The 144,179-nt window shown below is 41.4% G+C and overlaps 3 protein-coding genes across 4 annotated transcripts in view; 2 read left to right on the forward strand and 1 right to left on the reverse strand.

Moving 5' to 3' along the window:
* The first annotated feature begins 7,048 nt into the window (after positions 1-7,048).
* On the forward strand, positions 7,049-60,544 carry ETV5 (ETS variant transcription factor 5). The gene is made up of 12 exons (XM_016200084.2): positions 7,049-7,169; positions 7,305-7,392; positions 7,520-7,567; positions 7,661-7,711; positions 31,374-31,503; positions 32,397-32,684; positions 42,733-42,992; positions 45,327-45,383; positions 49,447-49,515; positions 49,673-49,842; positions 54,525-54,626; positions 58,013-60,544. The coding sequence occupies exons 1-12, from the start codon at positions 7,125-7,127 to the stop codon at positions 58,232-58,234; spliced, it is 1,530 nt and encodes a 509-aa protein (XP_016055570.1). The 5' UTR covers positions 7,049-7,124; the 3' UTR covers positions 58,235-60,544.
* A 47,344-nt stretch (positions 60,545-107,888) lies between these two features.
* Positions 107,889-124,012, reverse strand: LOC107527429 (nmrA-like family domain-containing protein 1). Its single transcript, XM_016200192.2, has 5 exons — positions 123,911-124,012; positions 116,644-116,882; positions 114,638-114,887; positions 112,220-112,410; positions 107,889-108,068 (listed from the first exon to the last, which is right to left on the reverse strand). Exons 1-5 carry the CDS (start codon positions 123,948-123,950, stop codon positions 107,889-107,891), a joined length of 900 nt encoding a protein of 299 aa, XP_016055678.2. The 5' UTR covers positions 123,951-124,012.
* A 9,564-nt stretch (positions 124,013-133,576) lies between these two features.
* TRA2B (transformer 2 beta homolog) overlaps positions 133,577-144,179 on the forward strand; it is a 19,944-nt gene continuing 9,341 nt past the window's right edge. The window contains exon 1 of one of the 2 annotated variants that reach the window (XM_087818249.1): positions 133,577-133,745. In XM_087818249.1, coding sequence (XP_087674375.1) covers positions 133,710-133,745 — 36 coding nt within the window. In that variant the 5' untranslated portion in view covers positions 133,577-133,709. The remainder of the gene's footprint in view (positions 133,746-144,179) is intronic. The other variant, XM_016200085.2, reaches the window with a different exon arrangement.

Raw genomic sequence — 144,179 nt, forward strand, 5'->3', positions numbered from 1 at the left:
GGTGATCATCAGCTCAAGGCAGGGTTGCCTGCTTTACATTTTAACTTGCTTTTGGGATTTTAGGGAAAAACTTTAGAAGTGGCCCTCTAAAGGGAAACAGAAGCTTTCAGGCTTGGGGCAAGAGACTTTTTCTTTCCTTCTATGCTGTTTATCTGTAGACACACTGCAAGTGACAAGGGGCTAGTTACCCTACTGTGATTGAGTTTCAAGGACAAAGGCTAGATTGGCTCTAGATGAAGGTTCCAGAGGGCAGGTCTGTCTTTCTGTTATCTTTTCCAGTCCTGGAGGAGAGGGAATGGTACAGTAGAACACATGTTGGACAAAACCTCCAATGTAAGCAATGTTCTTAGGAGGAAAGACTCAATGCACTAGATCAAGAACTTTGAAATACTGACACCTCTTACAAAGGCAAAGGTAACAAGAGAAGATGGGGAGTGGGGTGGTGATAGGAGTAGGGAAGGAAGTCACTAAGAAGGAAAAACAGAACAAAAGAAGAAAGAGGCAGGAAGAGAAGACATCATAAACACCTAACAAGGAAGCAGCTCTGGGCCCAGGAGTGGGTCTGGCAAGATAAGTCGTCATGAGTTATACCCACGCATTTAAACCAGAGCTAAGGTGCCTGGGCCCAGGGCCTGAACTCCCTGAACTCCCTGTCCAATACAAGCTCCAAATTCTTAGAATCCAGACTGGTAGAGCTGGAGCAATCCTCTGAAATCATCTACCCAACTAGCTCACTAGCCCCTCTGCACCCTCCCTAAGTCTTTCTGTGTAAATGCCTCCATGGCAGGAGACTCATTATATCTGTTCACTGGGGCACTCCAAACATTCCCAAACCCTTCCTCCCGCTATACTGACATAAAATCCGCCTCCCTGTAACTTCAACGGGTTTGTCCTCTATTGCATAAGTGGGGTTTCAATGATATTTTCTTTCTTTTTCTTTTCTTTTATTTCAGAGAGAGAAAGGGAGAGAGAGAGAGATATAGAAACATCAATGATGAGAGAGAGTAATTGAACGGTTGCCTCCTGTACACGCCTTACTGAGGATCAAGCCCTCAACCTAGGCATGTGCCCTGACCGGGAATTGAACGTGACCTCCTGGTTCATAGGTTGAATGATGCTAAACCACTGAGCCACGCTGGCAGGCTTCTGGTGGTTTTCTGAGCAACAGAGGCATATGTTAGATCTCCTGCCTTAGGGCTTTTCCAGATTCAGCAACCTGCAAGCTGTGTGTCCATTGGCAAGTTACTTAATCTCTCTGTGCCTCAGTTTCCTGTCTATAAAGTGCAGATAATAATTGTAGAGACTACTTTCAGTGCTGTTATTATGAAGATTAAATAAGGTAATCTGTAGAGAATTATATATGCCATGAACAAGTCATATATTAAGTGCTCAGTAAACTTCAGCTGCTGAAATTGTGCAATAGATTGCGGGCTCCTCCAAGACACAGACTGAATCATATTTATCTCTGTATCTCTGGCTGAGCATTTGGTACAAAAAAAAAAAAGTTTACTGAATGACTAAATAATTAATTGGCAAGAGCTCTATTCTGGTGTAAATCCCTATATATAATCTTATGTCTGTGACAACCTCATAAAAACCCATCCCTCAACTCCTCCTGTGCCTCCAATTTAGCCACTATTTATTACTACTTAATCCAGAAATACCCAACTTCTTTTCCCAAGATGGAATGGAGAAACTTGACTTGAGGCAAAGCTCACAAGAGTCACACTCCAGGCATCAAGTCCAACCCCGTGGAGAAAGTCCTGCGCTGTATCCTTGTAGATTGATGTGCTACATGGTAAGGACATGTGGACCCATGGGCTGCAGGCCTTCCAGAGGGCTAGAGCCTGAGACAGATTTAAGCAAAGAGGAGTAAGAAAGCTCTTCTGGAGAAACTAGATCAGAAAGCAGATAAGATGAGAAGAGATGGGACAGGAAGAGGGCAGAAAACCTGGGGAGAAAGACGGGAAGCTAACCTGGGCCCTGAGTCTAGCTGGAGAGCTAGAGCCTTCAGGGATGTCAGCAACACCTGGGAAGCACAAGTGGACTAGGGTAACACTTCCAGTCACCAAACAGAAATGGTGCTTCTGGGGAATGAAGAGAATCATTAAGGGAAAACTTTACTGGAGTTGGGGCCAAGAGCAAAATGCTCTACTAGGAAGTTAGATATTATGGAACTGCTTGTTAAAAGTGCTGAGCACTTTCCCACTCATCAACTTATGCCCACCCCAGTCTTTCACAAAGTCAGCGCTGAGCCCAGGACTCAATCGGTGTGTTCAGGTTCCTTAGGTGAACTCTCACCTTTCTTGGGCAGAAAACCACAGACCAAGTGCCTGCTGGATCTGTTTAAGATACACAAAAAAAAGGTGGGCAAATTTTGACTTAAAAAAAAATTTCCCCCCTAAAAAATCCACACTGCATTTCCTGTGGTGGGATCCGGGAGCAGCCCCAGAGTTCACTACCCTGGGGACCCCTTTTCTAGGGGCTCTCTCCTAACATTTGGCATCTTTCCACCCCACCGCTAGCACTTGGGGTGGTTGGCAGAGCATGCGGGCAGAACAGAGCTCCCTCACCAGCCCTAGCATCCTGGGGGAGAGCAGAGAGCCTCCCCGTGGTCTTCACTGAAGGGGGTACAAGGTGGGGGAGATGGGACAGGATTGCTTATTTGTTTGTTTCCTGGAACACCCTGTTAAGAATCTCAGTAATTGCAGTTAGTGCCCGTTCGTTTGGCAAGCAGAGTAGCTTCTCGTTGTTCCCAGCTGCACGGGATCTAATTCGCAAACACACCATCTTGCATTCAACACTTAAATGGAAAACAAGCAGCTCCGGGAGGGGGGCGGGAGGTCCAACTCTGCAAGCCCTTTTCGAAGGGATTTATGTTTCTAGGTCGGTTGACTGGTTGGTGCTGTCCCCAGAGAGGATTTCGTTGAGCGCCGACCCTCTCTCGTCTCGGATCCCAAACTCATTCTGGTGGAGGTTATAAACTGCAATTAAACCTGGGGAGAAAAAGGGATTTGGTTCTGCCTTAGGCCTTGCCAGTATAAAATAGTAACTAAAATCTGTTTGAGAGCTCAGATTTTAAAGGGAGATACTGCTTATTCTTCCCCACTGGAAACCTGGTTAAAGGAAATTAAGGCCTCTCTTAAAGGTAACTAAGATTAGAGGGCTCGGTTTCCTTTTTCTGTGTTTCTGTGGGCCGAACGCCCAGGTCGGTCAGCGAGTTTCTCTCTGGGTGGAATGACGAATTCCTCTCGCCTGAATTCTAAAATGATAACTTTGCTTGATGCTGCACTGTGAACGTCTGTCGCCCAGCGGCCCAATACTGGCGGTAGCGCGTTGCTAGTGGGAGAAATGGGTGAATGGGGAAGAGGGAAGAGCTATGCCTAAGTGAAAAGTTGGGAGAGCTGCGAGGAGACAAGTAACCGCAGCTCCTCCGGGCCTCGGCCCCTTTAAGTGCTTCACTGACTCAGCTAAGCTTCCCCCTCAGGTCGCGTTTTTTATGAATGAAAAACGTCCTTACATTCATTATATAAACAAGCCTGTGCTGATTGGTCAATGGCCCCCGGTGCATAGATTATGTAAAACAGATCCCGGAGGGGAAGGGAGGGACGCGCAGTTGACCAATGGGAGCCGGAGTTGATGGGGCGGCTTGGCTGGATTTGCCCGCAGACAGGGTAAACAAGAGATGATAGACAGCTGAGGGAGCAACCTTGGACCAATGAGAACTCGGCTTGGCTAGGGCTATGGGCCAATGGCGGCGGGTGGAGCAGCGGGCCCCGGGGGGCCGGCCCAGTGCTCCAGCCTGGCAGGCAGCTGCGGCACAGAGTCCAGCGGCTAGTGCGCGGAGCGGTTCACTGTCCCCAGAGCGGTTCGGCCCAGCCATTTGCTTAGGCGCTCAGGCCCGGTGCGCGCGTGCGTGAGCGCGCCTGCGCCCCGGGGCCGCTGCAAGGGGAAGAGAGCCACCGCCTCAGGTGAGGGGGCGTCGAGGGGGTGGGGGGCATCAGAGGGGGTGTCCAGGAACGGGTCTGAAGGGCCCTAGAGTTTACGGGCTGAATCAGAATCTTCAAATCAGGGTGCACTTTTTATTTGTGCTGAGCCCCCCCCCGGGGCTGACCGCCCCATCCTCTCGCGGCCCGGTCCGGTTCGGTTTCTGAGAGGCGTCGGGCGGGGGTGGCTAACGGTTCCGGAGCGTGTGGAGAGCGGGTTTCCGCACGTCGCGGGGGAGGCGCTCCGGAGTGCGAAGTGCGGGGGCTCCTGGGCGGGGATGGGGGGCGCGGAGTTGCGGAGCTTTACAGTCTCTGGAGATCTGAGAGCCCGGAGGGGACTTGGAGGCTCGCGAGAAGAGACGCTCGACGGAGCTTTGCAGTGGGGAGGAGGGGGCCGAAAGCAGTTTAGGGGGAATATTTGGGAGGTGATGCCCCCAGAGCACCAGGAGGGGTTAAGTGACATTAGGCATGTGCAGCCTGCGGGGTTGGGGGTCGGCCCGGAACTTATGCAGGCCTTGCAAGTTTCACATTGTGGAAAGTGGACACCCAAGCCCCCAGCAGACTGAGAGCGTGAGGCTGCACGGCGATTCTCGAGAAATCCGCGAGCATCAGAACAGCAGCTTGGGGATGGTGGGGTGAAAACGGGTGCAGGGGGCGGGGGGATGGAAAGATGCTGTAGCTTCGCGCAGGATTGGGGATCTAACCTCATTTTCGAGAAGAGGGGACCTCTGGGGAAAACAGAACTCCTGGTTGAGGAGGAGTGCCAAGGAGGGATGTTTGGAGGGTCTTTGGGGGGGAAGGAGAGGAATTGGGGGATGTTGGTAGCGCCCGGCGCCGCACTCGTTTTAATGAATGTGAGTGACTTTATGAATGAAGCGGGTTTCTTTCGTTGACTCTCTGCGGCTTTTTTTTTTTCTTTCCCTTTTTGTGAATGAAGCATTGAGCTTGCTTCCTAAAACGCTGGGGTGAGGGGCCTGCGTCGGAGGCTGGGCGTGCGCTGGAGTGGGGGCGGGGGCGCATCTGAAGGAGTTTTCATGAATGGGGAAGGCTGGGAATTGGGTGGAAGTGTGTCTTGTTTTGTGAATGGGGCCCAGCGCGAGGGATCCAGTTACAGCCTTTACCTGCTGTGGCTGCCGCGGCAAGCTCTCCCATTCATAAAACCAGGGCCGCTGTGCGCCGCGGGGGAGGGGCTGGATCGCTCCGCTGCGCCGTGTTAAAGTTTTCCTGGGGGCACAGAGAAGGGGGGGGCGCAAAGGAAGTGGTTTAAACTGGATGAACTAGAGCCTTCACTTCAGGTTTAAATATATACATATATATACTTTGAACACGATTTTTCTAGCTAGCCCTTGAACTCTGAAGGCTGCTTTAAAGATTCTCAATGCCTCTTGAATTCGCTTATGGCACCTTCTTTCTTTTATTTAATTTTAAAAATATATATTTTTTCTCTTCATGGTGAAGTATTTTGCAACGTATTTCATCATGAGACTCCGAAAATCTCTCCCCCTCAGAAATCCCCCTCGGATCTCTTACCCGTTGCCCCCTTCCCCCAATAGACATTTACAGAACTTCTAAGGCCATGATTTAATCCCACAGGTTTTTGAAGGGCACTGAAGACTCGTTTTCATGCCCCTCTACTCAATGCTGGTGATTTTCAGATTTTGTATATGGATTGGTGACATTTGAGAAAGGCTTTATTCTGAACGTTTTAGCGATATTTGGCAGGCACGCAAGCAGGCAAGTGGGAGTGTTTTTGTAGGAAATTATGAACTGTGTGCAGTTTTGCTCCTCTCCCTCTTTCTCTTTGACTTTGAAAATATCTGATTACTTGGGCCAAAGTGCTGAGAGGAGGCTGGCCGTGAAGGGCTTCCTCGCATCCTGCTCACCAAAATTTGATATGCTCCACACAGTGTGAAAAACAAATTGGATGGAATTGTCCAATGAGAAAAAGGTCCCCATTAAAAATTTATATACAAGTTAAACAAAAGAATTATCCTTAAGCATTTTACATTGTTTAAAGCTGGAGTGAGTGAAATTGTTTTCCCCATTTTGTTGACTTAACTGTGTTTTCTTATTTGGAGAATAAGTGTTCAGGAAGATGGTACCTTCCTAAAATTGTTATTTTATTCCTCCCAAATTGGAAAAAAGTTCCCTCCTCTCCATTTTGACCCCCAACCTCTCTTCCCAGACCCAAGGCTTGACAGTACTGAAACAACTTCAATTTTATTTTTTGGCATGTTTGGGGGGAAAATGGACATCACTATAAGGAAAAAAACTGAATTTTCTTTTCATGGATCTGTTCCTTTTAATGCTTTTAAAAAAAGGTCTGTGGTAGAGATGCATTTAAAATATTGCAATGGAATTTAGTTTCCTTTATCCATTATTTTCCATAGCTTTTTTATTCTTTTAGAAATTGCAGATATCATAGATCTCTCTGTAAGTTGCCATGGAGATTATTTGTGACATTACCAGACACTACACCTGTTTGGACAGAAGGTTTAGGTTTTAACAAAGAGTTGTGTGAAGATAACTATATCTCTGATCGATATATTCATGGAACTATATATAGTGTTTTGCCACTGACCTACAAAATACTTTTAGAAACACTATGTATGTCAGATTCTTAATTGCCAATAATTTGGAATGCTTAAACCCAGTTTTCTACTTCCTGTCACTGTACTGTTAAAATTAAATTACATTAAAAAAAACAACCCTAACACTACAAATGCCTTGGAGAATCTTCTATTGGAGAGAACTTGAAATCACCGTTTTATAATGAAAATAAGCCCCCCCTTTTTAAAAATAGGGGACAGATAATAGCAAACCTATACTCTGATGATAGAGAAAGTACAAAGGATGAATAAATGGATTTGGCACTAAGTACACTATAAACTTTTGATGCCCTTAAACCCAGAGTTAGTCTGTAAAGCTAACACCTTGAGTGGGCTTTAAGTACCTCAAAGAAAGGTAATGATTTACACAGGCCCTAAAGAAAGAATAGTATGAAATTATTTCATTTCTCTTCCTCCCCCACTCAGTTAAAATCTCCCAAATTCATATTACAGGAGGACCCCTTTCCCCCCCCCGAAATTACTCAATGCTGAAACCTTTCAAAGTGATATTAGAGACGTTGGAAGCACCATGGATGGGTTTTATGACCAGCAAGTCCCTTTTATGGTCCCAGGGGTAAGTTCATGTGGCTTTTGGTTTGTTTTGTCCCCTCTTCAAATTCGAGTCTTCTCCTTATTGATTTAGTAATACCACCCCCTTCAAGACCCCTTTATTACACTTGAGTCTTCACTGTCTGTTTACCTTTTTCAGAAATCTAGATCAGAGGAATGTAGAGGGCGGCCTGTGATTGACAGAAAGAGGAAGTTTTTGGACACAGATCTGGCTCATGATTCTGAAGGTAGTGAAGCTTTTCCCTCTGTGTTATGGCTTCCTCAAGTGGCTCCCAGTGAAAGCACCCCGTAGACTCTTCCTCTTCTCCCTAGCAGAGGAGTTCTCATTCAGGTGTCTTTTGTTTTCAATTCCAGAGTTGTTTCAGGATCTCAGTCAACTTCAAGAGGCTTGGTTAGCTGAAGGCAAGTTTCTTGGCTGTCCTATTTTCCATATAAAACATTTTACTGTGCTTTTTAATAAAACTTAAAGATCTAAAATAAAAATCTCTTTTCCAGCACAAGTTCCTGATGATGAACAGTTTGTCCCAGATTTTCAGTCTGATAACTGTAAGTACCTTTCTGGTGGTGGCTCATTTGTTCTGAAATTGTTTGGTCTTGGATTATCCATGTCTTTTCAGTTATAGTCAGCATATTTGAACAGTGGAATTTATTTTGTTTCTTTTAATAATTCAAAGTTAATCCTCAAAACATTTGTTTCATTCCTTATTGAAATTATTTCTAAAGTGCTTTTATTCTGTTGCAGATAAGATTTACTGAACATAATTTAACCCTAAATTTCTTTTTCCCTAAGAATATTGCAAGGCTTCAATCTCAAAATTATAAATTAATTTGACATTGTATATAAGATGTTGGACCAAACATCCATTAACCAGACATTATCTTACAGTGTTTTTTGTTTTTTAAATTAAGTCCTTGATGCAAATCATGAGCCTGACAGTTTTTTTCTTTTAAAGGTGCAGAAAATGGTTAATGGAAGATTCAGTTAATTGTGGCTTCACCTAATATGTTGTCAATTTTGTTTTTAAATTGAAAAAGGGTGGTCACCGGGTGACCTGATTTACTTCTAATTTTCATGTAGTTGTCAGGACTTTATCATTCAGAGAAGAGTAAAAACTTTTTTTAAAATGGTCATTAAGTACTCATGTCATTGAGATAACAAATACAGTGGCAAGCTCAAAAGACAGCTCTCCAAGTTGGCAGGGGTGTGGTTAGCTTTTGCACTCATCTTTCAGAGCTGTCCTCAACAGGTTTGGGGAGCTTTTATGGTCCAGGCAGAGCTATCAAGGACAAAGCTGGCTGATGAAATTTGAGCAGCACAGGGCAGCTCTAGAGAGCATTAGTCACTGGCGAATGAGCAGGTTTAAGAGAGGCCTGGAGAAAATGCTGCCTCTCTTGAGAGTTGCATCATAGAGAAATTCATGTCTCTTAGTCATAGTTTATAATAGCAAGCACCTGAGCCAGGCAAGGATTCGATTTCTCATTTTGTACCAACAAATTCTTCCCAGTTTTGTTTTAGAGAGAGAGAGAGAGAGAGAAAGAAAATGAGTGACATAAAGAGAGAAAATGCCCTGGGAGAGAGTATGTCTTTGGATCTCAGTAAAATCTTGCTGTTCTAAATCATTAAATGAAAGATCAGAGGTACCAGCTAAACATTCTTTAATGATAGGTCTCATATTCAAGGCGCAATGCCACGAGACTTTAAAAGAAAATAAACTATACCCCACAGATGCATGGTTACCCCAGCTTTGTCACAGCTTGCTGTGGATGTTTTGTTAGGAAAGTAAATGATGTTAATTTTTGCCCTTTGATTGCTTTTAAGTTTTGGAAAGCTTGCCACTGAAAGGCTAAATAAAGATAACCCAAAGTGTTCGTGCGTGTACGTAGGTAAGATAAAAGCAGGATTTGTAATCCCACCCTGTTCTGTGTTGATGATTTGGCCCAGCCTTTCCAGTTCTTGCTCGGAGCAGCATAAACTGCAGTCTGTTTGGGAGGTGGCTTTCTTGGCAGAGGTTCGTTGAAATGCTTTTATGACACTTTTGTTTGTTTCACTGTAACCCAAAAGAGTTAAAGGGAGGTGAGATGACTGCATTCAGATTGATTTCATGTGCTGAGGCAGAGGTATGTTCTTTAGAGAAAGATGTCAGCAAACAGGATTTATATTTGGAGAGATATTTATCTGCAGGAATAAGCTAAAAGGGAAGGAATCAATAAATGGGTTTTGGCTCCTTAGAAGTAATTCCTGCTTGGCGAATAGAATGTGCTAAATTCTTTAATTAAATTGCCATACCTAAAATGGAGGTGCTTTGGGAGATATTTCTGCTTACCAAGTGTGCTATGTTTTTTACTTTGTTTGCTTTTTGCTTTAACTTCTTAAGGTTGAGCTTTTCGGTCTTTTACGGATAAAACAGATGGTTGAATAGCCTCAAAAGGTATTTTAATAATTCTTTCCCCCTCTCTGACTGTTACATTTCTGGAGGTGGAGCGTCAAGAAGAATAGATTTAAATGGATACACTTGCTTAGTGGTTAGAGAACACTAATGTGGGATGGTGTGTCCTCTGTCCGTCTGACCTTGCTGTTGTGTGTGACTCGTTTGACTCCTCTTGAAACTGACAATGTGGACACATGGGGGCTGGCAGAGCCCAGGGCTGGGCCCGCTCTCCCCTGAGTACATCTCACAGCCTTGGGCTGAGCATCAGCTTCTATTCCTATCACCCAGAAGAGCCTATGATTATACCAGGGGAGAGGGAGAAACTCATTCAGATTTAATGAAACTTTGTAAGTTGCTTTGAATCACTAGTCCATGAACTATAAAACAAACCTGCACCTGCCTGGTAAAGCAAACCTTTTCCCTACAGTAGCAGAAGCTTTTGAAACAAATGCGCTACTATGGCCTGCTATGTCTAAGAGTCCACCTTTCCTGTTAATGCTGATTTGATTAATTGTGTATTGTGCATGTGCGAGAGTATGAGAGAGAAGAGGAAATATTATATAGGTAATTGTTTTTATTTTAGAATGTCAGTTTTGAAGATAATGGTGTACTTTTTTCAGTAAGCACTTAGAAGGTCAACTTCTAAAGAGATTATATTTTATAAGTGTTCCAAATTTAGGTTCCTACCCATAGGCATCCATCTGTAAGTGTGATTCGAATAAATGAAACCATTGTTCTTATAAGTCTTATACAAATGCCCATCTTACTTCTAGCTGTACAGGTTTTACCTTACTTCACAAATACAAACAGTAAGGTATCCCCCACCTGGAAACTCTTAAAGGTCAAATTCAAGGGAATAAAAAGTGCAACCTATAGCCCATAGGGGTTCTGCCAGTGCCCCCCGTTGTCCCTTGATCCTGAGAAGTAACCCTGAAGATCCCAGATTGTTTGAGCTGGAAAAGTCTTGTCCAATCCCTTCATTTTACAAAGGGTATAATATAAGGTCTGGATAGCTGGAGAGACTGACTAATGATAGCGGCAAATAGGAGGGGTTAGATGAAATGAGGAGAAGAAGAAGTTATAAAATTATATCCTTAAAGAAGCTCTCACAAAGCTACAGAGGCAGGGGTCCTGGCATGTTCAGGTGTGCTCAGGGCTCTCCCTCATTATTTCAGATACCTCGGGACAGCCCTCAGGAGAGCCTTAGGGAGACTGCTGGCTGCCCGGTTCAAAACCTCAGTTCTCTTCATTCCGTGATCCTGAGAAACTTACTAAATATCTTGGTGCTCTGAGTTTTTTCCATCTAGGATTTGGAAGAGAGAGAAATTACAAAACAGAAAATTACAAAACTGACCTTTCCTAGAAGACATATTAGCGTGTATACAGATAAAACTGTGTGTTATATGTCCTATATATTATAAATGAGTGTGTGTGCATATCTGTGTAAGTGTGTGTATGGCTAAATATGTGTATTAACACAGATAGCTACAAACCAGGGAATCTGTGTCAGTAGATAGATGTGTACACATTTTTACTATACATTTTCACAGAACTAACTACAAATCAAAACCATAGATAAAATTGGAACTCAAAATTGTTAGATTTGGGGTGGGGTAGGGGTTACATTCATTCTTCTAGACTGAGTGCTTGGGCACTTAAGGGTGTTACTAGATTTTAACATATTGAAATAGTTGGGTTTTTTTAATGCAGATTTCAATTTTTAAAAAATCTTATTCATTTATTTCGATTGTGATATTGTGAATGTTTACCAACATCACAAATAACAAGTACTTCGTGCTGGGGAGAAAGCATGATAAAATCTTATTTTAAAACCATGGCCTCCATATCAAATATAATTTAGAGAATTGTTTTAAAATCCAAGTGACCTTATTTTCCCCTTGAAGTGTTCTTTTTAAATATGTGTTTCAAAAAGAGTGGCTGGACTGGAGGAAGTGCAAGTAATTTTCTAAGGACTGTCTAATTAACTGATGAAATTGACTTTTCATAAATACATTGCAATAGCTGACTGGGGAAATAAGATTAACCGTTATGACAGCCCTTGAACCTAAAACACATTGATCTTGATCCTGTTTCAGCATGAGATTATCCAGTTGGATTTTTTCTTTTTTTCTAAGTCTGAGATTGATATAGTAGAGGCAGTGCCTTCTTTTTTAGAGCGAACACATCATTTTGGACCCAGAGTTAGTGTAGCAAACTCTAGGTTTACTTGTTTTGTGGTCTTGGCCATTTCGATTTGAAAGGATCATTCTAAAGTCTTTTTTGTTATGGAAGGTAAGAAAGTAAACTTTAAAAATGAGAGTGTTGAGAGAGTCAAGGCTATCAACTTATCCTTTTCGGGAGCTAGTAGTTGGGAAGGGAGGGAGAAGAAAGGAGAGAGCTGAAGAAAGCTGGAGGAAAACGGGTGGGGTGAGATTATTTCACTGCCCGTTTCCAGTGTACTTTCAAAGTCTTTGTGAGCTAGCGCACTACCTGACCACTGAAGGGTGCTAAATGATTGGAGATCCTTCCTATTTTGATAGCCTCCAAGAGCCTTCGACTCAAGACTCTTAAGAAACCAAGACCTAGAGTTCCCACTTAACTAAAAGAGCCATATGTTTGTACAAAATCTGTTCTCCTCTAACTTTAATTCAGTTAGGCTTATTAAAAACAATGGATTTTTCTCTGCCTCTTAGATGTCTTTCTGCTCATAGTCCTCTAATAAAATCTAGTAACCTTTTCAGTCCTTTGTGTTTGGTGAGAAAGACTTGGGATGGGGAATTTTATCTGGGTCGGCCTGGTAGATCACTTAGGTAGATTCCAGGGGTAACAAAATCCTGACACCAATCAAGAAAGTACCATCTATCGCCTGTTTTCAATCTTCACTTTTACAAGATGAAGACCAGCAGCGTGATAAAGCTGAGAATTTGTACTATTTGCCGTTTCTACCCTCTAGTAGTATCACTGGTGATGGAAGTAGGTGAGCTGTGTGATTCTCTCTACCAAGAAACTGTTCCCTCCACATGTTTCTCAGGTTTTAATGATGGTAAAGTACATCCAGGCTCAGAGGCTGACAGCCCCTGTTGGGCACATGGCTGCCCTTGAGGCAGCTTGGGCCCCATCTGTGCCCTGGCACACGGTGCTTCTCTACTTGGAATCTGAGGAGCTCAGAGTCTTGTCATGTTGCAGCTCCCAGCTCTTGGACAAGTGCCAGGCATGCTGATGCCAGTCCCAGATTAGGTTGCTTTTTTAAAAATTCATTTTGTGAACTCATCAAGCTCATTTAACAAAGGCTTTGGTCGTCAGTTTCTATCATTGTCCCATCCCTCTTAGAGGCTCTGCCTAAAGAAGGGGCAAAATAATAGGCCCTCGTGTGCATGCAGATGGACCGGTGTGTGTGTGTAACCGTAATGTAAGTACACCTTTGGTCTTGGCGGGTAGATAATGGACTAGCAACTCTTTTCAGGAAAAGAGCCCCCACACAAAAGGACCCTGCATAGCATATAAAGGAGGCTCCCCTGCCTAGAAGGAGGAAGCATCTAGGGGAAAGTTAAGGCAGAGGGTGCAAGGTGCCAGGGAGCAGGATAAGATCTAGTTTTTAAAAGGCCAGGTGTTTGAGACTGATCTGCAGAACAGCCAAGACACTGAACCTGATTCTGTGGTCAGAAAGACTTCAGAGAAATGTTTCTGGAGTCACTGCCTGAGAGTGCACAGAGGCGGGGGAGGCGGCAGCAGTGAGAAGAGGTATAAATATTAAGACATTTGAAAATAACCAAATATTTTATAAAAAAGAGGAAACAACTAAAACTTATTTCCTGGATTTAATTTTCACAAAGTAGTATGCTTTTCCTTGAAATAAAGTCTGATTGTCAGACTGACTGGCTTCATCAGATCTCTCTCAGGGTGATTATGAAGGTTTGAAAAAAATCTCGAAGAAACCAAACCAGTTTTTAGCCTTGTACTTTACACTGTCCTTGGAGTAGATTTCACCCTGCAGCCCCAGATCTCCACTGCTCTTCCCTTTGGATGTCTCATGGGCATTCAGGGGGAATTATAAACCTTACAGGCTGGACACAGAGCCAGGAAACGAACTGTGAGTCTGTTCATAATAGGTAGCTTGCCTCTCCCCCTCTGCAGCCCGAGAATCTAGGAGTGTCTCCAGAGACCCTCTCCCTTGGGGAGAAAGCCAGGTGGCTCCCGATGTAGCAATTGGCAATGAATGCAAAAGCAAGGAGTCTGGAAAGGCCAGCTTCCAGAGAAAGCTGTCCTCTAATGCAAACCAGCTCACCCCCGGGGGCAGGAGAAATACCACTGAAGTCTTTTTCTCAGCTGGTAGCTACAGTCAGGTTCTGAACCGGGCAGTGCAAGATAGTTTTCTTTTGCCTCTCGCCCTTTGCCAGAGGGCACTTGCCCACCCCACCGGGCGCAGACTTGCACACCCTTGCAGATTTCAGCCCGAGCCTTGGCCATCCGAGTCCCTGGGAGGGTGCGGAGCAGGCAGGCGCCTGCAGTGTCTGAATTTCTTACATAAACACAGCTCGCTGGGCGAGCAAGCGTCCCTGCGGCGACAGCTGGGCTCTGCTCCGACTGCCCCAGTGAGCTGAGCTGCAGAGTCCCCCTCTTGCTGAATGGAGCATTCCAAATTGGTTGTGAATGGAGGGCGGGGCTCCCTTGCAGACTTTTTCAATGAATAACCAGACCCCATTGTGTAGCCTGTGGAAAAACAACCAACTCAAACAACACTGGGACTGTTAGAAATATGCTTGTGATTGGCAGCTTGGAGAACCTCCAAAATTAGTTTCCTTTGGCTTCCCTGCTGCTCCCTGTTCTCTGAGCCTGGGCTTAATGGGTTTGAGTTTTCTTTCAAGTGCTGACTTTAACCCTCCAACTGCCAGGCTGATGGCTTGGGTTTATGGGGAAGGGCTGCTACTGACCAGTCTGCCCCCCTTTCTCCGTCTCCACTATAGACTGTAGCTGTCTAAAGGGAGTGATAATAGGAGAAGGTGGTTTAGCTTCCCTAGGGAGAGAGGTGTTGAGACTTGATCTGAGCCTATTACCCTTTTATCTCCTGCTTCCCCTGGGGCTGGGGCTTTAGCTTCCTAGTCAAGATTCCTGCCTTGCTCTTCTACTGCAAGTTTGTCTTTCCTCCAGGCCTGAAGAAGGGGTGTTTGCTTGCCACGATGCAGGTACTTCTTGTTTAGGCTTACCCTTTAACACAGGAGTGACAAAGTTGTCATTTCTCTACTGTTTGGCCTTCCCTCCTCTATTTAATTTCCCATTGTGATGGGATATGTGTCATTTTAAAATGACGCTTCCCAGACTGGTACCCAGCTATAGGGGAGCCTCACTATGGCTGCAACCCTTCCGATGGGTACTCCTCAAATGCCTTGCTTCAAATAAACGTCCTGGCAAGAACCAGAAAGAACCCAGCCTCTGAGCAACCCCAAAGCCAGAGTAACCTCACCCCAGAATGAGGCCAGGTTCTAGGGGTACACTTGCCTCAGTAGCACCCCCTACACGTCCTCCAGCATCTTGGCTAACACCTCACAGACAACCCAAGGGCTGTGTGGGCTAGACCAAGGCTGTATGATGCGCATAAAAAGGACAGCCAGTTAAAGAGCAAAACAAAACTTAATAGTAATCCAGTGCAATTTCCTCAGGGTTTTTAAAGAGCTCTTCTTAGTCCCTAATCCTATCCTCACAACCAAAATAAGGCTGTTTGCATTTGTGTTTTGCTGCAAGGAGTTTTTTTCTGAAAGTTTTCCCTTGCTATAAATTGGTCCCTCCCTATTAAAGAAAGAACAGGCCTGGGCAGATTGTCCTTTTGTGGGAGAGTTTAAAACCTCTCAGGAGGTAACCCTAGATCTCAGCTGTGTAAGAGGATGCTGATATTTGTGCTTCTCCAGAGGGGCTAAGGAGGACTTCAGCTTACATAAACACTTTTCAGCCCAGTGCCTGGAAATGCTTTGTAATTGCCCGAAAGGGCACTTAATGAGGGTCTTTTATACTTTTCCCATAGAAAAGGTAGAATAGAAGAGGAGCTTATGTCTCTTTTACTATGTGGACGCCCACAGTGAAGACCAGAACCTGGAATGCCTACCCATAGTTTCCTAATCTGAATTTTGATAGAGAATAATTTAGTGGTCATAACTTCACTGTGCTGAGGGATACCTCGAGTCACATTTCTGCCCCTGCTCAACTCCCTTTTTTTTCCCTTTCCTTCCCCACCAGCCATGGAATCCTATTTCTTGAGGAGTAAGGAGAAAACAGCATAGGGTTTTAATGAACAGTATTTGGTATTTTGACAAATATTAAACTTAGTTCCTGCTTCCCAGTTTCCATTCTGTTGAAACAGGAAATAATTTCTCTTTGGCTCTAAGTGTCTCCAAAAGCAGAGAACCCCTGCCTTATGTTTCCTTATGTCTATCTCAGCCATAGCACCCTGCTCTGAACACAGCCAGGACTTGATGAATGTATTTTGCACCCCACCACATTCTCTGTTATCTTCCCTTCCCACCCCATCTTTCAACAGCCCCTAACACCAGCCTCTGACTGGTAGGGAAGCAACTCTGGAGGGGTTCAAGATTGGAGTTCTGAGAGTCCTTGGGATGACCTTAGAGATAAATAGAAAAGAACTAGTAAGGGCTATTTCTCATTTTCTGATTCCTCTTTTAAACACATACACTAGCCAAGTCTTCCAAGGCTGCATTTAGACTTTGTGCAGCTAATGCTATGTTTCCCAGAAAAAGCATGTGCAGGAGACCATGCCATGGTTTAGGCACCCTTGACACTTTCTGCTTTTAGGAGGAGGGCTATAGATAGAAGGAATGGTTCTTGAGAGACACTGATTTCTCTAGACTTTGAATTTTCTCCTGTCAGATTTTAAAGATGAATTTTTTATTTCAAGATAAAATTTTCCACGGTGCTTAAATTTTATTTCAAGGATTATTAACGCTTCCCTTTAATGCCAGTTTAAATGAGAATTATAAAAGTTGGAAATAAATTATAGAAGGGATGTTAGAGAAGACTTAGTTTTGCATTTCTTCCTCTTTCAAGAAAAATGCTGTTTCCTCTTTTCCTGATGGTGTATTCCGCAGTGAGCAGCCCTTGGTGGTGAAATCTATGGTTGACGTAAGGCCCAGAGTAGAGGAAGCCATCCTGTCATCTCTAATAAAACTCAAGTTGGGAGGACAGAGCTCTCTTTTGACCTCTTTCTCAACTGTGAAAATTAAACAAATAGTTGTCTCTCATATTGGTAAAGATTGAATATTAAACTTTTTTGAACAGCTGCCACAGGAAAGTAGATGGTATAAATAATACTTGGATTCTTCTTTTGGCATAATCAGGTCAGTCAGTCAGTCACCTATCATCCTACCAGTCTCTTGAGCTTGAAGGTAACCGCACGCCCCAGATGGAAGCAAGGTCTCCAAGCTGTAGGTCTTAAAAGATCCACCCTGTGGTAGTCGAAAGGGGGTGGTGCATTCAAACCCAGAGAAACCACTTATTTTTATCTTGACTCTCCTCGGGTCAGCTCTGTATACTCAGGCAAGCCTTTGCTTGACTGTCCAATGCTTGGTTTCTTGATAGCCCACAAGTTTTGGGATGTGACATCTTACGCAATTAGAAATAATCATTCTGTACAAAATATCTTTATGAAAGAGCCCCATATCTATTAGGACACAAGCCCTACCTCCATCAAAGTTGGGCCAGTTCTTTTTTAAGCTTCTTTCCCTCCCTTTAATTTCTAACTCTTACATTCAAGGCCTCGGGGTTTCCATTTTCAGAATTCTAAAGTAGCAGACCTAAATTGTTAGGATAAATGAGTCCTTTGGAGAAAAGCAACTGCACAAATCCAAGCTGTTTCAAAAACAATTCTGAAGTGTAGAAAGTAAATCTGAACTAAATCTGAAATTAGTTTATCTGGGTCAAAAAACACATAAACCTCTCTACTACCATTGGTATTAAATTATCTTCTTTAATTGATAACAGAGATTTTCTGTTTGGAAATAACTATTTGAAAGATACGCAGTTTCTTACCAAGATTAAGATGCAGCTATTCCGTGATAGACACTTGGTTTTACCAGGTCCCATCTGTGAGTCAGGACATTCCTGATTTGGCACGTACATCCTAGTTGGGCTCCTCTTACTAACATGACCAGTTCTTTGGGGAGGAGGAGAGAGGAACATTAATACGAAGAATCTCTTTCCTTCTATGTTAGCCAGACTTAGAATAGAAACCTTTAAAAATCACCCGTGTCATTATTGTTAGTACTGATGGAGGTGAAAAGAGGACAAGGCCAGTATCCCAAATTCCAGTTAGCAACTGGTCCTCCTACTTGATGACCAAGGACATGACCAGCCAAATTCTTTTTTTTTTTTTAAGTATATCTTTATTGATTTCAGAGAGAGGAAGGGAGAGGGAGAGAGAGAGAAAAACATCAATGATGAGAGAGTCACTGATCGGCTGCCTTCTGCACGCCCCACGCTGGGAGTCGAGCCCGCAACCCGGGCATGTGCCCTGACCAGGAATCAAACCTTGATCTCCTGGATCCTAGGTCGATGCTCAACCACTGAGCCACGCCGATCAACTTGTCCTTGGACCATAGGTCAACCTTGAGGACTTTTCCGCTTTTAAGGCCCATTATTACCCTGAGCTCTTCCCAGGGCCCTCTCAGCCTTTGGAGGGTGGGAGCAGCTTCCAGCTCCTTGCAACTGAAGAGATAAATAGCCTTGAGGACCACTTTTGCTCTTCTTAGCCAAAGCTATCCCATCACTGTCCTCTAGGACCTGGGCATCACCCTTGAATTGGATCACATGTTCCCCTCACATGTGGGGGACTGGATAGGTAGGGGAAGCCCTGAGCCCCCCCATGAAGGGTAGGACACTCAACTGTTCATCCTGAGTGGTACTATCCCACCTTTTGGGTTGCAGTTGTACATTATACAGTGACTTCCCAAACTGACTTTCATGGGGAAATTTAGCTTCTCACCTTCTGACCAATAGTGTACCAGTTGGTTTTGAGGTGCCATGTGCTGATCCTGCCGACCAGCTGCTGCCACTGTTGAGAGAGGCAACAGAAGGGAGAGGGAAGGAGGGAGGAAATTTTTTATGGGATGCTGTAATCACTGAGCTAGGACTAGCAGAAGCACACCTAAATCACCGTCTCTCCTCCCCATTATATGACACTGCTAGGTAATATAAACGTTATACTGTATGTAGTTCAAATAATATGATCCCAGCAGTGTAAAGGATGCCCCTAATAAAGCCCTGTAAAGTATAACCCCCTTGTCAAGTCAGTCTCTCTTCTCACAGAGAAATTAAAATCCGTTTATAAGTGTAAAACCATTATTTTCATCTTTTACTCTAGCCAGAGGACTTTTTTTGGGGTCTAATGGAGGCTGCAATCTGGGGGGCCCTTAAACTGGAACCGCTCATGTGCTTTCGCATTTTTGGAGCTGGATTTCTCCATTGTTGAGCCTCTCTTGTCGCCTGTGTTCCACATCCCAGAGAGCAGTAAGGGCATAAAATGCTACCTACACAAACAAATTTACAAACACGTCACTCTCCAGAGCCAGTGTAAGCCCCGCAGCATCTTGTCATCGAAGCACCAATCCTATGCACTGCCTGCATTTCCCCAGAGAAAGCAAAGTTCTACAAGCCCATACATTATCTGTGGCTCCATCTCTACCCATGTTGCTGTTGTCAGCTTGAATCCATAGCAGAGATTTAGGGTTATCCGAGATAAACAGAAAATGGAAGAGAGGCTTTCAGAGCACAGCCTCGTGGCTTTAACTTCTCCATGGTATCAATTCTGTTGTCTAGTTTAAAACCCAGGTGGGAGAAACTATCAGTAACTGTAATTCCTGCATTCTGGGAGAAATTCCACTGCCTTCGCAGGTGGCCTCTTAGAGAATTTTCAGATCGCACTCTCTACTAGTGCTATTTATACAGGGGCTGGCAAAAGTAGGTTTATAGTTGTGAGTATTCGAAACACAGAGTTTATCTTGTATTATTATTTATTTGTTACTTATTATTTGTCTTATTGTTCTTATTTTGTGTTCTTACTTAAGATTTATCTTTTAGGTAATGATGGCTGGTAATTTAATATACTTTTGTCCGCCCCTATATATTTTCAAAGTTGGGCCAGTTTTTTTCTAAGCTCCCTTTCCTCCCTTTAATTTCTAACACTGTATTCAAGGCTTCTGGGTTTTCATTTTCAGAATTCTGAAATAATCATCTAATGACCCTGCTAAGCCCGTTTTTCTATCATCCCCCTTGTGAATTGAGAGAGGGCTCTCTGGAGACACAGTCTCCACACTATCAAGTAAGTGCCTATCATTTTTTAACAGGAGCTCACCAGCACAGTATCCCTGGGCTTGAATCCCAAAACATGTTCCATCCAGCTCTTGAATTTCTAAACACTTGGTATAAATTCATCTACTCTTATGGGCAAGGAAGTTGTCTTCTTCCCTCACCTCTTTTCCCACTGTACCAATACCTGGCTCTAGTCTCATTGGTTATTATTTCACTCTGGTATTCCCCAGCCATTTTTATGCAAGGCCATCAAGACTTAAATCTCTGGTGGGGAGAGACTAATCAAAGAATTTATATACTTACAAGCATAACCCATGGGCACAGACATTGGTATGGGGAAAGCCTAGGGGTGGGATGGATGCGGGGTAGAGGGGATCAGTGGGAGTAAAAAAGGGGACATTGTAATATTTTCAACAATAAGGATAAAGAGACTTTAAAAAAAAAGATTGTTGTGAGCATTATATAATACAGCGTCTGTAACAGGCCTTCCAAGGTGCCTGATAAATTGTTGCTCTAAGTTGTCTTCTCTCCTGTCCTTTTCTATGACTTCACCCTTATAAATCTCCCTAAAGTAATGTCCCAATTTGGGCAATATCTGATCAAGTCTGAGAACATGGGAATCTATGACATGTCATTTGTTACATGACTATGTCTTAGTTAGGCAGTTAGAATCTGGCCAGTCCTGGGCACATTACAAACATTATAGTTTGGGGGGGTGGGTTGTATAACTCTTTATTTTCTCAACATGAATAATTTTAAAGAATCTTAGGAAAAAATGGTTCAGGAAAAAACGGTGCTGATGATTAAAGTTACTATCAAGCATATTGGCAAGCTCTGAACAAAGAGTGCCTTTTGACATGGGCTACCTGCCCACAGGGCAGCCAGAGAGCAGCTCTTTTCAGAGAGCTAGCCCTCACTTACAGGACACAGCACACCCACAGTTCAACACACCACCTGCGGGACCTTGGGCAAGACACCTTTGAGCCTCAGTTTGTTCTTCTACATAATAAAGGTTTGGATTTGGGTGGCTCACATAACTATGTTATTAAGATTCTTGGATCTAAGGGTATAAAACTAAAATAAAAAAGACTTAAATCTCACTCTTGGATTGGTCCTGTTTCTATACTAATGTAACCCTAACCCTAGTTGTTGGATCTGTCCTTTCCCATAGTTTGTGTTCTAAGTTCAAAGCCTTTTTTGTTGTTCACACACCAACTCCTGAAGCCTATCTTCTGCTGACTGTAGGTTTTTGCCGCTGCATTGGAGAATCTGATTCCTGGAGCCAGATGTTCCAGGAACTATCTTTATCAATTGCTAATTTGGCTCTTTTGTTATTTATCATGCAGGTGATAATGACTATATAGAAAGGACTTTTACAATTTTTAATTAATGAATTCTGCTACCTCATGGTTGTTCCTAAACTCTCAGGGTCCTGAAATATAGCACCAGGATGATATTCAGTCTTTTGGTCCTCGCTGACAAACACGACAAGTTGGAAATAACCTGGAAGAATTTTAGATTCCTGGGGCTGTATTATTCAAACATGGTAAAGGTACAGGATAAACAGGACAGTATCCTTTCAGTCTGGTAATAGGCCCGTGTGTCTCCTCATGTGGTAATGCTCGGTTTTGAAGTCCTTGGCACATCTCCTTTTGACCTGTGTAGTTAACCATAAGATAAAGAGATTGTTTTCCTCCAAGTACCTCAGAGATGGGATATTATATCTATTTTACTGATTTATTTTTGAAACATTGCTACATCTGTTTCATTTCTCTATCTAGAGGGTTTTTCTCTTTCTTGATCATTTGAAAGCAAGTTGCAAACATTTTGATATTTTACCTCCAAATACTTTAGTGTGCATCTCCAAAATTAAGGACATTCTCCTAGATAAAAAAATTAACTTTTATTCACTAATATTCAGAATTCCCCAGTTGTCCCCAAATGTCTTTCACAGTTGATATTGATACTGTTTTTGATCTAGGATTCAATAAAGAACCACACACATTTATTGTTATGCCTCTTTCATCTTCTTCAATATGTAACAATCTGCCTACCTTATTTTCCATAACATTGAGTTGTTTAGTAGTTGTTGACTTTTTTAGGATATTTTTAAAGGATATGTAGAAACCACACAGAAATGCTAATCTTAGGTCTGGAAATCTGTTGTCGATTCTCTTACGGCTGATATCCATGTTATTGTGTTGACCTTAAAACACTGGTAAAGGCAGAGTGAATCAGGCGGAGGTACCTGGGTCAGAGAGAGTTTGTGCATATTTGAGGAGAGGGTTTTTGAGGGATTCATTTAAAAAATCTTTAGCACAGCTTACTAAGTAGTTGACTTTATTACTTATGAGTGATTTTTCACTGTATTCAACTTTTGAATCTCTGCTTACAAATCTTAGCTGTGTCAGATATTAAAGAAAATCGCACATTCCCCTATACCTCCTCCAATTCTTCTTTTAGAACTTGTGCCCCCTAACTAAATTTGATAACACTTCAAGTTTCTATTTTTGGAAACTGTTTCCAGGCAGAATCAGTGTTAACCATTCAAATGGGTTTGAGCCTGCTTCTTACTGGGTTTGGAAATCCAAAAAGCATCTCCTTTTCCAGATGTTCTTCTTTAAGTTCCAGAACCACTTACTTTATCTCCCTTGAACCTCCTTGTTGCCCAGAACAGGGTATCTTATCCTTGTCATTCGCCAGTGCTGCTATAGCAATTACAAAGGATATTGAACTATTAGCAATATATTCTATGCTTGAAATGAATTTCTAATCTTCTGGGCCCTAGAATAAAATTATATTTTTGACCTCTCCTGGTAATATAGTACAACTTAAAAAATAAGCCTAGCCCTGGCCAGTGTTGCTCAGTGGTTAGAGCATCGCCCCATGTACTGAAGGGTTGCAGGTTTGATTCCCTGTCAAGGGCACCTACCTGGGTTGCAGGTTTGATCCCTCGTGCAAGAGTCTACCAGTGGATGTGTCTCACATCAATGTTTCTCTCTTCCCCCGCCCTCCCTTCCACTCTCTCTAAAAATCAGTGGGAAAACATCCTCAGGTGAGGATTAACAAGAAATAATAATAATAATGAGCCTGATACTACCTACCTCTTTTTTCTTACTAACTAGCTATTCGAGCTTTGTCTCAAAATATGTCCAAAACAGGGCCAGAGCTAAGGGAAGGCAGCCGTGCGTTGGGAAGTAGGCCTTTGGCTTTGTTGTACTCTTCAAACCCAAGAACCCAAGGGACACTGCATCTGGTGACTTAAGCCCTCTGATCTTTGGCGATGGGGTACTCAGGCAAGTTAAGGGTCAGTCAGGAGAGAAGAAGCTACATCTACCTTCCAGGTGGCTTCCTCAGTTCTGTTTTGCCAGTGTCATTTTTATATTCACATGTCCCTCTGCTTGATAGTCTTTCCCTCTGCCTTCCTTCCTTCTGTTCCGCTCACTGCCATAACCAAAGAACAGCATGGGCAAATGTCTCAGGCTCCCCCACCCCCAAATTCTTGAACTAAACAGTACATATTTTTAATATGGCGAGAAATGAGGATGGGTGGTAATGGTCTAAGAGAGGAACAGTGGGCTAAAGCTGGTGGTAAGGAGTAATAAGCTCAGGAATAGACCTTCGCCTTAGGATACTGCTCTGGAATTCTGAGAGGTCTCTGACATGACTACATCCATTCCACATCATGTTGGTTCAGAAGTGCTGTGAGAGGCTCTGGAGGCAGGCTGGCCACCTGAGACGGAGCCTCAGTGACATGCCATTCTGGTCAACTTCTGCATGAGACACAGCTTTCCATGTAAAGTAAGAAGGTCATGGCTGTCGAATGTGACCAAATAAGGTCCTCTTCGAGGTCAGGCTTGCACAGCTGATACGGGAAAGATGAGTCTGCCCCAGATGAAGGTAATGAAACTGAAGAAGAGAGGAGGAAAACCCCCAAACAAAATCTGAACGACAGACAACCGGTGGAAGGCAGGCAAAGCCTGCGTGTGAGGCAGGAGAAACAAGGCTGGGCTTGGTCTTTCTTCCTCTCGGACCGCAGTATAACTGATTGGCGATTTCTTTAACACTCAACAACTGCTTGAATGTTGTGTGTATTTACAACAAAGTCTGTGGCACATTGCAACTTTGATGATTATGAAACACCAAAGGAAAGGTTTATTAGACAAGGTGTTTTTTGTCTTTCCAAAAAACCCAAAACAATTTCTTTTGACTTAAACTATTGTTTATCATAACAGTCAACAAAAGTGTTTTCCTTTGTTTTGATCCTCGGTGCTGTGAGAGTGAAGTTCACTGCCAGCACTGGCCTGGGGTGGCTTCCCTGGGCAGATTTCACAGGCCTGTATTTGTGGGCAGGAAACAGATTTTTGTCAGCAAAGGGAATTACTATTTCTCTTAAATGGGCCAGTTTGTCTGTTTTTTTCTCTTTTAAAACATGTGGGTTATTTCTTTGGAAGACTGCTTCTATACCATCACAGAAGAAAGATTTGCTAAAACTTTAGACACCTTAGTAACTACAGTGGTACCTTCGTTTTCAAATGTCTCCGTTGACGAACATTTCAGTTTATGAACGCCGTAAACTTTGATGTAAATGCTTCAGTTTTCGAACATGCCTCGGAAGTCGAACATGCCACACAGCTTCCACTGAGGGCAAGATCCTGAGGCCTAGCTATCGCCTGCTGATCCCTTGGTTTTTGAATGTTTCAGAACTCCAACAGTCTTCCGGAACGGATTACATTCGAAAACCAAGGTACTACTGTACTGACTCAGTGATACTATTTGACTAGGATACAGCTCCTTTAAAAAAAAGAAAGAAAGAAACTTAATTGAAATATAACAATCATAAGAGTACAGCTTGATAAATTTGCACAAACTGTGTAAGCATTTAGACCAAGACCTAGAACTTACCAGAATACAAGAAGACTCCTTGTGCTCCCTAAACAGGCACTAGCCCTGGGCTCAAGAATGTCCTCCATCGTGACTTTAAACACCATACATTAGTTTTGTCTCCTTTTGAATGTTATATAAATGGACTCATATGATATGTACCCTTTTGTGTCTAGCTTCTTTTGCTCAACATACTTATGAAATTCAATGTTGAGTGTAATTTAAATTTCATTCTCATTTCTACGTAGTGCTGATATTTTGTTTGGGGTTACCTTGAGCCTATACATAAATTTGGGGAGAACTGATACCTTTATAATATCAAACTTTACAACCCATAAACATGCTATATCCTTCTATTTATTGAGAGTTCTTTAATTTTTCTTAGTGTTTTGTAGTTTTCAGATTAGGTATCTTAGCATGTTTTTTATTAGATATGTTCCTAGGCATTTGATGTTATTTGTTGCTATTGTAGATGCATTTTAAAAATTTCACATTGTTTTAGTTCATTGTATAGAAATAGTTCTTTTTATATATTGGCCTAATGATCTTGGTAAAATTAGCTTACTGATTCTTGTACTTTGTGGATGCTTTTATATTTTCTATATACCCAACCAGGCCACCTGTGAATAATGACCGTATATTTCTTCTGTTCTAATCATCCTGCCTTTTACTTATTTTACTTGAGTTACTGCATTGGCTAGAATCAAGCCTGATTTTTTTTTATCAATTTGTCAGATAGAAAAGTCTTCCACAGAGTTTCCTAGTAAGAAAAGCAGTTATGAAGTTAAGTTGGTTGATCTGGGAACATCATATTTAAATTTAAAATGGTGTTATGGTGGCCTACAAAGCAATACATTGTACTTTGTAGTGCATACCCACAGATTTGGACTTAAAATCTTATCAGCCAGCTACCCTTGTCTTTCTTACCCCTGACAAGCAGACCATCTCATTTATATTTGCGCATGGATCCTTAACAGAGTTCTTGTAGTCAAATAAGGGTCTAGACAGCCCACTGAGAGAGTTCTTGCCTCAGAGGTGGCATTAAGAGGGTATTGTCAAGAAGCAATTTCAGGAGGGGCAGGGCATTTGGAGAGATGGTATCCCCATGGCAGCAGTGTGGTGCCTGGCTAGTTAGTGACTGTCTGTAGAAGATACCAAGTCTTCCCAAGTACTTGCAGTTGTCTAACTGAACAGACAATTTTGGCCAGCTAGAATATAAAAGAGAGAATGAGATCTTTTAAATGGAATTCTAGAACTGGAGGCAAGGATTGTAAGAAGTAAAAGCTACTCAAGTCAAGAGATGTTAGCTGCCAGTAGGAGGGAGGGAGGGATCCTGGGCATTTTGGTGGCCTAGCAATAGGGGAAAGTGTACGTCCTTGCATGGATTCAGGTGTATTGGGTGTACGTCCAGCTGGAGAGTGCAGATTTAGGGAACATGGGGATACAGACCCTGAGAGCTGGCAAAAAGTATTCTGTTCTCTTCTTTGTCTTCTGTTGTCTTCCTTTTCCATCTCTTTCCCTATTTCTTTTAATCCCTTTTTGTGTAGTCTTTTTCTCTCAGATTCCCTCTGGGAGACAATAAGACTGAATTACTAAAAACTGTTTAGGTAGCAGTCTTGATCCCTTACAGCTATGCAACCAGGGCAGATTACTTATCTTTTTAGGCCTTGGTTTTCTCATCTATAAAATGGAGGTAGTGGAAATGACACACTAGATCAAATAGATTTAATTAACATTTACAGAACATTCCACTCCAAATCTGCAGAATAAGCATTCTCCTCAAGTGCACATGGGGCAATCTCAAAGGTAGACCACATGTTAGGGCACAAAACAAGTCTCTACAAGTTCAAGAAGATCGAAATCATATCAAGCATCTTCTCAGACTTTTATACAATTGAATATTATGCAGCTATTAAAAATAAGGATCCCTTACCCTTTGAGATAGCATGGTGGGACCTGGAGAGTATTATGCTAAGTGAAATAAGCCAGTCAGAGACAGACAAGCATCGCATGATCTTACTCAAATGTAGAATCTAATGAACACAATAAACCAATGAACAAAGTAGACCAGAGACAAAGAAGTATGGAACAGACTGATAAATCTCAGAGGGAAGGTATGGGTGGGGAGAGATTAACCTAAGAATTTATATGCATAACCGATGGACACTGACAATAGTGGGATGAAGGCCTAGGGGGAGGCGTACAGGGTTGAGGGGATGGGTGGGGGGAAAGGGGGACACTTGTAATACTTTCAACGATAAAGATAAATTTTTTAAAAAATGGAGTAGTGGAAGTAGCTTTCTTATTGGGTTGGGAAGATCAAATAAAATAATGTAAGAGCAACTTGGCACAAAGTAAATGCTAAGGGGCCTGTCTGGCTGCCTCTTCCTTGGTTTGTCTGCCTTGTTCTTTTCCAGAGGTATTAGTTCTTATGCATTTTTCCCTTGTTCTGGAGCATTTTCTTTCAACTAGGTGTAATGTGGTGTTTTTGTTGAAAAAAAATTTTATGTCCTCTATTTTTATTTTTTATTTTTTTAAATATATCTTCACTGATTTCAGAGAGAGGAAGGGAGAGGGAGAGAGAGAGATAGAAACATCAATGATGAGAGAGTCATTGATCAGCTGCCTCCTGCACACCCCCCACTGGGGATCGAACCCGTAACCCGGGCATGTGCCCTGACCAGGAATTGAACTGCAATCTCCTGGATCCTAGGTCGATGCTCAACCGCTGAGCCACGCCTGGCTGGGCTCCTCTATTTTTATTGTACAAAGTGGGTGAGTGAAATGTCTCCCATTTCTGTCAGTGTAGATTACTGAAATGACATTGGGGAGTTCTTGCCTCCTCTCCCTTCTAATAGCAGCAGCTCGAAGACCTTGATCAATTCCTTTAACTCCTTTGGGCCCCAGGGTCCTTATCTGTAAATGTAAGGGCCTAAATTAAGTGGACTGTGAGGCCCTAGTCTAACTCTGATTGTATCTGTGAGAAGATGCTAACAGTCAGATTCCTCACTAAATTATACATGCCGTGAAGAAAAGGTCTGTTTTGCTTGTCATCGTATCCCCAGCACCTCTAGGATGCTTGGTCCATAGAAGATGCTCAGCAAATGAATGATTGAAATCTTTACAACAAGGAAGGTGGTTCATGTTCACCAGGAGTTGTTGTCAGAGCACCAGTGGACTTATGGGCCCATCTTCTATAACTCAGCTTAAACTCAAAATTTCTAATTGTAGGAAATGCTTATCAACTCAAATAGTCAACTTTTTTAGCATTTCTCTTCAAACTTATGAATTTAAACTTCATGAATTTCTTAGGAGCTCATGATCCTTTCTCAGTTTCAATTTGTTGCCATGCTTTGTAGCCCTAGGTCTCTGTCATTATTTAGTAAGTCACCTGTGTGAAAGTAAAGACTATTTTTGAAAGCACAGTGTATAATTACACAATATCATCACACCATCTGCAAGGTGCTGGGCCATTTTCTTTATTTCTGAAGGCAACATCACGTATCTCATTTTCCAAAAGAAGGAACGGACTAAAGGCAAGGAGCACTCCCTGGGCTTCTTCATTCCTGCTTTAAATATACATCACTATCTCTGACTCACGGGTGCCATAATCAGGCTCCTTTACACATCCTGTGGCCCAGCAGTCCCTTGAGAGCTGAGTCTGCCTTCTTACCGCTCTCAGGGCCCCAAATGGCTTTCCTATCAGTGGTCTGTGAAACTTTCAATTCTCATTCCTGCTGTGTTCCACTCTCTCCTTTCTCCTTTAAATGGTTGATTCCTGGGGAAGAAATATTTATGACTACCATTCTGCCTAGCCTTGTAGGCTAGATGTGGTTAAGAATTAATTGGAAATATAGTCCATTCAGTCATTCATCGTCTTAGTCCATTCAGGTTGCTGTAACAAAATACCATAGATTGGGAAGCTTATGAAAAACAAATTTATTTCTCACAGTTTTAGACGCTGGAAGTCTGAGATCAGGGTGCCAGCATGGTCGGGTAATGGCTCTCTTCCTGGTCTCAGAATTCTAGTTGGTATCTTCACATCGCTGTGGCCTCATTACCTAAGTACCTCCCAAAGTTCCTTCACCTTTTAATACCATCACGTTGGGCATTAGGATTTCAACATATGAATTTGAGAGGGACACAAACATTCAGACCATAGCACTCACCAGATTTTTCTTCAATTACTCCTTTGTGTTGAGAACATAAGATTCCATGTACAAGACAATTTTGGATTGTATAATTTAGAGCCAAAATGGTGTGATCCACACTAAGAATATTGTGCAGATTTTTAAAAATCAAGACATTGGAATTATCTGGCATTTTAGCTTCTCTTACAAAATAGGTATACTCTGTTCCTGAAGCCATTGTAAAATTTCCTTTTTGGGAAAATTTCCTTTTTCTTACCCTCTGGTGTTAGTCTTATCAGCAGAACTGGTAATTTTTATAATAATATTGTGAAAATGTCAAGACATTTCTAAAATCTGAAACGAGAAAATTGAATAGTACCATAATTGTTGTACTTTCTAAACTTGGGTAAAACAGTGATTGTAAATTATTTTCTTTAGATAAAGTAAGAAAAGTAGACTTTTCAAGGACACAGAAACTTTGTTTACATTGGGACATCATCACCTTTCCTCATTATTTTGCCAAAACTTTTACGGCAGCAGACTGGTTGGAGAAGAGGCAGTGACAAAGGGCAGTGCTGAGAACCACCAGCATATCCGCTGCCTTGAAGAGGTTTTTTGTGTTGAGTTGTCTGACTCTCCCTTCTCATTTACTAACAACATGCTAACAACAACAAGCCTAGCCATTTTCTGTGTCTGAATGTCTGAAAACATTTGATAACAATTGAGAGTTGGCTGCCGTGATGTCACCATCAAAAAAATCATGAGAAGAGACTCTAATGACTTCTAAATATAATCTGCCAATTCTGAACTTATCTCATGTGTTCAGGAATAGCAGTTGGCATTATGTGGGACAGAAATTATGAAAACCTGTCCTCTCCAGTCAGTCACTGGCAGGACTTTGCTTTATAAACTTGTCATCTGTGATAGACTCATCTGTCTCATTTGTTCACTTCTGAGACCAGAATTTATAGAGGAGGCACCGAAAAACCAGTTGGCCTGAAGATTGTTCAGTTTTATCAGACAAAAAGGGGATGATGATTTAGTTATAAGTCTACCTAGTTTAATCACAAAGAGTTTACCAAGCTCCTGAAAATACTTGAGGAGTAAACATTGAGTCAAACAAAATTTTAGTGGGTTACCAGAGCACTGACTGTGGTTAGCATTTAATGAGACCTTTGATACACTGGAAAGTGGCTGACACACATGCTTAACACATTCTCCTTCCCCACCCCCCAAGATAGCTGGACAGAGTAGCAATTCTGACCTATAACTAGAAGAAAACAGCACTCATAGCAGAGCATCTTTAGAGTTGGTCCTACTTTGGGTAAAATGAGTTAGTGCCTAGATAAGACAGAAAAGTCAAACCTGGTTTGGTTTAGTTCAGTTTGGTATGGTTTGGTTTGATTTGGTTTGGTTTGGTAAGGCCACTGTATGTAAGTCACCTTGATTTGAAAAACTTGTTACTTTGCCCTCTCAGAATCACACATGGAATATGCAGTTGATTTCCAAACGTAAAGCAACAGCTCTGTGCACTATTTCATTAATTTAGGAAAAGTAAATGGTACCATCTATGAAAGGATTAGTTATAAAAACCTGCCCTTGCTGGTTGGTCACTAGGAAAGGTAGACGTATGCACAAAGTTTCCCAGGACATTTCCTGTACACAGTTAGCTTTTCCTAGGTTGTGGTTTGGTCATTTGTTGTAGTCTTTTGCTCTTTAAAGTTTTGAAATGCCCCTAAAGTTTAGTATCTCCTACTCAGAGCTGATATTTAGAGGTGCTTGAGGAGGGATTTTTAAAAAGTCATGTATTTAATTAATAAATATGCCTCTATATATGAAATGTATTTGCCAGAGGGATTTCAAGCTAATGTGTTATGTCTACCGATATATTTTTGGCTGTTTTGTCTTTTCGGTACAAAATTCTTCATGCCTGCAATTCTTGATTTTCTATCACACCTGCATTTTGGAGGTGTGGGGGGACCATCACTTGCAGGATTTTTAAGCATTTCAGAGCCTCTGGGAAGCAGACCCAACACCAAGAAATTTGGGGAAAACACTTGACTAATAAAAGTGTCAGATGTTGGCCCTGGCCGGATGGCTCAGCTGTTCAATCCCCAATCTGGGCATGTACCAGAGGCAACCAATCGATGTTTCTCTCTCACTTCAGTGTTTCTCTCTCTCTTTCTCCCTCTCTCCCTCTCTCTGAAAATCAATAAAAACATATCCTCGGGTTAGGATTGAAAAAATAATAATAAAAAGTGTCAGATGATGGATGATTTCTGAGTTTAAAGACCTTCTCATTGGTTTTAGATGGAAGGCTCTATATGTTAGTGTTTCGCTTTCTCTGGCATGTGACTTGACATGAGTTCCAAGAACAATCAGCTCATTTCAGGGTTTGCAGAAGGAAGCGTTGTGCTCCCTGTTAATCAGTTGTCCTCCCTCTTCTCGTTTCAGTGGTGCTTCATGCCCCACCTCCGACCAAGATCAAACGGGAGCTGCACAGCCCCTCCTCCGAGCTGTCATCCTGCAGCCATGAGCAGGCTCTCGGTGCTAACTATGGAGAAAAGTGCCTCTACAACTATTGGTAAGTAGAGCCAAAGAAGGCTGACCAGAAAGTAGCCTTCAAGCTGACTGTTTAAAATATTATTCAGCTGACACTCAGGATAGCACGCCCCATCTTTCCCAGCAATGTAATCCTCTACGTGTAGGCCAGTTCAAATGGGGCCTGGGTACTGAACATGAAACCAGCTGGGGGGCAGGGGGGAACAATTCTTGGGGTACGGAGCCCCCGAAGGGAAAACACCTTGAATACTGGGATATTTGATCTGTGGCTTCGAGGGAGGGGATATATATACTTCTTCGTGTCTATCATATGTTAATGTGAACTTTAAGCACCAAAGAAGTAATCTTTAAATGAGAATATCTGAAAAAGCCCTGATGCTTGTGCCCTTTACTTAAGACTATCCAGGCCCCAGGAATGAAGCTTTAATTTTAAATCATTCTTTGCTCTAGAAGATAAACATAGATCTGCCTGAAAGGGGGGAGGAGAAGAGTTGTTAATTCAAGCAATGTTACAGCAGAAATTTATCTTCAGCAAAGATTCTGACTAATTTCTGGGAACCCTGGAATACTTGGGAGAGGGGCTAGAAAACTCCCAGCGCCTAAAGCTCCCCCCATCCATCCACCTCTACACACATGCATGGAGACTTCTGTTTGAAGGGGAGAGAAAGGAAACCGGAAGCAGAGGCTAAAATTATCTTTTGAGAAGAATCACTAGAAGTGTTAAATAAGTCCCTGTGACGCAGTGTGTTTGTCACTTTTCAGAGGTACAAATATTCCCTCAGGGCTGCCAGCAATTTAACTATGTTAATGCTGTCATTTCCTGGCAACGGAGGGCTGCAGCGTTCTGCCGGACCTGGTGACCAAGCTAATGGCTTCATTGCAGCTTAATGGTTCCTTCTCTTTTTCTGTTTACAGTGCCTATGATAGGAAGCCTCCCTCTGGGTTCAAGCCATTAACCCCTCCTACCACCCCCCTGTCACCCACCCATCAGAATTCCCTATTTCCCCCACCTCAGGCAACTTTGCCCACCTCCGTGCACCCTGCTGCAGCTGGCCCAGTACAAGGTGTGGGCCCTGCCCCCACCCCTCATTCGCTTCCAGACCCTGGACCACAGCAGCAAACCTTTGCAGTCCCCCGGCCACCACATCAGCCCCTGCAGATGCCAAAGATGATGCCTGAAAACCAGTATCCATCAGAACAGAGGTGGGTGTTGATCTGGGCTCCCTTCACCACCTCCATTCCCCTCCCCTTTTCCTCGCTGGGAGAGAGGAAGCAGTTAGTCATATTTACCAGGTGTCTATAAAGTTCACATTCCATTGAGGCATCTTGTGAGGTAAGACTAATAATAATATGAATATGACCTGTTTATATGTCACCCTGTTCCTGAGGTACTCCACATGGTGTACAGACATTACAACATCCTCATGAAGCAGGAGCAGGGAAATAATTAGGACTGTCCCCCCATTGCAGAGCTCAGGGAAGAGGGACTTTCCCAGGACACACAGCCTGTTGACCCTCACTCAGGGCAGATCTCCCAGCTCCTCGCTGTATACTACCCATAAACACTTTATTAACACTTTACTTACACATTAGTGGAGCTTGCTAATAGCAGGTATTATTATTCATCTGATTTTAACAGATTTTAGCAGTAGGAGATTAACTAAGAACTGTATTTATAATTACCTACTTTTGAGATAAAAATCTCCTGGTTTCACTCCAGGTAGTTTTACATTTCTAATAAGGAAATGAAGGCACCAGGAATAACTCGCCCAGAGTCATTTATTCATCAAACAAACTAAAGTGTGAAGGGAACCTCCCCTGCAAACATAAAATTAGGTCCCAGCCTTCTAAACCTGTTACCTGTTGTGTTCTAGAATTTTGGATGCTTGTGGCCTTTCTTTGGGGTGTCTTGGGGCCTCTGCTTTTTATTCCAAGTCTCTCTGGGATAAGGAGGTGATGTAGGCAGGCAGCTGTCAGTGATGTTAGCAAGGGCTGCAAGGTGGTAACCACTGTATTTTATTTCCTGTCCGTCTTTCCTGCTCTGCCTTGGGCGGGTGTGAGGAGAGAGTCAGGAGAGGGAGGGCGTGGAAGTGCACCGCCCCCGGGCCAGGTCCAACCCAAATGCCCCCCAGTATTTACTCAGAGGTCACTTTCTTTATTTCTAGATGAAATGCAGGAAAACATTAGCACTCTTACCTGGTTCTAATCCCCTTGCCCCCTTGCTGTGAAAGTGGCCATACAGAACTACATAGTTTGGCTGGTTAGCGTTTATTCCCCTGGTGAGGCCAAGTGCCACAAACACGAATGATACATAGGGCCCAAGGGGTGAGCGATGATTGGGGGCTGGCTCAGTAGCAGGCCTCCATGTAGAGGGCTCATCTAAGGGAAGCAGCCGCCACTAAGCTTTTGCCAGTTATTACCTTGTTAACAGCCTTGCACTTTTTCAGGAGAATTTGAAAATTTGGATTTTTATGTAAAAATTCCAGGTTGCCTTTTTTAAAGTTGGCAACTAATTCAAATTAAAAACAACAGCAACACTTTGCAGACTAAACAAAACCTCTCTCTGGGCAAAATTACCCTGTACGCCTGCCAGTTTGTGAACTCAGGCCTGGATACCATTTTTATTCCAATAGATTTTTGTGTTTTTAAACAGTATTCTCCTGATTTTCTGCAGGGATTGGTAATTGAAGGGGAGGGATGGAATGGCATGTATTTGGTATTTCATATACTTAGTAAACCTTGTGTTTGTTTTACCACATGTAAAGGAAAAATACCTCATGTTAAATCTCTTTTCTTATAGTCATGCACTGCTTAACCACAGGTACATTCTGAGAAATCTGTTGTTAGGCGATTTTGTCCTTGTGCAAACATCATAGAGAGCACTTACACAAACCTGGATGGTGTGGCCCACTACACACCTGGGCTGTATGGTATGGCCTATTGCTCCTAGGCTACAAGCCCACACTGCATATGACTGTACTGGATATGGTAGGCAGTTGTAACACAATGGTATTTGTGTATATAAACATCTAAACATAGAGAAGATACAGTAAAAATAAGGTACATAAGATAAAAAATGGTACACCTGTCTGGGGACCATGAATACACCTTGCAGGACCGGGAGTTGCTCCGGGTGAGTCAGTGAGTGAGTCGTGAGTGAATGTGAAGGCCTAGGACATTACTCTCACTACTGTTTATAAACACTGTATACTTAGGCTACACTGAATTTATAAAACAAGACAAGATCAAATCAAGAATCAAGCACAGGGGGAATGATGCAATCAAGAGGCAGGATAAATGAGATCTGTGAGGTTGCTGCTGGTGTGACATGGCACTGTTTCACAATGAACTTTTTTTTACAAGTAGAAAGAGTACACTCCAAAGTAAGGATAAAAATTATAGTAAATGCATAAAGCAGTAACATAGTCATTTATTGTCATTATCAAATCTTATGTATTGCCCGTAATTGTATGAGCTATACTTTCATATGACTTGCAGCTCAGTAGGTTTATGTACATCAGCATCAAACACATGAGTGGTGTGTTGTACTATGATGTTAAAATGGCTGTGACATCACTAAGTGATAAGACTTTTTCAGTTTTATCATAATCCCAAGGGATCACTGTCTCATGTGTGCTCACATACATTGTTGACTGAAATCGTTATGCAGCTCATAACTTTATTTCCCTCTCAATCCCTATTTCTTATCAGTGTGTGTCAAAAGGTAACTGAACGAGGGGAGAAATACCCTATTTCTGCTGGAAGCTATTTGTCCTCAGGCAGACAGGGAGCCTTAGTCTCCAGGCTGCCCAGCCTCCTCCCAAGAGGAGGAGGTTTGATCCCTAAGTTTCTGCCCTCAAGTGTCCAGAGGAAAAAAGGCAGGAATCAGAAAGAAGATACTTCATTTTGGGGGTGATTCCTCCATGCAGTTTGTCCATCTTGGACTTATTTCTGCCATTAGGAATGATGAGTCTAAAATGAAAAGTCCTCAAACACACAGATCCTTGAGAGAACTGGAGTGAAGGGTGAAGCGTCTTGAATTGATAAGTAAAAGCAACACTGGGGCACTTAGGCTTATACAGTAGAGCACTGTAGTCTCAAATTGAGAGTACACAGGAGTTCCCATGGGGGCTTATTAAAAATGCAGGTTCCTTGCAGCACCCCAGAGATTGACTTGGTGGGTCTGGAGCAAGGCCCGGATATATTATTGTCACATTTTGAGACATCTCTTTTATCCCGTTCCTACTCCAACCCACCTATTTTTTTTAAGCATCAATTACTCAGTTCTCTGAATTTTATTCTTATTGCCTTTGTCTATTACTAATGAGATAATGTAATATCTGTGTGATGCAAAATACATTTAAAAAATGACAAACAATTTTGCTTATAGATACCAGATAGCGCACAGAAAATGAGACAAACTGAAATCCCTAGTCTGATTTTGTAATAGTAATTGTAGTCATATATGATAACAAGCTTAATAATCACATATTTAATAACTTTTATGCTTGCCCAAAAGTGGGGCAGATTACTCTTGTTAGTAAAATAGTTTATTATTCTCTGCCAACTTTTTATTTAAATTAGAGGGAAAATTACTTCAAAACTAACCCCCTTAACAAAAATATACGGAATTTTGTGGAACAGTCTTATTTGAGCCTTTTAACAGCTCTGTAAACAAGACAGTAAAAAATTCTATTTTACAGATAAGGAAATCAGGCATCAGAGCAGCTAAAGGACTTCCTAAATGTCACATAGCCAAGTAGAGGGCCCTACATTTAGAAACCGAAACAGTAACTTACAGCTACACCGTATGTCTCAGTTATGATTTGGTGGGGGAGGTTACTAACATTCACTAATGTCTACTAAAAACTGAGTGACCCTGAGAAATTGTTCTAGCTTTGAACTTTATCCATCTCTTTATCTCTCAAACAACTAAAACATTATCCATCTCTTAAACTATAAAATCCTACTAAATTCCTTCGTCACTTACTAAACCCATGTTGTAACACATACGTGTTTTGTTTTGCTCACTGTGTGCCTTATCACTTCAGTTGAGTAGAGTAAGCCCTTTGAGGTTTAAAAACCATGATTTAGACCCCTTTTTAGACTATGTTAGCCCATTATTTTACTTGTCTTCAATTTGTTTATTGATGAAGTGATAGTAGTTTGCTAAGATTATACTTTAAACAACTAAAATATAATCTAGTCAAAGCACATTCTTAATGTTTCATGCAATCTTAGTGTATAATTCTTCACAACTCAAAATTTATTTTTAGAAGATAAATACTTGTTTGGAAGGGTGATTTATATTCATGATTTCCTCCCCTCAAGGAGGAAAACCCCCATATAATTTGGCATGTTCAGACATGTTCCACTCACCCTTAAAGCCCACAGCTGCTGCCTGGAGAGAGGAGGAGGAGTGCCTTTCATTTAGCCACCCCAGTCTCTCAGGTTTTTACATCGTGCTCTCACCGTGTTTACATGGGCTAGGGGCTGGAACTTAGAAAATATTCTTACGTTATGTCCTGGCCAGGTATGTTTTTGCCTCTTACTCTACCATTTCTCACTACATCTTGAGTTGAGGCTCATCTAAGAAATCTATCATATAAGAATTTTGTAATACACTGCTCTTTCCCTCATTTGGCATCAAGAAGCAAAAACTCAGGAAAAGACAAAATTTTAAAAAATACTGCTGCTGGTGGAAAAATCCTCTGCTTCTGGCACGCTCCCTGAGGGCATCAGTACTGTAACAGGGCTGTCCTGCTGAAATTGATAGTCAGAATACAGTGCCCCAGAGCCATCTAGAAAGGACCAGTCACGTGTGGCATCTTCTGAAGGACGAATGGCCTGACCTGCTTAAGTTCTCTCCTTCAGTGGTTCTGATCAAAGCTTAAAAGCTTAAAAGGATAAGCTGAAGTTTTCTGGAGTTGTGATTTACTAGATACTACTCATTCTCTAAATATGCTAGATACTAAGAGAGTTAATATATTCAAGCTTTTCTCTTGTTTATACTTCCTCTCTTAAAGTCCACCCCTGATAAATTGCTGTTCATTTTTGTCCGTCAGACTTTGTAGCTTTTAGAGAGGGAAGAACTGACCGTGAGTCACGTTTGTAGCCTGGCCTGGAATGAAGTCAGTGTGTCTGATGCATCTCCTCTCCACGCTCTCCTGTTGACAGCGTGTTGCGTATGGCAGCGCAGACTCACTTTGGGATCAGAAACTGAATTTCATAGATGCTTAATGGAACCTTCTTTAGCAGACTCAGTAATGTGCTTCTTATGATTAGAGTGTGGGTGTTTTTAGGCCTGAATCTTAAGAGAGCTTGTTTTCAGCATTTCACCATGTTTACTGTAGGTTTTTTGTTACCTTTTCATCAGGCTAAAGGAAATTTCCTTCTATCCCAGGTTTACTGAGAGTTTTTAATAGAATGGATATTGACTTTTACCAAACACTTTTTCTCCCTCTGTTGAGATGATCAAAGGAATTTTGTCCTTTAATTTCCTGCTGTGGAGAGTCACATTGATTTATATGGAACCAACCTTGTATTCTTGTGATAATCCTAACTTATCTGTTATGTATTATCTTTTGTACATCGCTGGACTTGGTTTGCCAATATATATTTAGGACTTCTGCATCACTATGGTTGAGAATAATGCATGCCTCTTCTTATATTGCCCTTGTTGGGTTTTAGCATTGAGATTATGCTAATCAAATGAGTAGAAGGTGTCCTCTTTTTTATATATTCTGGAATAGTCTGTGTGAAATTGGCATTCTTTATTCCATGAATTTTTGGAAGAATTTATCAGTAAAACCGTTTGAGCCTGGTATTATCTTTGTGGAAAGATATTTAATTATTTATTCAGCATCTTCAATTTTTATAGTCTTGCCCTGGGATTTCTATTTAGTTGAGTGAATTTAAGATTATTTTTTCTAGGAATTTTTCCATTTTGCATGAATTTTTTAATTAACTGGCATAAAGTTGTTATGTTTTGTGTTATTTTTTTTTAACCCTCTATAGCATCTGTAATTATCCCTTTTTCATGTTTGATATTTATCTAGACCATTTTTCTTTTTTAGTCTTGGCAGTCAATATCATTCATCTTTATAACAAATCAACTTTGGCTTTACTCATCCTCTCTACTGGATGTTTTCTATCTCATTGATTTCTGCTTTTACTAAAATATCTTATTTTTATTTTCTTTCAGTTTATTCTGTTTTTCTTTTTCTGACTTCTTTGGTTGGATGATTAACTCATTAATTTATAGTATTTTTCTTTATAATATAAACCAAATAAAACTTCTCCTAAGGCTGAGTGACCATACATTTAATTTTTCCCAGATTGAGTATAGTTCATGTCTTATCTGGATGTAATTGCTAATAGCTTCCCCTTTTGTTTCCCAAAATATCCTGGTTTGGGCAATCAATTATTTCATCTCCCCACCCAAATCCTGCTTAAGCTGTACCTCATGAGTTCAGTTTTTGTGGTATTTTAAAAATTCAGTTCCAGCTGTTATTCCTTTCAGTCTTACAGTTCTTTAAAAATATATTTCTTAGTTTCCAAACCTATGAGAGTTTTCTAGTTACTGGGACTATATGATTTTTATTTAAATTTCATCAAGATAGTGTTTAAAAACAATTATAGAAACAATTGTAGAAACAGTATAGGCCAGTGACTCTTGAGTTAGACAAACAGACAGACCTGGGATTGAATCCCATCTCTGCTACTTCCTACCTGTATAACCTCAGGTAGGCAGTTAACTTCTCCAAGTGTTGGTTTCTTCGTCTGAAAATGGAGAATAGTAGATATCACATAGTATCATTGGATGGATTAAATGAAAAATCATATTAGCACAGAGAAGGTACTTATTAAATGTTAACTTCTATGACAATTTTACTTTTTAAAAATTACTTTTATATTTCATAAAGGAAACTATACTTAGGGAATCTTCCTAAAATGATGTAGCTACCACAATTTAGAAATTGTAAGTTTTAAAAATGTAAAAGCACTCTTTATCCCTTAATCTTCTCTCTTTATCATCAGACTTATTAATGTTGTACATATAAAATGAATACTTTATTTTATATTGGGGAAATCTCATATTTACATCACCTTCCTTCTTCCATATTTGATCTTGAGAAATCAGACAAGCATCTAGGCCTTTAAAGTTTTATCACTCAATGTTTTATCACCGTTTAGATGGGCCAGTTTGAGTCTAAGCAGAGCTGACAGGCCTTGCAGAGCCCTGAGAGCTGTTTCAGAGTTCTCTGGTGTGCTTTTAGGGACAGTGTTTGGGTTTTGTTTTGCAGCGGTGCCTGGCTCTTGGTATACAGCAGGAAAAATAAGTATTAATGTGAAGGTGAGTAGCACATTGCTACCCAGAATATAAATCATCGTTCTCTTTCTGAGAAAGGAAACTGGATATTGGGTAGGCAACTAGTGGACTCTTACGTTTAGTGTGTGTGATAGTATGCTCTCCCAATTGCTTAAGGTCTTTCCTTACATTTGCATAGCTTCTGAATTTGGCTTATTGCAGGCTAGGGGAGGGTGTGGTACAGCTGATGGTGATGTTTAGAAGGTAATGTATATCAAGAACCTAGCAGAGTGCTGGGCCCTGTTTCATGCATTATCTTATATAATCTTTATAGCAGACTTTTGGGACAGGAATCCTGGTTTTTATTTTACTTACGAGGAAACTGAGGCTCAGAGCAGTTACGTAGCTCACCCAAGGTCACACAGTTAGTAAGTGGTAAAGGTTGGATTTCAGCCTAGGATGTTCTGACTTCACAGCCAGAGCCTCTTACCCAGCTATGCCGCTTCTCTATTTTCTGTCTGCTCTTAGCCATAACGGAAATATTAAGTACTTGGTGTTGGTGTCTTGGCTGATCTTACATATCATCTCTCAGGAGGCCTCTGAACCATCACTGCTTCACCTGGCGTCCACGGCCACTGTATAGCCTTCAGTGAATCCACACTTTTCTCCTTTTTTTCTCTAAACATTGTGTTTACTCTGAGTGTTGGCAGCAGAAACCGAAAAGGAAATGCAGAAAAAACATCTAACGGTTTTCATAACGTAAACCAAATGTTGGTAGCGTGGGTGAGCTCTTGGGAGGAAAGGCGCTATATAAATCTGACAGATAAATAAATAACTGGTTCTTTAAATAAACTGGCACTGAAAAAGCCTTAATCTGTAACCTATTGAATGTAGGCTCCCTCGGTAGTCAGAAGTCTCCTTTTGCTCACCAACTGTGAGTTCACTACCGCCTGAGCTCTGTTGGGATATGAGTGTGGGGGTGCGGGTTAGAGGGGGCGGGGTTGGGGGTTGGGGAGGGGTTTGTTAGAAACCAGGCCATTCTTCCATGGAAAATGATTGCCTGCCTCAGTAAACAAGAGGCATCTTTGTCATAGCTGTATTATGTATACAACACATTCTTAGATACTTCAAAAGGATTGCGGACAGGGGACGGGGGTTCAAATGAAGGTCAGTGAGTAAAGTTCACAGAATGTATTTAGAGAGAAGAACCGAATTACTTTACTAATCTCAGCAAATAAAAGCCATTAGCAGCAGCAAACTCTGAGAGAATCTTTTTTCCAAATCTGTTGCTTTTGTGACCTATCCTTAAGAGTCCCTTTGCCACTTACACTCCCTCAAAACAAACTAAGACAGAACAATCCCAATTATAGGATCTGCCTGCAGATCCCAGGCCCCTGAGTTTCACGAATCCTTAAAGTTATGCTGCGGGGAGGGAATGGGGGTTGCTGGCTGATGCCCTCGTGGAAGTACCTTTTCCTAAAGGGGCTGTACCAGAGCAGCTCTAGAGTTTCAGCCTGGGAGGTGAGAAGATGAGCACCAAGCGGAAGTGGAGGATCGGGCCTGCCAGCTGCAGGGGCTCTGGTTACAGAACTGAGCAGTTTGTGCCATCTCGCAGCCATCAGAGGAAGTGATTTGTGGAGGTCACCTTTGAAGGTGCTAAGATGGTGGCAGAGGGAAAAGATAGAGCAGTGTCCTTATTACTGTTCCTTCCTGCTAGCATGAGGTTTGGGTACTTTATAAAAATGAGGCCTTAAGAATATCTTCATCTTTCTTTTCGGCTCACTTCAGAATTTTCTTCAGAAATTCAGGTTTGCTGCTGGTGCCTATATTCTACTTTCTTTTTCTTTTTCTTTGGTGCCTACATTTTAAATGTCAAGTCTAACCCCGATTTCAGATTTACACTTCTTCAAAGACTATGTATGCAAGGGTTTCCTTAAATAACAGCATCCTAGAAAATCTCCTTCCTGATGAAGTTCCACTGTAATACATTCAGTACCTCACTGCAAGGCTCTCAACCCACTGAGCCTTACATAGTTTATAAAACTTGTCCAATACATTGGCTAGGCAGATTGTGATGCTTTCAGTGTCTGGGATAAAAGGATAAGTATATGTAAAATTGTTGGTGATCTTTGTTATGAAATGATCTTCGAGTGCTATTTTTGATAAGGTATTCAAGACAGAGTAAGAGCCATGCTATATACCCTGATCTAAACAGTGCTTTATCTGTACCCAATCTCTTCAGTTTAAGATTTTAAATGTTGATGTCCTAGAAGTCTGTTGGCCACCTGTTGCCACAGATTGATTCAAATCAAATTCAAAGTATTTGATTAAAGCTATTAATAGGATTCAAGCTAAAAGTAACCCATAAGAACTTAATATTACAGGATTATATTGTTGATTTTTAAAACTTATGGAAATTAGTTGTTCTAAAATCCTTTCTTTTTCCCCTGAACGTTGGGCTCGTATTTTTTACCTGAGAGCATATATTCACAAATGCTTTTCTTTATACACATAGATTAGTGCCTTGTGCATGTTTCATAGATTGAGGCCTCACATGGAGGGTTCCCATCTCTAACTTCTACACCCACCCTCCTAATGTCTACCCCAGTCTGTCAATGACTACAGCTGTGCCAGAAACCATGCTTTTGTAGACATGATTTTATTTCTTCCCAATATATAGATAGGCTGCATGAAATAAACATGGCATGGAAAATAGGAGGTGACCATGTCATTGCTCTGATTGTTTTGTGCCAATCCCTGACTCAGGAGGCTTGAAATGTGTGATATAATTTTGGGAAGAGGGTAAAATATTCAGAAATAAGAATTAGTAAGTACATGGTAAATAATTTCATTAATCTGAACATCTAATCCTCAGTGCTAAATTACAGTAGGTATTCATGGTGTTCTCAATTAAACAATATAACTACTTTCTTCTTGCAGATTTCAAAGACAGCTGTCTGAACCCTGCCACCCCTTCCCTCCTCAGTCAGGAGTTCCTGGAGATAATCGCCCCAGTTACCACCGGCAAATGTCAGAACCTATTGTCCCTGCAGCTCCCCCACCGCCTCAGGGATTCAAACAAGAATACCATGACCCACTCTATGAACATGGGGTCCCAGGCATGCCCGGCCCCCCAGCACATGGGTTCCAGTCACCAATGGGAATCAAGCAGGAGCCCCGGGATTACTGCGTTGATTCAGGTTGGTAAGAAGTTATACCATTTCTTTCTTCATTCTCTCATTCATCTTTCTGGGCATTATTGAATGTCTTCTATGTATAGGACTTTGGAGAATAGTTTTATAAAATTAGCCCTCAAAGAACTTAGGAGCTAGTACAGGGGACACGTTTATGCATAACTGAACATAAAACACGAAAGCCATGCAAATGGTAGGAAGTGCGGGAGGCGTTCGGAAGTGGTGCAGAAGGGATTCAAATGGCAGCAGAACAGGCGGAATCCATGCTCACCTCCTCCCGGGACCAAACTGGAATTACAACTAAATTAAAAGTGGTGCAGCCCGGCCGGGCATGGCTCAGCGGTTGAGTGTTGACCTAGGATCCAGGCGATTAGGGTTCGATTCCTGGACAGGGCACATGCCCGGGTTGCGGGCTCGATCCCCAGCCGGGGACCTGCAGGAGGCAGCTGATCGATGACTCTCTCATCACTGATGTTTCTATCTCTCTCTCTCCCTCTCCTTTCCTCTCTCTGAAATCAGTAAAGATATATTAAAAAAAAAAAAAAAAGTGGTGCTGAGTGCACCTCTGAGGCCAAACCTGAAGATTGGTGGGGTCCAGTCTTGGTGATGCCCTTTTTAAGACCTATTATCTTAGGCTCACTGGACACAGGGAATATTGTTTCTTCATTTTAGCCCTGCCCCTAGTTCTGTGGCTTTCTTTTTGAATACAACAGACTCATAAACTTCCAGTATAAGAATAAGGAAGACAGCCCACATGGAGTCTATTTTTGAAATGAAAGGTGTTCTGAGAAAGCACCTGGCTTGTCATAGCTCTATGGGGCGCTGGGTATGCTGTGGAAAGGGTGTCCTGTTGGTTGCTCCCTGGGAATCGCTGCTCTGGTGCAGTGCTTTCATCCGGGAAAGTCGCTGTGCCCTTCAGCAGCTGCTGGTGTACACAGGGAGAGGTATACCGCATTAGGGTGCCTATCATTTGGTTATGGGTTACTGCTGTCTAGAACTTTAAGCATATCAAGAGCTGAAGCTGTACTTGGGAGCCCTCCTGTCCCCCTCCCACATACACACTCATTCACTTACTACACTTACATCTTGTAGGCCAGGCTTATTAAATGAGATTGTTAGGGGAAAGGAGTGTTGGATTGCAGCTTGCACATTTAGAAACTGTTTCTTCCTCTTCATTTTTCCTTCTTTCAGAAATGACAAGTTTTTTTACTCTTTTTTTTCCTGCAGTTGGTGCTAAAGGAATTTGAGGGTTGGTGGGTAGATTTTCAGCCTTCCCAGGTGGGCTTTCCTTGAAGACCCTAGGGAGGGGCAGGGTGGTATGTACTTGAATGGCTTTTGCAAGTGGAAAAGGATATAGAATTTACTCTTCGCCTGTTGTGAGGTAATACATAGGTTGCTAAATTGAGGCAGAAATTGGTTATGGGAAAGACTGGGGAGGTAAGCAGAAGGGAGACATCTGTTGCTTTATGATAGAAAAATTACCAAGTATGGGTATCGATAGCTTGTAAAATTCCCACTGGCATTTCTCCTGAAGGCTTTGATGCATTAGTCTCAGGAGTAAGCATGACCAGCAACATTTTTCCTTTGGGACTGACATTTTAATCTTTCCTGACGAGTTTTTCATCCCACCCCACTCCCTTAAAGCAAGACACTCAATAGATGTTACCATGTCTGTAATTCTTTGATCTGAGTGGTGTTCCTGGCATGTAGGCTTGTCCTGCATGGACACAACTCAACTCACTGTCTTGAGAACATGATGCCAGAAAAGAGATCTCTGTGCGTGGGTTTCATTCTGACAGTTCCAACATGGTGAAAATGTACTTGCCAAACCCCCTCCTGCCAGTTCTTGTCCTAGCTTCATAGCTTCAGATCCTCTAAATCTCTTTGGCCTAAAAATACCTTCACCTCTTGCAGCAGAATTGGATGTCACCATCAACTGTAAAGAAGAGCAAACTGGGAAGATCTAAAGTGACCCTCTTCCCCTTCCAAACCCCAAAGCCTCAGAGTCATTAGAGGCAAAAGGCCAACCTTGGCCTTTTAAAAGCCAATTTCTTCTATCATCAATTCGCCAAATTCGGTGTTAAACTAACTTCTAAAATGAGCAAGTTGTGAGAATGAGACATCATTTTTTTCTCTCGGTTCTCTTGACTAAGAGTCAAGAGTCCTACTTGCAGATGGTGGGTTATATAGTGTTTTCCATGCTGCTTATTAGGGTGGTAACTCTTTCTAAGGACAACACCAAGGAGACATCACCTTGGAGCAGGAGAAGGTTTAGGGGCTTTCCTGACTCACCTGCAGAAACTATTGACAAGAGTGTATATGTCTGTTTTTCTCTTTCAGAAGTGCCTAACTGCCAGTCCTACATGAGAGGGGGGTATTTCTCCAGCAGCCATGAAGGTAAGTAGCTTTTAAAAAAAAAAGTGTTCCAGGAAGCTTAAAACTGCTTAGCTTCCAGGCTAAGATTTAAGATTATAGGTTAAACCTTCCTTAGCTCATGAATATGAGAGCTAGTTGATCATATTCTTCCATTATTTTGTACACAGGGTTTGAGGCACGCTCCTGAGCCCTGTGAGAGCTGCCATCATTTCCAATAGCAATGACCCTAACTTTTAGGAGTTCAGGGGAAAATATGAAGAAGAAATGAACCAACCTCGTTTCCATATTCCCATACAAAGAGGTTATATAGCTGTATATAACACTATTGGCCTAAACTGGAGCTTAGGAATATGTCATGACTTGAGATGGTTCAGGACTTCTCTTCTGAACATTGAAACAGGGGAGGGTTTTTCTCTTAGGACAGCTTCCCCAGTAATGTGTCTTATTTTCTGTCAACTCTCCATAAATATCTAGAGCAGTGATTCTCCAAACCCATGGCATCAGCTTCACCTGGAACTTCTTAGAAATGAAAATTCTCAGGACCCACTCCAGGCCTACTGGAGTAAAAAACTCCCAGCAATCCATGTTTTAACAAGCCAGGTGACCTGATGCACACTCAAGTCTGAGAACTACTGTGGAGTAGAGAGTCTGCTTTGGCTACACATTAGAATCGTCTGGGGAGGTTTTAAAACATTCGGTGTCCAGGCTTCACCCAGAGCAATTAAATCAGAAATTCTGGGTGGGGACCCAGGGGTTAGTAGTCTCTAAAGCTCCCCAGGTGATTCTAATGTGCATCCAAAATTGACAACCACTGTTCTCTAGAGTTTTTCAAGGAAGGTTGAAAGAACTGATAAAATAGCACTATGAAGCATTGGCTGGTTTTTGTAAGTGACTGGTTCACAAGAGTGGTTTCAGTGAGTAGTTGCTTCCCACTGACTTGGTGAGAGGGGAGACCAAGTGCTGTTGCACTGGGCACTGGGGATATTCAGAGTGAGTGTCCAGCCCTGGGACGGAGGGGCTATCTATGGACCTCTGACTGTGATCGGCACAGCTGTGTGAGGCTCTTTCAAATTCCTAAATGTTTCTACAGAAGCAATTGATGTCTGCAACAGGCAAACTAAGAGGCAGTGGGGGAAGAGGGAGGAAAACATTTAGCATAATTACAACATTTAGAAAGGAGTGTGCTCTTAAAGGAAATATTTTTAGTAAGGCATTGGGCTGCTTACTACACACAATATCTGGCAAGTTTGTGTGTTCTTTTTCCCCACTCTTTCCCATTCCTTTCCCTGCCCCCACACACAGTGAAGAGGTTCGTTTCAAAGAGACCTGCATTCTTAATTGCTCTAAATTACTCTGACATGGTTTATCTCTCCATACACAGGCTTGACCACAGATGCCTGTGAAACAGTTGGTGAAACAAGTGTTTCTGATTGGCATCTGTGATTACTAAGATAGCCATCCTGCCTTAGCGTTCACCTGGGACCTTTGCATACTGTTTTGAGTCTCTCATTTCTACTTTGCTCCTCAAACAGGTCCTTCCTTCCTGCCACCTTTATTTGAGTGATTAGATAGTTGTAGCCACAACTGATGTAACTGTTGGCACAAATTCAACTGACTTAAATTTCATTTAAACCAACAGCGTCTTCCAGATGTTTTAGAGAACCACATGTGGTGATAACTAGAAACCAGAAAATACATCAAAATGATACTCATGGGCTGGCCTTCATCTGATTAGTTTGAAAACCAAACCTAGAATGAAATCTAGCTTTACGTTTTTTTCCCTGTACTGTGACTGTATTATCTTTACCTTAGAGGAAGAAAAGCTCTAAAAATAACATGGCGAGTATAACAGGTGTGTGAACTTTGAAGTAGTATACTTACAATAACTATGATAAGGCCATTCAGACATCACTGGAGTTATCAAAATCCATATAGAAATCAGGAAATATATAGCTTTCTGGTAGCCAAGGCAAAAAGCATGAAGCATGATGAATTACATAATTCTTGTTGATGATATAAAGTTATTAGTTTGTCATGAAAGTCAGTTTTCTAGTACCAAATTGGAAAATAAATTTATCATAGGAGTCACTGAATCCCTTAGTTAAAAGTTACCATTGTATTTGCAATTTTTTTTTAATGGATACTATAGATTCTCTCATCTATTCAAATATTTGTTGGGCACTATGAGGATACTAAGATATTCAGAACATGGTCCTTATCCTCAAGGGATTTAGAATCCATGGGAGAGAATAGAAGATAAAGCTCTCACATTATACAATTAATTTCTTAATAGTACTTACCACAATGTACCATTAACTATCTTAACTTTTTTAACTGCCATTTATTGCACACTTATCTACCAGGAGCTATTCTTGGCACTCTGGTGTAAAGATAAATAGTTCCATGGAACAGAATATATATTATTAACTCATTAAATTCTCACAATCCTATAAGGTAGGAATTATCTTCCCTAGTCTTCAGATAAGGAAACTATAGCACAAAGAAATTAATTAACTTGTTCAGGTCACAGCTAATCTAGGCCCATCAGTCTGGCTCAGGGGCCCACACTCTTTAATGTTTCATACTACACCATGTCTCATTTTTTTTCCTTTCTTTCTTGTCTGTCTCCACCAATCGGGATGCGAGCTCCATGAGAGCAAGCACCGAGTCTATATTCTCCTCATTCTCCCTCTAGCACAGTTCTTGGCAAAAATATTTATTGAATTAAATAATAAATAAATGACAATAAAATATGTATCCTTTGAGGTAGTTAAGCAAACAGAGACATAGTGCTTGGAGCTGAGGAAACAAAAATGAGTAATACAAACCTCAAAACAATCTGTTTTCTTTAAGTTGGGTAGTGTTTTCCCAGTCCCAGGCCTCTTAAAAATGGTGTTGGTCTTTCCAGGAACTTGGCCTGGACTTAGCGTGAAGAAAGAGCATTAGATTGTTTCTTGGAGCCCTTACCGGTGGATTTTTCAAGTTATAGCAAATCCCTCTCAAAATCTAATGGTATTCCTTCACTGCAGAGTATCTTTTCTGCCTGTCCCTGCTGCATACCCGACACACGTACACCTGTACTACACATCCAGCTGAATGGCCCAGAGAACTGAGCACAGGGAGCATCGTTTTCCAGACAGGAGCTCCTGGTGCTTTCTCCCAAGCAGTGTGTTGGTAAAGGAGAGTGCCCTGGAGTGCTCACACCCTGAAGCAGGCCAGACCACAGGGAAGGATGTGGTCCCCATCAAGCCTGTCTGTTAACTGGCTTTGATTTGAACCGCTGATCTTGTCAGGGTGCCTGGTGACCTGGGGTCAGCATGGAATGCACATTAAAGGTCTGCGGGTTGAGAATGCAGGACCTTCCTTCTTTCTTCTTGACCCCTTTCACTTTTGCCCTAGCTTCCTTTCATTTCCACTCACATGTGTTGTTGGGCCAGTCAGTTCCCCTTTCTGTTTTGTTATCTATACAATGAATAAGTTTTATTGGCAGAAAGCCTCTTCAGATTCCTTCCGCTGTGTCTGACAATAAGAACTCAAACCTGCTTTTAAAGTTATTGCTCATCACAGTCCTCCACAGGCCCAAGTCTTCACTCATTGTGGCAACCCTCTCTCACCTCCAGGCTCTTTCATAATTGAATGAGGTATACAGGCAGCCTTGACAAGTTGTAGGAAAGGTTGAAAATGGCGAGGCTATGTACAGATCAACCAAATCCATGCAGCTAGGCCAACTGAAATAGATGAGATGTCTTTTCAGATATAAAGGCTTAGTCACAGCAACACTGATCCATGCAGACATCATAGGCAAGATGTGAAGGAACTTACTGGTGACTCAGTGCTTCCTTGCAGTCCTAGATCTCATAGCAGGAATCGCTGCCACTCTGAGGCTCCGGTGATTACATCAGAACACCAATGCCTAAGCCCATTTGAAGCCCCACAAAATTCAGTCTGGCATCAATATTGCAGTTAATAGGACTTAGGACCTGAAATGGTAGAATCCCATTTTAGTTCTTAAATCCAGAGTTTTAGTAGAGCACAGAAAGCATTTGTTAAGCAACATGGTCTTTCTTTTTAAATCCCCCTTCAGGTTTTTCATATGAAAAAGATCCCCGGTTGTACTTTGATGACACTTGTGTTGTTCCTGAGAGACTGGAAGGTAAGCAGCCCCATCCAGTTTGTTGCTAAGCTGGAGGGTTGGATGTCAGAGCACCTCTGCCAGTCCTATTAACATCAGACTGGCATTAACCCTTCTTTGCCCAAATCACCTGGGAAACCTGACTAAAGTATTACATATGTATCTTTGTCCCAAACAGGCAAAGTCAAACAAGAGCCCACCATGTACCGTGAGGGGCCCCCTTACCAGAGGCGAGGTTCCCTTCAGCTGTGGCAGTTCCTGGTTACCCTTCTCGATGACCCAGCCAATGCCCACTTCATTGCCTGGACAGGCCGAGGCATGGAGTTCAAGCTGATAGAACCTGAGGAGGTGAGCACTGGATGCTGGACTCGAATGATGTTTTTATTTGTTGATGGTGATGATGTTTGTTCTTGTTTAGTTCTACATTGAGGATTTTTACTGTGTTAAATATGTTCTTCTCATTCAGATTCTTGCCTGGTCAGTGGGCTTGGTAGTGTCCTTCCTATTAAAAGGACAGTTTACAATTCATGGACAGGCAGAGTTCTCCACTGTAAAATACATAAAAAGGTATTAGTAACACTTTTGCAAAGTCTGGGGAGTGAGGCCATAAAGACATCTAAATAGGGTCTGTTTTTCCTCTTAGAAAGTCATTTCCAAGTGTAGTTTCAGTGATAAACTTGTTTTGGTGTCAGCCCTCATATGTCATAGCCTGTATGTGAGCCTACAGAACATTTGTATGACACTTTGGTAATATAGTACAGGATGCAGCTACCTCACTACATATTTCAAATGACTCTAACCTAAAGAAATGAAATTATCAGAGACAGGTCAATCTTATGAGCTTAGATTTAGTTTTAAGTATATTATGTGACATCACAATAGCTGAGAGGTGACACAAACCTTCATTATTTAGTTAATAGAAAAAGAAACATTGATAACATTGTTACTGTCTGTTTGCCCAGAACTATTGACAAAAATGCCTGTGGACAGAACCAGTACCACTCAGTGGGGAAGACACATCATAGAAGCCCTTTCCTGAATATCACATAACAAAGTAAATCAAATTAGACTCTCAGTTTGGCATATTCCAAAGGGGATGATTTTTAATTTCTATTTGACTAAAAGTCTAGAGAGATTATAAATGTAAAAGAAATAACAGCCCTGAAAATCTGACATATGCTTCTTTTAGTAGCATGTACTTAGGCATTATATATTAAACCAGCAGAGAAAAAGGTATCTTTGGTTACATATCATTGAAATGGGAACAATGTCCTTAGAAGACATTTGAGCAAGAACTGGTTTTAAATGTGGTTCTATTAATTCCAGGGCTCACGCGAGCATACTAAGGGGATAAGCTGGCATGAGGGTTAACAGCAGGAGAAAACTACCTGGCACTTGGTTTGGAAGAAGAAAATGGTCCAAAAGTTAAGAGAAAGATAAACAATGTCATTAAAGAAATTTCTATTGTAAATATAAGAAAATGGTGGAATTGAGAAATAACAACAGGAAATATTTAACTTGGAGTAATGGACAGTTATTAATTTCTTGGGGAAAATGACTTGGAGATCACTCCAAGTTCATCATTCGCAAATGGCATTATTCAGTTTGTAAGATAGTTGAGCATCGACCCATGATCCAGGAGATCGCGCTGTTCCATTCCCAGTCAGGGCACATGCTCAGGTTGCCGGCTCGGTCCCCAGCAGGGGACGTGCAGGAGGCAGCCGATCAATGAGCATTTCTCATCATTGATGTTTCTATCTCTTTCTCTCCCTCACCCTCCATCTCTGAAATCAATTTAAAAAAAAACCTTAAAAATAAAGAAATAAAATAAAAAGCATGAGTTGTAAATGAGAGAGAGAGAGAGAAGGAAAACATGGATTGCAGGCAGTTATAAAAGGAGATATACGTGTGGTGTTCCTTGTCTTGTATCATTCACAAAGATGGAAATGTGTCAACATCCCATGTTGTAAACAGTTTCTGTTAAGACTCATTCCACCTTCAAAGCCAGAGTTCCATACTGTTGTGTTTTTCTGAGGGTTTCTCTTTGGCTAAGTCACGTAGAAATGGAGCCATGTTTTCGGCTTCCTGCATACTGGAGAGCCATCGGCCCACTTTCTGTTCCTCATAACACGGCCTGGTTTATGTGAGGCTGGAGAAAAGCATGTCGCCTAGACTCACCGAGGCTTTGTGACAGTAAATCTATCATGCGGGCAGCCCTTATTGATTTATCCTGTTTCACAAACAGGAGCTTTTATTACTTTATTGCCACTGCCTCGGGCCCAAGCACAGGCTGTACAGCTGCAGGTAAACCTGGTTATGACCCTTTGTAAAGCTGTTATTGAATCTTCTGCTCTCCTACCAGTGGTAAAGAAAATGATGAACAGATGGCAAAGGGCCCCTGCTTTCTTACTTAATAAAAAAACTAATATTAATCCAGAATGCTCATAAATGCCAAGCGTCCAAGTCACGTGAGAGGCCTGTGACGGCCTTGCGCCTCCCTCACTGATTGGACAGCTTCACTTCGTCAGGAAGCACTTCTTTCCACCCCACCTTGAACTGCCCAGCATCCCATGAACCCCGAATGTCCCATTCTCTTTACCCAGGACAGTTCTGCTCCATCCGTGCACTTTAGCCTCGGGACAGGCAGCATTTGTTGTGTGTTTTCCCCACTCTACTCCTCTCGAGCCCTTCTCTTGGTAATGTCAGGAAGATACCAACTCCCCGAAAAAGCTGTAAGAAGTCGTCATGGGGAGAGCTTGAAGGGTGAAGTGGAGGAGGAAGCTGTTTGGGACGTAATTGTAGGCAGCTGTGTGGCTGAGTAGTGCACTCTGGGTAATTATCCATAATATCCATTACACTGTGCATGGAAATTGTGGTTTTAGAACTGCGTTTTGGCAGGCCCCCTAATCAAATGTCTTTTGATAGTCATCCAGCTTAGCACCCTCTCAATTATGACTGACTCGGCTTTAATCTGGAGCCATTTTAACTGTGAATCTGCATTAATGAATATTTTGGGGGGTAGGGTTGTTTGTTGAACATGTGGCAGATAACTGATGCCATGGGGAGGTGTAAAAGGATGGGCTGCAGAAAGAGCCGCTCCCTGTGCTGTGGCTGCTCTCTCTTGAAAAGGGAGGAAAAGATATGTGGATTTTTTTTTTTTTTTTAACTCCTTCGGCCTCCATCCTCAAGATGCCTGCTATCAAAGTAATGGTTGGGAAAGATGAAAGGCAGAAAGAGCTGGTAACAAACCATTCCCTGCTCCCCTCACCCCAGAAATGAGGCAGCCCTAGTTTCCAGCTGCTCTGCAGTTGTGCCGCATTATGCGTTGCTGTAGAAGGAGCCTAGTGAGGGCTACTGAATCACAGGGCCCTGGCCCAGAAGGATGAGTCAGTAACTATGGCTACCACAGATGCTTTGAAGTCTGTGCATATACAAAACCTCTCTTCAGTAAGCTATTGCATAAGCAAGTGACTGCAAAGAGAGGTTGTGGCAGAAGTGGAGGAATATTCAAGAATGTTTTCCACCACTAAATATACTAAAATGATGAGGCTGGGCTTCTTTTAAGGGTCCCTGCGTCACTTGTGGCTGACGGTAGTTTAAGTACGGTTTCACAGTGTCATTTGTTTTGAACCACGGTAGAAGGACATATATTAGTTTAGCAGGTTTCCCTTTATACTACTATTTCCAGATGTAATTTTTGGTTAATGTTGCCCCTTCGGCTATTTCAAATTTAGAGATGAATGGGTGCATTATAGAAAAAGGAGGCAAGCCAGGGACGTGGTGTGTGCCATAGGGGCATGAAGTAAACAAATGGAAATTTAACTTTCACACGGTTTCTTGCAAGGCAGAGTGGAATCATGGCTATTAAATTATTCTAATGTAATTAGGACAGATGCATTCCTCTTTACTTATCAGATCATTTCTGGTATTTATTAAAGGTCATTTTAGAATCCTGAATTTAGATGTTCTCATTCTGCCCAAATACTTTTAAGAAAAATGCTGTTTTATGATCTATTTTTCCACTTGCAGTCTCCCTAGTTCCCATTCCATATTTAACATTTGGTTTTTTAAATATCAAAGGAATACAGGTTTTGTGTGTTTTTTAAAGTTTCCAAAACTGACTTAAAATGTTCAAAATATTACCCCTAGTTTGCATACATTTAAAGACCTCTGAGAAAACTCACATTTCCAGGGTTGTTCTTTTCCTACCTGACAGTCATCTTTATGGATAGGATTTGGGCTGTTGAGATACTTGAGAATAGAAATTGCTTGGATGTCCTGAGAACTGGGTAAACTCTACAAGGAAGTTTTCTAGCTATGAGGCTTCTTTGCCCAAAGCTCCAATTACTCCTCCCCATCACTGCACCTCAGGTGGACTGGGTGGGTATAATGCACTTCAGAACTGCTTGGAAAACCCTGTTAATTTTTCATTAAGTGGATAATGGTGCTACATGTTTTAATGTCCATTCTGCAAGTCTGCTGGGAGCAGGGGATTGGATGGCAGCAGGCTAAAATGATCTGATTCCTCCTTATTCCATGAGCTGCAATAAGTAAACATCTCCCAGCCCCTCTGCAATCTTATTAGAATTGAACTTTTGCTCTGCTGGCCCATTAGCAACTCACTAGTGTGTTTCTAATGTTTCAGGAATGACCATTCTAATTATTCCTTATTGACTGCTACAGAAACCATAGCACTTAATGGCAACATGTTAATGGTCTATGGGTATTGGTCAATAATTCATATGTGGAGAAACAGTAGAGAGCCTGCTTCCTCTGGGACATTAGCCAAGCCCTCTGTAATCTTACAGTACTAGGATTCTTCCACCTCTAGGTCTCACCTCTTAACAGTTGTTACCAAATCATCACCTTCGTTGGATGTTTAGTCTTGAGGGAATGAAATGCATTTCCTTCCAGATCGGGGAAGTGGAGCATTGACCAGAGCAGTCCGGTTAAAGAACTGGCTCTCCTGGGTTCGGGAGAAAACCACTAGGCCAGGGAATGAGTTTCCATTGCTTTCCTTCTCTCTTCAGGTTGCTCGGCGTTGGGGCATTCAGAAGAACCGGCCAGCCATGAACTACGACAAGCTCAGCCGTTCTCTACGCTATTACTATGAGAAGGGCATCATGCAGAAGGTGAGCAGTTATGAGAGACACTTAGCCCACTCTGACCACATTCAAAGAGAATGTCAAGGGCTTCTGTAATAAGACTGTTTATAATGGCTGACTGGAGAAAATGTCAGTCTCATAAGTGATTCTGTGGAGATACAAAGAGTACCTTTAATGCTCTTGGATGTACATGAAAACCAGAGGTTGTGTGTGAAATATACCATAGGAAACTTAGGCTCCTCTGCTTTACTTAAATTGCCTCTAATTACAAAAATGCCCAGACACTTAGGCCAACTATTGTATCCGTAAAGGGGAATGTGGAAATCGATTTGAAGTTCTCCACTCCCACAAGAGTTTCATTGAAGGCTTTAGTGGTTAAAACATCTAGACCTCCAATATGTTGGTTTAATACTCTCAGAGTGTTAGAGAAGTAAGAAAATCTTATTTCTTTTCGATCCTATAGAAACTGGAACTCAGGTTAACCCAAGATTTGTAAAATGACAACAGAATCACCTGGTAGAAGTTGTAGAATAAAGGATGAAGTGTATTCTGAGGAAGACAGAACAAAGTCTTTATTGGGATGGGTGGCGATGGACCACAGTCTTAAAGTCCTGTGGATAGGCAAAGGATGGGGATAGCACATCTTTGATTGGTCTTTCTTACTCACTTGATTTTTACACTGTCCCCAGCTTCTAGCACTCACACATTTAGACAGTCTACGTGTAATAGCTGCCAAGGTGCACTTGGCAGAAGCATATGCTTATTGCTGCTGAGAACTTGTCTATTCTAAAGCCAGGTTGATCTTTCTCGTAGTCAGGTGGTAATGTCACCCCATATTCCTGTTACCACATTAAAAAATATTAAGCAGCTTTTCATGGATGGTCTTCTGGACAAAATCCAGACTTTTAAGTGCTTTATGTAGGCTCTAAGACTGTTTCCAGTCTAGTTCCCATTTCTTCATTCATACTTGACCACTTTCACTAGCATAGCTATCTTTCTCTTAATTAGTGTAGTACTTATTTACCAAAGAATATCTATCACATTCATATGTTACCAAGCATACTATAAAGTGAAAGAACACCTATTTCACTACCATCCTACTTAAAAACTAGAACATTTCTAATGTCTTCACTATCTGGCCAGCTTCTACTTGTTTTGTCTTGGAAATCACCTTTTCACTCCAAGAATCTGAGGTCCTCAGGCTGTTACATTGCCCCCCTTTCTGTTTCTATTAGCACCTGCACTTACCTCTGTCACTGCCCTTCTCTCTATATTATAAATTCCTCCATTACTTATCAGGTGTCTTCCACAGGAGTGTAGGTGCCTTTGGGCAGAATTGGAGGGGGTTAACGTCAGTGCTTGGCACAGAGTTAATAGATACTATAGGATGAGAGGTAGGTCACCTCTACCCTACCTCAGTTTTTCAAAGGTACAATTTAGTGGTTTTTAATATATTCACAGAGTTGTACAGCCATCCCCCCAATCAATTTTAGAACATTTTATCACCCCAAAAAGAAATCCCAAGTCCACTAGCAGTCACTTCCCATTTTCCCTCAACCCTCACACACACACACATGCACACACACACTCCCCTTTTAGTGTTAATATCATTAGATAGAACCCCAGATTCAGAAAGGAGAGCCATTATTCCTTTACTTTCTCAACTCTAGCTCCAATCTGAGGGAATGTAACCAAGACACTAAAACTTGAACTAATAGCAATGAGTTGTCCCTATGACTAGTTCCTAGATTTTCTAAGGAAGTAGGAGAGAACTTTATTTCTAAAACTAAAACAAGCAGAGTATAGGGAGGGACTGGAATAAGGCTTGGGTGGGTTCATATCCTAACATTCTCATCTATTAGCTTTATGCTTTGAGGGAAGTCACTTCACCTCCCAAAGCCTCTATTTCCATTACAAATGTAGATATTTCCTGCTCTAATCTCACGGTAATATATGTGAAAATATCCCAGAAAAAAATAATGTGCTATCCAATGTAAGGGATTATTGTTATATTTATTATATGACCTGTGAGTAAACAAGAAGTAATAGGTGAATGGCAGCATGTCAATGCGGGAGGGACTTAGAAAAGCTGTAATCCCACACCCTCAGTTTTTGAAAGGGAAAACTGAGGTTAAAGACTTGTTAATGACTGAACTAAGACTGGAAGCCATCCACTTATGGCTTCTGATCTAGTATTATTTCCACTATGCCTTTCTGCCTCACTCTTCCATGTATGTGAACTGATTCTTGAGGTAGAGAACCAGAGGTTGAATGTAAAACTGTGGCTTAGAAAAAGTAAATAGGGAGGTTCATTGTATGTGGCTGCCACCCTTAGACTTACTTGGTGAAGATGCTAATCATTCAGTGTCACATACACAGCCCTGATTTCTAGTGTTTGAGTTCTAAGGAACAGTGGTGCAGACACCCATCTTCTGGTGACTAGATGTAGAAGTGTCACCACAAAACAAGCTTTAAGACGTATTAGCACAATTATACCATTACCTCCACATCCTGCCACTGTAACAACAGGCTTCTTAAACCCGAGATTTGGAAGGAAAGCCATATTTCTACAATCAGAAAGATTTTAGAATAACAACAGAATGACTAAATGGCAGGATTAAACTCAACACTTTGAATTTTTTAGTCTAAAATGTTTATCAGTAATTTTAGCCACTTTCCTTTGACCTTCTGCATTACCTGAGTGAAGCTGATGATCAGGTTTGATTTTCAGTGGTATGTGATACTAAACAGCTGGCAGAAAATGGATTCCCAATAACCTAGATCACTCAACAGCTACATTATGAGGCCTTTGGGTTATCAAGACTTTTTGGTGCTAATAGTATTATGATGCATAAAATCCCTCAGTGTAACAAAACCATGGAATGAGTAATTTAAAACTGCAGGTAAGCCAAGAAGTAATTCTATTTTGCTTTGGAACAAACTTAAAATTTCCACATAGGCTGTCTGATCAAATTCCTAGCCCTTCAAAATAACAGTGCTTACCACAGAGACTGTGAACTTTGGAGATGACTGAAGTCATGGCCTGCCTTCAGCATTATACCTTTCAATCCTTATACCTTCTCGTAACACCAAGCACCAGCCTCAGATAGCCATTCTTTCTAAGTTGTGACTGTAAGACAGTGAGGATTTTCTTCTAAAAGAGCCTATCTAGTATGACTTTGAAATTCAAATGTCTCAACTGCTGAGCTGTGGTGTCAACACAACACTTGGCAGGTAGCAGGTGCCCAAGATTTTTCAAAACTGAGTTATTTGGATAATCAATTACTAATGAGCCTCCTTTCATCCCTGGCTTCCTGAGAGCTTGGTGACTTACAAATATCTCATTATTTTTCCCCTGGTCCCCACCATGCCCTGTTCCAGCTGGACCTTATTAGGTGTGTTTTCTCTCTCAGGTGGCTGGGGAACGATACGTCTACAAGTTTGTCTGTGACCCAGATGCCCTTTTCTCCATGGCCTTTCCTGACAACCAGCGTCCGTTCCTAAAAGCAGAGTCCGAGTGCCACCTCAACGAGGAGGACACGCTGCCACTGACCCATTTTGAAGACAACCCTGCTTACCTCTTGGACGTGGATCGCTGTGGCAGCCTCCCCTATGCTGAAGGCTTTGCTTACTAAGTTTCTGAGCGGCTGAGCAGCCAAACCCTAGAGCTAGCAGTTCCCATTCAGGCAAATGAGGGCAGTGGTTTTGTTTGTGTTTTTGGCTGTTCCTAAAGCTTGCCCTTTGAGTATTATCTGGAGAACCCAAGCTGTCTCTGGATTGGCACCCTTAAAGACAGACACCTTGGCTAGGGAGTGGGAACAGGGAGGGGCAGAAAAATGACCAAAAGGCTGGTGCCTCAGCCCTGAACCTGACAAGGTTTCTGGGAAGAGATTGCAATGGGTCCTTCTTCCCATGGACAATATATGCAAAGCAATACCTTGTTCAGGTTAGTACCCATAGACCGGGAGAGAGTGTGACAATCTGCATTGATTACGGACTACTAAATGCCTTTACATAGAAGGGCTCTGATTTGCACAATTTATTGAAAAAGAAATCACAAACCCATTGGACAGTAGGTAGGCTAAGTTGGGGAGGCTCAAACCATGAAGGGTTAAAAATATATCTTAAAATTCAGAAAGTTCCTCTAGCTCAATCTGAAATGTTTCCCCTTGGTCTAGAAAGAAGGGGGAAAGTCAGAACAGCTGTTACCCACCCCATGGTTCTCAAATAATAAACCATTACTACTCCTGGGTACCTTCTGGCCATGTGGTCACCAAGTAGAACAAGCCCCCTTTTCTCTTCCCAGTCACATGGCTGTGTGTGGATGGCTTTAATTTAGGAGAAGGGTGATTAACACTTTGACAGTATTTTGTTTTGCTTTGATTCGGGGGATTGTTTTGTTTTGGTGGTTGTTTTGGAAAAACAGTTTATAAACTGATTTTTGTAGTTTTGGTATTTAAAGCAAAAAAAAACCACACCTTTTGGTAACTGCACTGCATCCCGTAGATGGGGCAGTGCCGACTTATGAAGACGCTGCAGCTTGAAAGGGGCTTTGTGGGGGCTTCCCCTTCGCCGTGTGCAAGCCCACTTTATCGCCCGCTTTGTGCTTTCTGCACCAGACAGCCTGATGGAACACTTGCACCTGAGTTGTACATTTTCAAGGTGTGCAGGGCAGCCTGGACACACTACTTAGATTCTCTGTATAGTTCCCCATGATCTCTTAACATGCCCTCTCTGGAAAGCAAATGTACATAATACACGTCATGTCCATTTGAAACCTGGTCACCTGGTGGGAACCCTGCGGACTTGTCCCTGGGTATGACTGATGACAATTTCCGTTTCACCAGTTTGTTTTGTTTTCCTTTTTCTTTCATTCTTGGACTTTAAACCCTGCATATGATTCAATAGGGTTTGAGACTTATATGTGACACTGACAGGTAAAACAGTGCTAGCATTTTAGTTTCCTGCCACCTTAAAAAAAGAAAAAAGAAAAAAAAAGCTTATCTGATTGCTGTATTATATTGAAAACGTTTTAAACAACTCAGCTAAAGCTATGTGAGAGTTGAGCTCAAAGTAAGGAGAAGTTCATTAGGAAGTGGTAGTACCTCGCTGCCTGCCTACTCTGTTAACAGCATTCTGTGCTCCCTGTGACACATAACATCAAGAGCAACTGTGCTGCTCGTCACATGTGAAGGACAGAGCTGGCTCCGCAAGGGTAAGACATGTGCTTTGAATTGTTTTCCTATTGATGGAGCACTCGCTCCATAGTCTCAAATGGTCCCCCTTATGACCAGCAGCACATTTGAAGACGGTTGCTGGGATAAGGGGTGTATTTTATAGCTATGGAAATATAAGGTTTTCCTCTGCTGGAAGCTAATTAGCCCACAAAGGTGTTGAATCTATAGCTTGGGCCTTAATTAGCATTGTACTCTAATCAAAGGACTCTTTTCAAACCATATTTATAGCTTTCTAACCTACACATAGTCTATACATAGATGCATATTTTATCCCCAGCTGGCTAGAGATTTATTTGTTGTAAATGCTGTATAGAATTTGTTTTTCCTTTCTTTACTTATCCTGGTTTGGGTTTTTGGGTTTGTTTGGGGGTTTTTTAATGGATTTATGCTATCTTAGTAAGAATGAAAATAATCCTCGTAGCCTGAGCTTCCCCTCCTTGCTGTAACTACATGGCCTGTGCTGTCGTGGGACGTAGGTTGGAGGCATCACCGTTGCATTCCCATCGGACTCATGCACCTCCCGGATGGTTTTATTTTTTTGTTTGTTTTGTTTTGCTTCTTTTCCAGAGTGTGGAAAGTCTACAGTGCAGAAAGGCTTTAACCTGCCAGTTGATTTGAAATACTTTCCCCTGCGCAGGGCCGTATGCATCCTGCCAAGCTGCGTTATATTCTGTACTGTGTACAATAAAGAAGTTTGCTTTCAGTTTACCAAGTGCCTGAAACCCGCCTCTTTCTTGCCCTCAGTGTCTGATTTTAAAGCAAGCAGAAGCCACCTGACTTTCCCTCTCTTTTTCTCTTTCTCTCCCCATTCCTCTCTCACTGTCTGTCAGCTGTCAAGCCTTACCCAGGACTGTGAAAGTGAGAGTAGTTTAGCAAACTGTTACCTAGAAGTAGCGAGCACAGCTGCTCTTTGACCTCACCTCTTAAACTCTGGCTGAAAATTTGATCCAAAGGAGTGTAGGTGGAGAGGTCCTCTTCCCAACCAGTGGTGAGCTGAGACCACCCCATCCCCTTGAACCCACCTGTTCACCATCACTTGTGTTTTTTAAAGCATAGTTCACATTTGGGCTCTGGGTTGTGTGAAAAGATTACTGACTAGCTAGGCCTTGGAGTTCCAGAATGATTCTAGCTCAGCCTCTTCTACAGATACTTTGAAAATCAGTTAAGAACTTGAGAAGACCATTTATTTCCTAATTTTCCCCCAATAAGTTTTTGGTTTTTTTTTAAATATATCTTTATTGATTTCAGAGAGAAAGGGAGGGAGAGAGAGATAGAAACATCAATGATGAGAGAGTCATTGATCTGCTGCAGCCCGCAACCCCGGCATGTGCCCTGACCGGGAATCGAACCCCGTTCGCCTGGATCCTAGGTCGACGCTCAACCGCTGAGCCACGCCTGACTGGGCTCCCCCAATAAGTTTTGATCTTAAGTAAAAATGTTACTAATAGTTGGTCCCTTGAGAACAACAGCAGCAAAAACTTAGGAAGGTCTTGCCTGTTTTGTTTTTTCTAACCATGCAGCAGTAAAAAATATCTTCCAAATTTGTCTCTTTCTCATGGGTTCACTTGGGAAAGTCTGGAAGAAAATAAAGTCTGCAGGGTTGTGTGCAGTATTATGCCTGTTAGCATCTTATTTCACCCTTTTTCTGCACCTTACCTTGGGCTTTTCAGGACTCCTATTACAGTAAAGAAATAAGCAGAGCCTTTTTTCAGGCCTGTAACAGAAGGCTTTCTGTAAGTTTATCTACTATCTCTCTTTGACCATTTTACAAGCCCTTAAGTGTAAAAACATCCGAGACTGAATCAGTGCACAGCCGCTTGAATGGGAGCTTGTGAGGAATGAGTGTCTGCCACATAAACCCATTAGCCTGAACAGATTAAGATGCTCCGGGAGAAGGCAGGGGAGCCCAGGACAAAGCAGCTGTGCTCTCAGCTTCACCGTGATAAGGCTTTGACAATCAGCGCCCCATTATTCACGGGCTCATTATCCAGCCTGGGCCCAGACCCAGATCGTTAACCTAGCTCGGGAGGTCACCAAACACTGGGCCGCCCTTCTAGTGCTGGGTGCTAGGACAAGGAAGCCCAGAAACTGTGAAGTTTACTCTTCATCGAGGTCCCTTGTCACCAGCCACGCCAAGGAAACAATGCTTATTCAGTTGTCCAATGACAAAGAGGTAGTGTGAAGGCAAAAGAATGTGCTTTTGAGAGCCAGACTATGTGCAGAATCTAAATTCTAATGCAGCTGGGACAAATGTAAATGAATGTGGAAGAAAAACACTCGTATTTCCAGTCAGTTGGAAACCTCGGACAGACAGTTGCCCAGTGGTACAGGTGGCTGGGGCTCAGTGTGTGGCCCCTCAAACCAGCAAAAGGGGTGGGCAAAATCATCAGCTCTAACATAATGTAAGCATTGATTTTATTCAGCATCCGTAAATTGTACTTAAAATAGGGGGTGGGGATGAGAGTGCTGCACAGATAAGCTACTGAGTCCTTTGTATCTCAGCAAACAACGCTGGTGCCCCATTCAGAAGGGGCCCCTTGAATGGCCAGCCTTTCCTTAGCGCCTCCAATTTAAGAGCTGGCTCTACACCCAGGCCTGGGTTTGTTGACCTTGGCAGTGAACCTCAGATAGCTAACCTTTGGATAGCACTTTACAGTTTACAGAGCACTTTTTCATCCCCATTATCTTTTTGGCAGACTTTCTTAAATGGCAACACTTTGTTGAAATTGAATCTGAAAATAGTCACGGCTGTTAGCCTCCAAAATTACTTTCTTGGAGAGTTCACAGCGGCTACTCCGGAGAGAGGACTAGACACTGGGAGGTAGGACAGGGATTCTGACCCCGGCCTTGAGGTTGGTTGGATTAACTAGATGATCTCAGGGCCATCCTGACCTAAGCTCCTGAATTGAAAATAGATTGTAGGGGAGCAAGAAAGGAAGCAAGATAAAGTAGTAGGCTATTGCAGTAATCCAGCTGAAGTGAGATAGCGGCTTGGTTCAGGGCATAAGGAGGTCATAATCTGGATATGTTTTGATGGTAGAGCCAATAGGTTTTGGATGTGTAGGGACAAAGAAGGTAGTTGTGGCTCCAAGGTTTTTGGCCTGAGCACAAGTGTTGAAGTTTCCATTTACTGAGAAGAAAAAAACAGAGGAGGGAATATTGGGGGTGGGAGTCAAGGAAGAACAGGCATTCTGTTTGGCACATAATTTTTTTGAAAAAAATGTTTTTATTGATTTCAGAGAGAGGAAGGAAGGGAGAGAGAGAGAGAGAGAGAAACAGCAGTGTTAAGAGAATCATTGATTGGCTGCCTCCTGCACCACCCCTACTGGGGATCAAGCCCACAACCCTGGCATTTGCCCTGATGAGGAATCGAACTGTGACCTCCATAGTTCATAGGTCGATGCTCATCCATTGACCCATGTTGTTTGGGGCATATTAACTTTGAGATGTCTATTGTAAATCCAAATGGGAACATCTATTTGGATATGCAAGTCTGGAGTTCAGGGGAGAGATCCAGCCTAGAAATAGAAATTAAGAGTCATCAGTGTGTAAAAGAGTATTTAAAGCTGAGACTGGATGAGATCACCAAGAGAATAAGTATAGATGGGGAAAAAAAGTTTCCAGGACTGAGCCCCAAGGCATTCCAAGATTAAGAAGTAGGAGATATGAAGAACCATCAGGAGACTGAAAAGGAGTGGTTAATGACGTAGGAATAACCAAGAGAACATTTCCAGAAGAATGGAGAGACCAACTATGGCAGATGCTCTGATGTGTCAAGTAGGGTGAGGACTGGGACTGAAGTAGCAACATGGACGTCATGGATTACTTGCATAAGCCATTTCCATAGAGGGGGAGAGAAAACAGAGCTGATCAATACTACTGGGATCCAAAGGAGGTTTGAGTTTACTCTCAGTTGGGGGCAGAAATCAGAGAGGATCATGGTTCCAAAATTCTGGGTTTGAGTTTAGCCCAGCCTCTCACTAGTCCTTCCATTCTCACACTCTCAAAATCTGAAAGAGGCCCAGGAATCCCTGCCAGGTAGCCTGCCCAGAAGGCATACGGTGAATATTCTGAGAATAAATGAACAATTAAGATGCTGTTAACACTACTTTCCTATCCCTATGGGACTCTATTCTTGTTTTATGCTCAAATTTGTTTTTGAAATGTATTTTTAAATAATTTTTTCTCATGCTACACAATTAGCATATGGTCTTTGTAGAAAAACAGAAAAAAAAATAGCCCAAATTTAAAACTGTTTTGAAAACTCAACCTAGAGATCATAGTTAACACTTTACTGTACATCTTTCCAGGTGGCTTTTTTCTATATTGTAATTTAAATTTTTAAAACTTGGTCATATTCATGTCATACATAGTTTTGTAACTTTTTAAACAATATATTTGGACATCTTTCCATACTAAGAAATATTCTCCTACAATACCTAACTGCATGTTATTCCAAAGTATATATGTAATGTAATATTTTTAAGCCAAGTGATCTCCACCCCCCAAAATCAAACAAACAAAAAATAATAATTGAGCCTTTTTTAATGTTCCCAACTACTAACCAGCTCCTATTAATTTTACCTTCTAAATATCTCTCAAATTCATCACCACCATAACCAATCCACCATCATCTCTCACCTGGACCATTTGCCATCACCACCTAGCAGGTCTCACCACATCCACTCCAACCCCTCTCCATATTGTAGTCAGAGTAACTTCTTTAAAGCCCAAGTCATTCCCCCTCCCTTGAAACTTTTCAGTGATACCCCCTCAAATACCTAAAATCAAACCAAATGTTGGCAAAGATACGATGCTGGGGGAGTATAAAATGATACAACCACTTTGGAAAATTGTTTGGCAGTTTCTTATTAAGGTAAACATACATCTACTCTATGACCTAGCAATTTCAATCTGGAGTATTTACCTCAGAGATATAAACATGTTCACAAAAGGACTTCTGCAAGAACATGTATAGAAGCTTTATTCACAGTTACCACCAAACCAACCCAAATGTCCATCAACAGGATATCAAATAAACAAGTTGTAGTATCCACATAAGAGAATATTATACTACTCAGCCACAAAAGAGGAACAAACTATGGTGATAGGAATCAGAAAGCGGTTTCGGGGAATGGGTGGGCAGGAACTGGTGGGAAAAAGGTAGAGGAAGGTTCCGGGGTGATAGAAATGTTCTACATCTTGGTTTGGGTGATTGTTACATGTATGTTTGTCAACATTTGTCAAACTGAACACCGTTTTATGTTCATTATTCCTCCAAATAATACTTATAGTCATTTCTTGGGATAAAAACAAAATCCTTAACTTGGCCTTACAGGGTGAGTCCTTGGCTCTCTCTCCAGCTTCACCTTGCTGTGTTCTCTCCTTTATGTTTTATGTTCCAGCACCCTGCCTTCTTGTGTCTCAGCTATATCTTGCTCCTTCCTGCTCCAGCCTTGTCACAAACTGCTCCCTGGACCGGAAACGTTACACTGCCTCTGAGTCCATCCCTAACTCCAACCAGCTCAACCCACACACATTCTTTTAACCTCAGTTTGAAAGCCATCCCAGGGAAGGCAATCAACTAATCTTGCAAATAAGTGAATAATTTCAATTTCCTGGCCTTTCTAGATATGATCTTGTCTCCTATTACATAAGTGCTCTTTTTCATCACTCACTATCTTTTTTTTTCCATAGCACTTCTCAAAATTCTTATTCACTTATTTGCAAAGTTAGTTGATTGTCTTCTCCATAGACTGTAAATTCTACAAAGGCAGGACAATATACCTTTTGCTAACTGCTTTATCTCCAATGCAAAGTAGGTAATTAAGAAATATCTATTGGATGAATAAACATAGTAATGAGCATCTTTATTTATTTAAGACTTTCAGGATAAATTCCCAGAAGATAGACTGTATGGGCAAAAGGTAGGCACATTTTAAGGCTATTTATATGAACTGCAAAAGGCCCACCTAAAAGATTGTATTAATTTGTACCTGTATCGGCAGGAGACTACTAGTTCTCACAACTTTTGTCTACACTGGACATTAATTATATTTATACATCTATTTGCTATTCCTTCCTTCTCTTCTTTACTCTATTCAAATATTATTTATTGAGTACCTATTAATACCATGTACCAAGCCAGATATTGAGAATTCAATAATGAATTAGATGAGTAGTTTTCACATTTTTGGCTTACATACCCCATAAAAGAATTTTGAAAAGCTAGGTACCCTTTAGCACTATTTTAAGTTGATGCTGAGTATTTTCCATTATATTATTAAAAGTTGAAAAGGAACCCTACCCAGCGTGGCTCAGCATTTGAGCATTGACCTAGGATCCAGGAGATAGCGGTTCGATTCCCAGTCAGGGCACATGCCCAGGTTGCGGGCTTGATTCCCAGTCAGGGGCATGCAGGAGGCAGCCCATCAATGACAACTCTCTCATCATTGATGTTTCCATCTCTCTCCCCGTCTCCATCCCTCTCTCTGAAATCAATAAAGATAGATTTAAAAAAAAAAAAAAAAAGTTGAAAAAGATAGCCCTGGCTAGGTGACTCGGTTGGAGCATCATCCTGTACACCAAAAAGGTTACAGGTTCCATTCCCAGTCAGGACACAGACCTAGGTTGCTGGTTCGATCCTTGGTTGGGGCACATACGGAAGGCGACCGATCAGTGTTTCTCTCACATCTATCTCTCTCCCTCTCTCTCCCTTCACCTCTCTCTAAAATCTAAAATTCTCAGGTGATGATTTTTTGAAAGGTTGAAAAGGATATCAGTTCCAATTTATTGCAAATTCAGACTTTTAAAATATTATTCCAATTTAACAATGGATTCTATATACATTAGCAGTTTAATTACCACCATCACTAAATTATCACCATTAATTATCACCAAGTACACAATCTCTTCTTTTTTAACTTTTTAAATTTTTTTCAGTCTCCTCTTTAACAGACTTTTATGTCACTCCTTTTTATCCTTGAATCCATATTTCCATGTATGTCCCAAAAAGAATTTTATCCTAATACAATACATTTTTGTACTTGAAAAGTCTTTTGTACTCAAAAGTCTTTTGTACTTGGAAGTCTTTTGTACTTGAAAGTTTTTAATCTTATCCTAACATACTTATATACAACAAATTATTTTAAATAATTCCTTTGATGATAAGACTTTACAAGTTAAAAATGTTCTGTATTGAGTGATAATTACTATTATTAGTTGATCAAAACAGCATATATAACCAAATCTGATATGTAATTATTAAACATAAAAAGTAGAAATTTGACAGAAATGAATCTGTCAATGATCTCATTGGGATGGGAGTGTTACTTGTTTTTCCATAAGTTCACTACAAGAATGAGATAGGGCTTAGCACAAGTTCCATTCCTAGTTTCAAGTTTGTGCTAAGATACACCGTGTTAATAACATTGTAGCCATATGTGTGACTGGCTATATTCCCCAGTGCAGCTGTGCTAGTTATCAATATATTGCCTCTCAGTTCAAATTCACCCTTTTTGTTTGCTCTGTGAAACGCATCTGGGCCCTTTAAACATTTTTCCTTTGCTAGTTGGCACTGAAGCTTTGTCAGTAGAAGGCACTGGAGTGACTTTGAAGGAGAAAAAGGTTTTACTTCCTAGTTCCTGTGTGCAGGTTCCTGAAGTGATCACAGCTTCTCCAGTGTCCAGCTCCTGCGGTGCCCAGTGGCCAGTAGTTTCCCTTGGCATCATAACCCTCCCAGACAGTTTGGTAGCAAAGTGCCTTGAGCAGCTTGGATTTCCAGCAAGTTCCCCCAGCCAAGCATTTCTCTGCCCTGCAGTGAGCCATAGCCATGCCCTCTAGTACAGTAAAGGATTAATTTAGCTGCTTACACTATCCAAATCCTGCACAGTCCAAAAAAAATTTGTCCTTTGCCTGGCCCCTGGGAGATCACTGTTAAACCCTTGGAATATCCTACCTGAGAATAGTGTCTTTGTTTACCTAAGACCTTGGGCCTATGCTATGTTAGTCTATGCTAACAATGTGATTTGGAGGTGCTGGAGACTAAGAAACTAAGGTCAGCCATGTGGACAAACCCGCAGTAGCAACCCTAAACACCAAGGCTCAGGTAGCTTCCCTAGTTGACAATACTTCATGAAAGTTCTCACACATCATTGCTGGGGGAATTAAATGCTATCCATATGACTCCACTGGGAGAGGACAACTAGAAGCTTGCAACTGGTCTCTGTCCTACGTGCCTTTTCGCTTTGCTGATTTTATCTGTATCCTTTCACTGTAATAAACCATAGCTCTTAGTATAACAGCTTTTCTGGGTTCTGTGTATCCTTCTCATAAATCATTGGTTGAATCTGCAGGTGATCTTAGGGACCCTCAAATGCACTGCTCCATTGCTCCATAAAATTTGAGTCTCAGCCCTGAGGGGATTCCTTAGGCGCTCTATCCCATTCCTTTATTTCTGAACTGCAGATTCCTTGTCACATCAATCTCCTGTTACAGTTAGTAATTCTTCTTATTAAACTCTCCCTATTCAAATTACTTTGTAGTTTTCCTCTCCTGATTGGATCCAGATACGGTGGTTCTCTCTAAACAGAAATAATGTGTATACTATTTCTGGGCTATTAAGAAAGCAGGTGTACCACCTCCATGGGTTCTTCCAGTTGGATGTACATGATGACAAACCCTGAGGGATAGTGGAGGCACAAGCCTGGGTCTCTGACTCACCACATGCTGGAGAGCATCTGCCAATTAAGAAATAAACTTTGATTATGTTTGAACCACGTTTTGAGTCTATTTGTAACAGCAGTTTAACCTACCCTATCTAATATATGTTGTTCACTTAAACCAGTGCTTAGGAATGAGCGGCATGTACAAATACAAATGCCACTCCATTCTTGGAAGTTCTTTCAAGTTCTGTGCCAAAATTCACATACTGATCTTTCATTAGAAATTATCTTAAATGATCTATCAATGGACAACTCTATTAGGCCCCCCTTCAATTTTGCTGGGGAAAAAAATCATTGGAAATGATTTAACTTAGAAAAATAGAAGTTACCAGTCACTAGAATCTAATCATTTTTTCAATTTCTGAGAAGTATACCAAAAAGATTTTAATAAGTCTTATCTAACAAATGACTCTACGTCAGTGGTTCTCAAAGTGTGGATTCCAGGCACGCTGCGTCAATACCATCTAACAACGTGTTAGAAATGAAAATTCTCAGGCCATACCTCAGACCTACTGAATCAGAAATTCTGGGGATGGAACCAGCGATCTGTGTTTTATGAACAAGCCTGAGGTGATTCTGATGCATACTCAAGTTTGAGACTCACTGCTGAACACTATGCCTGTAATTCCTTCACTTGGATTTGTATTTAATCTGATAGCTTCCAAAAGTGTTAACATCATTACATACAGCCCATCATCTTTGCCACATTCTCTCAGTTAAAAGTAACTCCTAGATTCCACCCACACTCAGGGGGAAAGGGTGACATTAAGGCGAGAATAACAGGAAGCAAGGGTCATCAGGATCACCTTAGACTCTGTCTGCCACGTCACTAAGTAGTTTTTGTTTAAATGTCTTTGTTTTATTGCATGCTTTAATTCAATTTTATCAAAACTTCATAGGTTTCATTTAAGGCATTCAATAATAAACATTCTAGAAAATGTCTACTAGAACATTTTTGGCAAAGCTCTGCCTCATGTTCAACCAATTAGTCAAAACAGACCACGACTTACTTTCCATCAGAAAGAGTCTAATGTTAGCCTGGCTGGTGTGGTCAGTGGTTGAGCACTGACTCATGAACCAAGAGGTCACTGGTTCGATTCCCAGTCAGAGCACATGCCCAGGTTGTGGGCTTGATCCCCAGTAGGGGACGTGCAGGAGGCAGCTGATAAATGTTTCTCTCTCACATCCATGTTTCAGAAATCTTTCTATCCCTCTCCCTTTCTCTCTCTCAAAAACCAATGAAAATATACTCCAAAAAAAGAGTCTGATGTTATTTTTCAATTCAAATAAATATTTTAGTATAAAGAATAATATAGAAAACTTAAAATAATACATTTGCAGCATATTATGTAAGAAAGATTATTAAAAGCAGTCAGGTCAAGATCAAACTGATGTGGTTCTAATACAATTCATCATATTTCAGTTACCAAAACAGGATGATAGTGGTAGCCTTCATTATTTTATAATTATGCAGTGTGATGTGTGGCTAAAGTTGTCAATTATTATTAATGCGATGAGTATTACTGAAGGCAAGGTACTCCTTCAGTAAATGTGTGTACATGTGGTATTGAACTCCGGTGGACAGCTTTTGGGGATAATGCATTTAAAAGGCCAAAATAGCTCCATTAATTTCATTAGACATTATGATTAAATTTCCCATGTATTTAATGAAAAAGAAAGGTATATACTGCTAAAACTAATTGGTCCGGCAGCTAGCATATAATTTTATTTTTCGTTAATAGGAACTGGAAAATCTTATTATAGGCTGAAATAAGATGAGTATTGACTATAATTGGAATGCACATTTCATAATATGATTTGACAGAATAGGTTTGAACTATTTTATTGAACAATGCACAACAAATTCGAAAGAATATAAGATTATTATACAGTATATATTTTGTGTGCTTGTATGAAGGATAGTTTATTTTGTTTACAGATTTATTTTTTTATTTAAAGTCTATGAAAGGTCAAAAGAATAATATAATAAACACATGTAAACATTTCACTTAAATTCATCTACCCTCCTAGCTAGTTATATATTTCTTAATGAAAAGTATATAAAATGAAAGCTCCTAAGTGCAATGACATTTCTCTAAGCCTATTGTCTGGTAGAACGTCTCACAAGCTGAATTTGTCTGATATTTTCTCATGATTGGATTCAGATGAAATGTTCTTGGCAGAAGTGCGACTTAAGAGTTATTGTGTACTTCCTAGCACATCACTTCAAGAGGAACATGGTATCAGTTTGCCCCAATATTACTGATGCTGAGTTTGATCACTTGGTTAAGGCAGTGATGCCAGTTTTTTCTATTGTAAAAGTACTTTTCCTCCCATGTCATCAATAAGTAACCTGTTCCCCAACTAAATTTTACCCAATGGTTTTATCATCCTCTGATGATCTTGCCTAAATAAATAAAAACACACATACTGGTGGTTGCTCAATGTTGATTTTCTGGCATATCTTGAAAAGTGAGTTGATCCAGAAAACTTTGCAGATACAGTTAAAATGCACCCTTAATCTGCATTGCTTCAGTTGTTAAGAGAGGCTACTCCTTCCAGGGAGTGAGAGCTCCTGGGGATGAGTGATAAGAATAAATGAAAAGAATTTCTTCCCTCTCAGGTCAGATTCCCCAGAAGCAGAACCTGAGATTGGGGTTCTGCTCAAGTGACTTATTGGGAAATATTCTCCGGAGAGGGGAAATAAAGGTAGTAGGAAAGGGCAAGGAGGAAAAGCTAAGGAAGAAGGCTCTAGAACACAGTCCCACTTCAAGAAAAGAGGAGTGGCCTTTTTTATCCCCTGCCGGTCCGTCATTGGCAGAGGCTGGGGTGGTCAGGGTGCATAGCCTCCCTTGTAGGAAGGCTCCTGTATTGGCAACAGCAATTCCTTAAAAAGGGGGGCAGTACTGTTGTCAGCCAACACTTAGAGCAACATTCAAATTCAAATATTTTTAAACACTGAGCGAACTAAACAAAAGATATCTGAAAACCAAGTTTCTATCATTTACGACCCTTGGAATAGATAAATAGGTCAATGGAACAGATTAAAGGAATAAGTTTATATGAGAATTTTCCATATAATAAAAACATTTTAAGTCAGTGAATTTTGTTTTCCAGTTAGGGGTCTTTTGATAGCAATTGAAAACTTCGATTGTGTGGTCAGGGACTGGGGGGACAAAAGTAAGTTAACAGTTGTTTGTATAGAAAAAGACAAATTATGATTTTTTAAAAATATATATTTTTATTGATTTCAGAGAGAGAGGAAGGGAGAGGGAGAGAGACAGACAGAAACATCAATGATAAGAGAGTCATTGATCGAGCCCACAACCCGGGCATGTGCCCCGACCTGGAATCGAACCCCAATCGCCTGGATCCCAGGTCGATGCTCAACTGCTGAGCCAGGCCCAGCCAGGCAAATTATGATTATTAACTCAAAAGAATGTCACAATGGCACAGCACACTTAGGTACAATCTTGGAAGTGCTCAAATTGCTGGCCATCATTATTTACACATTCTTATAGTCTACTTGCTATATTTAAGCTCACATTGGCACAGAGTTCTTTATAAACCTACTTTTGCCCACCCCTGTGTGCATATATATATTTGTCTCACATCACTGAAAAATCCAGGGGTAAGATATAACTGGATCCAAAGACTCAGATGATTTCACTGATACCTAGTGTCTTTCCAACACACAAGCTCTGCTTTTCACTATACTTGTTTCATTCTTGAACTACACATTGTGGTGGTCCCTAGAAGCCTAAGCTTACACTCATAACTTTAAGCCCAGCAGAAAAAACAAATTATCTCCTTTAAAATAATACCAATAAAAGTCTTAGAGCTGAGTCCTCTTGACTCTGATTGTCTTAGCTTTGGTTATGGCCCATCCCTGAACCAATGACTATGGACAGGGAAATGATACCAAGGTTTATTTATATACCCAACCCTGGAGCAGGAGCTAGTAGTGTCAGTTTCAAAAAACCATATGGACAGAGAGGTGGTCATTCAAGGAAAATAGAGGAACGGTTATTAAGAGAAGAGGCAAAGGATTCTGGGTAGGAGACAAAAACAACAGATGTCTCCTATAACTGATTATTCAGTAAAGATGTTTGGACATCTGATAAGCCAACTGAAAAGGCCAAGGTTGGACAGTGGGGAGTGAAGCTAGCTAGGCACCTACTCACAAGAGATTCCAGATGATTTAAAATTTTTTATGTAAAAAAACAAAACCACAAAAGTACTGGAAGAAAGCATGACTGAATAATTTTAAAAGCTGTAAGTAGAGATAGCCTCATTAAGTATGGCACAAAATACAGAAACCATAAAGGACAATATTGATAAAATTTGACCACATAAAATCTTAAAAGCTTTTTCTACATCAAAAATACCATACTGAACAAGATAAGGAAGATCTACAATAAAGATATAATAGTTATGAAAATCTATACACCATGTAATGTAAGAATGACCATCATATAACATAAATTATAAAAGATACAAGAAGAAAGAGACACAAATACATTAGTAGGAGACTAATTCACCTCTCTTAGTCTGTGACAGGTCAAATGGAAACAACTGAGAGAGAGGATTTTATAAAGATAATTATTAGTAAGGAAGTTCTGGTAGATAAAATTTCAACTCTGTAACCTGAAAAAAAAAAAAAAGAATATATTCTCCCTTCCTCTAAGGGCCCATGAAACATTCACAAAACTTGACCATATATTAGGCCATAAGAAAACATTATCAGACCAATATACAATCAAACCAGTAATAAGAAGAAGATCAGAAAATAAAGACTCTTGTACCTTCAGAAAATAAAAATGTTAAAATTCTATCTCAAACATTTATTGGATTTAAGGGAAAATAACTAAAGTTGTAAGCAATCTAGAAATAATAATAATGAAAACAACATTATCAAAACCTATGGACAGTGTTTAAAGAAATTCTGTATCTTTATACTGATAAAAAAAAAGATAGAAGAAAAACCTTAATTAAGCATCTGGCTCCAAAATTAGAAAAGGAGAGCAGGAAAAATAAAAGAATAAGTGAATGTGTTAGAAAGCAGGAAAACAGTAGGAATGAGAAGAATAAGTTGAGGGGAAAATAAAATATAAAATATATATCTATGTATTTTTATTAAATTAAATAAGAGAGAGTGCATGAGCATAAATGTGGTAAAATGTAAACATTTGAGAAAACTGAATGAAAAGTACGTGGAAATTCTTTATACTATTCTTGTAGTTTCTTAAACAGCTTTTATTGTGGTGAGGAAGTAGAGATAAGTTGGCCAAAGGTCTGGGGGGTTGGGGGTGTTTAATGACGGAAGCTTGAGTGCACTTAAATACCACGGAAAGATGCCAGTAGAGGGGAGGGGGGGCCGAATGGGGAGAAGAGAGAGCGCAGGAATGAGAGAAAAGCGAAAGGATGAGGGGATGCTTGTGACTATAAGACAATCTATGTGCAATGTCGAAAATTTGGTAAATATGGAAAGATATGTATTAAAGAATACAAGTCACACATCATATCGAGACCAAATGTGAAGTTTCATTACTAGAGGCATTTCAGGTGCAGGGAGGCCAGAGGGAGGCCTGGAGGACAGAGGCATGGAAGAGACCTCAGAGGCCCTCTGGATTTGCTCACTCATTTCACAGATGGGGAAACTAAGATTTAGAGACACGGAAGTATTTTCTTTAGATTACAGAACCAGTTAAGGGGAAATATTATTTTCTAACTTCTGATACAGTGCTCATTCCACTTTATAGGACGTATCACTGAACTTCCCAGTGGTTGTCAACCAGGGTAGATGCTGCCCCTGGAAGCAATGGCAGATGTGTGGAAGCCTTTTTGATTGTCATAGGACAAGGGGATGCTATTGTCATTGAGTGGATGGGGAGTAAAGATGTTAAACTTGCTACAGTAACCCAGGAAATCCTGCACAATGAAGACTGTACTGTCCAAAATACCAACTGTTCCTCCATTAGGAACCCTTATAGGAGCTGTGCCCAGAAATCAGGCTTCTGGAGTCAAGTCCAGCCCACTATTATTGAGCTATGTAACTGGGCAAGTCACCAATCCTCCTCATTCATTTTGAAAATCAGCATTTTATACCAGATGGGAACTCACATCCTTCAGCCTTTGACTTGCCCAGATTCTGTCATCACATTTGGTTAGCTCCTCAAAGGAGGCCAACAGTGGTCAGGAGCTGATTCTGCCAATGACACACAGGTGCATGCAGAGTAAATCCCCAAACCCTTCACTTTGTCAGTTCCTTGGGTTCGGCTGGTTCACTACTTACTAAGCTAGATATCTAGCATCTTAGATGATAACTATGCTCTCATTTGTAAAACTCTTTAGAGTTACAAAGCATTTCGCCTGCATTATTTCATTGTTCTCTCATTAGCCCTGTGAAGTAGTTATTACAACTCCAATTTATAACGGAGAGAAACTAGATTCAGAGTACAAATGACTTGCTTCAGATAACTGGGTCAGTAACTGAAAGATGGAGCTTGGATGGAGGCCTGTCTTCTGAGGCCAAACCCAAAGCTCTTTTCAGCCCCTCTCCATTGTCCTAAGGGCAAATGCCAGTTTTGTACCTGCTCCCTTTGGTCCAGGCTGGGAAATGATTTACACTTCCCCACGCTCCTTCTCTCAGGCCCCTTTTTTCATTTGGATTAGAAATTAACTGCCCGGCCGGGCATGGCTCAGCGGTTGAGTGTCGACCTAGGATCCAGGTGATCGGGGTTCGATTCCCGGTCAGGGCACATGCCCAGGTTGCGGGCTCGATCCCCAGTCGGGGGTGTGCAGGAGGCAGCCGATCAATGACTCTCATCATTGATGTTTCTATCTCTCTCTCCCTCTCCTTTCCTCTTTCTGAAGTCAATAAAGATATATTTTTTAAAAAAGAAATTAACTAAAGAGTAAGCAAGAGGACCACAAGCTTGCTCTTAGCTTCCTTAGGAAACAGCTTTTTAACACCAACAATGGATAGTTAATTCATTTAAAAGGTAATGAGCTCTCTGTCACTAGGGGTATTTAAGGAGACAGTGGATTACTATCTAGCAAAGATGTGGTAGAGGAGATTTCTGATTTGCAAACTCAAAAGATCTCTCAGGTCCCTTCCAAATTTGAGAGCAGAGGACTCTGGGCTTAGGGAGACAGCATGGTTTGGAAGCTGACTGGGCAGAGGCCCAGGCTGTGAAACAGAGACAAGTCTGGAGAAGGAAAGAAAGAAAAAAGTCTTAAAGTGATTGTGAAGACTAAAGCAGATTCTTTTTTCCAAGAAAGAGACTGGAGCCCCAACAGGGATGGAGAGACAAACTGGGTGGATGCCTAAAGAGGAAGTTAGGGGAAATGTCAGTATTTCTCAAATAGCCTTGCACAGAAAATGTGTCAACAAACACCCAGCCAAACTTCCCTGACTACAACTCAGGCATCACAGACGAGAAACAGAGGAGCAGTCTCTTGAGAGAAAAGCACTTGAATTGAGTTAAAAATATATTAAATTCACAATCAGTCAAAAACGTTAAAGGCCCACAGAATATCTTTAGATCAGACTTCTTCCATTTCCCTGAAAGTGGGATTCTTTTTAAAGCATTGTCTGAATCAATATTTGAGGGTGGAGGGTGGGAAGGACTGGCCTTGCAGTGGGAAATGGGCATTTCATCTTTAGCTGGAGTCCTATTTTGAATGCAATTCCAGAGGGAATTCTGGGGACTATTGCTTCTCTTACAATGGAAACCAGGTCCTGAATTATCTCTACAGCCTGGCAGCCTAATGTAATAACAAGTTTCCGGTGAAAAAGGGATTCACGTTTTCAGTAGCCAACAGAATGCCTTTTTTCCAAAATTCTTTAGATATCTCATTCAGCCCCTTTTCAACCATGGATACACTTGAATATGTTTAGAAAAAGGTTTTATAATAAGTCCTTCTCTTATACATGTAAAACATAGAGAAAATACACGTGCACCAAAAACAGGAAATAAACATTATGTGTTTCTCCACCACCCCAACATAAGCATTTTAGTATGTCTACTAGATTTTTATATTTTAAATTATAGGTTTTTTAATGGTTCAAAATGAAAGTGGTATTAAGAAAATATTCTTTGAGAAATGTTGTCTCCACTTGACCCCATCTATCATGTTTTGCACTCACTCCCAGGTGAACTCTTTTGGGTTGGTTGCGTATCCTTCTAGTGTTCCTAATGCAAATATAAGTACAAACATACATTCTAATTTTACGCCTTTCTTACCATGAAAGGTCGCATCTAGGTTTTTGTGCTTGAAAATATATCCTAGTTCACATTAAAAAGAGATCATACTTTTTGTAACTTGCTTTTTTGGTTAAGAATTTTTTATGGACATATTTGCATATCATCAAATATTCTTCTAGAGTATGTTTTTTAACTATGTTTGTATTGATTTCCTAGAGAGGAAAGGAGAGGGAGAGAGAGAGAATCATCAATGATTAGAGCCATTGATTGGCTGCCTCCTGCACGCCCCTACTGGGGTTTAAGCCCACAACCGGAGCATGTGCCCAGACCTGAATCGAACCTTGACCTCCAGGTTCATAGGTTAATACTCAGCAACACTGTCCAGGCAAGAGTATGATTTTTAAAGCATATGATGTCTAGAAAAAGCTCTGGGATACTAATATGACTGTTTTTTTGCCTCCTTCAGTATAAATCTCTAGAACAGGAAAGAAGACTGCTCTGGCCCTTGGAGTCAAGGCCTATGAATAAGTTTCAGCTCAGCCAGTTGCCAGCTATGTACACGTAATGACTGAGGCAAGACGGAGGCTGTGACCCTCAGTTCCCAATATTTACACTTTCTCACCCACGATAATGCCAGCTTGGCCTCTAACCAAGACTGTAGTGAGAATTAAATGAGACAATGTTTAGGAAAAGACGGTTCAATGTGAGGCAACAAGGAGTTAAAATATTAGCATACCTACACCACACACACAAGCATACCCCCATGCATGCACACACTCATGCATACATAAGTATTTGCATTTTAATAGAGAACTCTTCTTGGTTACTTTTTTGTGGTTTTTCAGTAAATAATTTTTCTCAAAATTTGAGTCTTCTAAAAACATTTTTCTGTATATGCATTATAGAAAAATGCGTATACAAGAGTAAATAAACAAAAGGAAGTAAACTAAAATAATTGATCATTTATTTGCAAAAATCCTTCCAAATTTCCATATTTATGAGTATATGTGTGAACCTGTACGTGTGTGTGTGTATATATACATACGTATGTAATTTATAAAACTGGGCTTATAATGTATATTTTGTTTTTGTAACTTCCTATTCCCACTCAACATATTACATATATCGTTCCATATTCATAAACATCATCAATAACAGTTACACAGAATTCTACTGTATTAATAAATGTACCATACTTTGTCTAACCAATTCACTTTTGTTGGAAATTTAAGTTCTTTTGAGTTTTTTATTATTATAGGTAATGTTATACTGGGCATCTTTATAGCCAAATGTTCACATACATTGAAGAAGTAAATGTAGAAGGAATGCTGCAAGTTTTCTTTTATTCCTTTAACAACTGCTCTTGAGCACCTACTACTCACCATGAACTGTCTAGGTGCTAGAGTTACAAAGATGAATCTGTTTCAGGAACTGTTAATTTAGGAAGGGGCACTGAAAGACTTATGATTATACTTGGGGTTCTCTGAACTCCTCAGGGTTCCTGTTGTGCCTGGAAGTCCCTTTCACAACACTGTGTCTTATTCATGAAGCCCCACCACACTACCTAACTTAAGTTGACCCTTTCTCTGCCTAGAAAACTTCTACTCATCTGTGAAGGCCCAATCCAAATATCCCTGCTCTGTGGAGCCTTCCCTGGCCCCTCAATAAAGAATAAATCTTTCCTAGGGAACTTTATGGCCTCAGAACACCTGTTCATATTCCCTCCTATCTTATCTCTCTATGCACTGTAGGTTCCTTGAAGTCGGGAACTTATTGTCTCCAGCTATGCCTAGCAAGATCCCTAACACGTAGCTGTTCTCACTGAATGCTTATTGAATGAATCACTAGTACCATGTGCTTAGTAAAATAATAAATACGACTGAAGTTACATTATTGGCAAATAAGGGCTGTTAGCAAAGGCCCACAGCCAGCAACTAGTTTAAGGAAGGGCTCAGCTATCCTGGCCCATGGGGTAGGCCAACTTTTTCCTATGTCCTTATTTTCTCACTCTCTCTTGACCCTGACTATTGAAGACTTCATTCCTAAGTGTTTTGGCTCACTTAGGCAGCCAAGGGGCACCAAGGGTGCCCCAGGAACTAACATTTTTATAATTGGGGGGACTTTTTAAAGTATAATATACAAATCATGAATATCAAATTAGAGATAAAGTCATAATCATTTCAACCAAGAAAAGAAATCAACAAAATACAAATTCTAAACACTGACCAACATCACAAAATGCCTGACACACTTCTCTAATACTTTTTAAATTTTTCTGAGAAAAATATACATTAATCTTAAATTAAGAAATATACAAGGACAATTCAAACACATTTTTAAGTGGCTGCAATCTGGGGCAGGAAATATGCATAATGAGCCTTAGCATGTAGCAGTGCCAGAAAGTAAGGAAGTGCTAGAAAACCGATGGCCATATGTCAGAGGGACACAGGAGCTGAGAGAGCTCCCAATGGCCAAAGCTGAAACAATTTGAGCAACAAAATAAATAAAGAAGTTTGGACTATAACCCAAAGTATAAATAAATATCCAGGCTCCAGACTCATAGAAATAAATGATTGAATAAAAGAAAGAAAAATCTTTCAAATAGAAGAATGCCAAATAATTTATGTAGATACTGCCCCCTCAAGGAGTGTTATGTAACTACCCATCCCTTAAGTGTGGGCTGCACACAATGGTTTCCTTCCAAAGACTACAGTAGAGAAAGGGTGGGGTGGGAACAGTAACTGTACAGTGGAGAAACCTGACAAATACTACCTCAGCCAGGTAATCAAGGTCAACATCAACAGTTGATGGTACATACCTTTGAGAGTACATATCCTTGCTATGATGTGATGAAAATGGCACTTTACCTCTGTGGCCTTCCTCTCCCAAATCCATAACCCCAATCTAACCATGAGAAAAACAGACAACTTTCAATAGAAGAGTATTTTACAAAACCTGACAAGTTCTCCTTAAAGCTGCAAAGTCTTCAATAAAATGAAAACTGGAAAAACTGTCACAAGCAAGAAAAGTGTAAGAATGCCTGGCTTCTAAGTGTAATGTGCTATCCTGGAGAGGATCCTGAAACAGAAAAAGGACATTAGGTAAAAACTTAAGAAATACATTTTAGTTAATGATAATGTATCAATATTGGTTCATTAATTAATTAATATATCTTACTAATGTAAGATATTAATAGTAGGGGGAAACTGAGTACAGGGTATATGGAAACTCTGTACTGTCTTCACAACTTTTCTGTAAATCTAAAACTGTTCTAAAAAAGAAAGCCTAGCCCTAGCTTGTTTGGCTCAGTGGTTAGAGCATCAGCCGAGTACTGTCCCAGGTTCTATTCCAGCCAACGGCATGTACCTCGGTTGCAGGCTCAATCCCCAGCCCTCAGGGCACGTAGGGGAGGCAACCAATCCATGTGTCTCTCTCACATCGATGTTTCTCTCTCTCTCTCTCCCTTCCATTCTCTCTGAAAAGCAATGGAATAAATATCCTCAGGTGAGGAATAAATAAATAAGAAAACCTACTAGAAAAAATGGCCACAATGTTATATTGAATTCCATAAATGTAAAATGAAATTATTCCTAAACTAATAGATTTAACTTTTTAATGAACGTGTGTTGGGGTTTTATCATGAGAACACTTGTTCTCAGGCCATTTGGCTGCATAAGGAGACATTTTCCCTGTTCTTTTGACTAGAACAACCAGGCATTATCAGTAAATGAGGGGTTTCCACATCTTACCTGAAAGTGTATATTAAAAATTAATGGATAAAAGTGAGTACTCAGGTTGAAGTCAGTAAGGATGGGGGCCTGGAGCCTAGTACAGTGGCCATCCTCTCCCAACCCTCCAGGGCATCCTGGGAACTGCCCAGGGCTCTGAGAAGTGTTTGATCACTTATTCAACAAATACTTGTGTTGCTAGAAGATGCAACGGTAAACAAGACAGACAAGATTTCTGTCCTCACTGGGAGGTGGTCTCAAAACCCTGGACTGGTTCTCAATTCTGCCTCGACTTTAGAATCACCTGTGGAGCTTTTCTAAAACATGCCAAAGCCAGGGCTTCTCTCCAGAATCTCTGAGGGCAGGACCCAGGAATCTGTATACTTTAAAAGCTCCCCAAGAGATTCTGAAGCGTAGCCAAGACTGGGAAACATTGACTAAATGATCTAGGAACACCACACTCTAAAATGAGTGTTCTGTGATCTCTGTCCTTATGGAAAAGGAGGAGGAAAGGACTGAAGTCAAGACCACGGGGAGTGTCCCTTCCCCCAAAGGAGCCTGGGAGGAAGGCACAGGGGTGGCAGAGGCTCCTCGCTGAAGGCAAGGCTGGCGTTGGTGGAAGAGGGGGCGAGGGGTGGTGCTGAGGAGCAACGGTGCAGAGCAACCCACGCACTTGCTCGTTTTAGAACAAATCAGCTCTTCTCAGACATATGTACTGAAGAAGCCTCCTCCTGGAATTTTCCAGAGAGAGCTAAGGACTACTCCCAGCATAAAACCATCAAGTGCAAACTCTGTTTATCTTCATACAAAGAATCTCAAGCTTGGAAGGCCCTTAAAGGGTCACCAGCCTCTCTCTCCTTCTCTCTCTCTCTCTCTCTCTCTCTCACACACACACACACACACACATACACACACACCTCAACATTGTCTGTGCCACCAACTTTATGTTTCAGAACAAGTTTTTGTGGTGCGTCTGAACATACCATGTAGCTATTTGATTTGTCTTTTGGCATTCTTATAACTGCAAACAAGAACTTCAGTTTAAGGAGAGCCTGGAAAACTTGGCTGAGGGATAAAGAAAGGGAAGAACAATGACCTGGTGGCCTAGAGTTGAACAACTTCCCACCCCCGTATAACCTTATAGGGAAGGGAAGATTGTCCCCACTTTATAGAGGAGGAAGCTGTGCCTTAAAGAGTCAAATGTCTTCTGTTGGCTCATTCAGCTGGTGGCAGGCATGTGACAGAGCTAGGATTTACCTCGTCTTCCAAACAACTCCATGGGGTGTTATCATCCCAGTTTTCAGAGGAACCATAGGCCAGAAGATGGTGGGGAGCAGGCTTATACTTTAATGTTGGTCTCCTACTCCAAGGTCAGAGCTCCCTCCAAGGTTATCACAGCTGCCTGCTGATCTGGGAGGCACTGTCTGCTCCCTCCCCCTCCCCCTCCCCCATCAGAAAGGCTCTGGAGAACATTCTGTGCTAACTTTGCAACTTTTCTGTAAATGTAAAATGATTCCCAAATAAAAATTTATTTAAAAACAGCAAAAATCCAATATCCTTGCTCTCAAACTTTTTGCACGCTATAAGTAAACAAGATAAAATAATTTTTAAACATTAGCTTTTTCATCTTTATACATTTTTCAATATCTAGTCTGTGTATGTTTTATAATGCACATAATATATCAATACAGTAGCACATATACAAGTTGTATTACTTTCTTAGGGCTGCTGTGACAAATCACCATAACTGCATGGCTTAAAACAACAGAAACTTATGGTCCCACAGTTCTGAAGGCTGGAAGTCTGAAGTTGAGGTGTCCTCAGAATTATAATCTCTCTGAAGGCTCTAGGGGAGAATCTGTCCCATGCCTTTCTCTTTGAGATATATATAATTTTTTTATTGTTTACGGTATTACAGATGTCCCCTAATACCCCTGCCCTTTGCCCTTCCCCTCCCAGCCCCTGCCCCACCCCAGGCCTTCATCACAATATTGCCTGTGTCCACTGGCTATACATATATGTATATTAAGTTCTTTGGTTAATTTCTTCCCGTTTCCCTACCATCGTCCCGCTGAAATATGTGTCTCTTCCACGTATTCGCGTCTCTTTGCTTCTGGTGTTACCAGCAATCCTTGGTATTTCTTAGCTTCTAGACACAGCACCTCAGTCTCTGCCATGTTTATCACATGTTCTTTTCCCTGCGTGTCTCTGTGTATCTTCTCTTCTTATAAAGACACCAGTTGCTTGGCCAGGGTAGCTCAGCAGTTGAACATCAACCTATGATCCAGGAGATCATGGTTTGATTCCCCGTCAGGGCACATAACCAAGTTGTGGGCTCAATCCCCTGTAGGGGGTGTACAGGAGGCAGCCAGTCAATGACTCTCTCATCATTGATGTTTCTATCTCTCCCTCTCCCTTTCTCCCTCTGAAATCAATAAAAATATAGTTAAAAAATAAATAAATAAACATACTGAAATATTAAAAAAAAAAAAAAGACATCAGTCATATTGGATTACTGGCCCCCCTATTCCAATTGGACCTTATCTTAACTACATCTGCAATGACCCCATTTCTAAACAAGGTCAAATTCTGAGGTTCCAGGAAGGATATGACTTTTGCAGGGACACTAGCCAATCCAGTTTATTGTGCTTTTTGGTTCTCCCAAATTCACATCTGTCTCACCTACAAAACGTACTCACCTGATCCCAATATCCTCAAAAGGTTTAAATCATTCCAGCATCAACTCTAAGTCCAAAATCTCTTTTAAATCTCATCAACTCAAAAAGGCCCATATTTCATTATCCAAATCATTTATGGGTGAAACTTAGGATAGGGTATATCTTGGAGCCAAATTCCTCTTTATCTGTGGACTTGTGAAACCAGAAAGCATGTTATCTGCTTCCAAAATAAGATAGTAGGACAGGCATGGGGTGGATACTCCCAGTCCAAATGGGAGAAAGAAGCAAAAGGGGATCATGGATCCCAAGCAAGTTTGAAACCCAGTGCCCACATCTAGGTGACAATCTAGATTCATTGATTTAGTCTTGTTATTTTTATATTTAAATTTTTCCAAAAAAAAAGAAATTAAAGAAAAGGAAAAATAGGTTCTTTTTTCCTAATATAAGAAGTGCAGGCTGATTGCAGAAAAAATACAAGCAATAAATAAATATCACTCCTAATTCCATGACCAAGAAGTAACCCACTGTTCACATTTGGTATAATTCTACATATACATTGAATTTAGTTTTCATGTTTTATCATTTTTCTACATTATACCTGTACTAAACATGTGAGAAAAGGAAAACAATACATATGACACCTATAGGATTCTAATTACTTTGTCCAAGCAGTGTGCACTCTGTGCCCCATGTTTCCCAGCCATTGTTACAAACAGCATTGCGAGAGGCAGTTGCGGTTTCAAGTGACAACCAGCCACCAGCCACTGGTCACCACCAATGAGATCTACTGTGATGAGGAAGGTTTATAGGAATAGAATGAAATGTTATCTTTTCTAGATGAAAGTCCTGGATTATTTTAGGCTTTCAGTACAACCACTTATATTTTTTCTTTTCTTCTTTAGCTGACTTTAAAAAATTAAACTTTGAGATATATTATCACAGTAAATTGTGAAGGAAGATGGTCACAGAAATCATTCTTTGAGCTAAGGTATACACGGCTGTCAGAGTCTGTAGAGCGGTTTATCTTGTTTTTAAAATTTGTGACTAAAATTTTAAAACTGTGCATCAATTCTGAAAGAAATATTACTCTGACAAACAAATATGAGTTAAAAAGAAACATCCAGACAGGGAAAACAAGATGGAGGCGCAGGTAACAGCTGCTCCCGCCGCCTCCACAACCACATCAAAATTACAACTAAAACACAGAACCACCCTCACGCAGGGCCTCCTGAGATCCGGCTGCACAGAAGCCCCACAGCCAGGGAGCTGAAGGAGCGACAAGACCGGGAGGAGGGGCGGAGACGCGGGCGGGTCGGGGCTGGATCTCCGAGACACGGCTGCGGGCCCACACCCGGTGCCGCATGTTAAAGCCTGAAGGACATCTTGGCGGCGGAGGTTTCCCGGAGGAGGGAGGGGTCCCAGCCCCACATAGGCCCCCAGCCCAGGGCTCCAGGGCTGGGAAGAGGAGTCCCCACACCTTCAGGCTATGAAACCAGCGGGGACTGTCCCTGGGGGTCGCGGAGGCTGCGGGAGCCCCAGCAGCTCCTCTAAAGGGCCCGGCATGGACTCACTCAGACGCTCCCTCTGAGCCCAGCGCCGGGCAGCAGCCGGAAAGGACCCGGGACACTCGGGGGGAACTAACCTGCCTGAAATCCGGGCGAGAGCTGGAGGGCGGCTTCCTCCCAGGCAGAAGGGCTGGCGGAGGCCATGGCTCCTTTGGCGAGTGAGTCCTCCCCGCACACAGCCGGCAGGCGCCATGTTTGAATCGCCAGCACCTGACTCACACCTTTGGCCCCGCCCCGTGATTCCCGGAGGCCCCGCCCCTCCCCACCTGCAGCTCAGCCAGGCCATTTCCAGGGGCTTTTCTGTGCAAGTGGCCTCTCGAGCCTCATGCTTAGGACTTTCCTAAAATCTCTCAAATAAGCAACAGCGTGCCCCATACGGCTTGATAAGTGGCCCCAGGTCTGGCACTAGCGGCAGCCTGCATTGGTTTATAGTTTGGCCTCTCCTGGACACCTCCAAGCCCAGCACAAGTAGCAGCCAACTACAGTTTACTCTGTAGTTCATGCTGGGTGGCCCTGGGCAAGGCACAGGCAGAGGCTGACTTTGCACCTCCCGGGAGGCCCCAGAGACAGTGCACCTGGTCACCAGACTCGACCACCCTGGATTACAACCCTACCACATCCACGAGTGACACACTCAAGGGACACACTTGATGAACACCAAAGCTCCACTGAAGTAAATCCTGCTCCATAGGGGTATCTCCAGCACAGCAGCTCTTTGGCTGTAGTTGCAGCTGGTCCTCACAGCCTATTGGCCTGGGGATCAATTCCTCCCAGTGATTCCAACAGCAACCAAGGCTCAACTGCAACAGGACAGTACACACAGCTGACACAGGGGAGCACCTAGAAGGCCCAGCTCAGGTGACTGGGGAGCTGAGCCACTGGAGCCTACAGGACACCTACTACACAAACCCACTCTACAAATTCCAGGAGACATAGCAGCTCTACCTAATACATAGAAATAAACACCTGGAAGCAGCCAAAATGTGGAGGCAAAGAAACAGTCACAAAGGAAGAAACAGAAGAAATCTCAGGAAAAGGAGCTAAACGAAATAGAACCAAGCAAGCTACTAGATACAGAGTTCAGAATTATGGTTATAAGGATGCTCAAGGATATTAGTAACACTATTAAGGAAACAAGTGAGACCATCAATGACTTAATAAAGTACCAGTCAGAAATGAAGGCAACATAAACTGAAATGAAGAATAATTTACAGGGAATCAATGGAAGAGAAGAGGGCACTGAGAACCAAATCAGCAATTTGGAATATGAAGAAACAAAAAACACCCAAACAGAAAAACAAAAAGCAAAAAGAATCCAGAAATATGAAGATAATGTAAGGAGCCTCTGGGACAGCTTCAAACGGCCCAACATTTGTATTATTTGGATGCCAGAAGAAGAAAGAGAGCAAGAAATTGAAAACCTATTTGAAAAAATAATGACAGAAAACTTCCCCTACCTGGGGAAAGAAATGGACTTATAAGTCCAGGAAGCACAGAGGGTCCCAAACAAGAGGAACCCAAAGAGGCCCACAGCAAGACACATCATAATTAAAATGCCAAAGGTTAAAGACAAAGAGAGAATCTTAAAAGCAGCAAGAGAAGAGCAATTAGTTACCTACAAATGAGCACCCATACGACTGTCAGCTGATTTCTCAACAGAAACCTTGCAGGCCAGAAGGGAGTGGCAAGAAATATTCAAAGTGATTAAAAACAAGGACCTATAACCAAGATTACTCTACCCAGCAAAGCTACCATTTAGAACTGAAGATCAGATAAAGAGCTTCTCGGACAAGGAAAAGCTAAAGGAGTTCATCACCACCAGACCAGCACTACAGAAAATGTTGAAGGGTCTTCTCTAAGAAAAAGCTAATGAACAAAAGAATCTGACGAACTAAATAGACTCAGACGCACTGATGCATGCAACAGACGATCATATTTCAGAGGGAAGAGGGAAGGGGGGTGGAGGGTAGGAAGAGATTAACCAAAGAAGTTATATGCATATATGCATAACCCATGGACACAAAAAATAACGGGGTGAAGGCCTGGGGAAGGGTGAGAGCGAGGTGGAGGGGATCAATTGGGGGGAAAAATGGGACACCTGTATTACTTTCAACAATAAAAATAAATAAAATTTTTAAAGATGAAAGATAAAAAAGAAAAAAAGAAAAAAAACATCCCTAGTTATGACTGGACAAACTGGATTAGACTAAACTGACTGATAATATAATGTTGAAAATTATTCAAGATACCTCATCAAATACCATCTACATATTTATATCTCCAAATACTTGCTCAATAAATTCACTTTTTTGAGTTAGGGTTTAGTAACAATGTGTAAGTTCAACTATTTAATAAAATGATTTATTTCTATTTTAAAATAATACCACAGTTAAGTGCAACAATCCCAGCACCACAGCATCAATCAACTCCCCTTCCATCAGACCATGCATCCTCCACCCACGACTGTTTTTATTAACTGGGACTCTGTCCATCTCTGTGTAAGTTTATGAAATGTGTTTTGGCTTGGAGCACAGAAAATCCATTTAGACATTAATAGTCTAGTTGCAAGTTATGTTATTCATTCACAAGAGGAACAACAGTGTGCTGTGATTTTTTTCCCCAGCATTTTTCCCTTAATTTTATTGGCTAATAAAATCCAAACACTGGAACCTTTTGCCCAGAAAGTGGCGCCAAAGGAAAGCAGCTGCCCACCAGACCCCCAGGGGCTCTCCAAGTAGGACCTGAGTCTTGGGGGAGGCCCCAGGGGAGAGAGGAAGGCCTGCTCTCCAACTGCTGGGCCTCCCCACAGGGTCAGCCAGAGGTTTTCCTTATGTCTGCCTAACTGAAGGAGAACTCAGATCTCTCTCTAGTTCTAGAAATTCAAAATGGTGGTATCACTGTGGTGTATTCCCTCATTTAAGTCTTTCACTCAAACATTCTTTTTCTAACAAAGCTTAATAAGCAATTTTGAGCAAATGTTATGTACCAGATTCTATGTAAGGAGTTGGGCATATAGAAAGGAGCTCATAGCTTAATGGGAAAGAGAGAGGCATATAAACCAATCATTGTAGGCCAACCTGATGAGTTCCATAATGAGATAGGAACAAAGCTCATGGAGGCCCAGGGTAAATTTGTCAGAAACTCAGTTAAATTAAGATTTTAAAAAGGAAAAAACTGACCAGTATATGATTATTTGTAAAAATAATTCCCAAAGAGCTATTATTTATATTACATAAAAGTGGGTAAAATACATATATAAGAACATTACCTCAACCCCATTAGACAAATGGTGGGAGATATCAGTAGGCAATTAACAAAAGAAAAAAGTAATAAACAAAGTTTTAATAGATCCTCTATTCTATTAGTCTTCAAAGACACAAAAATTTAAAAGTTAGAACAAAAACTTACAAAATCCAGTTCTCAGAAGTCTACAGAATAATTGAAACTCCATTTAATCTAATAGCAATGTAAATTTATGCAAACCTCTAGGAAGACAATTGAACAATATGACACAAGTCAAAATAATAATGGGGTTAATGGGGGGAAAGGGGGACATCTGTAATATTTTCAACAATAAAGATAAATTTAAAAAAAATAATTATTGTTATCTTTTTAAACCCAATACTCCCAATTCCACAGAATTTATCCTAAGGAAATAATTGTAATTAAGGAAAAAACTATATGTATAAAGGTATTTGTCACTATTATTTATATTTTTATTTTGTATTATCATCACTGTTATTTATCACAGTGATAGACTAGATATATCACACATACTAACTAATACAAGGGTAATGTTTCAATAGATTTGTTGTTCCACTTATTTATGCATTCACTGGTTGATTCTTGTATGTGCCCTGACTGGGGATCAAATCCACAACCTTGGTGTATCTGGACAATACTCTAACCAGCTGAGCTACCTGGCCAGGGCTGGTTTACTTCTTAATATAAAATTTAATAAAGGGAAAACACAAACTGTCCAGAGTAATAAATATAACTCTATCCCCCAGATCCAGCTGGGACTCCAGCATTAGAAACCCTTCTCAAATGGGTTTCAAAGTGATTTAGGAAACCTTAGGTGAGATAATTCCATAGTTAATCAGCCCTTCTCTTTCATGCTTCCTTTTCTCTAGCCACTTTCTATTCAAGTCATACTCCATTTTATTTATTCCATTTTAAGATCCTTTACCTCTCTGTCTATACCCATTTGAATGTAGATACTATGTCCCACTCATTTTTGTAACCACCTACCCCTTTGCCAACAGATAACAAATTCAGTGATATCATGAGTATTTAATTTACTTAACAGTATACAAATACATATGAGAGAGAGTACAAACAAATGACAATAACTTTGTTAAGCTGGTAGAAGTGAGAGAGTGTTTTTTGCATTTTTTTCTTTCATATTTTACTTTACTTTTTTAAAAGGTAGTACCATTTGCCTAAAGAGGACGTCACCGTGGTATCTGAAATCAGACTCTGGGCATTTATGTCCCATATGAGTAAGCTAGTTTATCTGGAAAAATTAATTTATAAACTTGAAAGACAAGCCAAGACATTTTTGGGGGGAAAAGTAAGGACGCCTTGTTGTATAGCTATTATAACTTCTTTTAAAGCTATGATAATCATGTGAGTAAGAAGCCAACAATCCAGACACCTATCTGAGTGTGAATGTGTTCTTTTGTTATCACTGGAAGGCCTGACTCTAAGAGCTAGTACGGCCAAGTGTTCAGTAGTGCTGGACAGCCCCAGTTTTCATTGTGAGCCATGAGGAGTCTGAAAGGCCACACTGGGCAGAATAGCATAGGCCCTACCTTGGACATGACTCAAGTTCATATTGAAGCATCACTTATTTCCTTTTTCCCCTTGTCAGTAATCCTCCCAAATGCTCCAATTTTATGATATGACTTTTAAAAGAATTAAATTTGAATAGCACAAAATTGTATGATTATGTTACAATTCAGTTGCAATTATTAACAGATCCAAGTCTGCCACATCATTATGAGGTAATAATGATGATGAAAATAATAATGATAACTGACATCCACAGTCTGTTTACCGTGGGCCAGATACAGTGCTAAACAATTAGCAAGATGACTTGGCCTGCTAATTCATGTGTGCTAGTTATTTAGCATTGAAAAAATTCCAAGAATTTCAGGTTAGCCACAGTCTGGAGGCAGATGAGTCACATCGAGCTCCCTGAATACATATTGGATGCACAGAGCAGGGCCCACATCCCCACATGGCAACAAGGGCAAGAGCTGAATTTCTAAGGTTCCCTTTGGAGAGAGTAAGTACTTCTGCATTCACCACAGCCCCCACTGCTCCCTATTACCTTACACCAGCCCTCTTCATTTAGATGGCTTGCCCACCTCCTATACATTTGAGTTTTTGACCCCTCCACCTAGACATTATGACTGCAAGCCAGGCATCTGCCACTAAATGCACAATGCCAATAGCCAAACAAAAACTAAAAGGGACTTTGGCAATCATATGGCCTGATAGTTTTTCCTACATTTTTATAGCAATGAATTATTTCTTCTAATAAAATCTTACACAAAGACCTGCTCTCTAAAGACAAAAGAAGAGCTGTTCTGGCTGAAGGTGGGGAAACCCAAGAAGCACACGAGCCACCTGACTCCTTCTACTCCCCACCTTTCTCCCTTCCACCGCCTGCGGGACCCCTTGACAATCTACGGGTACTGGCAACAGTCCAGTCTCCTCATTACAAAGCAGAGGATACAAACAAGTGAAGTCACCTGTCCTCAGTGACACAGCTAGTTAGTGGTGAGAATCCAGGTCTCTGATAGATGACTCAGTGTTGACAGTTTCTTCCATAGAAGTTGTTGATTTTGTAGAAAGGAGGGAGGGAGGGAGGGAGGGAGGGAGGGAGGGAGGAAGGAAGGAAGGAAGGAAGGAAGGAAGGAAGGAAGGAAGGAAGGAAGGAAGGAAGGAAGGAAGGAAGGAAGGAAGGAAGGAAAGAAGGAAGGAAATTTTTTCAACCCTTCTTGTTACTCCATGTCATATACCATCAGGTACATTTATTAGAAAAGTTTTAAACTAAATAGTCAGCATATACTTATGAAAGCGCATGGTGTTAGAGCTGAAAGGAACATTGAAAGTTTTTTCTTTTTTCATTTTACAAACCAGGAAAGTAAAGACTTGCTTGAAACCAATTCCCGCTCTTAAGTGTTCCAAGTTACCATCCTGTTCAATATGTCAAGTACTGTTACATCTTGACTTGATGGTCAGAAGCCAGAACTTCCTATTTTAACCAGTTTCTTTGTGAAAATCATGAACTTAAGATATAAATTAAAGTTGTGATTTCTTTCTTTTTGTTATTTCCTTCATCTTTGAAAGACACTCTCCCAGCTGGGCATGCAAACATCTCCTTACCCCAGAAAGTACATTTACAAACTTATGGGAAGATTGTTTGTTTCAGACTGAACTTTTCCAAGAGAACTCACATCAAACTATCTGTGGTCAAAGAGCTTTTATTGTAAAATTTTCAATTCATTGCACTGTAGAGCAATAATTTATACAATGCAATGAAATCCATTATTAGACAAATGAAATTTTAAAAAGACTCACAAAATAGAAACTCATTTCTCATTTTTTATTATTAGATTCTAAACAAAAGAAATCACTTTATCAAATTGCTCCAACAGTTTCTAAGTGCCTACTTTCTCTTCCTGTACTCACCCTATCATGAACCAGTAACAAACACTTCCTCGACCAGTCTCAGAGCTGCATGGAGTTGCTCCAGGGTAAAGCACCTTTGAGGTGGTTGGTCTGGGTACGAATTATGTCAGTAAGGCTGCTCATGTGAACCAGGTGCTGCTTCTCATTTCATCCCAGCCCCCATCCACCACTTGCGAATATGGCTGTGATCCTCAAAGGTCTGGGGCATGGTCCCTTCGTGGCTCGGGGGAAAGAGAAACACACAACCTCCTGACTGCACCACCTGAAGCAAGCTGGGCAGGGATCAGATCATGGAGGATTTGCAAAATAAACTAAGGAATTTGGGAACTTCATCCTGAAAGTAACAGGAAGTTGTTAAAGCACTTGAGTCGTATTAGCATATGGAAAAGATAGGAATGCCCGTAATGTGGAGTGTGGCTCAGAGGGAAGCAAGACCCATTAGGAGATTTCTGTAATAGTTTGGAAAGAGATAACATGGCCTGAACTCAGGTAGTAGCAGTCAGGCTTCAAGAGCAATTTAAGGGACTTGATTATTGATCGAGTGGAGGCGATGAAGGAGAGGGAGGAGTCAACAATGACTCCCAGGCTTTGGCTTGAATTACTAGATGGCTGGTGATGGGAGCCCAGAAGGAGGAGGGTCCTGAAAACAATGAATTCTGTTTCTGGCAGGCTGTGTTTGACCTTTCCTAACCCTGTGCTATGGCTCATGGTGGTCTCTAAACCATACTCACTCGTTAAATCCCAACCATAAAAAGGCTTTGCAACCATAAAAGAGCTTATTAAGAATATTGAAGCAACATGGGAAAATATTTATTAAGTAATGGCAGGTAAAGTAATAAAAATGCAAATTAAAACAAGGTAAAGTTCTTCCCCTGTTAAATTGGCAAAAAAAATAATTTTTTTTTAAATTAAAATGCCCCAAACTGCCAAGGATGTGGAAAAACTGGCATTCACACACGTTGCTGGTGGCAATGTAAATTGATATAAACCTTTTGGAAGAAATTTGGCAAAATGTATCAAAAACCATAAAAGAGTTTGTATCCTGTGACCCTGTTATTCCCCTTCTGGAAATCTATTCTAAGGAAATAACTCAAAATGTAGGAGAAAGCACTTTATACACAAAGATGTTGATTCTTGCAGAAACTGGGAACAACCAAACTGTCCCATAATAGATTGGTTAAATGTTATAATAAATCCATTTGTTTGCCTCTTGTGTATGACAGAACTGTTCGGTAATGAATAGCAATGCTTGTGCTATAACATAAAGTATATTTGTGTGTCCCAAAAATATGTATACACACACTTTGAATAATTATAAAGACAGTGTTTATTAAAATACATTTCATTTTCAAAATCGAGCTATCAGCTGTTACAGTGTGTATACATTTTTTGGGACACCCTCTATGTATAATCTATATCTGCTCTTGTTCTAATATGTAATTAACTTCCATAGAGAAAAGACTGGAAGGAAATCATCATAATGATTGGTTTGGAGTAGTGAGTCTAGAGATAACTTCTAAAAAATTTTTAATGAATTTTCCCAAAGCCATTGTAAATGGTCAAAATGCTTTAATAGAAACCATAGTATATACGGAGAAAACTGATAAGTGAAAAAAGTAACATAGAAAATTTTACCTGTGTTAGTTACCAAAAAATATATACGTTTTTTCATGGACCAAGAATGGGAAAGACCATAGGTAAAAGCAAACGGTTGATGTGAGTGAAGGATTTTTAAAATTCTTTACTGTAATTACATTATGTGTGAACTTCTACTCATTTCAAACAATCTACCCAATCTTAAGAACCCCTCTCTAAGACCTCATCCTTTCTTAAGGCTTTCCTCATCCTCTGATCAAACATTATTCCTTCTTTTTTGAGCCACCATTGCATTTGGTTTTGGTTCTTGTATAATTGTGGCCCAGTATTTCTCAAACTTTAGCATGCATCAGAAAACCTGGCGCTCTTGCTGAGCCTTACTCCTAGATTTTCTGATTCAGGAGACCTGGGGTGGGGTCTAAGAACCTGCATTTATGACAATTTCCCTGGGATGCACATACTGTGAGTCTGGGAACCACACTTTGAAAACTATGGTAGGAGTAGATGCAGATGCAGTAGGGTGCCCATCCCCAGGAGCAATGTCCATTCTGTTCTTCCCAACCCCTCCCTTCCAAAGGCTGATTAATCTAAGATTATAGACAAATAACCCAAGCTGTGCCATTCAGAATATATCCCACCCCTGGGCACATAACTGGTGCAAAGTGTAGGCCAGCTGTTCATGTCAGACCAATCAGAGCCCTTCCGGTGATTTTTCAAACACAGAACCACTCAGATGTACGTGTGTAGCCCTCCTGCAGTGGAATGTAGCCAGCATTAGAGAGAAAAACAGAATCCTGATGGTGTTTGTTTGAACTTGTACAAATCTGGATACTCTTTGGTGAAAGTAGTAGACATTGAACTCAAACCATGAACAAAATGAAAAGAGGAATTTTAAAAACTGTCTCACATGAGATGAGATAAGATGGGCCCTATGTCTGGCTGATATAGCCGCTGAGCAAACCTCACCAAAAGCCTGGGGTTTTTTCCATCACTCTGCTCTTACTACTTGGATATCATAATTGGCCTAGCCTAATCATTGGAGTCGAACGTTAAAGGATGTAAAAAAAGGAGTTAGACAGGCAAAGGCAGTGAGATAACTGACAGCTTCAAGCTATGTCATGGAGTCACTCACAAAGATCTCTGCCTAATCTAAGAGTTAACCTTCTAGAAAATGCATTGTTCAACTCTTTATCTGATCCTGTGAGCTCTACCCTGTATTATCACTGTTATTATTATTATTATCATTATTATTATTACTATTTTGCTTTACTTGCTTTTGGTTGCTGATCATGGCTATCAGAGCCCTACCTATTATTTTAATCTACCTTAAAGTATCTCATTTTTGTCACCAGTTCCCCTTCAATCTTCAGGTAACCACAACTCTATTTCCCTCTCTAACCTTCAGCTTATGGTTTCAGCTTATGGCTTCCCACCCTTGGCTTGAAGATGAAGCATGTAACCTAGACATAAGCTCATCAGTGCACCGTCTCTTCTCCTCTACCCACAATGGGTTGAGAAATGGGCCTGTAACCTGTTTACAGCCAGTGATGCGTTATGAGGCTTTTTTTCTAATAATCCTGGGAAAGAAACTTTTCTCTATTTCCCATTCGACATGAGCCAGATAGGTAGCCCCAGTAGCTGCTAGGAAGGTAAAGCCTGTCTGAGAATGGAGTCAACCCAGAAAGCAAACAGCTGGATCTTGAGCCCTTGGCCACTGTTGTGCCTGTTCTCTTTCTTTGCTTAAGTCAGATGGAAGCAGCACTGTCATCACTTGCAAACAAAAGGATCCTAACTGATAAACCCTGTTCCCCACTCCTCCTGCTGCAATTAGTGTGAAAGCAGAGACTGGGTCTTATCTGCAGCTGTGTCCCTAATAGCCATATTAGTGCCTGGCACACAGTAGGTACCAAAGCAAAGTTTCTTGGATGAGCTTGAGGCTGCCTTCATAAGACATTTCTAATAGGGTCTTGGGGCTCCAGGTAGGTAGGAGAGCCTTTGTCCCTTTCCCAGGCAGTTACTAATGCAAAGCCAGGACCCCTCCTGAGTCATCAGAAGAGATGCCCAGTTTTGGTCAAAAGGGAAGCTGCCATGTGGGTTATGACTGGTCAACTTGGAACCACCTCATTGCTCATTCCCACCCAAATGCAGCAGTTTGCACAAGGACTGTTTATTTTGCAGCTAAGCAGAAGGCCCTTCTTGTATGAGAGCTGGATACTAAACCTGAGGTCAAGGACCTGAGGACTGCAAGACACCTAAAGAAAGGCTCTCCATTTAGGCTCTCCTATTGTTTCCCAGAACCTGTCAGGATTCTCATGTTCCAACAGACCCACCTTCCTGGCAGAGCCTGGGGCTAAGACAAGAGAGAGAATTATTGGAATAAGGTTAAATTTCTCTCAGAGGCTGAGGAACAATATCACAGCCCACTCCTTTGGGCTCTGACCTAAGACTCCTTCAGCTGTTTGCAGGAGGCTAGGGGCCTCTCAGTTTCCAGTACTCCCTGACCCATCTGAAATGCTCAATGTCTGGAAAACTTGGCTTTCTGAGAATACACTAGCCCAAAAGGGAGTGCTTGCTTGGGCTCTTCTTTCAGGGGAGGGGTGTTTAGGTGATTGTTTCTAGAGAAAGGTGAAGTGTGAGGCCCTGGCTAGCTTTAATTCCTACCCCTGCTGCCAGGAGGAGGGTCAACTTGATTGTACCAACCTGGGGACTGAGAAGATGAAAGCAGAAGTGATGAACCTCCTGTAGTTTTGCTAGTTGATGTTAGGGCTGACTGAGCAACTGGTCCACCCTCCACTCTTCACTCCCATCCCCCAGTTCTGCAGATTCCACTGCTGGTAGGAGATCATTAGAATATATAAGTGTCACCATTTAGACCCTCCATGACCTGGGCGCTTTCCTCTCTCACCAGGACCTACCTCTTAACTAATACTCGTGATAATCTTCTTGGAGTGGATCACTTAAAGCAAGATGCATCACCCCTTGATGCTTTGCTCGTGATTTTCTTCTGCCCAGATTGTCCTACAGACTCTGCCCTATTCTGATCTTTATCTATCCAAAACTCTCATCTTTCAAAGTCCAGCTCAAATGCCATCGGCTTATTTATTGATAGCACTATCTTTCTTCATCTCACCTCCTTTCCCAGCCTACCAATCCTTCTGTCCTGCATGATCATTCATGGTCACTTGAGGCTGTGTTGGTTAGGCTCACTGCCTTTGCAGTCTACCTCCTGTATATCCTCTAATGTTCAGTTCAGGTATTACTTCCTCCAAGAAGCCTACCCTGATGTCCTCAGGCTGGACTGAGCAACCCATCAAGCTTCATGCCTTGTTTTGAAATTGTGTGTCTCTCCCTGACTCAGCTGTGAGAACCCCCACGGCAGAGACAGAGTCTCAGCAGTGTGCATGTCCTCAGAGTCCAACACAGGGTCTGCCACATAATGGGGATCCATGTCAGGAGCTTAACTGGATAAAGTGCCTACCAGTTGGGACACCTTCTAAGAGACAGACACATTCTCAGGGAGCAGTTACCTGTGGTAAATGGGAAGGCATTTACATAGTCCGCTGAGCCTTTTTGGAGATTGAGGAAGGCAGAACCAGTGAGCCTGACGCAGCCAAAAACTCAGTCTACTGCTCAGGCTCCTCCCTGGCATCATGGGAGTTTGTCCCACCCCTTTCAAAAATTCAAGTAGTTACATACACTGAACTATGCACTAGGTGGGGGTGGGGAAGACATAAATAAGGCTTAGTTCCCCAAGGTCACCTAGTGGCACACACAAGCATGTGCTGCCCACAGGCCCGTGGAATAGTAATGAGGGGCATCTGCTTGGCCCGGAGGAGAAGAGGAAGGCTTTGCAGAAGGAGACATATTTGAACTGGGTCCTCGAGGGTGGGTCCACCAGGCAAGAACAGGGACTGGGGCAAACAGCAAGCAGAGGGACCCGCAGGCAGAGGCTCGCCCGCTGGAATGAACGGGCAACACCAGCGGGCCAGCATGTCTAGAGGGATGCGAGGGGGACTGAGGGTGGTTTGGGGCCTGCCTGTCAGGGGGCCTTGAGCACTGTGCTGAAGGCGAGACTTCTATTTGATGAGCACTGGAAAGCTCCGAATGTGTTTAAGCAGCGGAATAAAAACTGGCAGCCGTGTTTAGGATGAGCAAGAGGGACAAGGGGACCTACTGGAAAGTCTCGCTGTCGCTGGTGAGGGTGATGAGAACCAGGACGGGGGGGGGGGGGGGGGGGGGGAGTGCCAGAGGAGAGGAAGGGATGGCTTGAGATTCGAGAGATGTTGTGGGGGCGGAATCACAAGAAGCCAAGCCTGTTCAGCATCCTGAATCCTTCCCAGCCCTTTTTACACGCCTCCCCCACCGCCCCCCGCTCCCCAGGCTGCAGCACATCCTTCTTCCCTCCTTGGCTGTTAAACTCTAAGGCAAGGAGCTTCCAAATGCTGACTACATCTTCCTTGGCCCATCTCAGCTTTTGGCAAATAAGTTGGTGCCGTTCCCCAGAAAGCTTTTCTTGAACTTCATAAAGTTAGCAAAGAGGAGAAGTGTTAACAGTATGATCTGTTGAGTCTCAAATTCTAATCCCAGCCCTAACACTAACCCAGCTTTTTCACTCCCTGAAGTCCTGCCAAAGTCAAAAGAGAAGGCCTGTGCCAGACACAAGCAATTTCAGCTGAACAAGCACGGCCGGGTCATGGAGAGCGGCTGTGCTCGCGGGAGGTTCTGCAGCTTCAGGACAGGCTTCAGGCGCCGGTGGTGCATGTGGGTGACAGTCAAAAGGAACATGCAAAGTATTTTTCTTTGGTAAATAAATATTCCACTGTTAATGCTGAATTAAATCAGAAGCTCCAAGATGATAGGTGCCATTCATTTACTAAAAGAATGAAGAGAGAAGGCATGACTCTGGCCTGCCTTCTAGTGAAGACAAAGATGATTTGTTCCCCAGAAAAGTCAAGGTTTAAGAAGCATGCAGAGCATATTCTTGAGTGTCTATTATGTGTCTAATTCTTTAAAAATACTGTTGTGCCCAGCTGGGTGTGGCTCAGCGGTTGAGCATCCACCTAGGATCCAGGAGATAGCCATTCGATTCCTGGTCAGGGCACATGCCCGGGTTGTGGGCTCGATCCCCAGTTGGAGGCGTGCAGGAGGCAGCCGTCAATGCCTCTCTAATCACTGATGTTTCTATCTCTCTCTCTCCCTCTCCCTTCCTCTCTCTGAAATCAATAATGATATATTTTAAATAAATTAAAAAATTAAAATACTGTTGCATTTAATCCCCATAATTGCATCTATGGAACAGTCGATATTATGCCCATTTCACAGATGAGGGGGATGAGGCTTAGAAAGGTGAAGTCATGTGCCCAAGGGAATATGTAAGGAAACTTTGTTATAGTGCAATACACAGTGTATAAAAATATTCCTACTTTGGGAAACTAAGAAAAATGATGTTGATTCTCTTACATTTGTATAGAACTCTAGAGTTTGCAAGGCACGCTCACACATATTATTCTCACATCATGCCCAGCAAGGTCCTGTGAGGACAGTAATGTTCCCATTGTAGAGATAGGGAAACTGAGAGTTAGGGAGAAGGGGTTTGACAGCTGGGACTGGGCCTGGAACATGGAACTTGAGCCCAGACCCAGCTCCTTTTCCACAGAGGGAGGCTCTGGGAAAGACATAGGGTTTTCTACAAAAGAGAAGGGCATTCCCAGGAGAGAGAGAACCAGAGAAAAAGGCCCTCGGGGAGAACTTAGGGTGTGGGGTAGAGAGTCTCGAATCCACTTGGTGGAGTTTTATCGGCATGCAGTGATGTCATGGTCATGTGTCAGGTCCAGCCACACTGCTGAGATTTGAATCCAGATTCTGCCATTTAACCTACTCATGCCTTAGTTTCCTCATCTGTAAGTGGTGATAGTAATAGTACCTCCTTCACAGAAAATGCTGTGAAGAGTGAACATAGGAGAGTGCTTAGAGGAGGGCCTGGGGCATAAGTAATCTTGATGAAGTGTTGCTATTATTACTATTATTATTATTACTACTATTACTTCTACCATTGGAGAGTCCTGGGGATATGGCTCGATAGAAGAGGGAAGACGTGGGATCTCAAGTTGCAAAGTCTAAACCTTGTCTTAGTCTGTTCGGGCTGCTGTAACAAAGTACCATAGACTGGGGGGCTTATAAACAACATAAATGTATTGCTCACAGTTCTGGCAGCTGGAAGTCTGAGATCAGGGTGCCAGCATGGTCGGGTTCTGATAAGGACCCTCTTCTGGGTTGCAGACTCCTGTCTTCTTGTGCCCTCATATGGCAGAGAGGGGCAAGAGAGCTCTCCAGAACCTCTATTATAAGAGTACTAATCCCATTCCTGAGGCTTCACCTTCATACCTAATCACCTCGCAAAGGCCCTACCTCCTAATAGCATCACATTGCGGACAAGGAGTTCAACATATGAATTTGGGGGTGGACACATTCAGTCCATTGCAAACCTGAAGGAGCAAAAGTAATAGGAGTCCAATTTTAGTTGAAACAGAATAACAGTGTTATTTTATGATGATGAGTCCGGCAGGGAGTATGCAGGCCACCATAGCACCTTCCGCCACCTGGAGCAGGCCCCACCTGAGGGCTTCCCTAGCAGCCTGTGCTTCTTCCATCGCCACACTCGCCCCAAGACACTGTTATTGCCTGATAATTGCCTGCCTCCCACTGGGCCGTGTCCGCCTCACTCCCTGGGACATCTGGTGTCTACTACACTGTCGGGCACTTAGTGGGAGCTCAATAAATGTTCTTCTGATGAATGAGTGAATAAGTGGATGGGGTGGAATGATAGTTTGGAGAGGAAGGAGTGTATAGGGAGACCAGCCAAGAGACAGATGTAAGGCTCTGGGCTAGGATGGCGCAGAGGGAGTGAGAGGAAAGTAAGAAAGGCAAGAGGCATGTGGAAGAAAGGACATAGGACTTTGTGAAGGACAGGCCATGGGAGTTCATGGGGAAGGGAGGCTCCATGTTGACTCCAACCCGGGGCTCCTGGGCACTGGCAATGACCCTGTCAAAAATGGGAAGGAAGAAAGAGAGGAGCAATTGGTTTGCAAAAGATTTTGCAGTGACTTTGCCCTTCTTGAGCTTCATAGAAGTTGCTGGTGATGAAAAAGGGGTAGCACAGGCACCATGGGGGGAGAGGTGCCGGCTGGAGGTGGGGGTTTAGTAAGAACCAGTTTGGTAACCTTCAACAGTGCCTGTTCCCCTGGGAAGGGGGCAAGCACCAGGAGGGGTACTGACCAGTCTGAGGAGGCTTAGAGCAGAGAGGAAGCAGGGGTGGCAAGGAGGGAACTTGGATATAACAAAGATAGGACCATCATTCCCAACCTGTCAGTTTTGCCTCAGGCAGCCCAATCCATCCAGTGGAGCTGAATTTAAAGCCAGCCCTTGGCCCTGCTCAGACACCCTCTTTCGGTCACTTCCTCAACTCTGACCTTCCCTGCTCTTCCCTTCCCTTCAATAGCCACCTCATCTTTTCCCTGTTTTACAAAACAAGACAAAAACCACATAAAAATAAAATACAAGCAAGAGGAAGGCACATTCACCGAGTGTCCTAAAAGAAGAAAGGCAGCTCTCAGCTCTTGGGACCATTTAGTCGCCTCTCCCTTTCTTCCTCAATCCACGCTTTGTTCGAGACCTGCCAACACAAGACCTGAATCAGAAGGGAATGCCATCCTCTGTCAGAAAGCCAACTGAACTTAAAGTGAAGCACGGAAACAACGAGCCATTTCATTTTTGTTTTGTCTTATTTTTCTCAAACGTTTTATTACAGTCGTGGCTACTCTAAGCTCAGGACTTCTCCTTTCTTCATTTCTGCAGGAAAACTGCAGCTCTGGGATTTCGAGGGGAGAGAACGCAGAGCCATTTCGGCACGTTCCTGTCTCCCCCCTGGCAGACGGAAAATCAGGGAAAAGAAGACTAATGTTCATCCACACTATGGGACAATGGGGGGAAATGACTTTGGAGTGAAATAATCTTAGGTGTGCTCTGCAATGAATGGGCTGACTCATTACTTTTAGAGCATTTCCTTTACTGATGATAATGACTCTTACCTCCAGAGATGATAGGATGGTGAAGTAACATGGTCAGGGACTCTGCACAATGTAGATGCAGCCTGGAGCCTGGCTGCTGGTGGTCCTTGCTGTTTCTCAGATGAACCTCCCAGCCTCTGCTATCTGCGGAACTCCAGGGGAAGGAACCACAGAGGAGGGACAGGGTGGAGCTTTCAACCTAATGGTTTCCAACAATCTTCACTTTATTACGCATTTTTCATGTTTTCAACTGATGTCAAACCACACTCTGTGGACCCAAGTTTAACACCATCTCCAAACAGAATGTCTATTTCTGGCCAAAAGAAGGCCCCAGAAAGACTGAACTGTCAATTTCACCAAGTGGTACACTTGCTTGGAAGGGATCCAAGTGCGTTGGAGTCCTGGCCAGCCAAAAGCACCCAAGCCACTTTGGAGAGAGCAGGCGGAAGTGAGGGCTCCGATTTTCATGTTAAATCCCCATTTGGCCTCGGAAATGTTAAAAATAAACTTTCACCTGCATCTGATTTTCCTCTTTGTTGTTGCAACCATTGTCTGTTTGAACAAAGAGGTAGCAAGAGCCTCTTTGAGCAGTTCACAGAGTTCAAGCCAGAGCCCAGATTGGAGGGACACAGATGTTAATGAACAAGGGGGCCAAGCGAGAGTGCCACCGGGAATTGCAAAGCTTCCCCAGGATTGTCAGGCCCCACTCTGCTCTGCCAGCAGCCCCACCTGGTTCACAGGAGAAAGACCCGGGAGCAGCCTGTGTGTTTCTCCCTCTGCAGCTTGATATTAGAGTGAGGTCTTGGTGTTTAGTCCCTCACCCCCATTACTCTCTCTCTTTCCACTTGCTTGCATTTCGGAAACACCTATCAAATCTGAGGGTGGGTAGAGTTGGTAACAATAGGATAAAAAATCACAAATTAGGCACCACAGAATTTGTTGGTTACCCTGGAAAGAGTATGCTGTTACAAAAAAAACCTAGGCTTGGGGGCTGGATAAACCTGGGTTCAAATTCATTCATTTTCAGTTGTGTGACCTTGGGCAAATTATTTGACCTCTCTGAGCCTCAATTTGCTTCTCTCTAAAATGGCCATAAAACTCCATATTGGTTAAAGCAATGCCAGCTGCTGTAATAAACACCCCAAAAAGTTCATTGGCCCTAGCATTATGGAAGTTTATTTCTGATTTGCATGAAGTCTAGAACACATGTTCCTAATCTGCGAGCTGCTCTCCTCCAAGAGGGAAGCTAAATACCTGGCTTCTTTCTTTGTCTGGCTTCACTTTTCTCTAAACATGGCTTTCAAGGTCATCGGGCCTGTAGACGTCACATCAATCCAAAGGTAGGGGGAAGCTGATGGAGGAGTGTGGTGAGAAGAAAAGTTTATGCTAGGCCTAGAAATGGCACACAACGCTTCCGCTCACGTACTAGAGTGTCTATATCACAGTTCCATGGCTGCAATAATTGCAAAAAACACATAGAAATGAGGTCCAGCTGTGTGCCCAGGAAGGCGAGGAAACAGGTTTGGTAAACATCTAGCCAGTCTGCCATATACACCAGCTTTTCAGGGAGATAATAAGACTTAAATGAAATGATGACTATGAAAAAGTGCAGCTTTTAGCAAATGTTGGTTCCTTTCTTCTTTCTCTTCCTCATGGCCCAACGTCTGCTAGAAGCAATGAGAGAATGTTTCATGTTTAATGACATACAAGTCACAGCAGCTGCTGCCAACCAGCTTCTCCTCCCCACAGCCCTCACCCAACATTCTCCCATTGTCAAAGCAGGGGACCCTGAATCTCGTTCTTGCTTTCTCTTCACGAGCAATCCCATCACCCCCAGTCCCTACAGCCTCACCAGGTCCCCACCCTTCCACAGAATTGGACGGTTCAGCTACTAAACATTAGGATCAGAAAACCATCCTTTTAGGAACAACTAAACAATTTACATTTGGTGTCACTGTGTTTCTGTTAAATTTTAACTCAGTACCTGTGGGTGGGTCATGCCGTCTCTCATTGCCATAATCCCCACCATCCCTGTTGTATTATGTGTGGCCTGCTTCACTCAGGTACCTGCCTGGCTCTTGAAAACATTTAGAGTTGATACTCCAATGATCTCCTAGAGGCTCCCAGGTTTCCATGCACGGTTTCTACACTCAACCCACCCCTCCATCCTGGGTGCATTCCCAGCCAGCCATTCAGACCCCTCGAGGCTCTCGCCTGTACCCTGAGGCACACCTCGGCTCTGCATTCTTTTCCTCCTAGTGACTTGCCCAAGTACTGCCTTGTCCTCACCCCAACATCAGTTTCCTTATTCTCTGTGTGTGCATCTTGGAGAAAGGGTTCGCAGGAAACATGTCATCAGAAGTTGTGATTTCACAGCATGTGAGTAGATGCGGTTTCACCAGTTTTTGAAGGGTTGATCTTTATGCAGGTTGGCATCTCATCTCTACAGTGTTTCTAAGAGAAAATATGTCCCAAATTCCAAACAACTGAATTCTGAGTGAATGTGAGAACCCAATCCTTTCATAACTTGAGAACTGCACTGATCAAAGTTCAGGTACTGTGGAAAGCTCACAAACTTCAGAGACATTCAGATGTGAATTTCTATTCTGGCTTTGCCACCTACAAATTAGGTGACTTTGGGAAAATTATGAAACTCTCTGAAGTATGTTATATCTGTAAAATTAGGAGAAAATCTTGCTTAGTGTTGGTACAAAGATTTAGTGAAAGTCAGTACAGACAGCTCCAAGCATGGTGGCTGGTGCACAGGAAACACTCATAAGTAACAGTTATTATAGTTGCCATAATAAAAGGAAGAAGGATAATCTACGATATTTGTTAAATTATAAAAGTAACTTTTTTACATAAAATTCAACATCTAATTAACATATTTTTATTTTGGAAAGTTGCAGAAAAGGGGAAACTTAAAAGGAGAAAATAGAAATCAACCAGAATTTCATTATTCAATGAAAACCACTGTTAAAATCTTGGTGCTTTTCCCCTCAGTATTTTACCATGTACATGTATGCTTTACACAGCTGGAATTAAGCCAGATATAATGTTATTTGACATCCAACATTTTTCACTTAAAACACAATAAGCTTTTTTTCAGTAAAAATTCTATACAAATGATAGTTTCAAAAAAAATTAAAATTTTAGGGAGTTTTTAAACTACTCAATAATTTAATTATCCATTCCTTTAATGCTGAGCAGTTAGCTTATTTCCCTTTTTTTACTCTCATAAACAACACTTCCATATAAAATTCTGGAATTTTTATTTTTATCTATATTTGTGTTTATTTACTTAAATAGCTCCCTAGAGGTAGTATTGTCAGGTCAAAGGGTGCTCACACTTCTAATCCTCTTGCAACTGACAGCTGAGTAGCCCTTCAGAAATGCTATAAAAACATATCCTCTGGGATGTTTTAAAATTCATGCTATTGCCTTCCTGTTCGCTTCTGCGAGGAGTCCAGAAGTTGACTCCATTGCCAAAGAACAGCTACTTTGGAGAGTGGATATTGGGACCTGTCCAGCATACACTTCCTTTTCCTTCCATGGCCCCAAATTCCTTTTGGGGAATTTGTCTCTGCCCCTTGTGCAGTCTTAATGGCACTCCAGCATTGGAAGGGTCCCCTGGGCAGAGGAGAGGATGACAATGGAGAAGCCAGCTGCAGGAGCGACCACATCTGATCTCTGCTACCAGGCTGGAAAGCTGTTGTCTGAGCTCCTAGGGCAGGGGCTCACCTTTGGCCTGAGGGCCTCTCTCTGCAGTGGGTCAGGCCAGTGCTGGAGTTTTTAAATAATACCTCGGCTCTTCTTTTCCTTTCCTTAATCCCAAATCAGGCAATTAATCCCTCAATGCCAGGCACAGGGATGGGGCCCAGCACGTGTTCACTAAAATGACCATGGAGGGTGACAGAGAGGCTGAGAGGAGTGAATGGCCACAATATGCACCACATAACTATCTCCTCAAGCCTTGTTCCCAAAGAAAGCCCCTGGAGAAATCCACCAAGATGTTAGTGATCCTTTCTCACACTAGGTTTGTCCTGCCATCTAGTGGTGGGCAAAGGAAGATGGGCAGGGACCAGACCCCCCGCAGAGGGTAGTCAGGGCTCCAGGAAACTGCAGTCAGGAGGCCACCAGTGGGTAAGCAGTTGGGGTGGGGGAAGACCTAGAGCAGCCCGTGGGCACCTCAAAACTCAGGTGCTGTGTGAAGGCAGCAAGGGCAGGGATTATTCTTGATAATAATTACAGCTACTGTTATTGAGCACTTACTATCTACCAAAGACTCTCCAAAGTGCTTTTCATGCTTTCAATCTTTTAATCCTTCCAGCAGCCCCTTGTGAGGATGGGGAAACTGAAGCCCAAAGAAGTCAAGTGACTGGCCCAAGTTCACACAATTCGTCAGTGGCAGGGTGGAAATCACATCGAGCATGATCTTGGGTAGCTTGGGTTTCTAGAAATATTTCTAGAATCAGAGAGAGAGATGTTCTCCTGCATCCCTTTTGTTCCATTACCCCCACCCCAACCCAACCCATCTCTAGACAACAGAGGGTAGTTTTGTTCACTGTGGTTCACTGCCCCATTTCTACCTCTGTGCCTCTTGAGTCCCCAGGTCTCTACTCTGAGCAACTCCAAACGGAAGCTTTTCTCTCCCTAGGCCTGCAGATTGTCAGCAGGGGAGAGAAGAAGGTGGTGGTGAAGTCCCTTGTCCACAGGCAACAAACATGAAATGTTTTAGGCTAACATTCCCTGTTCTTTTCCCTTATTGGTCAAGTGAGATGGAGACACAAACCAGGCCCCTAAAAGACACAGTCTCATCTCAGGTGGGCCACTGTAAGATTCACTTCCAAATTCAGAAAGAGCTTCTTGTACAGGCCCAGGCCTACCCCAGCCTTGTTCCATAGGCTGAGAGGCAGCCAGCCATCCAGGCAACACGCAAGGAGGCCAGGTGACCTGTGGGCCTGCAGACACCACCGGTTAGGGGGCGCTGAGGTTTATTTAGGAAACAGCAGCCATTCCTCCTGCTGGGCCCACCCAGATCAGTAATAAACCACCTATTTTTAGTTTAGGGTTTTGTTTTGCTTTTCCCTTTTTAGAAATGTATCCAGACCCTTTTCCCAGGGTTGGGAGCTTGAGCTGCAATGAATTTACTGCTCAGGGGATAGAGAGAGAGCAGTTTGGAAAGGAGAGCGATCTTCAAATGCACTTGGACTGTGATTTCCCTACTAGAATAAAAATTTGTCCGCAATAACTTCAACCTATTTCACTCAATACAAATGTACCACTTATGCCTTAAAAGACCCAAAAGACTGATGTTTGGCACCTGCAAGACTCCTTCTCCTCAGAGTCAGATCCTCAGCCGCTGTGTCCTCACAGGCACCCCCATCCTTGCTCAGCTGCTCCTAGCACCACTCACTGCCTGCCTGCCTCTCCCAGAAATGGACAACCTCTTGCCCTTTAAAGTACCAGTTGCTGCCCTGCCGGCCGTGGCTCAGCAGTTGAGCATCCATGTAGGATCCAGGAGATTGAGGTTTGATTCCCAGTCAGGGCCCATGCCCAGGTTGTGGGCTCAATCCCCAGTTGGGGGCCTGCAGGAGGCAGCTGATCAATGACGACTCTCTCATCATTGATGTTTCTATCTCTCTCTCCCCTCTCCCTTCCTCTCTCTGAAATCAATAAAGATATATATATATATAAGTACCAATTGCTGGTTTTTACCACTCTCCAACCTAGACACCTGTTTATTTCCCTTTCTTGCAATATGATCAATAAACTTTATTCACTCATTTAGACAACCATCATTTATTGATCACCCATCATGTGCCAAGCAAGCACCAGGATAAAGAGTCACCCACAGCCAAGAGGAAGGCTAGTAAATGAAGCAATTACAATATGGTGTAGAAAATGGTAAGCCAGAGATATACAAAGATATTATAGAGGCCCTTCCATCACCTCCTCTTCCCACTGTCCTACCTTTCTCCAGCTCTGGCCTCAAGCTCCTGCCTTCACCCACTGCAGAACCTCTAGGTTTCACTGTAGCTAAATAGTTAGATGTCCCCCTTGTCCTAGCATGACACAAAACCAACCACAAATTGAAAAGGAGCCATGGCAGCCTCTGGAGCATGGACCACTCCAATAAGAAAGCACATAGGAGGGGAGAGAAGTTCACAAATGCACCATCAGTACTGGCGCTAAAAATAAGGTTTGTGGAATGCCTAAATGAAGGATAGAATGAATAGATAAGTAATTGAATGTCAACTTTCAACCTTGAAGCAAAACTGAATTTTAGGGTGCTTGTTCCCCAGAAAGTCCTCTACAAAGATTTTTATTTTAAGAAATTAAAATTACTTAAAAGTTCACTGAGAATGTAACAATGCACTTGAATAAAAAACTAGAGCTGCCGAGGGGAGTTTCAGAACCAGGTCTCTAGGTCATTTAGGCAGGAGAAAGTCAGTGGCCACCCCCATTGGTGTTAGGGAGGAAGCTCCAAGTTCCCCAGGCCAGAGCTTTGTGAGGCGACTTGACTGTTGGGGAGACAGAGCTACAGAAGGTGACAGGTTTGGGGCTTCTTACTTAACCAAACAGATGTACAATCCTTATCACTAGCTGGAAAGTTATATGTGAATCGACATTTCCATGTTTCCTACTTAAAAGAGAACTTCAGGGAAGACTTTGGTGTCGCAAACAATTGCATTCTAATATGTCTGTTCTGTAAATGGAGATGTGCTGTAAACAGGACCAGAATCAGGAGGAAGAAAGTTGTCGGGGGCCTATTTTGAACAGCTTAAATGTCCTTCAGTGCTCCCTGATTCTCTGAGATAAACTGGCTGAAGCTTCTGACTTTGGGGTTTAGTCGGTGGGTGAGCTTGACATCACGGTCTGGCTTCATGTGATAGAAACGAAACATGTTGGCCATTTCCGCCGCTCCAGGAAATCCCAGCTTCTCGTAAGCTTCCATGGTGATCTTTTAAGAACAAGTTAAAAAATAATAATAATACATTTTTAAAATAGGAAGTGTTTCAGCTCTCATTGAAAATAGTCTGAGAATAAATTATTCACCTTAATGATGATATAGGTCCACAGTTCTTTAGCCTAACTCCAAAACCCAAAAAACTCTCATTTTTTCATAAGCAATTGAGAGCAAACTGACTTTTCTGAACTACTTCTGATCTGAACTTACATGAAGCTATTTATGCTCTTTAATGATCCCATTTAGTGAAAATAGTCATATATTTTTCTGCAGAGATATTCATGTGTTTGATTACAGGTTCCTGCCCCGCCTCTGATGATGTTACATAACACATCTAGAACAGCCTATCTAAAGCTGAAAGCGTCTGAAAGCTGAATTGTTTCTGGCCCCAAGCATTTTGGATAAGGTACTATAGATCTGTCCCCCCTTCATCTGACCAGCTTTCATATACATTTCCTCATGGGATTCTCTGAGCAGCCCTCTCAGAGATAGTCCACCCATCTGGCCCTCAAGCAGCGCCAGGCTCCCACACACTCTGGCACCAGGCTCCCTGTCCTCTCCTCCTGGCTGATGTCCCTTCACCATCATTCCCCTCCTTGATCAGAAATGAGCATCTTGACTTCAACCATCCATCCCAGACTCTTCCAGGTCTAGGTTCAAACAAGTGCTGCCCATCACACACTGACAGAGCTGCCTCTGTCACCTTCTACAAAACCTACCTCTTGAGTCCCTCTGGCACTAACTAGATCAATAATCCCACCTGAATTAGTAAAACTGTTTCTAACTATTGAATCCAGTGTAATCTGTCTTAAGCCCCCAGAGTAAACTCTAACCTTGCTATTCTACTTGGCCTTAGAAAACTGTGACATATGAACAACTCATATAAAACAATGATTGTCATATGTCATTTATAATATGAAAAATCAATAACTAACATGTGTAAAAACAAAGGAATGGCAGAATAAATTATAGTATGTCTACTTTAAGATTATGTAGTTATTAAAATTAATGTTTTTAAAGAATTTGAACAAAATTTAAAAATGCTCATAATATAATGTTTAATGAAAAAGCTAGGTACAAACATGTATATAGATAGATGATAGATAGATAGATAGATAGATAGATAGATAGATAGATAGATAGATGATAGATAGATAGATGATAGAAAGAAATATGTTTGTATCTGTATATACTAGAAAAAGACTAGAATAAAATGTGCCAGATCTTAACAGTTGCTATCTCTGAGTATGTGATTTTTAAAAAATAATTTTCTGTATTTTCTGAAATAAGCATTTATTTTTGAAATAAGAAAAAAAATTTAAAACTTTAGTAAGAAGACTACACAAGAAGCGTGGAAGATGACTTGGAAAATGTCTGTTTCCTTGGGTGGTCTCTCACCCTTTAACTCTGACAACTAATGTTCCTTAGTGAAATAAGGTATTCTTTCTGCAGATTTTTGAAGGAAAGAGATTTGTTTTGTTGTGTCTCACTTTCTGAGGGGGCCATGTTCGTTTTTGGGTCGGACACACAGCTTCAGCCAGACCAGAGTTCCCGATGGATGTTTGTCCCAGGGATGCCCTCACTGAAGCATTGTGCAGCTTCCTTCTAACCAGACTGTGGGGAAAAGTCCGACTGCCGAGGCCGGAGCGCCACCTTGTGGCCAGAGTCGCATGATGCCTGAGCATTTCCCCACTCTAGAACCCTGGGCAGCATCTTCAAGTCAGACTAGTTCCTAAGAACAGCATTCCCCCTCCTGTAAAAGTTCCAGCTCCTAATGCCCTAGAACTTTAGGTGCCAAGAAGTTTCTGCTAAATTGTGAAACAACTTGATGTACCAAGAAGAATCAGGGACCAGGTATGTGACTGAGAGATGCTTAGAAGGTCCTGAGCCATCCAAAACAATGTCTACCTGGTCCTCTGAGAATAAACACACACACCATATGCCCACACTCCTTCGCCTTTCTCCCCTTCTTCCTTACAGACTTCAAACCTCATGAAATAAAAGTGCAAATGCCTTGGGGAGGGGTCTGCCTCTGGGAAGTTTATTTGCACTCAGGTACAAGTGGCTTTGCAGATCCTCTTATGAGTCCATCTTTTTAGTGATTGGCTGTCTTCTTGGGTTTGGGGGTAACTTATTATCTCTATTAAAGACAACTACAATAGTTTTTTTAAAAAAAAAGATTTCTTAGCTTCCTCACAGCTCCTGTTCCTGACACTGAATTGGGAATCTAGATGCACCCTCATGACTCAAGACTCACTGGACCAAGAGTTGCAGATGAAAACATAAACCAACTTTCTATCCCTAATTCTAGGAAACATTCTAGCGTGGGGGTCAACAAAGTTTTCCTTAAAGGGCTAGATATAAATATTTAAGGCTTTGCGGGTCACATGGGCTCTGTCACAACTACTTAATTCTATCATTGTATCATAAAAACAGCCATAGACGATACGTAAACTATGGTGTGGCTGTGTTCCAATAAATCCGTTTTTAAAAGCAGGTGGTGGGTCCTAGTTGTGGACACCTACTGTAGGGAGATGGTGCTGGGTAGGACCTTAGAAATCATCCAAACAACACTCTCATTTTACAGATGGGGGAATGCATCCAAGAGAGGCAAAGAGCCAGACTAGTTCATGCCTGCCAGCTCAAAGAAGGTATGGGTCCTCCTTTCCGTTCTGAGGATGTCTCTCTGAAGCACACACAAGCACACACTTCCTTCTCAGAAGCCCTGCTCTCCTTCTTCTCATCAACATCTGCTTTGGAGAAATGGCTGGTAATGTGCGATACCATCATTTCCTCTCACTTTTCTGTAAAGGGTCTGTCCTACCCGCTCTAGTCTAGGCCTTTCCCACCTGATTTATAGCACGATCAGTTATCAGGGGCTTACTAATTGCTGAGCCAGTGCCAGGTGCCTGCTGTTTACATCTCATTTCATCTTCTAAACAATCCTATTAGGTATAACTTCTTTTAGCAAATGAAGAAACTGAGGCTAGAAAAGTTAAGTAGCTTGCCAAGATTCCACAGATAGGTAAGGGCAGTGCCAGGATTTGCTTACTTCCACGTACAGCCTCTGGTTCATGCGTGTGGATTTAACCAGGCTAGAATTTAGAATTCTAGAATTTAGCCAGGCCAGCCCCACTGTTTCCTCCACCCAGACACCATCTTGCCCACCCTCAAGGACCACCTCAAAGCCGCTTTTTCCACGAAGCCTTCTCCTGCCCTTCTCTGGTCACATATAGTGCAGACAACACAATTAAGCCCGACAGTGCTCCGTCTTGTCCTGATCCCTGCGACTTCATGTGCACTAACATTTTCACCCGGACTCTGCTGTAAGTCCTCAAAGGTAGCACCAGATACATGATAGGTACTTGATATATACCAATAGGGACTTGATTAATATGTGTGCCAAACACTATACTAAGCCCCTTAAACATATTCTCTCTAATACTCACAAGAACACCCCAAAGTAGGTACTATCATCTCGCTTCACAGACGAGGAAGCTGAGGCTCAGAGAGGTAAGTACCTTGCCCCACACCAGCAAGTTCTGGCAGATGGGAATGATCAGCAGTGAGTGCTTATGAGAGGAGAGTTGGGTATTATATATGAAAGAGCGATGTCCTGGCCGGGTTGGCTCAGTGGTTAGAGCATCAGCCCATGGACCAAAGGGTCCCGGGTTCGATTCCCAGTCAAGGGCATATACCTCGGTTACAGATTCAATCCCTGGGCCTTGTCAGGCTTTGTGCAAGAGGCAACCAATCTATGTGTCTCTCTCACATTGATGTTTCTCTCTCTCTCTCTCCCCCTCTTCCCTCCCTTCCAGTCTCTCTCTAAAAATCAGTGGAAAAAATATCCTCGAGTGAGAATTTTAAAAAAAAGAAAGAAAAAGTTTCTTCTAGGTCTTCAGATTCTAAGTTCTGGCCACCTAAAAGTAATTTTACTCTAACAAGCTGATTAACCTTAAGCCAAAGAAATAAAGATGCACCAACACAAGATAGATTTGTGGAACTGAAATCCTCTTCAATTTCTTCTGACAGCCTCAGCTGAACCTTTGCCTAAGCTCATCGAAAGTCTACCAGAATTTGTAAGTCAGTGGGGTGTGACCCAAGGTGGACTCTCGTGATCACATTTATGTCTCTGAAGAACTCACCTTTGCATCTCGGACATCTTTCCCCAAACTCTTGGACAAAACATCAGCATATTGCTGTATTGTCAGCGCTTCTGCACTGATGCCCACAGCCTTGCCTATAAACTCTGCTGGAGAATTAAAAATGCTACAGACAACTGCTCCAACATCAGCAACAGAGATGCCATCCATTGGTATGTCACCCATAGGCAGTGCTAGTAAAAAAAAAAAAAAAAGATAAAAATAGGTAATTATATCACATCCTTGGTAGGTTCCACAAACTTTAATTAACTACTAAACAAAAGGTACAGGAAAGCGATGTAACACCGAGTGGCCACAACCTATTCACAATTAGTTACAAGGTTTTACTTAAGAAAATACCATAATGCCTGGGTATCGATTTTTTAAAAGCCACCATTTACTAAATATCTACTATGTACAAAGTATGATTAGTTATAGCTCCAACCTAGACATCTCTGCTGAATTCCAGACTCAATTTGTCCAACTTCCTGCTCAACATCCTTACTTGATTGTTTAATAGACATGTTAAACTCAATGAGTTCCCAAATTAATTCCTACATCCCCAACAACTTGCTCCCCCTACAGACTTCCCCACCTCAACTTTATCATTCCAGTTTCTCAAGTCAAAAATCTTGGAGCCCAGTTGGGCGTGGCTCAGCAGTTGAGCATCGACCTAAGATCCAGGAGATTGCGGTTCGATTCCCAGTTGGGGTACATGCCCGGGTTGTGGGTTTGATCCCCAGTCGGGGGCATGCAAGAGGCAGCTGATCAATGACGACTCTCTCATCATTGATGTTTCTCTCTCTCTCCCTCTGCCTTCCTCTCTCTGAAGTCAATAAAGATATATATTTTTTAAAAATCTTGGAGTCAGCTTGACACTTCTCTCACACCCCATATCTTTTTTTTTTTTTTGGAAGTCCTATGCATAGTGTGTTCAGAATCTGACCACTTCTCACCATCTTCACTGCTACCACCCTGGTCCAAGCCACCTTGGACCATCATCTTTGACTTGGATTATTGCAAAGTTGGTCTCCTTGTTTCCACTTTTGCCTTTCCATGGTCTCTTTGAGAACCTGTAAAACTAAAGTCAGCTCATATCATGTCTGGCCATACCCTCCAATGGCTCTCTGTCCCTCAAAAGACAAGCCAATGGCTTGCAGGATCAGACCTCTGTTAACTCTGGCCTCACCTCCTGCTACTCTCCCTTACTTGCTTTGTTCCAGCCACACTAGCTGTTCTCTCTTCCCAAAATGTTCTTCCCCTGAATACCCACAAAGACCACCACCCAGCTCCATCAGAAGGTGCTCAGATGTCACCTTCTCAAAGAGGCCCACTGATCATCTTGTTCAAATTTCACTTGCCACCTCCTTACTGCTAGCACTCTACATATACCTTACCCTGCCCTATTTTTTATATAGTACTTACCTCATAAGTACTGTATGGTAGGTGCTCCAGGTTGACTTTGACTGTCACTAGTTATGTCTCTGATAAGTCTTATGTGCCAACGGAAAGAGACTGAATTGCTGCCATTGATACTCTCGTAGTCCCTCCACTCCAAAGAGCCACTCTGGACTATGGACAAAGAAAATGTCTCCAAAGGGTAGGGGAATTCCAGCCAGTGGACTGGAAACACTGGAATTACTAGGAATCCTTGTTAAAACTATAGTCTCTCCAGCCCCAGCCCAGACCTTAAGAATTAGACTCTTTCTCTGGGGAGTCAGGGCGCCTCTAGGGATTCTGACCATGGGATCCAGGTCAAGAGAAGAATGTCTTCCCTGCTGCCACAGGTCAGATGGATGAGCTAAAAGGAAACTTAGAAGTCACCCAGCCAGCGTGGCTCAGTGGTTGAGCATCGACCTAGGATCCAGGAGATCGAGGTTAGATTCCCTGTCAGGGCACATGCCCAGGTTGCAGGTTCCATCCCCAGTAGGGGGCGTGCAGGAGGCAGCCAATCAGTGACTCTCATCGTTGATGTTTCTCCCTCTCCCTCTCCCTCTCCCTCTCCCTCTCCCTCTCCCTCTCCCTCTCCCTCTCCCTCTCCCTCTCCCTCTCCCTCTCCCTCTCCCTTCCTCTCTCTGAAATCAATAAAGATATATTTAAAAAAAAAAAAAAAAGTCATCTTGTCAACTTTTCCATTAGACATGAGGAAGCTAAGACTTGAGGTCACATAGCTAATCACGTGTATAAAGAACATCAGATTGTTAAGACTGGAAGTGAAATCCTTTATGTTTTCAGTCCAGGAACCAGTTCTCTGGGAAGTCTAAAACAATCTGGTATCCCTCTCAGCACCTCACACAGAGGTAAGCACATAGTAGGCACTCAAATTACACATGTTGTCTGAAATGAGAGAGAAGGGAAAATGGGAGGAGGAGGGGAGGACAGCAGGTGTCTGGTTAACTTCCACTGCAAACTTCCACCTACCCAAGGTGTAGTAATCTCCATCAGAGGCTTTCACCACCTTCCATATGGTGAGAAAGTTTTCAAAGTAAGCTGCCAAGCGGACGCTAGTCATGGGAACACCAATGGACCAGAAATACTCCTCCACCTCTCCCTTCCCATCAAAGTGCTCAACTTCCAGCTTCCCGCCAGTCAGGCGCTTGACGTCCTCCAGGCTGCTGTACACCACGTGCTTCAGACCCAGGCGCTTGGCAATATCGGCCACCAGCTTTCCCTAAGGGACAAATGATGAATTCTTTATATAGAAAGGTGTATTTGCATATAGACGAGAGGGCAGGTGCTGCTTTGCCTTCCCCGCTCCTTTTCTTATTATTCTCCTTAGAGACGAAGCTCTTCCAGCATCAAAATATATTCAAGTTACCATCTGAGAGGCCACCAGTATTGGAGGGCAGAGGCTCCACCATGTCAAAATGCTGAACCTCATCAGAAGCTAAGAGGCAGCCTGGTGAGAACAGTCAGGAACGTTTGGTCCCTTCCTCTAGGCTATCAGTACCTTTGTGATCAACTCCCACATTTATTTACATATAAGGCTCAGGGATACCTGAGATAACAATATGCAGTGTAATAATGTTTTCTGGCAATGAATTCTATCTGCACACCATTTAGATATTGAGAGCATAATAAAGACATACACACACACACAGATATTCTCTTTTTGTGTTTTAGTTCTAAATTTTCCAAAGTACTTTCATATCTCTCTCTCTCTTTTTTCTTCTTCTTTCTTTCCACTGTTTCCTTCTCTTTTTTTCCTTACAAAACCCCATGTGGTAATCAGAGATGACATAATTAATCTGGCTTAGTAGGTGCAGAAAGGGAAGCAGAGAAGTGACTTTGTACCCCTGGGTGTCATAGTAAGCGAATATCAGAATTAGAACCCAGAGCTCCTAATGTAAGCCCTGCCAAAGTTTATCACTAAAAGAGAAGCTGTAAATGGTAATAATTTAACAGACATTCCTGAAATGTCTCAATCCTGAGACAGGCTCAATCCTGCTCTTAATTTTTTGAATTGCGCAATTTTTGCAAAAGGCTGATTACATTTTTATAGTCTAATCTTCATATTTTTCCAATTTATACATATATATCATTTCAAATAGTACTGTCATGGGAGGGGAGGGAATTGAACTTATAATGACAGACATTTCCCTAAGCCCCCATGCTGATAACCACTCTCCAGAGGTAACCACGTCATCTCTTTTAGCCATTTCTTTATTTCTAAATAACAGGTTTGCACTACTAATTCTTGGTATTTTTCTCAGTTTAAGATATCATCTACTAAATTCCTACTAAGAAAGATGAGCCCTCATCTTTAGTGTTCTCTCTCTCTCACACACACACACACACACACACACACACACACACACACGGTCCACCACCACCGTCACACATATATGCAATTCCCTTTTTTTCATATCCCCAATATCATAATTTTGGGCTAGATCAATAATCAGTGCTTACACACAGCTGAAGTTGAACAATGTAATATTCTACGGTTACATTTCTTTTTTTCTACAAATTTTTATTTTCCCTGATGTTAATCACCATGGGTTTATTTGCTTGCTTGGTTGGCTCTTTTTCTATGTACCCATTACTGATTTCTCCCTAAATTCTCTGCCTGAAGAATAAATATAGTCATTACATTTTGTGCTTCCCTTTTCACTTCAGAGTTACCTTAATTTGTGGGGTACCCTTCATATGCCATCTACAGACCAGTGGTGGGCATCTAATGACTGGCTCCACTGCATGGTCCCTCTCAGATCTCCAGGGTCTTGAGATATGGGCATGTGCCACACAGAACACTGACTTCACAATCAAAGACCCCTCTAACAAGCACTTGAAGTGCATATATTTCATAAATCCAGGGAGACGTGGAGTGAGGCTTATATTTTTGCCCAGACTGAAGGCCCACCCCCTTCAAGGGAGGGCAGAGCACCCAGGGAGGGTGAAAGGAAGGGACTTGAAGATCTTCCCACCTGACACACTTCTTTCTCTTTGCTGAGATGGTCCCAGAAGTTGGTCACCACAAAGGCCCCATAGGCATCTTTTAAGGCGGCCTCCACTGATGCTGCATCATTCAGGTCCCCTTTTACCACCTCAGCGCCAAGGTCCCGGAGCACCAGTGCATTTGGTCGAGTCACATCCCTGGTCATTGCTCTCACAGCAAACTTTTTGCTCTCCAAAATGGCCCTGGCCACAGAGCCACCCTGGGCTCCTGCAGGATTGGGGAAGAAGTAGAGGAAGGATCAGGAGGAATGTTCACTAAAAAACAGTTGGTCAGGAAGTGCCATTATTCGGAGTATAGCTGTTGTAATAACTACTTCAGGAGGCATGCCCACGGCTTGCAACAGAGGTTTTCAAACTAGGTTTCTCCCAGCCTCGTCAGAAGCACCTTTGCAAAATCCATGGGGGAGAAAAAGAATGGGAGAGGCCTGATGCAATAAGGAGGCCAAATGAGCAGGGTACCAGACCCTCCACCCCAGATTCAACTGGAAAAATCTATTTTTTTCTGGTTATAAATTTTATTTTCAGGTTCTTCACACAATTATATTTTCAAAAGAACTTCCTATTTTATATATTTTTAAAAGTTGAAAACTTGCGTAAGTTTCTTTTTATGGCATTCAAAGCCATTAATGATATATGATCATTACTTTCATTACTTGCCTAATTTATCTACTCTACAAATATTTACTGAATGCCCTGTGATATATGCCAGGTACTGTGCTGGGTTACTGACATTTGGGATCCTCTATCAAATAGGTTGTATACCTGTCCTGAATATGTTTTTTGCACCTTCAGATCTACCTTCAGCTTCAGCACCCTGCTTCGTGCCTGGGAGGCTGGCCTGTATGGACTCCATCAATGGGTTCTCTTCGTGCTCTCGGGTTGGATCTGGCCAATAAGAGGCATCAGCCCGAGACACATGGGCAGGAGAAGAGGTGACCATCTCCATGCTGCTACTCTCCCCAGGTTTTGGTCATCTCTATTGCCCTCTGCTCCTTCCTCCTGTTGCTCACTTATTCATTATTGGTCTCTTCCCTTTCAGCCTTTATTTTTTTCCTCTGGCTTCTCTGAAAAGAGTGTGGCACTTGTTTCTTGTGGAAGCCCAACTGATACACCACTGATAACCTTATAGGGTCTGCAGTTCCACGAGCTCTGCTTTTCACAAGGAGCTTCAGCCAAAGTTTAGTGCTATAGTGGTAAATATGAAGAGACATCCAAAGGTCACTAGACGTTTGAAGAAAGCTTCCAACAAAACTGAAATAAACAAACTGATAAAAGGAAACAGAAGCAATGCAGGGAAAGGACAAAAAAACTTAAAGCATTAATATCTTCAGAGATTGGAGAAGATTTTGTAGTCAGAGCATTATATCTGCATGCTGAACCAATAAAAAGGGAGGGGGAGGCAGAGGAGGAGAGAGTGCATTTAGAAGAGAAGATGAAGCTCTCAGAAATTTAAAATATAGTAGAAATAAGTTTTCAATAGAAAAAGTTGGAAAAAGCTCTCAAAATTGAAAGGAAAAAAAAAAAAAGAAATGGAAAACAGGAAAGAGAAAATAGAGGATCAAGCCAGGGGAATTCCAGAACAAGAGAATAGAGAAAATGGACATATGGAATTATCAAAGAAGATAATTTCCCAGAGTTCAAGGATACTGAATGAGCTTCCGGATCAAGGGGCCACTGACTGCCAAGGACACTGAATAAATAAGGTCTCATGTTATTTACATAACTGCGAAATTTCAGAACACTGGGGATAGAAAAAATCTTACAGCCTGGCTGAGTGTGGCTCAGAGGTTGAGCGTCGACCTAGGATCCAGGAGATCGTGGTTCAATTCCTGATCAGGGCACATGCCCGGGTTGCTGGCTCGATCCCTGTTCAGGGGCATGTAGGAGGCAGCCGACCAATGACTCTCTCATCATTGATGTTTCTGTCTCTCTCTTTCCCTCCCCTTTCCTCTCTCTGAAATCAATAAAGATATATTTAAAAAAGAAAAAAATCTTACAAACTTTGGTGGAAGGGTAGTCAATTCAAAGGTGAGGGATAAAAATAGCAGCAGATTTCTTTATAACATTGGAAGCAATGGAGTAATGTCATTTAGGGGGAAATGAATTTCTATCTAGAAGTTTAAACCTAGCCAAATGATCAGTTGATTCTAAACATTCTACATAAAGACATTTTCAGACACTCAAGGTTTCAAAAATTTAAGTCCCATGTACACTTTCTCTGTAAGCTCCTGGGGGATGTGCTCCAGCAAAATGACAAAGTAAAGCAAGCAAGAGAAACTGCAGGAAACAAAAACCAAACCCAGGAGTAAGGCAAAGAAAATTATTAGAATAATGAAGAAGGAAATCTTGGAAGATTGAAATAGAAAAAGGTAGCATTCCAGGAGGGAGGTCTCCATGGAGAGAAGAAAACAGAACCAAGAGATTAATTGATGTGTTTGCTCATTTTTAGAGAAGTCATCTAGCTTTACTGGAGAGATTGAAGGGGAAAAAATGAGTGCCAGGTACAAAGAAAACTAAACAAATAAAAAATAAAGGCAATTAGCCCTAGCTGGTTTTGCTCAGTGGTTAGAGCATCAGCCCATGAACTGAGGGGTACCAGGTTCGATTACAGCAAAGGGCAGGTACTTTGGTTGCAGGCTTGATCTGGCTCCAGGTCGGGGCATGTGTGGGAGGCAACCAATTGATGTGTCTCTCTCACATCGATGTTTCTCTCTCTCCCTCTCACTCTCTCTGAAAAGCAATGGAAAAAATATCCTTGGGTGAGGATAATGAATAAAAATAAAGGCAATCATTAATTTTAGGGAAAACAAGAAATTATGTGAGAAAGTCACACTACATGGCTCAAGTATGAACAATAATTACATAGTCATAATAAGAGTCCATATTAGTTCATCATCCATATGAAAAATACAAATTGTTTAAAACTATATTAGAGAGGATGAGAAAAAGGAAATATGTGCTTGGGGATGGGGATATAGGAGAGCTAAGGACAATGAACAATATCTAAAATTGAAAAATCAAGAAATAGCATGTAATCACATTATTTAGAAATATGGAGACAAATGCCAGTAAAAAGAGGAGAGTTAAATGTGGAAAGGAGTAGGGCAGGGTCTGCTGGGTTCCTGTACAAGCCTTGTAGGACTCTTAGACTTTTAAAACTATTGTAGGCACAGCTATAAAAATAAAAATTCAATAAAAAATATTTGTTGGCTATGTTAGTTTGCTAAGCCTGTCATAAAAAACTTCCACAGATTGTGGCTTAAACAACTGAAATATATTTTCTCATAGTTCTGGAGGCTAGAAGCCCAAGATCAAGGTGTTGCTGTGTTTGGTTTCTCCTGAGATCTCTCCCCTTGGTTTGCAGATGGAGAGCCTTCTCACTGTGTCCCCATATGGTCTTTCCTTTGTGCACTCTAGCCCTTCTTGCTTTTCTGTGTGTCAAAATTTCCTCTTCTTAAAAGGACATCAGTCCAGATAGGGTCCACTCTCATGGCCTCACTTTAATATAAATGCCTCAGCAAAAGCCCTATCTACAAATACATATTCAGAGGTACTAGAAATTAGGGCTTCACTATATGAATTATTTTGGGGGGTGAGACACAATTCAGCCCATATCAACTATTATAATTATTTCCTTTTAGCCCTCCTACTAAACTGGGTTCTCCTTGAGGACAGAAACTCTACTCTTCATTCCTGTTTCCCAATCATGTGCTGAGACTATTCTCTGGCAAACTGCAAGTTTTCAACATTTGCATGTTGAATGAATGAAGTGAAAAGACCGAAACCTCTGTGTTTTCAACTCTTAGCTTTAGAGGTGGACAGTCTTGCTGAAACCTGTATGAGTGAGTAAGAGGAGCTGGACCCGAACCAGAACTGGCTCTCCTAACCACTCCCACTTTTTATGTTTTACTAAGACCCAAACCAAGAGAAGAATTCATCCATCTTGGCCCTGTTCCTTTAAATTAGCAAGACATAACCATAAACTTATCAGAGCAAAAAAGCAGCCCCCAGGGCATCCATTCTTGACATACTCAATTGTCCCAGACCCTCCTTGTTTATTCTGGATCATTCCCTCTTGGGCCCAGTTCTCTTCCAGGTAATTCCATGTTGAGGACAGTGTCAACCTCAGAAACGCCCAAATTTTTATAAGAGTTTATTTGAGTGCTCACTTTGGCAGCACACATACTAAAATTATTTGAGCCAACTGACAACACATGCCAGGGAGCAAGATCTCAAATAACATTTCTGCGGTTTCTTGTATGCATTTGAAATTAAGGAGGGAAAGTAGGGAAGATTACGTGAAGGTGGTAGAAAGCAAGGCAGAGATTAGTTTACGGGATAGTTAACAAGATTATGTGCTCTTTTGAGGGTGGTTATTTCAAAGGTGTGTTAACCTAGATGCACAGAAGCAATGGACAGGACTAGCTTAAGGCAAAGATAAGGCTTTCTCTCAAGAAGTTACATGCCTGGGGCTGATGACCCACCATGACCTGCCCAGTTAGGAATTTATGATCAGATCTCCCTTCAAGGTTACTTTCCATAGGAATCCCTTTTTTCATCCACAATAGCATTTGAATGGCAGGCACTGTTCAGAGTTTGACATGCAAACACACACACAGGTAAGGGTTAACACATGTCCCTGTCAAGTTTAACTAGGCATCGTACATGTTTTACCTGCTAAATCAGGCAACTATACTTCAAACACACAAACACACCCAGAACTCCACTGTAACTGACCAGGGACAAGCCTTGGGCAATAAGGTGATCAGCCCATCCCCTTAGCTAAGCAGGAAGCAACTTTCTTCAACTCTGACACATCTAATCTGATTCTCTTAAGAGCTACTCCCAAGGCTCTTATTCAATTGCCTACTCCGGATGCCTAGGCTGAAACTCAAGTTTGAGACTAAAATGGACCTCCTGGCTTTTTTAGACCAGCGCCCATGCAGTCTTCCCCATTTCAGTGAATCACAACTTTATCTTCCAGCTGCGCAAGCCAGAACACTCTGAAGTCATTGTTTACTTCTCTCTTTTCACCTCTGATATCTGGTCCATCAGTGAACCCTGTCAACTCCTTTTTTCTTTATTTTTCCCCCCCATCACAGTTTATCTCCCCTATACCATCTTTCACCTCCACCACCACCCCACCCCCCACAATCACCGCATTGTCCCTGTCAACTGTCTTTGAAACATATCCGGAATCTGACCACTCCCCACCACCTCATTGCTACCATCCCGGTCTAAGCCATGGTCATCTTGGCTGGATTATGGCAGCAGCCTCCTAAAGGTCTTCCTGCTTCAGCCCTTGCCCCCTACACTATGTTCACAAAACAGAAGCTAAAATGATCCTTTTAACGTAGGAGTCATATTGAGTCACTCTGCTCAAAATCCTTTGATGGCTTATTTCTTTCAGGAAAAAACAATATTCTCACCTTCACCTTAATGACATACAATCATCTCCATGTCCCATTTACCTTTTTACCCCCTTTTATTTAATTGGATGTATTGGGGTAACATTGGTTAGCAAAACCATACAGGGTTTTTTACCAGTAAGATGAGACGACCTCGGTTCTTTTCTTCTTGGAGGAAAGATTTCAATCAAGAGACAAAGTGTAGAAAAGCAAGCAAGATTTTATTGACCACTGTAAAAATATAATTAGGACAGTGAAACAAGGAAGGTCAGAGAAGAAGCAACAGGAGAGCCTAGGCTGGGCTGCTTTGGCTCAAACTGCTGTTTAACTATCTGTCTTAGTTTCCCTATTCTGCTTGTCCTGGAATTTTCCTAGCTTCTTGCTATGCTATAACAGTTTCAAGTGTACAACTCAACAAAACGTCATCTATACACTGCATCATGCACCCATTGCCCAAAGCAAAGTCTATATCTGTCCCCATTCTCCCCCTTTGCCCACCTCCACCTGCCCCACCCCCCTTTCCCTCTGACTATAACCACATTGTTGTCTGTGTCTATGAGTTATGTATGTGTTCTTGGCTAATCCCTTCACCTTCTTTCATCCAGTCCCCCCACCTCCCTCCCCTCTTACAGCTGTCAGTCTGTTCCATGTAACCAGGCTTCTCTTCTATTTTGTCTGTCAGTTTATTTTGTTCATTAGATTCCACGTATAAGTGAGATCATATGCTATTTGTCTTTCTCTGGCTGGCCTATTTCACTTAACGTAATAATCTCCAGGTCCATCCATGCTGTCAAAAAAGGTAAGAATTCCTTCTAAAGTCAATGTCATAACTGGCTATTTGTTTTTGCAAATTTATTTCTCTCTTCTCCCTGCTTTAGTCCTTTCCTCTTTTCAGACAAAATTCCTTTGCTCATAGCGCTTATCTTTTAGTGTAGAGAGACAGATAGTAAGGGAAGAAATCAAGCAGGAAGGGCAGCCAGACAGCGGCAGGGTGGAGAGGAGTTGCAATTTTAAATATGGAGGTCTGGAAAGTGCTCTTCGAGAGGACAACTGAGCAGAGGCTTGGGTGACATGAGGAAGAAAGCAGTGTGGAAAACTGGAGGTTGAGGGGGTGGCCAATGCAAAGGACTTAAGGTGGGAGTGTGCTTGAGGAACACACAGAGTAAGTAAAGGAGAAGAGTAAAAGATGGGGGTCCATTAGCTGGATTTTGCATTTTACTTGGAGACGGGGAGGGGAGCGTTGGAGGGTTTTGAGCAGAGGCGGCATGATCCCATAGTTTCAAATGGATCATAGGGAGATGAATGGATGTGGCCTGATTTGATCAACATTTTGAAAAGATGACTCTGGCTGTAAAGAACAGATTATAAATAAAGCAAGTTTGAAAGCAGGGACAGCAGTTAAAAGGCTCCGGCAGTGGCCCCAGTGAGAAAAGTAACAGCACATTCTCCTAACCCCCACCCACCCCAGAATGACTGGGGTATTGTTGAGGCATGTAGATATGCCCTACAAATGCACGGGCCTCTCACGCTGCTTTTACTTGTTAGGAAGTGAGCGGACAAAAGTCTCCAGAGTACAGCTTATGTTAAAATGAAACATACAAGTCAGCACACAATTGAGAAAGAGAGAATATGTCAGTGGTCCTTGTCCCACTGAGATCATTTCTGACAAATCAAATCACCCCGCCCCTTTACCACATCAGAAACTCAAGCAATATGACACTTTTCTTAAGGGCTCTTTGTTCAGCCCACGCTGGCAGGCTCTGACGTTAAAAACAAGAAGACAGGAAAGTAAGCAAAGTCAGCACGCATTTTAAAAGGAGTTTTTTACCTGTTGCTCCAAACACTGCAATTACTTTCTTGCTAGTCATGTTACTGGACAAAGAAACAGTTAGTGGAGTAGCTGAACTTTCCTCAGAGCAGCGACAGCAGCTGTAATAGTTTCTCTTCAAGCATGGGAGTTATAAGTGAAGTTTGATTACCACACCCCTTATTTTGCCCCTCCTTTGTATAGTTTCTGTTACCAGCTGGCTTACTCACTCTGACACTGCAATTTTCCAAACAGGATTCATTTGCTCACTCACTCATGTATTCAGCAAATGTGTATTGAGCGCCTTTGGTGTACTAGGTACTGAGCTAAAGGCTCTGGTGATTTGATCTTATAAGGGAGATAAACTACTAAATAAGTAGAAAGCCCTGGCCAGGTAGTTCAGTTGGTTAGAGTGTCGTCCGGATACGCCAAGGTTCAATCCCTGGTCAGGGCACATACAAGAATCAACAAATGAATGTAAAAATAAGTGGAACAACAAATTGATGACTGTGTGTGTGTGTGTGTGTCTCCTCTCTGTCTGAAAATCAATTTTTTTAAAAAGTACAGTAGAGAAGAATGGCAGAGGGGACACAGGTTATGGAGAAAAGACACAAAACCCAGACTGAGGTGTTAAGTGTTGGGTTTGGACAAAAACTTAATGTTCCTGAGGGCTCACCCCTCCTCAGCATGAGAATGCAACTTTTAGATAAATTAATTTCACTAGCAGCACTAGCAGCATTCTGTTTGTTACGCTTGGTAAATTTCCACTCCCTGCATGAGAAAGTAACTTTCAGATGAACTCAGGCAACAACCTGTTCCTTACCCTTGGTAACTTTTTATTCCCACTCAGAAAAACTGGGCGGGCACCAAAAAGTTCCCTCCCTACACCCTATAAAGAGACTTCCTCCCCAATCACTCAGGATGATGCCATTTGGAGCTCCGTCCATCTGTATTCAGATGCACTAATAAAATTGCCTTTACCTTTTCATCTGGCCTCGTGTTCCTCCTCGGCAAGCCTAACTTGAGGGAAGATTTTTCAGAGGAGCTGCTGCTGCACTTGCTGGAGCTGACCTGAAGACTCCATGAGTTATTCAATGAGGGAAAGCAGGAAGAAAGACCATCAACACAACAGAGAACTATATATATTGTGATTCCAGGTTGTAAAGAAAAAATTATACACGCACACATGCGCATATATATATATATATATATATATATATATATATACAGACTAAGAGTAGTTGAGTGATTTTATGCAATATGTTTTTTTAAATGTTTTATCTTTATTGTTGAAAGTATTATAGATGTCCCCCTTTTTTCCATTGATCCTTTCTGCCCAGCATCCCCCCCCCCCCCCCCCCCGCCGGCCTTCACCACATTATTGTCTGTGTTCATGGGTTATGCATATATGCATATAAGTTCTTAGGTTAATCTCTCCCCACCCCTGTCTTCCCTCTGAGATTCATCGGTCTATTCATGCTTCTCTGTCTCTGGATGTATTTTGTTCATCGGTTTATTTTGTTCATTAGATTCCACATATGAGTAGGATCATGTGACACTTGTCTTTCTCTGACTGGCTTTTTTCATTTATTTATGCAATATATTGGTGGAAGAGACAGAGGATCGGGCATGACATGACAGTATTGGTCTTACACTTTGATTATAGCCTAGTACTATGACACACACATTTTTTAAGCCGACTTAAAAAAATTTAAAAGTCTCTGAGGACACAGCAGCACTCTTAGTGGTAGCCCACAGTTGGAAACAACCCAAATGTCCATCAAGAGTAGAATGGATCAAGTGTGGTAGATTCACACAATGACATACCACATAGCAACAAGAATGAATAAACCATTACAACATGCAACAACCTGGAAAAATCTCACAAATAAAATGTTGAACAAACGAGTAAGGAATACTTAGCACAGTGATTTTTGACCGGGGTGCCACGGCACACTGGTGTACTGCAAAAACTTTTAAAACATGACTAGTCAGGGGCACCAACCTCTTTTCCTTAGGTTGTCAAATGAAAAAATAACAAGTCAATATAACAATAGCCATCATGTGAATGAATCAAAATTATGCCTATTTTTTTGTCAGATTGGCAAAAATACATATTTTTGGTGTGCCGCAGAATTTCAGTAATTAGTTTATGTGTGCCATGAGATAAAAAAGGTTAAAAATTGGTGACCCAGCATATGATTTAGTTTCTATAACATTCAAAAGAAGAAAAAACTAATCTATGGTGATAGACATCAGAATAGCGGTTACTTTTAGGGGTAGTGATTGGAAGGAGCTTAAGGGGGCTTCTTTTGGGGCTGCTGTAGGGGTATAAGATTCTATTTATTTTTATTTTATTTTACACTTTTGCCTTTTTAACTTTTTAATTTTTGTAATGTTCTATTTCTTGATCTGGGTGTTGATCACATGTGTGAGTACATTTTGTGAAAATTTGTCAAGCTGTATAGTTAAGATCTGTACAGTGTTCTCTGTGTTTATATTTCATTAGAAAGTTTACTTTAAAAATAATCTATAGGAAAAACAAGAAGTGACTGAACAGGAAAAGCTAAAATGGGCAGGTACCAGCCTGTAAACATTTACACTGGGTGGAAACCAAAAACTTTGGCTTTTTAACTAGGTGAACCCCTACCAGGAAAAGTAGGAACATGGTAAGTTTTCAACAATTTCTCAATATTACTATAGTAAAATGTAAGCTAAATTATGGATGTTCTGAAAAGGGAAAGATCACTTGTCACTTGGAGAGAAGCTAGATAAAGCAACAAAATCAAGGGAAGAGCTTATGAAAGGCCAGGTATTCCAGCTTAGATAGGGATTAGGATTGTTGAGCTGGGTAAGAAAGATATTCCTAGTAAAGGAAAAAGCTTTACAAGCCTATGACTGTCTTAAGCATTAAAAAGTTTAGATGAAGTTCTTTGCTTTTGTTACTGTTTCTCATATTTTAATGGATTTTTCTTTTTTATCAAATAATGCATTGCCATGATAAAATTTTGGAAAATTCTGTTAAGTGTAAAGAACGAGGAACATTTTTCTCATATTATCACTACTCTGAGGGAACCACACTTAGCATATTTGGTCTCATATTTTTAATTCATATTTTCTTTACATCACTGAGATAATTCTTTATGAACAATTTAGTACCTACCGAGAAGAATAAAATCAACCAAAATAAAGGTAAGTAAGACAATTAAAGCATGGTAGTACATTCAAGATTTTATTAATCAGAATTCTTATTTGCAAACAACAGACACTGATCATGGAAATTGTTCAAAGGATATGGGACAATCTCAGAATCTTCAGAAATGCTGAGAATAAAGCTCAGAGAGGCTTAGCAGCCAGGACATATCTCGAAATGATATCACAGAACTGGTCTGGCAAAGACACCATGGCTGCTGCCACTGAGTGTAGCCATCACAGCTTATAACCACCAACACTACGAACTCTGGACATGAACCAGGAGAATTAGAACTGCTACCCTGCTGCCTGTGGTAACTACATGTAGCTGCTGCTGTGGCCTCTACCCATTTCTTGAACGTATTCTCGACAATATTGTTCCTCTGCATCACTAACTTCCGATTCCAAGGCTGGGCGGTACCTACCTGTGGGGAAAGCAAGTATCTGGGATCCTTGACTTCTCTAATAGAATCAGGCTCTGCTGCATGCAAAGATTCCCCAAAACATGGGAAAGGAATTCAGATGCTTAGTGACCATGAGAGAGAGAAATTTCCACCACAGTCTACCCTTTTGGTCCCCCCAAAATCAACATATATGTTTCTTCCCTCACTTACACTACTTTTAAAACAGTAACATCTAACATAATACAACTACCTCTTATATCTTTAACCCCTCTTAAAAGTAGTTAAACCAAAATCTCAATTATTGCACCCAGGATCATCTTGGGATAATGCTCATCTGTCTTTAAATTCTCTTAAGATTCCATCTTGAAAATTTGTCCACTCTCCTTTAAATTAACTTAACAAGCATCTTTTTCTCTATCTCAAATATTCAAATATTCAGGGAAATGGAGAACAAAGAGAAAAAGTGGTTCAAAATATATAAATATGTACATGAAAATGAAATTTAATCCAAGGCCATAGTTGGTATTTATAACTTGCCTTCTCAACTACCCATTGTTATCTTTGCATATAGCCAGTAGCACCAGATGATCAAACCTTTATTTTATGACTTGAATTCTTAGGAGAATTAAATTACATCTTAGAATTACATCTGCCTATGTAGGGCTACTATAGTTTTTCATGAACTTTTACCATCAGATTTGGCAAGACTAGTGAACAACCCACCAAGAATTATCCTTTTTCTTAGTGGTGCAACTATTAGTCCTTCCATTTGGAAGGAAACAAACTGGTCCCCACAAACGTCACTGGGATGACACCCCATTGTAATTTTATGGGATTCTTCTCCAACCCTCTGGCATAACTGCTTTTTCAAAGGCATCTAGGGTAACTGTTTCCAGTTCTATAGGTCATTGCATCCTAATGTCATCAATGTAGTAGACTAGTGTGTAACAGCCTGTGGGCTGATGAAACAATAAAGGATCCTATAGCTCAGAGTCAGAGTCAATCTAACCTTGATGGCAGACAATGAAGTTGTACTGCTGCCCCTTCTAGGAAAAAGATGCTCTCAGTTTATTGGAATCAAGAATAAATATAATTTGTTAGATCAATAGCTAGAGACCAGTTACCACAACTTATATTTATTTCCCCCAAAAAGAAGACCCTAACTGGAATAGCGAATTCAATTAGTGTTATCACCTAATTAACTTTAAAATGATCCACTGTAATTCTCTAACACTCATTTGCCTTTTGCACTGTCAAACTTTTGAGTTAAGTGGGTCTAAGATAGGGACCACTATCTTTGTGTTTCAGGTGTCTCTGACATTCGCACTAATGTCTGTGGTTCTACAAAATGTCACTATGTTGATAGACAAGAAGAATTCCAGGGGCTTCTACTTGGCCTTCCTACCATAATAACTCTTATTCTATAGGTCAGAGAGACAATACAGGGATTATTGTAAATAATAAATATGGTAAGTTTCTATGGTAAAACTCCAACAAACCACAAGAAGTCAAATCCAAAACATTAATTGCCAAAAATGCAGGAACATATTATTGAGAAGCTAATAAAATGTTCGCTGTGAGCCGAACAAGTATGGATCCATAGATCCAGGTCCAGTGCTTTCCAAGTACATCTGTTCCAGTTGAGGTGGCACCACCTGGTGGAAGTGATCTAATTTCTTAAAATGTCAATGGGGTGATTCTGAGTCCTGTGGATGGATGGCCAGGACTTCCAGAACAACTACAATAATTCCAGGAGTATCTTGGCTATTTGGCATTTGCTTAATTGGTCTAAATTAGGAATACTGAGTCATCCTCTACATCATATTACCCACAGAAGCTATCTATTGACAAAGAACAATCTCTATAGGTCCATTTTTAAAGTTGGTATTCATTTCATGAAAGTATTTCTCAGTGCTTTAGTTAGAGAATTGTCTCCTGAGTTCTCTCAGGACATAGCTAGAGGGTAGATGAGCAGATTGAAAAAGAGAAATACACTACAATGTTCCCATTTCTTTAAATCTTTAGATTCCTCCTTCTACCTCATATTAAGTAATAACAATAAATGAGGTATAAAAATTGGAAAGGAAGAGATAACACTATCATTATTTACAAAGGAATGTATCACCTATCTAGAAATAGCAATAGAATCTAGATAAAAACTACTAGAACTAGTAAGTTCAGTAAGTTTTCTGCATATAAAATCAACATACAACCTTTTGGTGTAAGGGACAATGCTCCAGCCAATTGAGCCACCCAGCCAGGGCAGAACCTAGAAGTTTATGTAGCTTCTCTCTCCTTCAACTCTGCATCCCAGCAGTATCTTGAAAACCACTCCGGGCAGCAATTCTGAATCACTAGGGGTTCAATCAAGAGAGATAAACAACACAGTAATTTGAACAGAGAAAGTTTAATATAAAGAATTAACTTCAGCTGGGGATAGGCATAACAAAGAATTAATTACTAAGAAAAGAGATCTCTGAAGAATAGAGGAATTGCAGATATAAAGAGAAGCCTTACCCCTAGGTCTGAAATAGACACCCAAGAAAGGCCTCCTTCCCCTCAAAATCTGAGGTCCAGGCTTCATCTAATAGAATATGGCCATGGCTCATTTGATGACAGAGAAGTTGCTGAGGTGATACGCTGGTAGAACTTAATAGAAATCTGCCCTCTAGAATTTTTTCAGAAATTTTCCCTCTAGGATGCCAAGGAAAGCTGTTCATGGGGCAGTGTCTCACCTATAAAACCACCTGATATAATGCCAGGAGAAGCCACCAGCTGCTGGGTGCTGCTGGGTGCTGTACACTGCAGGAGCTCGGCACTGGAGAAGCTGCAAATGCTGTAGGAGCCAGAGGCCTCTACTTCAAAACCTGGTTAGGGTGGAGGGTGGGTGCCCTGGAGGAAGCTGCTGGCTGCTAGGAGCCTGGCAATGCAGGAGCTGGACTCTGAAGACACTGTGGGCACACTGCAGAAGCTCAGAGCTGGTCACTGAGAAAGACTTGCGTGCTGCAGGAGCCTGTGGAACATGTGCACTAGAACTAGGAAATAAACCCTTTCCTCCTGTAATGCCTATTCAATGCCCTATACTGATAAAGCTTCAGCGCCAGCTGGCAGAGAAACATACTTAAAGGGCCCTGATCTACTTTCATAGAGCAGCCAAAATGTATGAATTTGGAGCAACTAGCACAGCAAGTCATGTCCATTCATTCCTCTCTAACATCATTGTCACTGCTGTAAGTTCCGGGTTATTCACTTCCTATTCTCTCTTTTTAGTTCTTATATGGACCACTGAAAGAGACTAGGTATAACAATCAAATTTCGTTTTTAAGATACTTTACAATTCTCCAGATAAGTGAGTTGATGAGGCCCTAACAAAAGGTGACAGGATGGGGTGAGGCAGGAGATACAGAGAGGAAAAGATAAATTTTTAAAGTACAAGAAATAGAATTGATGAGGAGGGGAAGAGAGAAAAAGTTTTAGCAGAGACATTTAGAGGGCAGAGGAGAGGTAGAATATTAAAATGATTATTTTAATTTCGATTTGAACGTGTTAATTTTTATAAGCCTCTGAAATATCCAGGTAAATATTCCAGTACTATATATACAGTGGAATATTACTTGGCCATAAAAAAGAATGAGTAAGTCAGACAGAAAAAGACAAATATGATTTCATTTATATGTGAAATCTAAAGAGAGCAAACTCACTAACCTAGCACACAACCTCACAGCAGAGCAGAACTAGCATTAACAAATCACGAGCTGGCAAAAGCAGTAAATGCTCATCTTCTGGGAAATGATGGAACTAACAGTCAAAAAATGATTCCACCAACAGTTGAATTCTGCAGCACTCCAGTGGCAAAAGTGGCTGAACCAGTTATACGCATTTTGGACCCAGTTATCTGTATGGAAAGCTCACCTGATAATCCATTTTCTGAGTCTTCACCAACCACCTTACTTGCTACAAAGAAAAATATTGGGCAATTTCATCCCTATACTAGATATGAAAATATGACTCTCAATTGCTGCAACAACTGCCAGGGAGAACTTACTGCCCTTTAATGTATAACATTGGAGGCATGCTGTAGGCGCTTGCTGCTACAAAGAAGTCATTATTATTTGGGAGCTGGGGTTCCTATAATGCTAGAAGTAATCTCACTTTCTATTTAAATAATGTACATCCCCAAAGATGTACCGGACTCCAGTACATGTCATGCACTGGGCTCCAAATTACCCTTTCTTAATAAATATGTCATGGTAAGAAAAGAAGGAAACTGTACAAATATATCTAAAGTAGAGGATGCTTCCTACACATCACATGATGCATTTCCTAAAGGACTCCATAAAAGGGAAAAAATTACGTACCTTTTAAGCCCCAAGTTATTGTTTATCTTGCTATGTATTTTATATAAGTAGATTTAATTTTGGTACTGAAAATCAGTGATTGGTAAACTAGAGCCATGGATCATAGGCAGCCACACCCATTTACTTACTGTTGTCTGCAGTGGGCTCTTGCAGCACCACAGCAGAGCTGTGTAGATGAAACAGGGTTGCAAAACCTAAAATATTTACTATTTCCCCTTTATAGTTTTCTGACCCCTACTCTAAAATAATAATCGGCAGAGGGGTTTGGGGAAGGAGTGTTTTTTCTGTTCGAGGTAAATTGGCAGGGGGAGGCTACCAAGGAGGCTTAGGAAATATAGGTGAAGGGACAAATCTTTTAAAAATAAATGCTATGTCAAAGTACCTCATCAGCCAGGTACCAAAATTTACTTTAATGGAAGGGGAAACAACAGGTACAGAGAGGTCTTAACTTCCAAGTTTGGGCTCTTTACCCTACAGTAGCACCCCCACCACCACCTCCCCATCCACAGGGGTTATGTCCCAAGGCTCCCACTGGATGCCGGACACAACACAAAGCACTAAATTCTACGTATACAGTTTTTCCCCATACATATATACCTATGTATAAAGTTACACTTATAAATTAGGCAAAGTAAGAGATTAACAACAGTAACTAATAATAGAGAACAATTATAACAATATACTCTAATAAAAGTTATGTAAAAGTGGTTCTCTCAAAACACTATATTGTACTGCACTCACCGTTTCACTTAAAGGAAGCACTTCATGGCTTCTCTTGGCAGCCTCACTACTTTTACATTTTGGGACCACTGTTAAATTAAAAAAAGGTTACTTGAACACAAGCACTGCGATGCTGGGAGAGTATACAGCCTGGAGTGGCTGGACAAAGGGACGCTTCACATCCCAGGCCAGACAGAGGAGGATGGCGTGAGATTTCATCCCACTACTCAGAATGGTGCACAGTTAAAAATTTGATTTGTTCATTTCTGGAATTTTCCATTTAATATTTTCAGACCACAGTCAACCAAAGGTAACTGAAAGCATGGGAAGTGAAACCACAGGTAAGGGGCAATATTGTACTATACTGTTTGGGTGATGGTATAACTAACCTTCCCTCCTTGTGACATTACTATAGTTGTACGTGCCTCTAGCACTTAAAATCAGTTTACAAATGTGTATTTACATTCTCGGGAATAGAGATTACCTGATTTCAGTGCATCTAGATCTTGTAAAGTGCTTTGGCGCTTAATACTTGATCAAATGACCGTTTATTCAACAAGGAAAGAGCTACAATGAAGGCTAAATAAATGTAAAGTACAGAACCCAGTACACGGATATCTGGCCTCTCCAACCAAAAAAGGGCACAAAAAAATAAATGAAAGATGGGAGAAACCGCGGACATCTCCTTCCTTTCCCTGCCTACGACGGTGTCCCTGGGAAGTTCCAGAAAGGAGTCCGGCGTTACCTGGCGGCAACACGGCAGCCTGCGGCGACCACCACAGACGCCAACCAGGATGCTCGCTTTCCCGCCTCACAGACACACCGATGGGGGCAGGGCTCCGCGAAAGGTGGTGTCACGTCACATCCGGTTCGCCGTGCTCCTTTGCAGGACGGGGAAACGAACGCCGAGGGGCGGGGCCAACAAAGCGCGCGTTCCGAGAGGGGGCGGAGCCTGGTTAAAGATGCTGCGTCACATCCGGGAGAGTTAGAGCCCGTGTGGAGGCGGTGCGGAGCAGTCCGGTTCCCAGCGGCTTGGAAACTAGTTCGTTCTGGCAGGCTGCGGCGAGGCCTCTATAAAGAAGGAGCAAGAGGTTGACAGCTTCGAGTGAAGCACATCGAGCTGAGAGGCGGCAGCAGCTAGGAGTCATGAGCGACAGCGGCGAGCAGAACTACGGAGAGCGGGTACGTAGAGGTGCTGTAGGGGGCGGCTGTGTGGTCCCATCTTCTTACATCTCTTTCCAGGCCCATCGGCCTTGGACCGGGAGACGGGCTATTTCGGCTCCGAAGTCTAAGGCCCGGAGGATTGGAGTCGGGTTGAAAAAGCCTTTGTGGATAGTGTTTTTATTCGTGAAGAATGCCACAGGCAGGTTTATGTGGCCTCGTACGCGAGTCGGCGGTTTTTTCTGTTATAAGGGGGAGTAAAAATGGCCGCTGCGTCCCCTCGGTGTTGGGGGAGGGGAGCGGTATCTTGTTTCGCCGTTGCTCCTGCGAAGCCTAGCCGCAGCCATCTTGGGGTGGCGGGCTGGGCGCGCTGCCAAAGGCACAAAATGGCGGCGGAGCCGCGCGTCCACGCGGGCTGGGGTCGCACTTTACAGGGCTACTTGGAGAATTAGAAAAAGGAAAATGGCGTTCTTTGGGGTCTTTCACCTGGTTTTTAGGTTAAGAAAGGATCGTCTTATGGACCCAAAGGATGGAATCTATTGTGTTCTTGGGGCTTCTTTTAGGGTGGGGAGAACTAATCTGAGGTAGACTAAGTTCTCGGCCCGTTAGTTTGAGATTGCACTAGGGTTTTGTGTTAGGCCTACATGGAGCGCTTTTCTTTGGCACCGAAGGGGCTTTAAAACAAAAACTCGTTATCAGAGTATGCAAGTAAAACAGACCACTAGGTCTAAGATTTTCTTATTTTACTGAGTAGATATTTTTCCACGGGATTGTATAGGAGAAATTGGCAGGCAACAATTTATGGCGCCGTTATTTCCTTTGTTTCGAGGCATTCTGATTCTGTGGACCACTTGTGCCGGTCTTTTTTTTTTTCTTCTTCTTTTTAAAGTCTCCACCTCCCGGGTGTGGAGTTCGGCGAGGGTTGATTAAATTTCAGGAATAAAACAGTTCCCAGGTTTTAAACAGCCCGAAGTAAAGCTTGGCTGCTGGGTGTGGGTTTTAATGATGCAACAATGCAAGGCTTGCAGAGTCTTGCTTATTTGGAGATTAAGGAGAATTTGTTTTAAGGGTGATAAAAAGCACCATAGAACCAGATTTTTTAGCTTGATGGGAATAAGTTGGATGTTTTTACAGTCTTAGATTTTTCCCTTTCTGGTAGAGCCACCTTAAAAGTCTCGGTAATTGTCAGGTAAACCTTTTAAAATGCCTTAGCAAACTTGTGTAAATTTGAAGTGGTTTAAAAATAAACTATCTTAACTCCTGGTACATTAGCGAATTTACTGTGTAGCTTTGGCGCCAAATCTGGTTTGGTTGAGCTAATCAGGCCCCTCCTTTATACATTCAGGTAAATATTTCCTTTTTATGTTTTTACCCAAATATGTGTGCGATTATCTTTTTAAACTCTTGCTTTCTTAGGGTAAAAAAGTTTGAATTGGGCCCACGCGCTATAGCTGTGGCTTCTAGTTTCTACTAGTCGAATATACTATGAAAACTAGTCATTGGTATTTGGACTGAAAAGCAGATGGTAATTTTAAGTCCTCAGTGACTAAAGAAAAGAATCGCTGGGAACTTTGCACTGTTTAGGGACTGCAAAATGACTGGTTTCTGACTAGCAGAGCTCTTAGTTGAAAGCACCTGAGTATGTTACTTGTGGTGTGCTTGTGGAGGTGAAAATTTGCCCAAAGGAAAAGAGTGTATTTTACATAAGGGAAACAGTTGTTGTAGTAAGGTCCTGGTTCTTTGACAGGTCAAAAGGTGTGCCTTACTTAGAATTTTTCTTTAAGTGGACATATTTTCTTCTAGTAATATATGTATAGCAGTGGTTTTCACAACGCTGTTACATGGAAAATAGGTATTCACTAAATTGTGGAAGGAGAGAAAACTATAACATAATTTTAAGCTACATGTTAGAAAATTAATTTTTTTTTTTTTACTCAGGAGTCTTGACTTTTCCTGGAAGAGATTTCTAAACCTGAAGTTGTGGGATACTTCCATTTTGTTTGTTTTGGTGTTTTGTATGTTTGCTTTCCAACCAGTGGTTGGAACCTGAAGTTGTTAGAATAGACCTAAAACGTGTTTGGACTTCCAAAGAATGCTTGGCAAACCATAAAGGTCAGTAGAACAGTTAAATAAAATACCATAAAAAGGGCTAGGTAGATAGGACAGTCAGGTCTGATTAGCAAAAACTTCCTTTTGAAAGTGCCTGAAAGCAGTAAAACTGTATTCAGGCATGCAATCTTGGACATGCCTGTAGGCTATCAAACATTACACTAAAATATTTGTATTAGTGTAAATCACTAATACAAATCTCAGTTCAGCTGTCATCTTACCCCTCATTTATATAAATCTCTAATCCACTTTCTCACACCGTAAGTAACTCCAGAGATTCTCCCACCCCCATCCTTCAGACATTGGAAGTTGTTCCTCTCCTATACAGAATGGTTGTGTGTGTGTGGTACCTAAGTAATAAGTTATCCTCTTAGAACTTGTTTAGTGTGTCTCATTGTGTCTTGTTTTAAAAATGTACATAGGGTGCATTCTTGAATATTTGTGGTTCATGTCACAGTCATAAGGCAGAATCTACGTTTTACCTGGGATTTTTGTGTCAAAAGTTGATTTAAATTCAATAAATATGTCTCTAATTAGAGTTGACTCACCTGTTCTGGCCAAACCCATGCGAAAGTAAAGTTTTCCCATCTCCAAATTAAAGTATCTTCTGGGATTTCCAAAAATAGCCTGGGGGGGGGGCACAGGGGCTGACACCTTTGCCATAAGAGGTACTCTGTTAACAGTTATGTTACAATTTGATAGAATATTGGCTGTTTTTATAGAAGTAATGTGTTTGCAGTATAGGTGCTTTATATTTAGTCTTTCTTTCTACGGGCATGAGCAGTATCTGGATACCATCCCATCAAACTGCCTTTCAGATTCTGCAGTTTTTCTTTTCTTCTGCTTAATCTAGGCTGCTTTTTATATTCTTTGATTTAGCCCCAATTCCAAATTCTAATTTTCATAACTGAAACATCTCAATCTATTTCTTTTCTAGAGAACTGTAGCCATTGCACCAAATTCCTTTTAATAAAGGATTGAGTTTATGTGAGGTGGGAGAAACTAGTTTGCATTGTTTTGTTTCACTGTAAGTGATTAGGTATGAGTCTTTTGAAGAATGTTTTCATAATGTGGGCATTGTCTGAAACTAGAAGGTGGCATTTTTGAAACTGAAGTTCCAAGTGATTATAAGGTAAGTAATATTGGTTTTGTTGGAAAAAATTGATGAGGAATTCAGATGGTGAGAGATGTGTTAAATGGAATTCTTGTATATCCAGTTCCATTTATGGCCAATAAAACCCCAAACCTAAGTGATAAGTATTAATATTTTTATAGTTGACTTGACATTTTTGCTCAAAAGGACAGAACCACAATTGTGTATATCCTTTGTGCCTTAGCATTATGTCATTTGTTGATCCATTTTTACACATAAATTGTATTATTTTCTCACAGTGTATAGTGATGGGGGTTGATTGTTGTTTAGGAAATGTGTTTTACCTAGGTTAGTTTTGGGAGGGGTCACATTTAATTAGGTATTTTAAGTTTTGTTTTTAAAAGCTGCAAGCCAGGAAAAATTTCTTCTCCACAGCAAATGAAAGTCTTCAAGCTCCCAAAAATCTTTGCTTTGAATTGGGTTTTGGAGGTTACTTTCAGATTGTTACTTTTATCAACATATGCAGTCTAGTATGACAGCATGAGATGAGGGCCCCAGTTTTTGCTTTGATTTTTGTGTTTAGATACTAGATTAAACGGCAGTCTTCTGAAAGTCAAAAGGTATACTTAAACTTGCTTTTTGCTGGAAAGTACTGAATGTTTTATGAGTGTACTGTTTTTGCAAGAGATCTATCAAAAGCATGGGCTTAAAACTGAGGGGTTGTCAGATGGTGGTTTTTTTCAGAGCATATTCTCAGTCTGAGGATTTTTCTGTCCACCAAACCTGGTAGAGTGGCTGCAGAAAGATTAAATAGCCCTTAATAGTAATAAGAGTATTGACCATAATGGCAGGATTGATTTGCTCCCTCTCAATTTTTAAATAGTTTGAATTTTAGTTGTAACTCCTAGAATCGTTTTAACAGAAAATTGTGTTGATAATGGGACAAGTTGCTGCTTATTTCTAAGTAGGATCTCTTAACTAAGTAATTAGCTCAATAGTTGGTTTTCTGGTTTTATAAAGTGGCCACTTTTAGTAGCTAAGTTGAATAAATCTCATATTTACATTATTTAGTAGTGTATTTTGTAGTTCAAATACAAAATAAGGGAAAGGGTTGGGAAGGAGTAATGAAATAACAGAAGGAAGGCATCCATATTGAAAAGTTGTGATATCTAGGGCTTTGGCCTCTGTTCCAGTATCTTCTGCATCTAAGACCTGTATCTGTACCTACTCTTTAGGAGCCCTAAGAGGAAACCTGCTTGGGCATTCTGATTCCACGATTACATTTGTACTGCCAGCAAACTGTTCCCATTACATTTTAGTGATGGATAATAAAAGAAAACCAATTACTGTGACTCCCTTAAATAAAAAGCTATTTAAAATTTTTCCTGGGTTAAATAAACAATAATTGACTTTTTAAAACTATATTGAAAAATATACTTTCTTAGAAAAGACATCACAGCACTTCCACAATAGCCGTGGCTGTCTTTATGCCCAGATGGGTATAAAGACTTAACTTTTTTTTTTTTAATTTTTTTTTTTTTTTAAGAAAGCTTTATTTTTCCCAGAAAGAAAATAAAACTAGAAGAGGAAAATTGTTGACACTGAAACAAAAGGTCATAAGGTGAAATGCAGGAAAACTAGAGTGTTTTATGAGGGCATCATTTTGTTTAGGGTGTGGAACACACTATTATATTTTATTGATGTTAAATCTTTAGTAATTTCAGGAGGTGGGCTATAATTTTTCTCCATATTGCCACCTTTAAAAGCAGAATTTCTCCTTTGGACCACAGAAGATTTTAATATTTGTTCATTGAGGGGGGAAAGTTTACAACATTATTTGGAAACACCAATGTTGCATTCTAATTTGTATTGCTTTCCTTCATAGCTACTCGACTACAGTAGTTGGTTGACTTGGTTTTAGTTCTAAATTTAGTAGTTGGACCATTCATAATTTAAAATCTCACTAGAGCAGCTTTCTAGGGGTAGGTTGAACACTTTAACTATAATCCAAACTTTCAGGTTCCCTGACATTGTCTTTCTATAGAGCTTTTTAGATATGTGGTACAAAAATATGTGACATTAAATACCTTTCTCGACCTTATAAGACAAGTCACAATTTGTAAACCTTTCCAGCCCTGAGCCCTGTTATTGTACAAATGAATTTGTCCATGCTTTCCTTTCTTGCACTTTTGTATTAATGTGTCACTTTTTGACTGGAGTTGTGCTTTTGACACTTAACATATTTTCTATTGATGGATAAAATAAGAAGTGTGAAATGTAATTATAGTTCTTAAAAATGTTAGGTGAACAGTAAATGTTCAGTCGCGCACTTCACATTCAACTTAAGCATGATAAAGCTATTTGGAATAGACAAATGAGATTGATTACCATATATATTTTAGAACCAACAGGAAACTATATAGTTTCAGTTTTTTGAGCTGCATATTCTAGGTATTTTTTTAATCCAAAACAAGGGATTTTTTTTTTTCTAGTTTCAGTTTTGGCACTGGATTTTATCCTGGAGTTTTAAAATATTCTTCATCCTGTTCTTTTTCTATTAAGGTTAATGTTGAAGAAGGAAAATGCGGAAGTCGTCATTTGACAAGTTTTATAAATGAGTATTTGAAGCTCAGGAATAAGTGAAGCTGAAATTTGAAAAAATTAAAGAAAGAATGCATGCTAATTATCAGACCAGAAGTCCCACTTGTAGAATATTGAGCAATTTGTGTGAAGTGGGGAAGATGAAAGAAGTCAGAATTTGAAACGGAAGAATGAAGAAAAGAAATAAAAATGAAGTTAAGATAAGAAGTAATCTGGAATCAGAAAGCACTACGCTAAGTAATTACTAGTCTGTTTATGTGTCCCTGTATATTTTGCTAAACATGCATGCATTATTTGTTTAATAGAAGAAAATATATACAGGGTAAAGAAGTGCCTTCCAGGGGAAACGTTTAAATTAGGTAATTCTAATTTTAACTTATTAGACAAATTATATTGAAATGCAATTTTTAAAAAATAACCCTTTGTAGTCAAATACCAGGCAGGAATGAGCTCTCCAGCATGTATAACAGTTGGCTTCATGTTGTTTCCTCTAGATTTTTCCTCTTTCTAACTCTGCTGCTCCTGGGGCATGAATGAGTACCTCCAGAGTTGCAACTGGTAGTCTCTGCCACCCGCCTGGACTTTTACTATGCACTGACCCCTGCCCTCCAGTACTGAGGAATATACAGGGTGGGGCAAAAGTAGGTTTACAGTTTTGAGTATTTGAAAATTTGTTGTATTTTCCATAGGAACAACTGTAAACCTACTTTTGCCCCACCCTATATGGTAGGATGTTGTCAAGATTTTCCTAACGACTGTCACCAGGGTGGTTACAGAACCAAACCCTCAGAATCAAAGCAAAACGTTGAACAGGATACTTTTGGCATTTATGAAAAACATTAACTTCTTTACAGATGGCAATAGTGGAAAGCTATGACCACTTAGGTCCTAACTTTAAGATGCATGTGTACTAAATTCACAAGGATGATTCTTAATCCTTTTCTTTTTAATACTTATTCCAGCTGAATGACAAGAGTTACTACTAAAAATATAGTGGCTTCCCTTAGAATAAGGTGAGTCACACATGCAGGTGAACAGGTATCTAACTCAAAGTGGCAATAGTAGCAGGTGCTTCATTCTGAAATCAGCTTTATTTCTTTTTCTCATTTTCTGCTATTAACACTTAGCTATTATAATGATGTAAGAGGTATAGATTATAAAGTAGCTTTATTCTGGTCCCCACTCCCACTGTTATTGGGAGAATAAATCCAAAAGTTCTGTTATTTTCCTTTCTATGTGTTTTGTTTTAGCTGAATAGAAGAGTCAGATGGTTGTAATGATGTTACCTTCAGTTGGATGGAACAAGTACACATCAAAGTGTTACACTCAATGGTAGCCAACCAACAGCTGTCTTCTACTCTATTGGGGAAGCCAAGGTTATCACTTCTCTCTGAAATGAAAAACCTAAACAACTTTGCCTCTCGCCTGAAACCTATATAATTTTATTGACCTATGTTACCCCCAATAAATTCAGTTACAACTTTTTAAAAAAACTTTCCTCTGAGAGTTGTCAGATCCTGCTCATCGAAAAAGTGGCTTAAGTTGCATTTCTAGAGGGATCCCATTTTCTGAGATGATAGGGCCTATTGTCAATGTGAAATTGGCCTTTTTATAGTATTTCTGTATCTTGCAAGGAAGGTGGAATTTTCCATTTATAGGAGGCAGTTTCCAGCATTTGCTTTGCCCCATTACTGCTTTGTAAAATTTTTTGCCGCATACAAACTAATGACATTAATAATGTTAACTTTGCATTCTGAATTACTTCACCAGTTAGGCAGAGAGTTGAGGTAAAAGTGATGTGAATGGGTATTTCTATTCAAGCCCATGGATTCTTTATTAGGAGACCTGAAAGGTCCTTGGGGTCCAAAAGAGAGAAGACTTACTAGCCCTCAAAGGGGAAGAAGGCAGTTTAGGGTTTGATTAAAGGTCCTAAGGTAGATAAAGGGTGAAAATAAATATTGATGTTATTTGACCATATCATCCATTCAGGTGTTTGTTTCCATGGGGGGGGGGGTATTGGGGAGGTAAGAGGGAGGGACAGGCCTCCAGTCCTGGGCAGTAAGGTACATGCCCCAAGAGGGCTGATAAATGCTGGGTGTGGGGCAGGTGGAACACAGAGAGAACACAAACAAGGTTCCAGGAATATGCCTTTGCCAAGGAAAACCAGATAGGTAGGGTGCATAAAACTTTAGAAGTTGACTAAATCAGTGAGCCTTAACAAGCATCATAAACGTGTGTGGTGCTTTTAAGAAATGTAGATACCCAACTCTAGACCTACTAAAATCAACTTCAGGTAGGGGATTTGCATTTTTAAATGCTGTGTAGGTTTATAAGAGCCAGTTTTAAATCTGATTTACTGCATCCAGTTTTTAAAATAATTCAGGAGAAACCTAGCAATTGGATGGTTGTTTCCACTTCTGTCACCTTTTTCAAAAGTTTTTCTAAAGTATTACTGCCTTCTCAGAAAAGGGAGGTGGAGATTAAGGTGTTTTGTTAGACGGCTGAGTTTATTTTTTCCTGGTGTGTTCCCTGTAGGTCCTATGTTTGTATAGGACTAAGATCCAGTCTATAAGAATTTAATTCCTTAAGCAGCTTCAGGGGGGTTTTATCTTTATTTTAATTATGCTCATCTTAGTTCGTGTTCCTTTTCTTTTAAGGTGTTGATGTCAGTCCAGAGTAGTGCTTCTTCTGGTAGGTTTTAATATGTTGGCACCTGTAGTTTTGTCAGCCGAGAGTGGACTTCGAGTTTCCTTGTGTGTAGAGGGTTTTCCTAGCTGGTTTTACAGATTTGCCTGTGGATTAAGGTTTAAAGTTAACTATGTGCTTTCAGATTTGGCTAATAATTTTAGATCTCATTTCTCTTAGGCTAAATTTCCTTGCATGTATTTCCAAACCAGCTAATGGCCAGCATAACTACAAAAGGGTTTAACTTCTTTAAGAATTTCCCTGATGAAAAAAGTTGGAGGCATTGTTTTTAGCTGTTAGCCTAACCAAGTATCAGTATAGAAGGGGAAATTTTTGCTTTCTGGTGTTTCCCCTTTTCCTGATTGAAGAAGTGATTTCTCACAGGATATCTGCATATGCTAGTTAGTTTCAGAGGCTGAGTGAAAAGTCTTATAATTTCACAGCTACTGCATCTCTGACTCTTGACCTGATAAGAATTTCATGGGGGGAAATCTACAGCTTAGAAATACTTTCTCTTCTCTTAGTGGACAGACCGGTAAAAAGCATTTCAGCTGTTCTATTTAATGAAGCAAGAGGCTTTTTAAAGGAGGAGGATCTTGACTTTACCCTCTCTTCCTTTCTACTCAGATCTCTAGGCTGACAGGCTTCAGTTAACTGCAATAGCTTTGTCGGTAATCTTTTAACTCTTACTGTGAAGCACCCACATTCTGCTCTCCCTCCAGAGCAAGTTGTTTTCTTTGGTATCCATTAAAGGTTATAATTGTTCCATGACATAATTGTTCTAACAGTGTAATAAAGGCAGTTAGTACCTTTTGGGTCCCTATTACTATCTTCTAAATTAGTTTTTGCCTGTGGTAGAAACTATGCCCCCATTTTTTGAAAGCAACTTTGTCCAATTAAGAATGCCATCTTTTTCTTTGGCTCTCTTTACAGTCACTCGTGGAGGGAAGGAATGGAAAGTTTCACATTTCATGTCACATCACACCATGTTATAATGACTTTGAAATGTTGGAAAGTTTCTAAAGTTGTTTTGGGCCTAGAGACCAAAACTCATTTTACTGGCTGAGTTAACTCTTCCCTGTTCTAATCTTCAAATTGTAATGTCTCTTCATTGTGCATATGAACTTTTTTCCTCTGAATGTCATAGGAAAAAGGGTCCTCCAAATTTTCTCCATTGTGCTGTAAATCCAGAACATAGTCTAAAATGTTTGGGGCTATAATTTTAAAGTAATCTTGTGTCCTCTTTTTTTCTTTTATCTTTTTTTATGAATAGCCTGAATATACTAAAGGTCTACCACACAGGGTGGTTGGTCTCTTTATGATAACGTGTATCCAGCATCTTCAACATCTGTTCTTACCTCTACAGTAATGTTGGTTCCTTTTGAGCCTGGCCATTTTTGCTCTATCTTGGGTGGACTCACTGGACTTCATGCCTTTTAATTTGTCTAAGATTGGATAACTTGAAATAAAGGTTGTCTTGCTTGATGATCCTTAGTTAGCTATCAGTAGTGCGAGTGTAGGTGTTCTCTATCCAGTTTTCTGTTGCTGCAGCTTGGCAGAATGCTTCTCTGGTTCCACTACTAATTATATATGTATAATTAGTGAACTGCAGGTTATCCTATTTACCCATTCCATTGCTAGTTTTTGTTTTGAGAGAGATCTGTCTTTTGCCTCACTGACAAGCCCTAGTTTTGATTGGGAAAGCTATGGGTATATAGCGTATACCTAGATTTGGGTTTTGTCTGTAATTCCTGGATTCCCTTTCTGAGCCTAGATTAGAAGCTCCTAATTTAATGTTCTGGTGTTAATAGGTACTTTAAATAGCTTTTCTAGCTTGTTTTCTGGTTGCCCTGGCTCATCTCCATTTAACAGAGGAAGCTATAGCGCTCTGGCACCTTCTCTACTCTTACCTTTGCACAGTTCACTGCCTTTCTGCTGTAGCTCCATCTGATTTCTTTAAGGGTCTT

The sequence above is a fragment of the Miniopterus natalensis genome, chromosome 6 (genome assembly GCF_054644295.1).
Source record: "Miniopterus natalensis isolate mMinNat1 chromosome 6, mMinNat1.hap1, whole genome shotgun sequence".
NCBI lineage: Eukaryota > Metazoa > Chordata > Mammalia > Chiroptera > Miniopteridae > Miniopterus > Miniopterus natalensis.

Bases quoted from the DNA above. Each gene is read 5' to 3' on its own strand.
- ETV5 (XM_016200084.2), top strand. From the start codon at position 7,125: ATGGATGGGTTTTATGACCAGCAAGTCCCTTTTATGGTCCCAGGG. The intron at 32,685-42,732 runs GTGGGTGTTGAT...TTCTTCTTGCAG, and splicing joins CAGTATCCATCAGAACAGAG to ATTTCAAAGACAGCTGTCTG. The intron at 42,993-45,326 runs GTTGGTAAGAAG...TTTCTCTTTCAG, and splicing joins GGATTACTGCGTTGATTCAG to AAGTGCCTAACTGCCAGTCC.
- LOC107527429 (XM_016200192.2), bottom strand. From the start codon at position 123,950: ATGACTAGCAAGAAAGTAATTGCAGTGTTTGGAGCAACAG. The intron at 116,883-123,910 runs GTAAAAAACTCC...CCAATCCTGCAG, and splicing joins TGCAGTGTTTGGAGCAACAG to GAGCCCAGGGTGGCTCTGTG. The intron at 108,069-112,219 runs GTGAGTTCTTCA...TGTTCTTAAAAG, and splicing joins AAGATGTCCGAGATGCAAAG to ATCACCATGGAAGCTTACGA.